General features: G+C 40.1%; 3 protein-coding genes across 3 annotated transcripts; 2 read left to right on the top strand and 1 right to left on the bottom strand.

The window, feature by feature from the left end:
* Positions 1–7239: 7239 nt before the first annotated feature.
* LOC306881284 (chymotrypsin B-like) lies at positions 7240–25050 on the top strand (the record flags this gene model as incomplete). Its single annotated transcript, XM_079435296.1, has 4 exons — positions 7240–7291; positions 7499–7556; positions 24254–24329; positions 24853–25050. 4 exons carry the CDS (start codon positions 7240–7242, stop codon positions 25048–25050), a joined length of 384 nt encoding a protein of 127 aa, XP_079291422.1.
* Positions 25051–38581: 13531 nt separating this feature from the next.
* On the top strand, positions 38582–107768 carry LOC306877950 (galanin receptor type 1-like). The gene is made up of 3 exons (XM_079430014.1): positions 38582–39454; positions 42657–42722; positions 106859–107768. Exons 1-3 carry the CDS (start codon positions 38798–38800, stop codon positions 107174–107176), a joined length of 1041 nt encoding a protein of 346 aa, XP_079286140.1. The 5' UTR covers positions 38582–38797; the 3' UTR covers positions 107177–107768.
* Positions 107769–110608: 2840 nt separating this feature from the next.
* Positions 110609–112662, bottom strand: ddx28 (DEAD (Asp-Glu-Ala-Asp) box polypeptide 28). Its single transcript, XM_079436143.1, has one exon. The coding sequence runs from the start codon at positions 112504–112506 to the stop codon at positions 110833–110835; it is 1674 nt and encodes a 557-aa protein (XP_079292269.1). The 5' UTR covers positions 112507–112662; the 3' UTR covers positions 110609–110832.
* Positions 112663–114206: the final 1544 nt, after the last annotated feature.

Genomic DNA, 114206 nt, shown 5'->3' with positions numbered 1-114206 from the left:
AAATGACTCCTTGTCAAATTAACTGGAACAAACAAATGACTAGGCCTATAACACTGTCATTTTAGGCTACTTTTTACACTGTTTTGCAGTGCTGAATTGTGCAGCTGCCGACTTAAAATCAAAACTTCCCAGAGTCTCTCCACAACTTGCAATGCGCATAAGGCGCGTAACCTTGTTCTCCGCAAGGCGACTTCGCTGCTTCGTCTTGATCCGATTCTGCAGCGAGAACCCCCTCTCTGCAGGAACACTCGAGACAGGGATTACACAGGCTATCTTGGCGAGCTTGGTCCACTCTGGATACATTTCGTTGAAATCACATATGAGGACTTCGCAGGCTGTGGAGAAATGCAATCCTCCATAGCCACGGAGCTCTGTCATGACAGCGAGGGCATCACGTCGCAGGCTTATGGCATCGATAAGAGGAGCGCTGTCCGCAGACTCAATGCTTGTAAAATGGCAAATAATCCTTCTGATCGCTGGTTCTGCATATTATTGAAGAGCTATAAGATAATATAATAGGTGAGAACGATATTAGAATTATAGGCCAACGCTTATTATAAATAGACGTCTCAGGGGCCATTCACATATCGCGCCTAAAAACGCGTGGAAAACGCTAGGCGCGCCGCTTTCTCTTTTTTTCCAAAGCGCTCGGGCGGTTGCGCTCCGGAGGCGTCTGTCGTTGCTAAACAACCATCAGCTGCGCTCTCCGTTACAACAAGGAAATTTCAGCAATGTATTTCCAACACCGAAAAACACTTGCTGTAACTCTGTTACAATATTTATTTACTAAGAAAAGTAAAAAACGCCGCAGTGTTTGGGTGCACCCCATACTTCAAAAACGCTGCTGAGGTTTCAAAGTAACGGAAAAGTGAGGAAGCTGATTGGTTGGTTCTTGTCACATGACCTGCGGTGCGCTTGCGGCATTCTGAAAAGTTCAGATGTTTTTATCTCGATGCGGCGCGGACGCGCCTGGAAAAAACGAGCGCAGCGCGCATACCGCGCGTCTCCATTTGAAATAACGAACTTGAGCGCGCAAAAGACGCGATATGTGAGCGGCCCCAGGCGTGCGCTTTATTTTAAATGCAGCATGCGATGTTGTTTAATAACTTTCAAACGGTAGAGCCTGTTCCTTTATAACATAGCCAAAGGTCGGTGTATTTTTGCTTTATACATTTTAGGTTTATTCTCAAATTCAGATTGTGTTAGTGGGGCGGGATTATTAGGCCATTTTAATCTGACAATTTGACCGGAGAGATTTAATTTTGTCGGACATTTAATTTTTTTTCCGGCCAATGTCCGGCAATTACCGGACAACGGAAACCCTGGTTCCCGGTGCATGTTGGACTCCGGCAGGGCTGCCCTTTGTCGCCGGTTCTGTTCATAAGTTTTATGGACAGAATTTCTAGGCGCAGCCGGGGGCCGGAGGGTGTCAGGTTTGGTGACCACACGATTTCGTCTCTGCTTTTTGCAGATGACGTTGTCGTGTTGGCTTCATCAAGCCAGGACCTTCAGCAGGCACTGGGACGGTTTGCAGCCAAGTGTGAAGCGGCTGGGATGAGAATCAGCACCTCCAAATCCGAGGCCATGGTCCTCAGTCGGAAAAGGGTGGTTTGCCCACTTCAGGTTGGTGGAGAGTTCCTGCCTCAAGTGGAGGAGTTTAAGTATCTTGGGGTTTTGTTCACGAGTGAGGGAAAGATGGAACGGGAGATTGACAGACGGATCGGTGCATCTTCTGCAGTAATGCGGTCGATGTACCGGTCTGTCGTGGTGAAGAAAGAGCTGAGCCGCAAGGTGAAGCTCTCGATTTACCGGTCAATCTACGTTCCTACTCTCACCTATGGTCATGAGCTTTGGGTCATGACCGAAAGGACAAGATCCCGGATACAGGCGGCTGAAATGAGCTTTCTCCGCAGGGTGGCTGGGCGATCCCTTAGAGATAGGGTGAGAAGCTCGGTCACTCGGGAGGAGCTCAGAGTAGAGCCGCTGCTCCTTCACATTGAGAGGGGTCAGCTGAGGTGGCTCGGGCATCTGTTCCGGATGCCTCCTGGATGCCTTCCCGGGAAGGTGTTCCGGGCGCGTCCCACTGGGAGGAGACCCCGGGGAAGACCTAGGACACGCTGGAGAGACTATGTCTCCCGGCTGGCCTGGGAACGCCTCGGTGTCCCCCCGGAAGAGCTAGAGGAAGTGTCTAGGGAGAGGGAAGTCTGGGCATCTCTGCTTAGACTGCTGCCCCCGCGACCCGGCCCCGGATAAGCGGAAGAAGATGGATGGATGGATGGCATGTAATATTTACATAATGCTTCAAGTTTGTTTAATATGCAAGATTGTTTTAAACAGTCATGTTCATATTGCTAATTGTATTTGATAAATTACACTTACAGTATGTAAACTGGGGCGAATGAAATTTGTTGAACATTTCTGCTAATGAAAAGAGGGAATGTTCCCCTCTTGTGTGTCTGACCTGTTACAGGTATGTTAGTCTGGATGTGGGGCTGTAGTATTAATTATTTTTTAAAAGAGTGTTCCTCTTGTGTGTCTGACCCAGTCATTGGTCTGACCTGCCCTGTTATTGCTACAGGAATAAATGGTTACTGAGTAAACCTGCCAAGTCTTTTTTATACAAGGAGAGTTTGCAGCTATATAACTGATTTGACCTAGTCTGCTACAGTGGCATAACAGATTAACAGCAGAGTGTGTCGTTATACGTTTTTAATTTTCTGATATTCTGTGTTCATACTATCATATTTGGACTAACAGTCATTGGTGGGCCACGAGTTACAAAAGGTTGAGAACCCCTGACTTAGGTGTTCTTGTGCTTGTTGGTGATGTTTGTATTGATGTGTCAAGTGTTTGTAATTCGGGATATGCATGGAGATTGGTATTGTATGCATACCATGGAATGAAGAAAAGATTATGTGCCATGTTATTATGATTTTGTGAAACTATGGGCCGAGAGGCCATGTATTTCTGGAATAAATTTGAAACTTGAAACTTGAAAAAAAAAAATTGAATAAAATTAAAATAATAATAAATAAAATGAAAAACAATAGTAAAGTTATGCTTTATGATTAGTAAAAATGTCAAGATGCTTTTATGTAAAAAAAAAAAAAAAGCTGCACTGTAGCACTTCACTGTAGACTTGAATGACCCATGCAGTATGTGCATGTGCTGTACTATGTAAAGGTGTCACCTGCTCACACCTGTTATCTCAACATGTTGCATACAGCATTGCATTGCACAGGATGGAAGTTTTTCATGTTTCATTTCCATTATTTCACCAAACTGAAAAAATATGACAGACATTTCATAGAAAAAGAAGAAAATTGTTTGTCGATGCATTAGCATTTGCTTTTCAGCAATAGTTTAGCATTCCAAAGTCATGTTTTGCATGTGACCAAATTACTGAAATACTGAAAATTGATTAAACATTTCTTTGTACAAAGATAAACCATGTGTAAATTATTGTTTAATCTTTTTTTTTTTACAGTTGCAGGCAAAAGGTGTTTTTGTAATGGAATTTGAGAATAAGAAGCTTTTCCCAAACAAAATTATTAACCATTTTGGTGACCATTGGCTTGACAGTACAATAAAACACAACACTTCTCAAAACGATTCTTAAAATATTTTCTTGTGTGTTCCACAGAAGAAAAAAGTTGAAGATGGAACAGCATGGTGGTAAATGATGACAGAATTAAAAATTTTAGGTGAATTATCTCTTAAAATATTTGTTAATTTCAAGATTCATTCAAGATTCAAGAGTTTTATTTGTCACATACACAATTATACAGAGTATAACCAGCAGTGAAATGTAGGTCAGGTCCGCTCCAAGGACAGTGCAATTATAAAGAATACAAATATTAAGAAGAAGTACAAACATAAAATAAAATAAAAGATAAGATAAAATAAGATAAGATAAGATAAAAAAAATATAAATATAAATGTGCAGGTCAGTATGTTGTTGACAAATAGTAATGAGAGGAATGTGCAAAAAATAATGTGCAAAAAGTTGTACAGGGTATTTGAATAGCAGCAATATGAGGTAGAGAAAAATTATGAATAGCTTATTGATATATGATATTTACATGGAGAAAAATTATGAATAACTTATTGATATGGTGATATTACATGGAGTCAAGTGATATTATGACACAGAGTTAGAGTTTAGGAGCCTGATGGCCTGGGGGAAGAAGCTCCTCCTAAGTCTCTCAGTTTTTGCCATCAGGCTACGGAAGCGCTTACCAGATGGAAGCAAAGTGAATAGTCGGTTACCAGGGTGATTAGAGTCCTTGAAGATTTTAACAGCTCTATTTTTGCAGCGTTTGAGGTAGATGTCCTGCAGAGAGGGGAGAGCAGACCCTGAGATGCGCTCAGCTAAGCGCACAACTCTCTGTAGTGCTTTGCAGTCCTGATTGGAGCTATTTCCATACCACACTGAGATGCACTGAGTCAATACACTTTCTATGGTCCCTGAATAGAAAGTTTTCAGGATTGCTGGTGAGACCCTGAATTTCCTCAGCTGTCGCAGATGGTACAGTCTTTGCCTGGCTTTCTTAACCTGTGTTTGGATGTGTGTAGTCCAAGTCAGGTTCTTGGAGATGTTTACACCGAGGTACTTGAAGCTACTCACCCTCTCCACAGGGGTCCCACTGATCCTGAGAGGAGAGTAGGGCTGCTGCTGTCTCTTCCTAAAGTCCATGATCAGCTCTTTAGTTTTCCCCACATTCAGAGAGAGACAGTTGTCCTGGCACCATGATGTGAGTCTCTCTACCTCATCCAAGTATGCGGTCTCATCGTTGTTGGAGATGAGGCCCAGAACCACATTGTCATCAGCGAATTTGACAATGGATGTGGAGCTGTGAGAGGACACGCAGTCATGCGTGTAGAGAGAGTAGAGCAGGGGGCTCAGGACACAGCCCTGTGGGGCTCCTATGTTCAGAGTGATGGAGTTTGAGGTGAACTGGCCAACTTTCACCACTTGAGGTCTGCCGGTGAGGAAGTCTTGAATCCAGTCACAGAGTGAGGAGTTTAGGCCGAGGTCTGTGAGTTTAGATGCCAGCTTGATGGGGACTATAGTGTTGAAAGCTGAGCTATAGTCAATGAATAGCAGCCTTACATAATTCCCATTGTTGCTGTCCATGTTTGTGAGGGAAGAGTGGAGAACGTGAGAAATGGCATCGTCCGTGGATCTATTTGGGCGATAGGCAAACTGAAGAGGGTCCAAAGTATCAGGGATGGAGGAGCAGATGTGGCTCTTTACAAGTCTCTCAAAAACCTTCATGACTATAGATGTGAGGGCAACTGGGTGATAGTCATTCAGGCAAGAGGGTTTATTGTTCTTTGGCACAGGGATAATAATGGATTTTTTTAATGGAGTGGGAACCACGGAGGTAGCAAGGGACTCATTAAAAATGGAAGTGAACAAACCAGCGAGCTGATCGGCGCAGGACCTCAGAACACGGCCGGTTATCCCATCAGGACCGGCTGCTTTCCTGACGTTCACTCTCTTTAACGCCCTCCGAACCTCATCCTCTGATACGGTGATTACAGGATCATCGCTGCTCTGCCTACTGCTTCCTGACGCGCCGCCGCCGTTGCCATCGAAGCGGCTGTAGAAGATGTTTAACTCGTCGGCCAGCAACGGATCTGCTCTCACCTCCGCGGAGGATTTGTTTCCGAAGTCACAGATGGTCCTCAGTCCCTGCCACATCCGTCGAGAGTCGTTGAGCTGGAAATGAGACTCAATTCTCTCTCTGTATCTGTGTTTAGCGGCTCTTACTGCGCGTCGGAGAGCATAGCACGATGATTTGTACTCGCTCGTATTCCCAGACAGAAGAGCCTCATTGTAAGCGGCAGTGCGTGTGTTAACCGCGGCACGGATTGTTCTGACCACCCACGGTTTCTGATTGGAGAATGTCCTTATCGTTATTGTTTCTGTAGCTTGCTCGGTTAGCGTGTTTACAAAACTTAATGCTACATCCGTGAACTCGCTGACGTCAGAAGAACTCGCCCGGAACATGTCCCAGTCGACGTCATCAAGCGCCGCCTGCAGCATAGTCTCTGGCTGTGTCCAAATTCAGGGTCTGCATCCTTCGGAGTACTCATTTGAAGGATGTTACGTCACAGCGCCGCGACGAAGGCTGTCCAAATTCGTAGGATCCTTCAAATGCGGCCCACAAATACGTCCTCCTTTTCCCCGAATTGGAAGGATGGGTGTGGTGGATCCTTTCCCGTCCTACCTATCCCATAATTCTTTTTGGCAGAGCGTAATGGCGGACGAAGCGAGCGGTAGCGGAGTGGGAGAGGAGTTTCTCTGACAAAACAAGCTAAAGTTTATGCTTCGGCTCAATTAATTTGTAGGAGAAATTAGTAGAATAAGTTACTTAAAAACAAATAAAAATAGGCTATAATGGCTTACCTGGATGTGACTGTCTTGTAGTCTGATATAAAAAACTCTCCGACAACAAGCAAAGAAAGTATTTAATTTATTTAATTGCTTTATTTCTTCCAAAAGAATTAAAATGAGGAGAATAACTCTTTGTTTGTCCATTTTCCCGCTTCTTGCTTGGCGCTGTCACGGTTGCTAGGCGACAGGATATGAGCAACGGGTAAGGGAGGGAACTGAAAGAAGGGTAGGCTGTCCAAATTCACAAACACCGACTTCCGGGTTTTGCGGACGTCAGAGGATCCCTCCTCCTTCAACCGGGTAGGAAGGATCCTAAGGAGGATGCAGACCCTGAATTTGGACACAGCCTCTGAGTGGGAGGACCAGCGCGTCACTACTCTCTGCACCGGAGGTTCCTGAACGAGCCTTTGTTTGTAATTTAGCACTTAAAAGAGTCAAATTAAATGTGAACATCCTAGATAATGATGGCTAATATTTTCATTTATTTATTATTTGAAATATTTTTTTCTAATCGAAAGCATGAAAAACTAAATAAAAATGTCTTAATAATAATTATAAAATTACTTATAATAATAAATAAAATTACTTAATTAATTAATCAATCAAAAACAAGTATTCACACATTCAGTTTATAAAGAATGACCTTGTTAAACATGACCATGTTCAAATACAGTGGTGTGAAATCATGGGATACTGTACAGGTGAAGACCAGCTGATGCAGACTCTCAGGGTTAATATTTGACCATAACGTCAAGTCTTCATGCCCTAATGAGTATAACCATGCTTCGGTGTTAAATAGGACTTTCTGCCGTCAGTAATTCTGTGTCTTCTGCACAATGTATTTCCTGTGGCTGCTGTCCTGCGTTGCCTTCTTTAGTGCAGCTTACGGTGAGGAAGTGTGTTTTTTTTTTTTTTTAAATTCCCCCTGTTTTTCAAAGGTCATAGTCACAGTTGCTGAAAAGATCAGTATTGCTAGTCCCCATCCTATGTTAAAAAGACGCTTTGCATTTACAAAAAACATTTGGTCCTGATCAATTCTACTATCAAATTTCATTATTTACAGACTTATTGCATCTGTTAATCCCTTTTCTTCAGGTTGTGGGATTCCTGCCATTCCTCCTGTTGTCAGTGGCTATGCCCGCATTGTGAATGGGTAGGAGACAGGAGAGAGGATGTAGTTCACTTTGTGTCAGAATTATTGATTTATTACCCTCATAAAAATTCCACCCCCCTCCCATAACTGGACACCTGTTTGGACACCTGTTTTGTACACCCCTAGCCCCCACCGTCTAAGCGGCCATTTTATTGACCTTATAGTGAACTTAAGAATTTATGACAATGTGTGTGTGTGTGTATGTGTGTGTGTGGGGCCAATGTTATGTGGTTTAAACTTTAAATGGTGAATTTGTGTTAAATGGGGTAAAGGGAAGTTTTTATTAAAGTGTTTTCACATACATATCAAGAAAAAAAACATCAAACATGTACGTAAAACGTACAAAGACTGTTTATTTCCCTACAAGTGGAGACTTAAAACAGGAAAAACGTAGAAAATAAAACAAAAAAGCATTAGATACACTATCTTAAAACTAGTTCGTTTGACAAAGTTAAATAGAAGTGAGCGCGTTCGTTTAAACCTATTTTGTGGTTTTTAAAAAGTTGTGAGTTTATAACAGATACGAAGTTAAATAATATAGATGCGTTTTTATCTTACGATGGTACGCGTGTTTTTCCCTTACAAGTGGACACTAGTCTTGTTAAAACAGTTTTAGGAAAAACTAAAACAAATAAAAAAGCATTAGATACGCTATTTTTCCTATCATTAGAATTTAAAACTAGGTCCTTTGACAAAGTTAAATAAATAGAAGAGTTGCGAGCGAGTTCGTTTATCTATAACAAAAAAGAATCGGATGCGTTAGTTAAAACAATAAGATATTTATCAAAAAACTATGTCTTGCTTTTTTTTTAAAAAAGTTTGACTTTATAACAGATACAAAGTTAAATAATATAGAGACGATGTCTCTTACCGTGGTGTGAAATAAAAAATATCAGACCGTTAAACAACAGTATAAGATACCTGTAAAAATCTTCTGACATTACAATTGAAAACCTAGCCTTTGTCCCAACTTAGAAAAGTTAAACAAATGTCTATCTACGGCGATCGTTAAAACACCAGCATAAGATACTTGTCGAAGTCTATCTTGTGGTCTACCATTAGCTGCACTGACAGAAAGTTAGAAAATGAAAAGACCAGACTATTTTACCCAGCCTCCGTGAGATAACCGCTCCCTTCCATGTCAAAACTCAGAATGAGCTTACGCTTGCCGTCAGGTCACGCCTACATCACCGCCCCCCTAACGCTGTAAGGACAGACCGGCCTGAAGATTTGCATGTTAAAAGAATTAAAGTGATGTTTTAACATTAGAACAAAGTTATTTTTTAATAAATATTTTACATTTCTTAATGGATGAAAGCATTCACCATTCATCATAAAGCTTTTCACTTTTGAAATTAGGTTAATCTATACAAGTTTTCTTTTAAACATTCACCTCTAGGACACAGGGGAAAAATGTTGTTTTCAAAAACATTGTTTGAAAAATGTTCTTATTTTATTTAAGCGTCTTAATTCCTATAATAGACCTTTGATATCTGTCAAGCTTCTGCCGTGGTATAACCCAGACTTTTTTTTCGTTTTAAAAACGAGATTACACAAGTTTTCTTTTAAACATTCACCTCTAACCCACAGGAAACTGTTGTTTTATTTTATTTTATTTGTTATTCATACTTAACACCTTTTATTTATTTACTCTTTGATATTGTCAATCTTAAAACTTCTAGTGTGCTATGTCGGTTAAAATACACATGTGTGAGGACAAACTGAAATGTATACAGAGTAATAAAATCAGCACACCTCTCTGATTTTCTTGCCGTAAGACTTGTTATCAGTTGAAACAGACGTACAACCTCTAAACATTTACATCAACACACAATATGCAAAATATCACCGCTCATGCACCGCAATGAAACGAGAGAAGTTTGAAGATGGCGCGCAGAATCCTTGACGCTGTGCTATATCAGTTGCACGCGCAAATATCAGAATGAAAAGTGGTAAGAGAGGATTACACTGTGATTTTCTCACCGTAACACTTGCGTGTGTTATCTATCAATTGAAACAGAAGTGCGTAATTAAACCTCTAAAGTTTTACAACATACACCTGCGAGCGCGCAGGGTCTGATGCGAACTTTGCCTAAAGTTCACTGATCAAAGCATCTCTATGGCATCTATTTTATGACGTGCACCTGCGTGTGTGAACTCTGTCGAAGGTTTAGGAAAAAGTTCACAGACCGGTCAAAGGAAGTGTGACCTATTGAACCTTTTCATGACACACATCTGGTGAAGTTAGGTATAATTGAGAATTGAGTATTTATAATGTATTTATAATCTATTCGAATGTGACTTTAAACTAACGTTTAGGATGTGATGAGATAGTCAAAGAAGGTGATAACCACAAACTTAAATAAATACAGATCCCCAAAGATGATGGTTTTAATAAAATGCTGTAGGAAAACATTCTTTAATTTACTTCATTTTACCTAGTTTTATTTCTTTTTTCACTCATATATTTTTCATCCGTCAACACAAACACACACACACCTACACATAAACATCCACATAAACAACCATACAGTTAAATATTTAAACTTTTATGATGTCTCATACAAACCTTTTATAAATAAAAAACTTTTAGAATCACACTGGGTATCTTTACAAGGTGATGAAAAGCAGCATGATTAAACAATGATATAACTTTTGTTTTAAAAAATACGTTTTTAGATCTTCCAAACCTAAAACCACAATGTTCTAAAGCAAGGATTAGAAGCAGTCAAACGATCCTCTGATTAACGCAAGACACTTACAGAGATATTTTCTTTAGGAATTGGACCTAAATTAGATAGATAAAGAAAACACACACACACACACACACAAATCTGAGTATGCTAAATTTTAAATACGAGCAAAATCATATATATTGTTTTTACTTGTTGTTGTTATTTAAGAAATGTTTTCATTTTAATCTACACTGTAGATAGTATGTGTAGTGTAAAAGAACAAATATACATTTCACTTAAAACTTCAGTAAAATAATTACACCGGCAGTTTTAAACATGATTAAAAAGTTTTAAACACTTTGTGTGTCACTAAAGTAAGTCATGATGTCAATTGTCTTTAAATTAAACTTTAGTTTTATTCTTCAATTTCTTTAAAATAGCCTGATGATAATGTGTCCCAAGTGGTTTTCTCACGAGTAGATAACTCTTTGGATGTCTTTGTGACAAACACATAATTTTTTACTTCAGAAAAGTTTTCGAAACGTATGACTGAACTTTTACTCATTTGACAGACCTACGTTTCAAATTATTTACCCGAGGCGTTTAACAGCCAGAGGGGTTACATGTTATTTTCTAATGTTCGTGGGAACCTTTATTGGTGTAAATTTCTCACCTAGAACACAAAACTTGTAAATCTTTTGGATTGTGTATGTTTTAGGTGAAGACAGCTCTTTGCGAAAGACAGCTCTTTAAGTCTTGCTGTTTTAACCTTAAACCTATTACAGCTGAAGCAAATCAAACTATTGCACTGAAAGCTGCACATTCATTCAAGTTTGAACATGTTAAAATCTCTGCACTCTTGTAAAGACACATAAAACACACACACACACACACACACATACACTAAAACAAAACCCTATACAGTTAAACATTTAGACTATTATGATGTGTACTATTTATGTTTTCATCTCTACAAGATGAGGAAAGCAGCATGATTAAACAATGATATAACTTTTGTTTTAACAAATAAGTTTAGATCTTTCAAACCTAAAACCATGATGCTCTAGAGCAAGGATTAGAAGCGGTCAAATGATCCTCTGATTAACGCAAGACTCTTACAGAGATTTTTCTTTATGAATTTGACCTATATTAGACTGAAAATTACTTAAGGTTGTCTGCAACAAAAGTATAAGATCCCACAAATGCTTCTCAGAATCTTTACAACAGATTAGACTTTCTTTCTCACCTTAAAAACGGTATTATTAACCGCAGAGTTTAAATGTAGCATTTGTTCACAGTATAATGTTCTATTAAAATAAAAACAACTGGTCTATATAGGTTTATCTGACTAAGATTTGATCAAATAACTGATATAAGAAACATGCAAATATTTGATAAGTCCATCTTATCACACCACAACCTGACGTGTCTGATGGTTTATGATGGTATCTTCCTGATACAGATGTGTTAAGTGTCTGTAAAATAGTTTAAAAAGTCATATTTTTAGCTTTCACGTAGGATTTGTGTCCACGCTCAAGTGGTTTTGTGTAACAGAATCCTGAGACAAATGAAAACAGAATGCGTGAAAGGGTTTTCTCTTTAAGATATTTGTAATGACAGACTAAAAGCTTTATAAAACAATCGTGTGTATGGATTTCTCTCGTACATGTATACAGTAACCGATGAATACACAAAACAGTATTAATACATAACCTCATAAATTCAGCGTGATTCTATCATATCAATCAATAATAAAAGATTTAATTATATACCGTATCAGACTTTCTCTTCAAAACACAAACTTTCTTAAGACTTTTTTAAATGTGTTGAACAATCGGTTTTGGGGGAAAACAGTATAGTGTTGTGTTTCTAAGTTAGGATGCTTGTAGTTAATCCCGTCTTTATCTAAAATATTTTTGTATTCAAACTGTCTCACGCACACACACACATGTTGGTTTTAATGTTTTCTGGGGACTCTCCATAGGCGTAATGGTTTTTATACTGAACAAACTGTGTGCGCTATTGGCCTACACCAACCCTACACCTAAACTTAGCCCTCACAGGAGACTTTGTCCATTTTTAGATTTTCAAAAGAACACCATTTAGTATGTTTTTTTTTTTTAAGCCTTTTGAATTACGGGGACATAGGCAGTGTCCTCATAAACCACCTTCATATTGTAATACCTCTGTCATACCCACGTCATTATACAAATTTGTGTCCTCATAAACCACATAAACATGTACACAGGCACACACAGCTTTCCCGGTCAGCCGCAAATTGCCAACAATATTCTTAACTTTGTTTTATCATTCAGCTGTAGCTAAAACCTATAACGGAGTTATACTATAGATGCTGAAAGAGCTCATTAACCTGTTTAACTCTAAAAATGTTAACAATGTCGCTCACGACTAGTTTAACAAACAAGGGTACGCTCATAAAACAAGTCTGGAAGCGATTTGAACCATTCTAACAACAAGTACAACCGCTGCAGAAAATAGCACCGCAGTAAACTCTGGATGTGATAACGACCGCCTTATCAGATGTTCAACATATTATTACAAGGCCTTGCTTATAGTTTATGATGAAGCTAGAAAAATATAAGAACACAACCAAATCCTAACACTATTTCACGAAATAACGCAACAACGGGTGCTCCGTTTCAACATATACACGTCAAATCTGTTTTACCCTAAGTATATCGTATTCTTCTTATATATATCTATCTATATATATATAGATATATATATATTTGTTTAGGCTAAATAGCTACGTTTTAACAATTCTTTTTGTTTTTACAAAGATGTTATATTGAACGCGTGTAACTAATACCTCCTTCAAACGTTGCGGCCTTTCAGGTCAGCGAACCACAATACCCAGCATACACCTCAGACTACAAACGTGGCCGTCGGGGATCCATATCCCAAAATGCTTGTGCGTGACAGCGCTCTAAACCGTAGGACTTCTGATTATACGGGCGCACAGATATAAAAAGACACGCATTTCCACACTTTTTGTGAAGTACACGCACCTTTCCGTGTTGTGATGATGTAAACCCTTTTTGTGGTCTCTGTTAGCGACGTGAAGTCCAATACATTTCTGCGAAACGATTCTTTCCCACAGTTCGGTTCAAATAACCAATTCTTTGTCTCATTAAGTCGTCTCGCTGTAATCAAAATGGGTGTGAAAGGTGGGATAACATATTAACGTGATGTTTTGGTACGTGTCTTACACAACTGTGCGTTACTTAACGTTTTTATTAAGTTTTAATATAAAAGGTAATAGTCTGTTAACAATTTTGATGCTTTTATTATGAAATCGTACAAAGAACCACTAAAGTACGCACTGTTTGTTAACACGGAATACTCAAAATAATAACCTACTACGAGGTTTATTTACAGCATGCCGAATGTAATACAGTTAAACAGAAACATTACAACATTTCAAACTTGTTAAACAACAGCTTCAATACATTCCTCTTATGAAAACGATTAAAATCGAATGCTGTCAAACAGAACGTTGTCTGCAAGTTCCCAACGTGTAAATTACCAACAAGTTCTCAATATTCTCAATATGAAAATATGTTCAAAACGCATAAACATCCATCACGCATATAGTTTGTGCGTCGATTTAACACGTTCTGTACATGCGATCAAAAACACGACCGACAGACAGACAAAACCTCAACGATAGCTGAGATGGATCAGGAGGGAGGACAAAATTATTATTCTTCGTCACAATAACATACCGGGTCCGAGAAATTTGATACCCTTACTACAGATTTTCGCGACATTCTTTATTCTAGTTGTTATTTTCCTCTTATTCAATCATAAACCTGCAAGAGTTAAATTAATTGATAACATTTGAACAAATTCTCTAAGTGAAAAAATGAAATCCTGTGTTTTACGTTCAGATTTGTCTGATCGTTTTGCGATATTGCATCATTCTGTAATTCGGGTTAACAGGGTTAAATTCTCAAAAGAAATACAACAACGATTAAATGACAGTCCTTCTACATGACACCGCTTAAGACTAAGCAACACTAAAGGACTTCTTTCTGGTCTGTCTACGATGTGTGCGTTCACAAGACAACCCGTGCACGAAAAACGGGGGTTTGTGTCTTTCTGTTAGCTACATACGACTATTTCACTTCAAACTTTTCTAACTATTACGCTTGAAGCTACGCGTTTCACAGTACCTGAGGAGACCTAGAACAGTAGCGCCGTTAAACATGTAGGTAGATGAAAAATGTTGAATATAAACTAGAATGCAGCTCTGATGTGACTTATCTCAGTAATAAACAGTCGTGTTTGCTAACTAACTATTGGGATTTATGTCGTGTTAAAACGCATCGGTATACTGCAGATGAGGACAAAAACTGTTTACCGCACGTTTTCATAAAAAGAAGAACTAAATTTTGAGTACATCTGTTTTCTGGGGTCAGGCTTAAAAGACAGACGTCGAAAACGTGGGTATCAAAGCATTGGTGTGGTCAAAATAAAAAAGACATAAATCGTCCCACCTTTTACTTAAAATGACGTATCAGCTGTATGTAAGTCATTTACCTAACTATTGTTTAGAGACATACGAAAAAGAAACACGTATCTGCGTATGTACTGTGAAACGCGTAGCTTCAAGCGTAATAGTTAGAAAAGTTTGAAGTGAAATAGTCGTATGTAGCTAACAGAAAGACACAAACCCCCGTTTTTCGTGCACGGGTTGTCTTGTGAACGCACACATCGTAGACAGACCAGAAAGAAGTCCTTTAGTGTTGCTTAGTCTTAAGCGGTGTCATGTAGAAGGACTGTCATTTAATCGTTGTTGTATTTCTTTTGAGAATTTAACCCTGTTAACCCGAATTACAGAATGATGCAATATCGCAAAAAATATTCAATAAATATAGCCTCTTCATTCACAATATTGTATCAGGTATAAGATACAAGATCCTTTCTTATTACATTGATAACAAACAAACAAAAAACGTACTATCTCTACTGCTTAAATAGTTACATTTAAACGTTTTAAATAAAGACATTTTTATGAAGTCAGAGAACAGAACAAGGAGTTGTGACAACCTTTTATTTCAACAATATATAGTTGAGTATACAATCATACATTGAAGTAGTGACGAAAATTATCAAATTTACAAACAAGCTGTAGTAACGACATTATACCGGTGGTCTAGCCAGAAAAGAAAATCTCTGCAGACAAACATGTTTTGCTCAAATATAAAATCAACCAGCGATTCAACAATTTCACACGTTATAGAATCACAATTTTTTGCAGCCAACGACGTGCATAAATCTGTTATACACGTACACAGACAGAGAACCTCGTTAATGTCCATTTCATCCTCACATTCAGACGTTACATCCAGAATTTTTCTGGTTATTAAAAAGGCAGACTCTTTGCTGGTGAGAAACATGCTACTCAAATCAGGCCATGGGTTATTTTTCAGGCTTCTTACAACGTCCATTTCGTTCTTGAGATTTTTTACACGCTCGGTATCCCCCGCACAATCGTGATTCGGATCGCAAGCATGCTCGATGACCGTTTGCATCAGTTTGATCATCTGTCCTCGGTAATGCGGTTTAACAGCGGGGTCGTCTTTTACAAGACACGTTTTTCCAGTACCGTAGTCGCACTCCAGTCGCACATCCGCAACATCTCCAGAACTCCGGTCACGATCCATTAGCTTTTGCGCAGCGTCAGACGATTTTTTCAGAATTCGATTCTTTCCAAGAGATACGTTTTGTCCCCTAACCGATATAGAACATTGTCGCCGTTTCCTAAAATCTTGATTGACCGTTTTAATCCACGATGGTCCTGTGGAATTTCGCTTTCAGTTTCCGGTTTATGGTTCAGATCCGCCGAGGCGTTATCAGTAGAAACATTGCGGGGGGCGTCAGGCTCAGATGAATTGGATTCTTGAAGCTGATTCTGTCGATCCATGTATATAACGTTTTGATTGTTTTTGGTAGCTCCGTCGTCTGCACTTTCAAACCTGGTAGCAACGCCGTAACTGAGTTTGTCAGACCAGTCATCGTCGGTTTTAGATTTCGGAGCCGCCCTCAACCTGTTGGCTGGTGTACAGGGTGGGGGTTGTCGCCAGGAATTCCTAAACATCGGTCACGGCTAAGATAAGTTTTTGTTTGTTTGTTATCAATGTAATAAGAAAGGATCTTGTATCTTATACCTGATACAATATTGTGAATGAAGAGGCTATATTTATTGAATAAAAAATAGCAGAAATATCGAATTATATGAACAGCACAAAACTAGCAAGCGTAAGGCCTAACAAATACAATTAGGCGGGGGAAAATAAGATAAGGATGGTGAAACTGCGGTAAACAAATTCAAGCAGAAAGAGCGCACAAAGTCATGGAAACGTAAAAATTGTTATGGTTTCAAAGCTTAACGCTATGAAAAAACTTTGCGGTTTATATCTCACAACGGCGTGAGGAGACCTAGAACAGTAGCGCCGTTAAACATGTAGGTAGATGAAAAATGTTGAATATAAACTAGAATGCAGCTCTGATGTGACTTATCTCAGTAATAAACAGTCGTGTTTGCTAACTAACTATTGGGATTTATGTCGTGTTAAAACGCATCGGTATACTGCAGATGAGGACAAAAACTGTTTACCGCACATTTTCATAAAAAGAAGAACTAAATTTTGAGTACATCTGTTTTCTGGGGTCAGGCTTAAAAGACAGACGTCGAAAACGTGGGTATCAAAGCATTGGTGTGGTCAAAATAAAAAAGACATAAATCGTCCCACCTTTTACTTAAAATGACGTATCAGATGTATGTAAGTCATTTACCTAACTATTGTTTAGAGACATACGAAAAAGAAACACGTATCTGCGTATGTACTGTGAAACGCGTAGCTTCAAGCGTAATAGTTAGAAAAGTTTGAAGTGAAATAGTCGTATGTAGCTAACAGAAAGACACAAACCCCCGTTTTTCGTGCACGGGTTGTCTTGTGAACGCACACATCGTAGACAGACCAGAAAGAAGTCCTTTAGTGTTGCTTAGTCTTAAGCGGTGTCATGTAGAAGGACTGTCATTTAATCGTTGTTGTATTTCTTTTGAGAATTTAACCCTGTTAACCCGAATTACAGAATGATGCAATATCGCAAAACGATCAGACAAATCTGAACGTAAAACACAGGATTTCATTTTTTCACTTAGAGAATTTGTTCAAATGTTATCAATTAATTTAACTCTTGCAGGTTTATGATTGAATAAGAGGAAAATAACAACTAGAATAAAGAATGTCGCAAAAATCTGTAGTAAGGGTATCAAATTTCTCGGACCCGGTATGTTATTGTGACGAAGAATAATAATTTTGTCCTCCCTCCTGATCCATCTCAGCTATCGTTGAGGTTTTGTCTGTCTGTCGGTCGTGTTTTTGATCGCATGTACAGAACGTGTTAAATCGACGCACAAACTATATGCGTGATGGATGTTTATGCGTTTTGAACATATTTTCATATTGAGAATATTGAGAACTTGTTGGTAATTTACACGTTGGGAACTTGCAGACAACGTTCTGTTTGACAGCATTCGATTTTAATCGTTTTCATAAGAGGAATGTATTGAAGCTGTTGTTTAACAAGTTTGAAATGTTGTAATGTTTCTGTTTAACTGTATTACATTCGGCATGCTGTAAATAAACCTCGTAGTAGGTTATTATTTTGAGTATTCCGTGTTAACAAACAGTGCGTACTTTAGTGGTTCTTTGTACGATTTCATAATAAAAGCATCAAAATTGTTAACAGACTATTACCTTTTATATTAAAACTTAATAAAAACGTTAAGTAACGCACAGTTGTGTAAGACACGTACCAAAACATCACGTTAATATGTTATCCCACCTTTCACACCCATTTTGATTACAGCGAGACGACTTAATGAGACAAAGAATTGGTTATTTGAACCGAACTGTGGGAAAGAATCGTTTCGCAGAAATGTATTGGACTTCACGTCGCTAACAGAGACCACAAAAAGGGTTTACATCATCACAACACGGAAAGGTGCGTGTACTTCACAAAAAGTGTGGAAATGCGTGTCTTTTTATATCTGTGCGCCCGTATAATCAGAAGTCCTACGGTTTAGAGCGCTGTCACGCACAAGCATTTTGGGATATGGATCCCCGACGGCCACGTTTGTAGTCTGAGGTGTATGCTGGGTATTGTGGTTCGCTGACCTGAAAGGCCGCAACGTTTGAAGGAGGTATTAGTTACACGCGTTCAATATAACATCTTTGTAAAAACAAAAAGAATTGTTAAAACGTAGCTATTTAGCCTAAACAAATATATATATATCTATATATATATAGATAGATATATATAAGAAGAATACGATATACTTAGGGTAAAACAGATTTGACGTGTATATGTTGAAACGGAGCACCCGTTGTTGCGTTATTTCGTGAAATAGTGTTAGGATTTGGTTGTGTTCTTATATTTTTCTAGCTTCATCATAAACTATAAGCAAGGCCTTGTAATAATATGTTGAACATCTGATAAGGCGGTCGTTATCACATCCAGAGTTTACTGCGGTGCTATTTTCTGCAGCGGTTGTACTTGTTGTTAGAATGGTTCAAATCGCTTCCAGACTTGTTTTATGAGCGTACCCTTGTTTGTTAAACTAGTCGTGAGCGACATTGTTAACATTTTTAGAGTTAAACAGGTTAATGAGCTCTTTCAGCATCTATAGTATAACTCCGTTATAGGTTTTAGCTACAGCTGAATGATAAAACAAAGTTAAGAATATTGTTGGCAATTTGCGGCTGACCGGGAAAGCTGTGTGTGCCTGTGTACATGTTTATGTGGTTTATGAGGACACAAATTTGTATAATGACGTGGGTATGACAGAGGTATTACAATATGAAGGTGGTTTATGAGGACACTGCCTATGTCCCCGTAATTCAAAAGGCTTAAAAAAAAAAACATACTAAATGGTGTTCTTTTGAAAATCTAAAAATGGACAAAGTCTCCTGTGAGGGCTAAGTTTAGGTGTAGGGTTGGTGTAGGCCAATAGCGCACACAGTTTGTTCAGTATAAAAACCATTACGCCTATGGAGAGTCCCCAGAAAACATTAAAACCAACATGTGTGTGTGTGCGTGAGACAGTTTGAATACAAAAATATTTTAGATAAAGACGGGATTAACTACAAGCATCCTAACTTAGAAACACAACACTATACTGTTTTCCCCCAAAACCGATTGTTCAACACATTTAAAAAAGTCTTAAGAAAGTTTGTGTTTTGAAGAGAAAGTCTGATACGGTATATAATTAAATCTTTTATTATTGATTGATATGATAGAATCACGCTGAATTTATGAGGTTATGTATTAATACTGTTTTGTGTATTCATCGGTTACTGTATACATGTACGAGAGAAATCCATACACACGATTGTTTTATAAAGCTTTTAGTCTGTCATTACAAATATCTTAAAGAGAAAACCCTTTCACGCATTCTGTTTTCATTTGTCTCAGGATTCTGTTACACAAAACCACTTGAGCGTGGACACAAATCCTACGTGAAAGCTAAAAATATGACTTTTTAAACTATTTTACAGACACTTAACACATCTGTATCAGGAAGATACCATCATAAACCATCAGACACGTCAGGTTGTGGTGTGATAAGATGGACTTATCAAATATTTGCATGTTTCTTATATCAGTTATTTGATCAAATCTTAGTCAGATAAACCTATATAGACCAGTTGTTTTTATTTTAATAGAACATTATACTGTGAACAAATGCTACATTTAAACTCTGCGGTTAATAATACCGTTTTTAAGGTGAGAAAGAAAGTCTAATCTGTTGTAAAGATTCTGAGAAGCATTTGTGGGATCTTATACTTTTGTTGCAGACAACCTTAAGTAATTTTCAGTCTAATATAGGTCAAATTCATAAAGAAAAATCTCTGTAAGAGTCTTGCGTTAATCAGAGGATCATTTGACCGCTTCTAATCCTTGCTCTAGAGCATCATGGTTTTAGGTTTGAAAGATCTAAACTTATTTGTTAAAACAAAAGTTATATCATTGTTTAATCATGCTGCTTTCCTCATCTTGTAGAGATGAAAACATAAATAGTACACATCATAATAGTCTAAATGTTTAACTGTATAGGGTTTTGTTTTAGTGTATGTGTGTGTGTGTGTGTGTGTGTGTTTTATGTGTCTTTACAAGAGTGCAGAGATTTTAACATGTTCAAACTTGAATGAATGTGCAGCTTTCAGTGCAATAGTTTGATTTGCTTCAGCTGTAATAGGTTTAAGGTTAAAACAGCAAGACTTAAAGAGCTGTCTTTCGCAAAGAGCTGTCTTCACCTAAAACATACACAATCCAAAAGATTTACAAGTTTTGTGTTCTAGGTGAGAAATTTACACCAATAAAGGTTCCCACGAACATTAGAAAATAACATGTAACCCCTCTGGCTGTTAAACGCCTCGGGTAAATAATTTGAAACGTAGGTCTGTCAAATGAGTAAAAGTTCAGTCATACGTTTCGAAAACTTTTCTGAAGTAAAAAATTATGTGTTTGTCACAAAGACATCCAAAGAGTTATCTACTCGTGAGAAAACCACTTGGGACACATTATCATCAGGCTATTTTAAAGAAATTGAAGAATAAAACTAAAGTTTAATTTAAAGACAATTGACATCATGACTTACTTTAGTGACACACAAAGTGTTTAAAACTTTTTAATCATGTTTAAAACTGCCGGTGTAATTATTTTACTGAAGTTTTAAGTGAAATGTATGTTTGTTCTTTTACACTACACATACTATCTACAGTGTAGATTAAAATGAAAACATTTCTTAAATAACAACAACAAGTAAAAACAATATATATGATTTTGCTCGTATTTAAAATTTAGCATACTCAGATTTGTGTGTGTGTGTGTGTGTTTTCTTTATCTATCTAATTTAGGTCCAATTCCTAAAGAAAAAATCTCTGTAAGTGTCTTGCGTTAATCAGAGGATCGTTTGACTGCTTCTAATCCTTGCTTTAGAACATTGTGGTTTTAGGTTTGGAAGATCTAAAAACGTATTTTTTAAAACAAAAGTTATATCATTGTTTAATCATGCTGCTTTTCATCACCTTGTAAAGATACCCAGTGTGATTCTAAAAGTTTTTTATTTATAAAAGGTTTGTATGAGACATCATAAAAGTTTAAATATTTAACTGTATGGTTGTTTATGTGGATGTTTATGTGTAGGTGTGTGTGTGTTTGTGTTGACGGATGAAAAATATATGAGTGAAAAAAGAAATAAAACTAGGTAAAATGAAGTAAATTAAAGAATGTTTTCCTACAGCATTTTATTAAAACCATCATCTTTGGGGATCTGTATTTATTTAAGTTTGTGGTTATCACCTTCTTTGACTATCTCATCACATCCTAAACGTTAGTTTAAAGTCACATTCGAATAGATTATAAATACATTATAAATACTCAATTCTCAATTATACCTAACTTCACCAGATGTGTGTCATGAAAAGGTTCAATAGGTCACACTTCCTTTGACCGGTCTGTGAACTTTTTCCTAAACCTTCGACAGAGTTCACACACGCAGGTGCACGTCATAAAATAGATGCCATAGAGATGCTTTGATCAGTGAACTTTAGGCAAAGTTCGCATCAGACCCTGCGCGCTCGCAGGTGTATGTTGTAAAACTTTAGAGGTTTAATTACGCACTTCTGTTTCAATTGATAGATAACACACGCAAGTGTTACGGTGAGAAAATCACAGTGTAATCCTCTCTTACCACTTTTCATTCTGATATTTGCGCGTGCAACTGATATAGCACAGCGTCAAGGATTCTGCGCGCCATCTTCAAACTTCTCTCGTTTCATTGCGGTGCATGAGCGGTGATATTTTGCATATTGTGTGTTGATGTAAATGTTTAGAGGTTGTACGTCTGTTTCAACTGATAACAAGTCTTACGGCAAGAAAATCAGAGAGGTGTGCTGATTTTATTACTCTGTATACATTTCAGTTTGTCCTCACACATGTGTATTTTAACCGACATAGCACACTAGAAGTTTTAAGATTGACAATATCAAAGAGTAAATAAATAAAAGGTGTTAAGTATGAATAACAAATAAAATAAAATAAAACAACAGTTTCCTGTGGGTTAGAGGTGAATGTTTAAAAGAAAACTTGTGTAATCTCGTTTTTAAAACGAAAAAAAAGTCTGGGTTATACCACGGCAGAAGCTTGACAGATATCAAAGGTCTATTATAGGAATTAAGACGCTTAAATAAAATAAGAACATTTTTCAAACAATGTTTTTGAAAACAACATTTTTCCCCTGTGTCCTAGAGGTGAATGTTTAAAAGAAAACTTGTATAGATTAACCTAATTTCAAAAGTGAAAAGCTTTATGATGAATGGTGAATGCTTTCATCCATTAAGAAATGTAAAATATTTATTAAAAAATAACTTTGTTCTAATGTTAAAACATCACTTTAATTCTTTTAACATGCAAATCTTCAGGCCGGTCTGTCCTTACAGCGTTAGGGGGGCGGTGATGTAGGCGTGACCTGACGGCAAGCGTAAGCTCATTCTGAGTTTTGACATGGAAGGGAGCGGTTATCTCACGGAGGCTGGGTAAAATAGTCTGGTCTTTTCATTTTCTAACTTTCTGTCAGTGCAGCTAATGGTAGACCACAAGATAGACTTCGACAAGTATCTTATGCTGGTGTTTTAACGATCGCCGTAGATAGACATTTGTTTAACTTTTCTAAGTTGGGACAAAGGCTAGGTTTTCAATTGTAATGTCAGAAGATTTTTACAGGTATCTTATACTGTTGTTTAACGGTCTGATATTTTTTATTTCACACCACGGTAAGAGACATCGTCTCTATATTATTTAACTTTGTATCTGTTATAAAGTCAAACTTTTTTTAAAAAAAAGCAAGACAGTTTTTTGATAAATATCTTATTGTTTTAACTAACGCATCCGATTCTTTTTTGTTATAGATAAACGAACGCGCTCGCAACTCTTCTATTTATTTAACTTTGTCAAAGGACCTAGTTTTAAATTCTAATGATAGGAAAAATAGCGTATCTAATGCTTTTTTATTTGTTTTAGTTTTTCCTAAAACTGTTTTAACAAGACTAGTGTCCACTTGTAAGGGAAAAACACGCGTACCATCGTAAGATAAAAACGCATCTATATTATTTAACTTCGTATCTGTTATAAACTCACAACTTTTTAAAAACCACAAAATAGGTTTAAACGAACGCGCTCACTTCTTCTATTTAACTTTGTCAAACGAACTAGTTTTAAGATAGTGTATCTAATGCTTTTTTGTTTTATTTTCTACGTTTTTCCTGTTTTAAGTCTCCACTTGTAGGGAAATAAACAGTCTTTGTACGTTTTACGTACATGTTTGATGTTTTTTTTCTTGATATGTATGTGAAAACACTTTAATAAAAACTTCCCTTTACCCCATTTAACACAAATTCACCATTTAAAGTTTAAACCACATAACATTGGCCCCACACACACACATACACACACACACACATTGTCATAAATTCTTAAGTTCACTATAAGGTCAATAAAATGGCCGCTTAGACGGTGGGGGCTAGGGGTGTACAAAACAGGTGTCCAAACAGGTGTCCAGTTATGGGAGGGGGGTGGAATTTTTATGAGGGTAATAAATCAATAATTCTGACACAAAGTGAACTACATCCTCTCTGACAGGGCCTCACTCCTGGCCCTGTCTCACTGCAGGTACTGTGTGAGGTCCAGCTAGCAAAACCTCAGTCAACTTTTTTAGATTTCTGTTGCAATCCCTGGAAATGAGTTCACAGCTTACACAAAGTATCATTTCTTTCTTTGTTGTTTAAATGACAGGACTTCAGTGGCTTCCACTTCTGCGGTGGCTCTCTGATCAGTGAGTACTGGGTTGTGACAGTTAAATCATCATGTTAGCTATGCATGAATGCTGGGATAGATGTGGATGTATTAACCTCTGTGGTTTATCTGCAGAACTAGTCACCGTGTGATCCTGGGAGAGCATAACAAGGAGAGCAGCAACACTCAGGAGGACACGCAGACTATAAGAGTATCAAAATGAGGCTCAAGAACTTCAAACTTATTCCTCAACAACACACAAGTGCTAGAGACTTAAAGCATTTTAAATAAGCTTCAGAGTCCTTTTTCACTCCACAAATTTATGTAAGCAATGTGCAAATTATTTAGAATACTAGATGGAACATGATAAATCAAAGGTACAAATATATGCCCTTTAGGTACTAATGTGTACCTTTAAGGCATTTTCTTTAAGGCATAAGTAATATTAAGTGGCATTTAGAGGTAATTAAGTTACAAAAATATATGTTTTAACTTTGGTACCTTAGGATATTTCCCCAGTGACAGCTGTGGACCTTTTTCTGACAGTGTGTACTAAACCTATACTCTGTATTTCTCTTCATTGTTTTTTGTGTGTGTGTGTGTGTTTGTGTGTGTGTTTTGTGTGTGTGTGTGTGTGCGTGCGTGCGTGCGTGCGTGTGTGTGTGTGTGTGTGTGTGTGTGTGCGTGCGTTTTTGTGTGTGTGTGTGTGTGTGTGTGTGTGTCTGTTTTTCTAGGTGTTCACCCATCCTCAGTGGAACTCTAACACCATAGAGAATAACATTGCCTTGATCAAGCTGACCGAACCCGCCTCACTGAACTCCCATGTGTCCCCTGTTTCTCTTGCTGAGACTTCAGATGAATTTGCCCCCGTCATGACCTGTGTAACTTCTGGCTGGGGAGTGACCAGATACAATGGTTGGTTACCTGACTAACAAATAATCACAGTTTATAATACACACATGCTTTTGGTTCTATATCAATAGAAATATCTTAAAATCAAGTAATATTTCTAAAAAGCACACCTATTTCTAAAAGCATACAACAGCAAAATAATGATTATAATAATACATTATTAAATTATTGAAATTATTATTATTATTAACATGATATTAATATATATTGAGCTCTAATTATATACACAGCTGTTCAAAAGTTCGGGGTATTTCATTTTTTTTCATCATTTAATTTGTTTAGCCTATATAGATTCTGTAAAACTAATAGTTACATTTAGTCATTCATTTCTCAATGTATTAGAAAATAACAAGAGGTCTAAAATCGATGACTTTCCTGTAGAACAAAGAATAAAATGTATTTTCCTTGTAATGTGCATTTTTGACAGAGGAGGGCGATAAAGACTCACACAAACTATTAAGTAGTATATTTTTGGGCAGATTAGTCTACTTATATTAGTCAATATATACAATCTCTGTTTTCCAGTAAGCTATGCAAACATTGTCAAGTTTTTAATTGTCACAGGCAGTCCAGTTTTAACGAATTGAATGTTTTTGTCATTCAAGGTTATACTCAAAGCAATAGCCTTTACATATCAAAATGAGGATAGGCATTATTAAATTAGATTCTGATATTCTGTGGTTATTTGATAGATAAATCTAACTGAAAGATGTTTTTGCCTATGCATATTTTGGTGCGTTCAGGTTCTAACAGCCTCAAACCTTTCAGGCCTTCAGTCTGTTAAATGAGGTAAAACATCATATAAGGGGTCTCCATGGCAACATCCTGATCCTCCTTGAGACACACATACAACAGTGGAGTCAGTTGTTTCACAGAGAGATGTAGGGGACAGAAACAAAAGATGAAGAGAAGGCATGAGACAAATAATTCAATAGGAGAAGCTCTCATTTTCTCTCACTGAGAATGCCAGTATGGAAATAAAGTGAATTCAGAGCTTCAGTACAATACACTGAAAGAAAGAACAAAAACAATATCCCATTAACCAATTCTTAAATTCAAGCATAAACTGATGTACTAAAAGCATGGACTCTTCAGCTCTCTGTTCAATGTTGGTTGAATAACATATTTTTCAAAAAATTATTATAATAATAAATAAATAAAAACATGACATTCGTTTCAAGGTGAGCTTGAGATGCCACTCAGAATAAAAACCAAGCAATTGTGGAGCATTGCTTTTCAGATATTTTCCTGCATCATCCACCCACAGTGTTGAGACTGATCAGAATTGAACATTCAGAATTAATGAAATATGATAAATTTATTTCAGCTCACAGTTTCAAACCTACTGTAAATTGCAATAAATTCTTGTTGGGTTTTTTTATGGTTGGCAAGGGGAGGAAAGGATCACAAGAGTTCAAGGCCATTGAGGACAGCTGGATCGACTGAATGATAACAGAATAACTCTTACAAATTTCCCTTCGGACTGATTCGAGTATTGAGAGGGTCCAGCTCAGCCGAGTGTGGCATAAGTGATAGCATGGTAGTAATGTCTGTGGCTCTGTATAAATCCCTTGCAGTAAGAGCAGAGGCGTCATGCCCATTCAGAGTGAGGGGGCACGTGAACCCTCACATTTTTGAGCCAAGTGGATTTTGAATGCAGCTTCCAAAAGACAAAAAATAGGCAAATAATATTTTCTATATTTGATACAATCACACCGGCGTGATTAAATCGTTCAGTGCCTCATATCATCAGCTGCTAAATTCAAATCTGCGTTCGCTGAGCCAGAGACAGACGCGTTTTTAGTGTTGCGCTTCATAACCAATCACAGACGATTCTGTTGAGCTTATGAATGCAATGACCATTCAGAAGTGTTCAGATGAGTCATCGCTAAAATGCCGGTGTTTTCTTCACTCGCTCGCTGACTGAACTCGTCAGAAACCTTGTCAGAAACAACAGAGTGCAAATGCGTGTATGAATGAATCTGTAAGTAATACCAAAGACTATAGAATATCCAAGACGTGTCACTCGTATAGTTTTGAATGGAGAAAAATGCATCGCTTAATGTGACCGCTCAATCGCAGGAAGCCCCGCCTTCTGTATGAAAGAGCCAATCGCTAATCAGTAAAGTCAGCGCGTCACTGCAGCTGCCGTTAGAAGTCCCGGTTGCTATAGAAACAGTCAGCGCTCTGAGATGCGCGCTCAGGACTGCGCATGCGCACTGGCTGATCTAGCCTGAAAAATAAGCTTTTTATAGCGCTATTTGAGCAAAAGAAACAACATTTATGACACAGTTGTTCTCGGATTTCATTGGTGATTTCAAATAGGAAATTTAATCGTAAGCTTAGTGAACAGTTTTGGAGCTGCACTTGGATGGCGTTTCAAAGATGGCCGCCGAGTGACAGGACTGGTCTTAAAGAGATTTTGGTAATACTCTTTTCACTGGAAACAGCTTCACTCATTATAATGTAAGTTTCTGAGAGTGCTTGAACTCTAGACTGGCAGTGAAAATGTTACTTTTACTTTACTTTTAGTCATTTAGCAGACACTTTGATCCAAAGCGACTTACAAATAAGAAAAAGTAACTAAAACTAAAAGTTAACACTCTGTAAATACACACCCATTTAAGAAAATACAGAAATTAAATAAAATTGACAAATGCATACAACAACATTTCAATAGTAAACATATAAAGGAAAAAAAATAAAAAGCGATACTTGTATCCTTTGCCGGTGTCCTAGCCCGGTGGAGTCGAATGTCTTCACACTAAGAGGGCTTCACACGAGGGCTGCCGCGGTATAATAACCTTTTTTATACCTATCTAACAAATCACTGCTAGAATTCAGCTGAACCCACTTTCCTATTAATCACTAAAAATGGCCAAGCAAGTGCACACACTGACAAGATACGCGATACAGTACGAGACCAAACGCGATTTGAAATGTTCTTTGATAATGTAAATGTTTTTTGCTCTCTGTATAATGAAAGTGTTATGATTAGTAGCCTAACTTACAACGCTTTTAATATTCACTTTAAATATAAAGTTAGTCGTACAAAATATGTTATGGCATGACACCCATATCTGTTACTCAAGTAAACAGACAGGTTTTTATGCATAGGCTAGTTAATAGACTACATTATTAGGCTACTTTGACCATCATAATCTAGGTGACAATCAAGATATTTCATGATATATTTAATGCGTTTGGGAGTGTTTTGAATAACAAGCTACCCCCCCCCCCCCCCACCCTCCCCTCAAAAATAATGAGTGCATGACGCCCCTGTGTAAGAGATGCATAAGTGTTAGCATATTATCTGGAATATTCTTAATATTTGGGATCAGATTCTTACAATTAAAAAGTTAAAAAGGAAGACCGAATCAACTGTGGAAAAAATGTGATGCTTTGTACATTTCAAAAATTAGAATTTGATTTAAAAATGACCACAGTTGAAAAACAGTACTCTATTTACAGTTTTTCTACAAGTGTCTTCAAATGGGCAATAACAGTTAACAATTACACTATTAACAGTCAAAAAACATATGCATTAATAATTAAAAATAAATGTAGTCCAGTCTTACAAAACATCTACATAAAACCATTTAGCAATAACATCCAAGTATGATTATAGTTTGTAAATATAACATTGTTCATTGCCAGTTCATCAATATACATTAATTCATGTTAATTTATATAATTTATAACTGAAACATATTAATAAAATGCATATTATAACTAAATAATAGTACTGAATCTGTAGAAATATCCTAATAAATGCAGTAAAAGTAGGCTACTGTTCATTGTTAGTTCATGATTACCAAAGCATTAACTAATGTTAATAAAAAGAACCTTATTGTAAATGCCACCATTCCTTCCTTGAGATGTACTGTCATGAACGGATATTTAAAAAAAAAAAAAGATTCTTGAGGCAATTATCCTGGTACTTAAGTAGGTGCATATGAGTGTTTTAATTTGTGGTGAAGGATGTGAAGAGCATTTCTATACTGAAGAGAGCACGCAGTGCAGCAATTATTTTATTAAGTACATTATCCTGTACAAGCATAGTTCATGATGCTAAATTCTCCAGCAAGTCTATTTTCTTTATCATTAATGTTTAGTGTAATTTTTTAGGTTAAACTCTTTGCTCTATATAGCTTTCCCAGTATTGTTTATGGATAAATACTTGAAGCGTTCTGACACAAAAAGTGTGAAAAAAAATATATGGTATTTTTCAATTTATTTGAATGTAATGACTTTTTATTACATTGTTACATTTGGCTTTAAGAGGTCAAATTGCATGATGTCTCTAATGTATCCCTTTTTATTTTCTCTTTCGTTTCATTCATATCATCATTCTCAGCTCCATAATAGTCTCAGGTGCTTTCTTTACATCACTTGTTCCATTTTTCCTCTTTTTCTTTCTTTTGAGTGCTCCCTCATAAATAATTTGTGTGCCTAAGGTGCTCACTCCTCAATAAACCAGATAGCTTTAATGTATTCCTTCTGCTCACCGTTGGACAGAGAAGAACAAAACTGCCAAAATTAAAGTCAGCAGGACATGTGCTATACTTTGCTTCTGCCCAGAGATGTTCACAAGTCTTTAACTTGGAGTCTAAGTCAAGTCTCGAGTCTTGGTCACGAGTCCGAGTCGAGTCTCAAGTCATCCCATTCCCATTCAGAATCCTCATGTATTGACATCTTCCTATTTATGAAGCTATCTTATAGGATATAGACAAATATATGATCTATGATTTGCTTTGTAAAAAAAAAAAGAGGTATTAAGATGTAAGGTTAATGTACATCCAGCCTGTTACTTATGTTTTAATCCATTACCATGTTCAAAACAGTTTTTCTGTAATCAAAATCTATAATAAGAGTCTGATCTACCACGACACCACATAAGGAAATATTTGACACAGACATTACAAAACCATACAAATTAAGTATTTCTTTATGATATAAGTCAGGGGGTATTCAATTAAAGTTCCAAGAGGCGCAGCCTCTATATTTTCTTCCAAGCAAAGGTCCGGAGAAAATAAATAAATAATTTTTACATGTATTGTATTTTTAACATTTAGATACATGCGAGGCCATGTGACAAAAAAAAAAGGGTTTTCTCCTGAAATCTATACTATTTTAATATTTTATATAGCCAACTAACAACTATGTCACTCGAGTGCCCATCTCTGCTTCTCCCTATGGAGTGAACAAGTGGATGCATTTTTGAGTGTGTGGGGTTTTGAAAAACTTTCAACCAACATCACACTGTCTGTCATAATACTTATTTTGTACCTGTTTCTTTGTTTACCCTTACCAAAAAGTAGTATACTTCAAGTTTAAGTATACTTATGTAAAGATCAAGTATATTTTTAAGTATACTTATATAAAGATCAAGTATATTTTTAAGTATACTTTATGTAGTAAGTATACAAATATCAGTGTACTAGTTGTGTACTCGTAAGTGTACTATTTCAATACTCCTTGGAACTAAATTGGCCCACTTTCTAGTATACAAAATATACTTTTAAGTATACTTTAAGTATACCATTAATAAACTTTGAGTACACAACTAGTTTACATTAAAGTTTTTAGCTTGTACTGCAACTATACTAAAAGTGAACTTATAGGTATGCTGATAGTTTACTAATTAAATACTTGTAGTAGCATTTTAGTACACTTTGAAGTCTCAGTAAACGACTAGTTTAGTAGTTTTATACTGCAAGTATACTCGTAAGTTTTCTTTAAGTGAACTTTACATCATACTTTAAGTATACTACTATGTCCCTATTTAGGTATTAATTTGTATATATTTTGTTATATGAATATCTGAACATACAAAACATCAAAACAAAGAACAGGGTATCTGCTTGTAAACAAAAGCATTTTAAAACATGCATTCTTTAAAAAAAAAAAAAAAACTTGAATGTGGGTAAGTTTCATAAATAAAGAAATAAACAACATTTTGAACAAAAAGCTGAAAAAAAGACTATGAATTGGATTCAGAATGATAATCAGTCGATCAACACCCCAGAGCTTGACAGTCATTATTACCTCTTCATTGGTCGACATTTTATCCCATAAGTTTGATGCTGTTTTATGTCCGATGATTGTGTGTTAGGTCACATGTGGAAGCATCTGTTGTTTCAGTTTCATCTTCACTTGTATTTTTTGGAAATTCTGTACAGCAGATGTGTACTAGCGCCCCTACCATATAACATGAGCACAAGTAGCTCAAATATATTTAGACTTTTTCTTATAAGCATAAGTCAAGTATACTTAAATGTCATTTTAACTATATTTCTGAGAAGTACGTAAAGCCCATTTCTGAGAAATACATAAAAAGTAGACTAAAAGTGTACTTTAATATTTTATAGTTTAAAAGAAGTATACTAATAGCACACTTGAATAAACTTCTTTTTCGTAAGGGTAGTTGTCAGATTCTGAAAGAACTGCATCTAGAGCACAGTTTTATTTTATTTATTTTATTTTGTAATGTTTTATCTTAAATAAACAAACCTGATGTTATCGGTCTCACTTCTGATTTCTGGAAGAAGAAAAAAAGAACACAGGAACTGAACACACTACATTCCTACAGCCTTCAATTTCCATTCCATTCACTATACTTTCTTACTCACATATTCCTGAAGTGAATGGAGAACACACTGCAGTTTGCTTTAAGATTTCTAAAGTAATCTATAAATGTGCACTAATTTATCATGCAGTTTCGGAATGCTTCTGAAGATAAATTAAAAATATTTGACAAAATTGCAACACGGCTATTCTTTATTTGCCTAAACATATTTCTTGCAATAACCCCTTTCATTCAAGCCACAACAGAATTAAAATGTCCTGATTATGATGAAAAACACTATAGGCCACAAAAATCCAACATTAAAAATATGATGTTTTCATATGCATTTAGAAGAGTGTCATTAGGGTCTAGTGTCTGTGCATAATGACCCTTATATGCATAAAGACCCTTATATGTGTCTGTGTTTTTTTTTGGGGGGGGGGGGGGGGGGGGGGTTCTTTATGTCTAAATGGTGTACAGTGGAACACAATACCATTGGTTGTGTGGTTGCATAAACTCAGCAATGTGCCACTTCATCAACATCAATTTTCTGCTGACAGCTCTTAACCTTATTCTAAGTATTAGAACACTGGTCAATATTGTGGTCTGTTCAAAAGACAAACAGGAATTATGATGGAGATGAATTTGGTTTCTGATTCCGATCACAGTACACTAACAAACCTGAACAATAGTTTTTAAATTCTATGTGCCAGAGAGTTAAGATAAACCCATTTGGGATTAGAGAAGAGGCTTTTTAAAACCTACACACCAATAAATAAAAAGATTAAGTGTGTGACAGAAGGAGTCAGGGAGAATGTAGAAGTCCAGGGAAAACATTTGGAAACCTTGATTAAAGGGTTGGCAAATCATTCATCACCTCCCCACAGAGTTTCTAACCAAGCACTTTGAATAAAAAACAAACAAACAAACAAAAAAGCCTTTAAAATGACAGTAAACTAAAAAAAGCAAGGAACTTCTACCAGCTAATTTCCTACTCCTTAACATACTCAGCCTCCTCTCCTATCGATTGCACCTAACCCATGGCCATATCATTGTCCTGTCCTTGACTTTCTTCAGTGTTTATTTACATAGGACTTCTCATTGGTGTGAAAATGCTCAGTGATTGCTTCCCAACCTTGATTTTAGGTCAACCTTGAAGATAAATTGATTCAAGAATGAAATGTCTGAATCACTGTCTTTATAAATGCATACTTAAAGGTGGCTTTTATTATTTTATTATAGCCTATCACAGAATGTTATATTTCACAGCACTGTGGATATTTTTCAAAATTTCTGTCTGTGCTGGGAGAAAACAAAAATATCAGATAACCAGATCAGTCAGGTGAGACAAATATTACTAAAAATTAAATGCCTTAAGTAATTGACTACGGCTCAATGTTACATGCAATAACATGCTTAGCAATCAACTGTTCAAATCATTATGCTGCAACATCTCCCAATTTTCTTTTATAACTGCCAGGAATAATAAGTAAAAATGCCTAACCGATACTGTACATTAGTATGTTTCTTTCTGCATGATCCATCCCATGTTATCACACATGAAACAGATTTACAGTCTCACATTTCCACACTGCCCACCGATACCTCTCAATCCCAATGTATTCCTTACTCATATGAATGAGAACCATAGTTTGTTCATGCACTGATCAATTTTGAGATTTTGGGCTATTTTACTTTCATATAGCAAAATAGACTAACTATCTTCTTTCAGATAATGAAAATAAAACATTTAAAATGCACATTTAAGTGTTTATTTCATTACATTTGATCTATTTGCGTTTGTTGCTTTCAATTACAATACATCTTTAAAGATAAAAAAAAAAATTCTCCTGCAGTCAGTAATCTCCACTTCAATAGCACTTTCATACACCAAACTAAGTTTTATTCTTATCAAAATTGTACAGACAAGTTATTTTCATATATCAATTCTTGGCTGTTCACAGTATTTTCTGATTTAATGGAGAGACAAAATACAAACATACAGTATATTAAATCCCTTCTGTAAGAAAAAAAAAAAAAAACTTTAATGTGTCAACATAATGAAACAAGAATTTGGATTTCTTCCGATTTCTGTTCTTAAAATATATTCAAATTAGTGCATATTTAATGAGTGTCTCATTTGCATATTTAACCAACTTCAAACAATGTAATACAAAACAATTGTCTTAATATACTCTACAGAAGAGAAGTTTGTTGATATCTTTTTTTTTTCTTTTTCCCTATTCACCTGTGGTGTCAAGTCCTATTCTTCGACCTCCTGCTACTCACCTCTGGGAGGCACAGTGCATATGGGTCTCTGTTACACCTGGACTACCTTGGCACAAACACCAGAATGCTGTTTGTGAACTTTAGCTCTGACAGAAGTAAATATAACACTATCTTTGTGCCAATGGATCACAAACACCTGTTCTACAACCTGTCAAACTCCACAACTGTGAGCACTGGAGTGCCTCTGGGCTGCTCTTGGAAATGAACCCATCTCTTTTTGGAAATAGGTGTAACAACTGCAGGTATAATTGAGTCGCTCAAGTTCCTTGGGACCACCATAACCAATCATAATACCACAGCACACAGCACATTACCACAATGGAAAAAGAAGGCCACAAGTGTGCAAACTTGTAAACCATGATCCTGGTCTAGTTCTGGGGGGAAAAAACTAAACAAAAAACATCACAGTTGGATTTGGCACTTCCCCGTGCTTCTTTTATGGGCAATCAGCCACACGTTGTCTGGTGAGAAGAAAATGGTGCCAGAACAAGGTTGCAAGAAATTAAACAACCACTGTTTCCAAAAAAAAAAAAAAAAAACCCACTGGGATGAATTTCAGAGCTTTTAAAACCAACTTCAGCATCACATAAGCTTAATTCTATCCTAGAGCTGTCAACCTGATAAACAAGGACTGGAAATGAGAACAATCATAAACAAGTTGAATATTAATTTCTTAACTCAACAATTCTCTTGCACAGATATTATGATTCTAAATCATACTTCAACTGAACAACAGGCTACTGATTTCTGTAGGGTATATTTAGTGTTGTCAAAGGATTTTCATTCAAAAGACACTGCACAGTATATCCGCTTTGAAAAGAATATTTAATGTAAAATCCCCAAATTGAGGATTTTAACCACTTAGTGCTTAAAGGACATGCTAAACTACTAACACTCAAACTGCTCGATTTTAAACTTGAATGATAAATGAAGCATTGTGTGGTTACTGAAAGAGATTTGTTAGCCTCAAGTGTTCAGCTTGCACAGTTGGTCAGTGATGTTTAACAACCATTATATGACTATAAAAAGAATATAATATATAAACATAGCTGAGTGATATTTCATTGGGTGTTTACATTGAAAAATGTAAAACAGTGTCGTTCATTAGTAAGCACACAAGACACTGATTGTACAAAGCAATTTCAAGGTTAGTGTTTCCATTGCTATTATCTCAGAAAGAGATAACTTACTATTTCATTTACCACATTTCACTCAGGTGTTGCATATGCCAGAAGAGAACATAATTTATTTATGCATTTTATTCTTACTCTTCAGTTTTGCTCTGACTTAATTCATATAACAAAAAGAAAAAGAAAAAAAACAGTATGCATTCTGTTATGCAAACCAGAAATGTTGGTTTATTTTAATAAATACAGTCAAAACTATGGACTTGTAAAGCTGCCAAAACCTTTCCTTAAGAATGCACTAGATATCTGCTTTGATATGTCTGCATTTCTTAGGGTCTGATTAGGTCAAATTTGTTGTGTTGTGCTGGTGCTGGGAGGTTTGGGGGCTTCATCACCTGTGCACAGATTACAGCTCTTTCACATTCTCTCAACAGCTTCATATGGTGTCAATTAATGCATTATGCTCATGCATTCATGTATGCTGGGTTTTTGTTGGAAGTTTTTCTTTTACTTTATATATAGTGCTTTTGTAAGTTTTGGAGTTGACACTCAAAATCATCCACTTTTATTAAACAGAAAAGAGTAGGTTTACAGTTAAAAGTGTGAAAGATGCAGAAATGAGTACTTACTATATTATGTCAGAGCACCAGCATTCATTGAGGATATATATTTTTTTCCACTTTGAATGATCCTCCTACATTTTTTTTTTGAAGCAAGTTTCTATTATATTGAAATTATGTAAGTTAATATTCATTGCTTTGCTTAAAAAATATGAGGAGACATCTATTCATGGATTCATCTATTCATGTGTCTTTAGACAAGAGTCTGTTATCTTCAACTAATATTTGAGATTTTGCTTTAAGTGAAAGGTTTTCTGCATTCAGTCTTTTGACATCAGGTCTTAAATTGATGTCAGGAGTATTCATTTTTGCTATTTTGTTTGTTTTTTATCAAGAATAATTTCTACAAATAAATATGTAAATTTGTACATATGTGAATGGGATGATGTTTTCTCATGAGCATTTAGCAGGTGTGTCAGTTGCTGAGGAACGGCTTTAGAGGATTACATTTTCTAGAACATTTGCCTTGTGTAACAAATATTTTTCTTTCTCACATAGACTTTTGGCTCAATACTAAACCTGTTGCTGTTCAGAATATGTCAGCATTCTTCACTCTATTCTAACTTTCCGCAAGCCAGTTTATAATTAGGATTTCATACCATCCTACAGGAAACTAAAAAGCTCATGATACAGGGAAACTAAAAATAAACTCTCTTTTTTTTAATGGGACTTAAATATAACATTATAAAGTATTTGAGCAGTTATGACAATGTTCTTTCCAAGCTTGGAAAGGCTGAGGACAGTGGTAATTGGAAAATTGCTTTCCTTACCCAAGGCCCCCTGACAGTCTGTCTAAGATTGAAAATGTCACTCTATTTGAACCAGCTTGATGATACTTACAGAATTAAAGCTGATCGACTCAATGAAAGAGATGAATGGCAATCATTCTCCTTAGCTTATGGTGAATTCCAGAAAGAATGGTATACCTCTAAGTTTGATGTTACTTTTTGTGGTTATTTTTTAATCTTATCAGTTGCTGTGAGGAAGCTAGATTCATTAGCTGACTTGAACACCACTGGATGCTGCAGAAATGAAATGCACTGATGAGCTCATCATCACTGTGGAAGTAATGGAATCCATTAAATGTCTCAAAATTATATGTCTCCAGGTCGTGATGGAATTACAGGTGAAGTCATTCTCAGCTCTGTAACTTTTGGAGAACAAAATAGAAATTATTACAAGAACCACTCTCTCTCCATATTACTATAAGAAGCCTATGAAATATTATGTGTCATCAAGCAGACTTAACCAGAGTAAAAGAAGCAAAGTTTCACAAAAGTAAAATATTTCATTGTGTTTGGAGCAAATATCTGCACTCCTTGAATGCCGAATTTGGGGGCTGTAGCTAACTGCTGTAATAAAAAGTGACAAGTTGACTGAATTGAGGAAACCCGTTGCCTTAAAATTATTAAGTAATTAATAATTTTAAAAATTATAAGTTAAGTGAATTGTCAATTGTCACTTAATTTTTTTTTCAATTATTATTTACTTAATCATTTTAAGGCAATGGGTTTCCTCGTTTTTTTTTAGTTAAGTCAGCATCACTTTTTACAGTGTAATATATACGTCACATCACATCATTTGGAAATATACCATCCATAACAGGCCAAGATGTTTAAGCTGTGAACAGACAATTTGATTCATACACAGACGAACATGGTCAACTGAAAGCAAAAATGCATGTGGAGATTTTTTGCCAATGTACCAACATGCAATTTCACAAAAGGACATTTAACCAATGAACCCATTCAAACTTGAAAGGTTTGCTGTGTTGTGGGGTCCAAAGTAGTTGAGAAGCCTAAAATCCTGCAGCTTTAGTGTTAATGTAGACAATTCTTGGCCAGAATAAGATGAATTAGGAAACAGACTTTTTGGCGTCAGTCAAAATTCCATGTGAGACTGCACCCCTGCTATCACTTCAATAACACTTAGCAGCCTCTTCACGATAGTGTGTTGCTTTTAAATCTCAGGCTAACTATCATTTTGCATAACAATAAGAACTGTCATAAAAACAGCAAACATTTCACAGGAACAGCTGCTATAAAATCCCGGAAACTGTTTATGGATATTCTTCTTTTATTGAGTTCATTGAACAGTCTTGCATCATTTTATTAAGGTTATTTGTGTGGGTGGAATGCTACTTGTGTTAGTAGATTCTTACAAAGAACTGGGCAATGAGAGTACCAATAATACATGAAAAGTACCCTGCTGAAAACAAAACAAAACAATAGAACCATCACAAAAAATTATGTCTCCACTACAAATACAATTAGAAACTTTACAAATCATCAACTTTTAACCATTAAAACCTTTTTCTTTCTTTTTTTTTTTGTAGTGTTTTTACAAGCCACCAATAGAAGGTGACCAACACAGGGTCCATTACAGTTTCCATTAAAACCAATACAATTCCCATAATAAACAGTAAAACCATTACACATTTTGTGATGGCGTCTATTGTTTTTTTTTTTTTTTTTTTTTTTTTTTTTAAGGGTATATAGCCCACTTATATATTTTTAAAAAAAATGTGAGTTTTGTATTTCAGCAGTGGTAGCCTAGCTGATCAAATGCAACCTACAAACAAGCGAGGGACTGAGTCTGCGCGCGGTACTACAGGTTATCTGTATCGTGACACCTTAAGATAATGTGAGAACAAGTGTAAAGGTCCTCAGACATTTTTCTAGATGAAGCCAAGTTCATAATGACATACACAAACATGTCAGTGCTCTTTGACCCAACGACATAGTTATCTTTATGACAATAATAAAAATAAAAAAAACAGTTACTAGGTAAATTAAACTTCAAAGAAGCTCTACTATTATAACACTGAACTGATCATGGCCTAATCACGACGCAGGGCCGTTTAAGCGCTTCCGGGCGGAAACTTTACGCACTGAGCGTGTGGCAGTGTCCCAGCTCTTCTTACCGGGAAAGAGCACGCGCCAGTGTAGTATGATGTGCGTTCTCTCTAGCGCCTCACACCCAGCCGGTGCATTTCCCAGCCTTCCGGAGTTCTCCACAAATGAGCCAAAGATTTGTCAGTGCGCGCTGACATGAGAAAATGAGAAATCAAACAGGGGAATGATTGTTCTGTGCTTCTGAACGGACTTATGTTTTTTTTGTTTATTTGTTACGACCGGACTTATTGAATCCGTGTAGGCTAAACATGGGGTTATCCCGAAATGAAACGGAAATTTGGACAGAGGAGCATATGGACACGAACCACACGACCGACAGTTTCAGTCTGGAGGTTGTTATTGTGCCCGTCATATTCGGATGTATATTTTTCGTGGGAATCATTGGAAACACTCTAGTGATGGTTGTCATTGGGAAAATAAAGTCGAAGCGCTCGAGAAGCACCACTAACATTTTCATCCTAAATCTTAGCATAGCAGATTTATCTTTCCTCCTGTTTTGCGTCCCGTTTCAGGCCACCATATATTCTCTTCCCAAGTGGGTCTTCGGGGCTTTTCTGTGTAAATTTGTGCACTATTTTTTCATGGTTTGCATGCTGGTGAGCATTTTCACTCTTGTGGCCATGTCGGTGGACAGGTACATTGCTGTGGTGCTCTCCAAAAAGTCCCCGTGCATTCGCAACCGGAGGAATGCGCTCATTGGCGTCTGTGTCATTTGGATGCTTTCCTTTATCTTTGCAGTCCCGGTTGCGCAGCACCAAATTTTGACCGATCACCCCGAGGCTCCCAATAGCACGTTCTGCTGGGAGATATGGACCGAGCGGGTGGCCAAGCACACTTATAAAGTGACTATTCTCGTGACTGGGTATCTGTTACCGTTGGTTTTGATCACATGCTCTTATGCCAAGGTAAGGAATCGACAATAAGACAAGTTTCTTGTAGAACTATCGAGGGAGCACTTCTACATTCATTTTTAACCAACTGATTTATCGTTTAAAGTGTAGGAATGAAAAGGTTTTTATGAGCGTTTATTAAACTGTTTTTAAATGAAATCTACTTGTTTACTCCAAACTGACTTGCAGTTGTGCGCTTCCTCTAGCTCGTGTCCACATGATTATTATAATGAGTTTAATAATCCACCACGGGCAAAACTGTGGTCATAGCACGAGAACGTTTAGAGAACTTTCATTCGTGTTTTATTTAGTCGTAGCACGCGAAGAATGCAACAGGTGACCAAGCGCCCTCACAGAGTGTTCGGTGTCCTACTTAATTCTTCCTCCTGTCTGGATTCGGAGATTTAGGTGAAGTCGCCTACAAACAGTATAGCCTAAAGCTCACGCAGACGTCACTGGCCATTTGAGAGTAATCTTTTCCAGACGCATCAATGCGTGCTCCTTCTAGCAAACAGTATTTTCAGTTGCATGTGCAGTAGGGCCGCTGCTGGCCAAATGGGTGCCCTAAGCAGAATTGTATTCTTGTGCCCCTTCCCCCAAATATTATGGATGTAAAAAAAAACAAGTAAATAAATAAGTTGCCATTAAATAGCATTATTTATAAATTACAATTTTAGCTCTAGACAGTTAACTTTGGCTATTATTTTATTAATACAGTTGTCTGATTGATTTTTTTTTAGTCTCAAGCATTCAAAAATCACACAAAAGAAAACTGAGCAGTTGGTGGCCAAAAATTAAAGATTAAGTGGATATTTGAATAAGCCTAAATGTTTGGTCAATATTAAATGACTTGATCATTCTGTAATGTATTACCAGGCCTTTGGCTCCCTTTACAGGCATTTGTAAAAATGTTATGTTAATATCTAAATTGTTTATTTTGTATTAAATTATGTATTTTAACAGTGTTTTTCAATGAAACAATATAATTATTAAGGAACCAATCATTATTGCCTCATTGTTTTTATATAATGTATTTTAAGTCATTTTAAAGGCTGTTGTTGGCTTAGGTCTGTTTTTATAACCACTATATATATATATATCTTAATACTTCTTTGTAAATTAGTATTTGAAGTAACAAATTAATTTGTGGTTGCCATCCATGGCTACAAGAACCATGAATTTTGGTTTTATTTGTAGTAAAACCATGGACAGTTTTCGTAAGGGAACATGGAAAGTCAGAGAAAATATTATATGTGTTGTTGGTGGTTAAATTATTACCGACATTAAAACACGTTATAAACGTCAACAGCCAAAAACGTTTCACAGGATTATGAATGTAGCCTACCTAAAAATGATGCACGGGTTTCATCTTTTTTTTTTTTTTTTTTTTTTTGTCTTGTTCTTTTCTCGGCGCTGGATTGCTGATGTCTTTTCACGGGCAGAGCTGTCCATCAGTTATGATCATTTGCTTTCAGCCGCAAACATGACGCGTGATTAGCCTACTGCCCATTGCCTCTGCAGTCACCATAAAACGCATTTTTAAAATAATTTTATATACGTTAATGTTTAGATTTTTATTTATGTGTATGTACATGTTAATTTTAATTTTAATACTAATATAGAACGAACGTGTTTTTGTTTTTTTCTGAGCAACTGGGATGGTGCCCTACGCAAACTGCGTACTCTGCGTATAGGGAGCGGCGGTACTGATGTGCAGTGACATTGTTCATCTCAAATCATATCTGTTCATCTCGGTTTGAGATACTGTAATTGTGGAATTACGATAACAATCGATATTGCCACGCTTGGACCGTGACCAGTACTTTGAGTTTTACATTTTTAGCCAAAATGAAGGAAATCATAGTTTAATTTGCCTATAATACACTTTGAAATCAAATTGAAAGTTTTGTGTCTTTCAATCTATGTGTTATCTTTGAGTCCACTTATATGCTAGTATGTAATGTTAATAAAAATGAACTGTTATTCTGATAAATTTACAGTCTATGTCTTTTGGACCATAAGTTTTGATGATTAATTTCAAACTGTATTTGTTCAATCAGATTGTCTTATTTATATATTTATATATATATATATATATATATATATATATATATATATATATATATATATATACATACACATACATACATACATACAGAGCCCTCCAAAAGTACTGGAACAGTAAAGACAAAATTGCTCTGTTGGCTGTGGAGTCAAGACATTTGTAAATATGATTAAAAGATGAATTTGAGACAAAACTACAGAATGTCACATTTTATTACTGGGTGATTCAACACACGTTTTACCAAATAAAAAGAACAGCACTTTTAGAGTTCATCCCACTCATTGATGTCAGCGTAAGTATTGGGACAGTTGAACATAAGGCAGATATAAAAGATTAAAAGCTATTATTTAGTTGCAGATCCCTTGCACACAATCACAGCAGTGAGTCTGTGACCCATAGACATCACCAGACTCTTGGTCTCATCCTTTGAAATGCTTTTCCCAGCCTTTAATGCAGCCAATTCCAATTGTTGCTTGTTTTGGGAGTTTCTGCCTTTACTCTCCTCTTCAGCTGGTGAAATTCATGTTCAATCAGATTTAAATCTGGAGATTGACTTGGGCAATCTAAGACTTTCCATTTCTTTGCCCTTATAAACTTCTTGACTGAACTGGCAGGGTATTTTGGGTCATTGTCCTGATGCAATATGAAGCACTTCCCAATTAATCTGGTGGCATTTTCTTGAATATTGGTAGGCAAGATGGTCTTGTACCTTTCCAAATTCATTCTGCTACTTTCTTTTTATTTGGTAAAACATGTATGTGTTGAAACAGCTAATAATAAAATGTGACATTCTGTAGTTTTGTCTCATATTCATCTTTTAATCATATTTGCAAATGTCTTGACTCCACAGCCAACAGAGCAATTTTGTCTTTACTGTTCCAATACTTATGGAGGGCACTGTGTATATATTTATATATATATTGTGTAATGTTGGACAGGACCGTAATGATAAATGTGTCCCTGCCGTGTTGGAATGACTTCCTAAAATCCTGTAATATCCTATAGTTTGTCATTGTGATCTCTCTCCAGATAAGTGTCAAAACACTAGCCACTCAATGTCTGCCATCACTCACTGCTTCTTTCATCATTAATGGTGGATGAGTAATGGCATACACTTTTAGGCATTAATGTGACATTTTCTTTGAATTACAGGTATTGTACCATCTTCATAAAAAAATGAAAAATATGTCCAAGAAGTCTGAACGGTCAAAACGAAAGGTAAGATTTTTGTTTGTGTGTGTGTGTGTATGTGTGTTGTTTCCTGTTCACCACATCGGTGAGTGTGATTTCACCAAGTACAACATGTTCCTGGATCAACATCCTTGTTGATTCTGGAACAACATTCCAATCAACCAATCAGAATTGAGGGATAACTTTTGGTATTGGGTTAAGTCTATATTTTTGTACTGTAATGTTGATCCAGGATCAGCAAAAGATGTTGATCCAGGAACAGGCCTGTCTTCGCAAAATCACGGCAACCTCTTGACATCATTTATTCTGATTATGTTCTGTAAAACTAGATTTTGTATGATTTTTACCAGATATCATAGTATGCTGGAGTAATATTACTGCAGTGATTTTGGTGCCACTTTCAGTATTAGTTTAGTATTTGTTCTGAAAAATCCATGCATGCATCAAAGCTAGTGGAACATGATCGACCTCATAAATCTTTTTGTTTGATAAAAGTTGAAGTGTATTTAGCCATTGACTACGTTTAATTTTAATCATTTTAACTGATGGTAATTCAATATCTGTCACTCTTAAAATTGAAATGTCATGTAAGTAGATCAGGGTGGATGAATTTGGAAACTTTAGCCACACTTTAAAATGTTTGGATTTTATTGTATAGCAAAAAAACAATGAAGCCTGATGAAGGTCTTTGACCGAAACATTGCCGCCACTTTTAACTTTTCTAAATAAAGGGAGAACAACAGTATGCAGATACTTTTTCAAAATACCAAACCATGTGGCATTGCACATATCTACTCTGCCGTTTTTGTGATGAACTATTTTACATGTTCTGCTACACCTGATAAGTGTCTAAACAATTTAATATTAATTTTAAAACCTTTATCTATTGTTTATCATTTGATGTAGAATCAAAGCATTATTTTTGCTTGTGCTTTCTTTCCAGTAAGTGCCACTTTGTTTGATATTTTGTTATCTAATGCAGTGACATTCATGTGTTTTTAAGTGTGACTTAACTGTCTAAATATAATGTGGTAAGCCTTCGGTGAGGATTTCTGGCTGGCAATATTTAAATGCTGTCAGCATTTACAGATGGTTTTCATGTGTATCAGAGGAAACATTTCACATGCTTCAAGAGCCGTGATAGTTGACCGCTTGAGCATTTCAGACAAATTGACTTTCAAATCAGATATTTTAAGTGCATAAAATTGTCAGTTTTAGTTAAGCTGCGTAAGTCAGAAACCATTGCATCTGTGGTTTTAGTGCCTCACTTAAGTTAGTTGTCCATTATAGCCAGTAGCCAATACGCTCCAGAGTGGTCTCTTGTTATTCAAAATCTGAGTGGTCACTTGTAACCAATGGCAACCAAGGCATCCTTTTTTTGTACTGGACCTGGAGCACTAGGAAGGGTATATTATGGGGTGGCTGGAGTCAGAAGGGAATTCTAATGACGCTTTTACTCGCTGAAAAAAAGTCATATAATCCTAACCTATGTTTGGATCTCAGGATCTCACACAGAAAATGCAGACCTGAAAGTATTATTTTTATGCTGAAGTGAATTTTACCTTTAACGTGAGAAAAATTGGTGTTAGAACACATCTACAATCTGTGACTATAGCAACAAGTCACTAACCTTGAATCCTTTCATAGTACTAGATCATGGGTATTATGGGGAAAATGTTGTTTTACAACACGGATTTGTGGGCTTTCATGTCAGTCAATTATACAGATCTCAGAAGATGAAAAGCAGTGATCTCTATCTTGCATCATCCATTTTGTAAGGAAAAATGTTCAGTCTGATGAAAAGTCTGAAACTACATCAAAACAGAGCTATGTTAGTTCGTACATAGTGCATACATTAAAATTCACAAAAATAAACTGAAAGAAAACGAGTCGGTATGCTCGCCTGAGTTTGTGGATGCAGCCTTCCGTTTGAGAAGCACCCATTAATTCAGCTCATACTTGCTTGTAGTGATTAGAAGTCTGATTCATTTCCAAGAAAAGGTTATTTCAAATAGATAGTTTTAATTAACCAGTTAAAAAAAAAAAAAAAAAATATATATTATTTTAGGGTGGAACTGGCTTGTTTTCCACAGTTTTGACCCCTACACGACTGAATAAATCATGACGTGATCGACTGTCTTGATCTTATTTTCATCTTAAATAAAATGCTATTTTGTTAAATATTTTTATCAGCCAATAATATATCTGAAAGAATATTGTAACGGGGTGAGGAATCACACGACAAGGAAGGCAGGTTAAAGGCCCCGAAGGGTGGCTTTATTGAGGCGGTGTGAAGTGCAGGGAAGGGCAAAAAGGTCCTTGGGAGTGCTCCAGTGCGATGAGTGCTCTCTTCCTCCTTTCCCAGTGCTGAGTGTCCGTGTAGTGTCCAAGTGGCTAAGCGTCGTCCTAGTCCTGTTGATAATATTAGGCAGTAGGGGGAATTTAGGGGGTGGGTGGGGAGTGACCCCTGACAGACCTGTGAAAGCTGCCCAGATCCGAGAGAGGCCGTCAGCGTTGGCGTTCGCAGCTCCAGCCCGATGACGCACAACGAAGTGGAAGTCCTGGAGCGCGAGGAACCATCGGGTCACCCTGGCATTGGTGTCCTTAGCGCGGGCCATCCACTGAAGGGGTGCGTGGTCAGTGACCAGGGTGAACTTCCGGCCCAGGAGGTAGTATCGCAGCTCCAGGACTGCCCACTTGATGGCCAGGGCCTCCTTCTCCACCGCAGCATAGTTTCTCTTGGCCTGGGTCAGCTTCCTGCTAATGTAAATGACAGGATGCTCCTCACCTTCCTGGATATGTGACAGGACCGCTCCCAGTCCTGTGTCGGAGGCATCCGTCTGCAGCAGGAAGGGGCAGCTAAAGTCCGGGGCTCGGAGGACTGGTTCCAAGGTGAAGGGCCCCTTTCACCTTCTGGAAGGCTTCCTCCGCTGCTGGTGTCCACAGTACCTTCTCCGGCTGCCCCTTCCTGGTCAGGTCTGTCAGGGAGGCGGCTAAAGAGGAGAAGTTAGGGATGAAGCAGCGATAATATCCCGCCAACCCTAGAAAGGCTCGTACCTGGGTTTTGGTCTCGGGCCTTGGGGCGGACCGTACCGCCTCCACCTTCTCCTGTGGTCGAATTAACCCCGGCCAACCTGGAAACCCAGGTACTTCGCCTCGGAGAGGGCAAGGTGGCATTTGCAAGGGTTGGCGGTGAGCCCAGCCTTCCGTAGTTCTGAAAGCACCCTCCGTAACCGGTCCAGGTGGTCCTCCCATGCCTCGGAATGGATTACCACGTCGTCCAGGTAAGCGGCGGCATAAGACTGATGGGGCCGCAATAGGATGTCCATCATCCGCTGGAACGTGGCTGGTGCTCCGTGAAGGCCGAAGGGAAGGGTCCGGTACTGCCAGTGGCCACTAGAGGTGGAAAAAGCAGTCTTCGGTTTGGCATTATCAGAGAGGGGTACCTGCCAGTAACCTTTGGTGAGGTCCAACGGCGAGATATACCGGGCCCTTCCCAGTCGGTCCAACAACTCATCCACCCGAGGCATGGGGGTATCCGTCGAACTCAGAGATGTCATTGAGACAGCGGAAGTCGTTGCAGAAATGGAGGGTGCTGTCCGGTTTCGGGACCATCACGATCGGGCTGGACCACGGGCTGTGTGATGGTTCTATCACCCCTAACTTCAGCATCTGTTGCATTTCGTCCTCAATAGCCTGCCGACGAGCCTCAGGGACACGGTAGGGCCGTTGCCTGACGACGACCCCTGGGGTCGTCCGTATGTCGTGTTGTACAACGCTGGTCTGCCCTGGGAGAGATGAAAACACATCAGAGAACTGACCGATCAGGTGCTGCAGCTCCCCCTTCTGGCCAGCTGAGAGATGAGGGTTGACATTGACCACCACAGGATCAGAGGTGGCGAGGGCGGCGAGCTGGTCTCTAGTCCCCACCCACTTCTTCAGCAGGTTGATGTGGTAGAGCTGCTCGGCTTTACTTCTTCCTGGCTGCCGGACACGGTAGGTAACCGGCCCAATTTTCTCCAGCACGTGTAAGGCCCCTGCCAGGTGGCCAGGAACTTGCAGGCCGCGTTGGGGACTAGGACCATGACTCGGTCGCCCGTCTGGAACTCCCGTGGCTGGGCTGCCCGGTTGTAGTGGCGTTGTTGAGCCTGCTGCGCCTTTGTCAGGTGTTCCCGGACTAACGGCATGACCCGGTCGATCCTCTCCCTCATCTGGCGGACGTGCTCGATCACCGAGCGATGGGCTGCCGGCTGTTGCTCCCAGGCCTCCTTCGCCACATCCAGGAGGCCGTGGGGTTGCCGGCCAAAGAGGAGCTCGAAGGGGGTGAATCCAGTTGAGGCCTGAGGGACTTCGCGGATCCCGAAAAGGACGTAGGGGATCATGAGGTCCCAATCGCGCTTGTCCTCCACGACCACCCGTCTCAACATTTACTTCAGGGTCTGGTTGAAGCGTTCAACCAGATCGTCGGTCTGTGGATGGTAGACGGTGGTCCTCAACTGTTTCACCCGCAACAGCTGGCAGAGGTCAGTCATTAGCCGGGACATATAAGGGGTACCCTGATCGGTCAGGATCTCCGCTGGGATGCCGACTCGGCTGGAGAGCAGGAATAGTTCCTGGGCGATGGCTTTCGCGGTGGCTTTGCGAAGGGGAACTGCCTCTGGATACCGGGTGGCATAGTCGACAAATCACCAGGATGTGTTCATGTCCCCGAGCAGATTTAGGCAACGGCCCCACGAGGTCCATCCCGATGCGCTCGAAGGGCACCTCGATGATGGGCAGCGGTATCAGCAGACTGGGGGGAGGCGGCCAATGGAAGCGGTCGCGGATCCGTTGGACCGTGTTCGCCACTCCCAGGTGCCCTGCCAAGGGATGTGAGTGGGCCAGTTCCAATACGGTCTCCGTCTTCGTGCGTGGCACCACCAACAATAATTTTTCCTCCCCCCTCCGCTGGGCGACACAATAGAGCAGGCCGTTTTGGACCACGAAGTGCGGGAGAGGATGGAGGCCAGGCTGAGCTTCCTTGCCTTCAATGACTCTGACCTGAGTCCAGCAATGCTTCAGCCTGTCATCCGCTCGCTGTTCCTTCCCGAATGATCCCCCTCCCGTCACCTGCTGGAAAACATCATACAAGAGGTTAGTATTTTGGGAGGGGGACTCACCATCTCTCCCGCTGTCCGAAGCCAAAAGGACGGGGCGCTGGCGAGGTCCTTTCCTGGGCCTCCGTCTCCGGCGGTCCCCTCGAGGGCTGGCAGGCTGCGTCGCTGCGCCCAGCAGGCGGTCAAACCCAGGCAAGTCTCTCCCGATCAGCACGGGCATGGGAAGATCCTTCACGACTCCGACGGGCCAGGTGCCGGATATAGCCGAGATGGTCACTCTGCAGGCGGGCACTTGTCGGGTGTCCCCATGGACACAGGTGATGGGAAGGAAGGCTCCATCCGTGGAGCGAGAATGTGAGACTGCACCAGACTGACCGCACTGCCCGAATCCAGGAGGGCCCGGAACGGCTTCCCGTTTACCTTAACCTCCACTTCTGGAGCCCCAGCCGGTAGCTCGCGGTGAACAATGCAGCCTGCCAGCCAGGTCTGTGTGGGAAGCGCGGGAGCCTCTGTTGGCATGGGCTCATCCCGCGGAGGGGAAACCGCCGGCCTGCTCAGAGGTCGCTGGGTGCCCTCCGGCGCACGTCGCTCCTGAACCACCCTTCGGGGAAACGGCGGCGCTCGCTCCCCAGCGTCCTGACGTTTGGCTGCATCCGCCAGCTCGATGGCTTCTACGAGCTCCAGGATGGTGGTTGGGCCCCTCATCCCAACCGCCTGTCGGTGGGAGCGTGGAAGGGCTCGAAGCAGATGATCTACCACCATGCGTTCCACCACCTGACTGGCTGATGACGTCCCCTCGAGCAGCCAATGTTGTTCCAGTCGCGTGAGTTCGGCGGCCTGGGCACGGGCTGGCAGATGGGGCTTATACTCCCAGTCGTGGAAATACTAGGTCAGGGAAATCGCTTGTCGGTGATTCCTCATGAATCTGCCCGCATTCTCCACCAGTGTAACGGGGTGAGGAATCACACGACAAGGAAGGCAGGTTAAAGACCCCGAAGGGTGGCTTTGAGGCAGTGTGAAGTGCAGGGAAGGGCAAAAAGGTCCTTGGGAGTGCTCAGTGCGGTGAGTGCTCTCTTTCTCCTTTCCCAGTGCTGAGTGTCCGTGTAGTGTCCAAGTGGGGCTGGTCGGTCGCATGCTGGTGTCTGTGGGAGAAATGAGATGGCGAGTTAGTGCTTGGTCTCATGGAGTCCTCTCCCTGTGTGTGGGGCTTGTGTGGCTTATCTAGCAGCCGCCTGATGAGCCGCAGCTGTGACCGATCAGCCTGTGATAAGGATGTGCAGGTGTTCCTCGCTTGTTTCCAGGGCGTAGCTGATTATCCTTCGGGACGCTCGTCACAATATGTCGAGAGCACAGATCAGTGGCGAGAGCACATCTGATTGACAGATAAACCACAAGCTCTTATATCAGTGTTGTTGTTAATGTTCTGGTTATTTTGTTTCAGTGCAGTTTGTTAATTTTGTGCAAAGCATACAGTTAAAGTAAACTTCATTATTCAGCTTAACTGTGCACATTTGTTTTAGACACTTCGACCCGGTTTCACAGACAGGGCTTAGCTTAAGCCAGGACTAGGCCTTAGTTAAATTAAGGTATTTAAGCAGCTTTTATAAAAATGCCTTAGAAGAAAATATTACAAGTGTGCATCTTGAGACAGAACAATGGCACTGACAAATTTTAAGATATGTCAGAGCAAGATATTTTCAGGTGAGACAGCTCAACAATGCATTTTAGTATGGGACTAGCCTCGTCTGTGTCTTGTTCCATTCATGCGATAAACGCATGTCCCTGATGAGCTGTGGGCTATGACTAATTTCATGGCAATGCGGACAAAATGTAAACATCAATCAGAGCTACAGAAATGTATCGCCATTGTTACAAATAAAGCTTAATATTATGAGAAAAACAAGAATCGAAAACAACGGTGAGGAATCGATTCTTGGAATCAAATCCCATCAATTCCAGAAACAGTAATCGGAATCGGTCTCCATTCCAAAAATTTCAGAATCGAACAGCCCTATTTCTAGTCCTGTTGTAACAACTTAAATTAAGAGTCAATAGAACAATTTTTGAGCAATTTTTCATCAATATAGATTTTGATTATACAACTTTGCTATATGTTACATTAGACATTTCTAGAGTGCATGGCATTGTTTTGTCATAACCACGTGCACTTTGATCTGTTTAATTCAACATCACATGTAGCTAAATACATTATAAACACCAGGTGCAGTGTGTCAAAATATATTTTTTTATTAGCCTTCTTAGCAGATGCTTTTATTTTTTTTTACCAATCCAAATCATAAGAATCTGGACATATTGCAATGAGTGGAAGTGTAAATTCAAGTAAATATGTGTCTTGATACAAGAAGTTTATTAACCAAACAGCTTTAGTAACTCAATAAAGAGGTCTGCCTTTTCAATTTACAGGCCCCCTCCCACAGTAGTGGACAGAGATTAGCACTAAGAAAGCAAACCTAATACCATTACCCAGAGTTACTTGAGTGCTCCATTGTTATAGTTATCTGTAGCCCTAATTGAGGACCAGGGCTGCCACTGTGCTACATTAAACAGCCAGATTAGATGACCAGATGCAGTAATTTTTCAATGATCTCTGTTGGTTACCATGCCATTCGTTGTCTATTTCTTCCCAGTCTCCTTCTGCTTCTCATCATCAATTGACCATTCACTAACCGCCACCTTAACAAAGATGTTACTGGGTGGTATTTTGTTCCTTTTCCAAAACTTTAAATACATTTTAAGAAGTTCATGCTATGAGGTAAACTGTCATGACCCAATTTGCTGCAAGGTAATTTAACATTAGAACCGCCACAGGGTAAATTTTAACCATGGCTGTTTTTCAAATGTACATAACAGATTTTCAATTAAATATTCAAGTCTCCCAGTCATTGACTTTACTAAAATTGTGTGATTTTACTATCCCCTGTTGTTAAAAATTGTTTAGATAAAACCAGATAAAAAAAATGGGGCATTTATACCTATAAGCTCCTCCCGGGTCAAATTTATCTGCTATATAATGCCTGTATTTCCGTGGTGTCATTTTCTTGCTGCTTATGTTTTAACATTGTGCATTGCTAGACAACGCCTTTCACTCACTGAATTAGCGCTTGAGAGAGAGAGAGAGAGAGAGAGAGATTACCTCTGTGGGTCTGTGCGTCTCTCAAAAGTGTTCAGCAGCAATGTCTCTAGTTATAGTGAAACTTAAAGTTCATTTTCTTCCCGAACAGCGCCGCCGTTGTTACCTCACTTGTGAGAAGTCATGTAGTTTTTAAGTTGTTAAACTATGCTACTGGTAAAATCGTCAGAGTGGTGCTAACAACATTAGCGTTTGTTAACGTGTGTGCAAACTTTACATTGTGTGTGCGTCTGTGGGTGAGAAAGTGCGGGAGAGATAGAGTATGTGCTTTCTGTACATAATAAAGCATAATTTTGTGGCAAGAACAATGATATGATCTGTCGTTTTTATCCTTTTGTTTACTATATTTATTTGTTTGGCCAGTGTCCTTGTGGGTTTTTGGATTTTTTCCTGTTTTAGGCTGTAAGGACCTTTGAAATAACTCAAATCATTTGGCGAAGTGAGACAGACATGTGATGCTGTCAAGAGCTGCCTAGAACTACATTCACTGCGTTTCCCCGAAAATAATTGCACACCTTAGAACGTTCGTCAGCCAATCAGATTCAAGCAGTCAACAGCCCCGTAGTATAAAGTAATTTAAATAACATAGGTCAGCAGCTCCCCACCTCTACTGTAAACAGCGTTGGTAGGGCACTGCTTCCCTCTCCTGAGGCGCCGGACGGTTTGCCAGAATCTCTTCGAGGCCAGCCGATAGTCCTTCTCCATGGCCTCACCGAACTCCTCCCAGGCCCGAGTTTTTGCCTCCACAACCACCCGGGCTGCAGTTCGCTTGGCCTGTCGGTACCCGTCAGCTGCCTCAGGAGTCCCACAAGCCAGCCAGGCCCGATAGGACTCCTTCTTCAGCTTGACGGCATCCCTTACTTCCGGTGTCCACCACCTGGTTCGGGGATTGCCGCCTCGACAGGCACCGGAGACCTTACGGCCTCGACTGGGGATATCGTTGGGCGGTGGAAGGAATACTTCGAGGAATCCCGCCGTCACGTCTTCCATTGAGGAAGCAGAGGCTGGGGGCACAGAGGTGGACTCGTCCATCACCCAAGCTGAAGTCACCGAGGTAGTCAAGAAACTCCTCGGTGGCAGGGCACCGGGGGTGGATGAGATCCGCCCTGAGTACCTCAAGTCTCTGGATGTTGTGGGGCTGTCTTGGCTGACACGCCTCTGCAGCATCGCGTGGCAGTCGGGGACAGTGCCTCTGGGGTGGCAGACCGGGGTGGTGGTCCCTCTTTTTAAGAAGGGGGACCGGAGGGTGTGTTCCAACTACAGGGGGATCACACTTCTCAGCCTCCCTGGGAAAGTCTATGCCAGGGTACTGGAGAGGAGAATACGGCCGATAGTAGAACCTCGGATTCAGGAGGAACAGTGTGGTTTTCGTCCGGGCCGTGGAACACTGGACCAGCTCTATACCCTCTACAGGGTGCTGGAGGGTTCATGGGAGTTTGCCCAACCAGTCCACATGTGTTTTGTGGATTTGGAGAAGGCATTCGACTGTGTCCCTCGCGGCGGCCTGTGGAGGGTGCTCCGGGAGTATGGGGTCCGGGGTCCTTTACTAAGGGCTGTCCGGTCCCTGTATGACCGAAGCAGGAGCTTGGTTCGCATTGCCGGCAGTAAGTCAGACTTGTTCCCGGTGCATGTTGGACTCCGGCAGGGCTGCCCTTTGTCGCCGGTTCTGTTCATAAGTTTTATGGACAGAATTTCTAGGCGCAGCCAGGGGCCGGAGGGTGTCAGGTTTGGTGACCACACGATTTCATCTCTGCTTTTTGCAGATGACGTTGTCGTGTTGGCTTCATCAAGCCAGGACCTTCAGCAGGCATTGGGACGGTTTGCAGCCGAGTGTGAAGTGGCTGGGATGAGAATCAGCACCTCCAAATCCGAGGCCATGGTCCTCAGTCGGAAAAGGGTGGTTTGCCCACTTCAGGTTGGTGGAGAGTTCCTGCCTCAAGTGGAGGAGTTTAAGTATCTTGGGGTTTTGTTCACGAGTGAGGGAAGGATGGAACGGGAGATTGACTGACGGATCGGTGCATCTTCTGCAGTAATGCGGTCGATGTACCGGTCTGTCGTGGTGAAGAAAGAGCTGAGCCGCAAGGCGAAGCTCTCGATTTACCGGTCAATCTACGTTCCTACTCTCACCTATGGTCATGAGCTTTGGGTCATGACCGAAAGGACAAGATCCCGGATACAGGCGGCTGAAATGAGCTTTCTCCGCAGGGTGGCTGGGCGATCCCTTAGAGATAGGGTGAGAAGCTCGGTCACTCGGGAGGAGCTCAGAGTAGAGCCGCTGCTCCTTCACATTGAGAGGGGTCAGCTGAGGTGGCTCGGGCATCTGTTCCGGATGCCTCCTGGACGCCTTCCTGGGAAGGTGTTCCGGGCGCGTCCCACTGGGAGGAGACCCCGGGGAAGACCTAGGACACGCTGGAGAGACTATGTCTCCCGGCTGGCCTGGGAACGCCTCGGTGTCCCCCCGGAAGAGCTGGAGGAACTGTCTAGGGAGAGGGAAGTCTGGGCATCTCTGCTTAGACTGCTGCCCCCGCGACCCGGCCCCGGATAAGCGGAAGAAGATGGATGGATGGATGGAGGTTAATATATTAGCTAATATTCTTATATTATCATATCTTTATATAAATTTATAATTTACATTATATGTATTCATTCTAATTCTCGTTGTCAGTGCAGCCTTGTTTAGCCTGTATTGACTGTAATGAAAAGTCATTAGTGGCCTGCATTAAAAAAAATAGCCTTGAACATAAAACAGGACAAAAATATAGTTGATGGCTAGACAATCATTTCATGACTCTAGACATTTCTTTGTGAGGACAGTGGCATAATACAGTGAAATAATATGTTCTTTACCCATATAAAAACAGTGCACCTCAGTCGTGGTATTGAGGGTGGAGAGAGTGCTGGTTATTCACTCCCCCCACCGACAATTCCGGCAGCAACGGCCAGAGCTACACGGATCGAGGGTACGGCACTCAGGCAGACTAAGAAGTCAGGTAATGTCATGTCTGTTGTTGGTACTGGAGCTGTGGGCAACATCAGAATGGTTAAGACCAAACTGGTGAGTGTTTTTGCCTCCAGGTTTACATCTGACTTAGATGCCTTTACTTTGTCTGAGTATCTGAAAGAAAAATTTGGACGTGATGTTGCTTGTCAGAAGATTGAAACTGTACAAAGCAGATACAGTTAATTTAAAGTATTTGCTAAATGTAATGAAGTCAGTGAACTGTATGACCCACAGCTCTGGCCCGAAAGGGCTTTTGTTAGACGCTGTCAAAAACTATAGAATACATGTCACTGGTATCGTTTTGAATGGGGAAAAATGCAACACTCCGTATGGCCGCTCTATTGAATAAAGCCCTGCCTTCTGAGCAAAAGACCCAATCGCTAATCGGTAAAGTCAGCGCGTCACTGCAGCTGCCGTTAAAAGTCCCGTTTGCTATAGAAACATTCAACGCTCTGAGATGTGTGCCTGGGACTGCGCATGCACACTGGCTGGTCTAGCCAGAGAAAAACGCTAAGAATGAGAATGAGTCTTTCAAGAAGTAAACTAAAAGGTAATACAGATCCTAAGAGTTTAGAGATGTATTGCACACTGTAGAGGGTGGGTCAGTTCCCAGTGCCTTTCATGCAAATTACCTTCTGTCCCAAAAGGTGTTAACTCGACTTGATCAAAGCAAATTCCAAATGTTAGTTCCTTTCTCCATTTCGGGGGATGTTTATCTTGGTCAGAGTACTTAAGGAAATGTGGGAAAAGGATCGGGGCGATTCTGTAGCCAGAAGCCCGTAGTGTGTGGTGTGTCTCAATACTTCACACTATGTATTTCTATAAAGTCAGGTATGCATCCTTTACTCGTAGATTTATCTTTGAGAATTCGATGTTTTGTATTGATATGATTTGATCTCTTTGAATTGGCTATGTAATTGACATAACGCATACAGTATTTACCTGACTGATAATAAATTGTTACATTTGACCTTATTCTGTTTTACTCTGTAATTATTGACTCTAGTAAATTACGTTGTATCATTGTTAGCAACATGAGCAACCGAATGAACGAGTAAATATAAAGTCAAGAGTTAACTAGAATAATCAAATATCAGAAGAATACTAATTAGAAACAGACAAACAATCAATTTAAATTTCAACCTAAATACGAGGTCATAAAATGGAGTCAGATTAAATAAAAAAATGGAGTCAGATTAGAGTTTAACTTAAATTGAAGAACTTTGCACATTGAAAAGACCGAACACGCAGGAAACCTTCATCCACCATTGGATACCTTCTTTGGGCCAAATGTGTGGACCTTACACTCACCCCCATGTCATCCAAGATGTTTATGTATTTCTTTCTTCAGTCGAAAAGAAATTAAGGTTTTTGATGAAAACATTCCAGGAATTGTCTCAATGGACACCAAACTGTTGAATGTCAAAATTACAGTTTCAGTGCAGCTTCAAAGGCCTATAAACGATACCAGACAATGAATAAGGGTCTTATCTAGCGAAACGATCGGCCATTTAAAAAAATTTATTAAAAATGGATATGCTTTATAAACACAAATGCTCACCTGTTCTGCGATACACGGTCATGACGTAATGACGTTGAAAAGTTAATGCTTGACGTAGGCGAAAGTACGGAGTCAGTGTAAATTACAAAGTACACGTTGAACGTGTAAATACTCCTTTACCATCTCTGAGTATCAACAGCTCTTTTGAATCACATTCGGTTACTATTACCTACCCTCTAAAAATCCATTTTGTAGTTGTTTATCGTCCTCCAGGATTACTAGGTAACTTTGTGGAAGAATTAGATTTATTGCGCTCAACCTTTCCTGAGGATGGTCCTCCCTTTGTCTTACTTGGAGACTTCAGCATCCACCTAGATAAACCTCAGGCTGCAGACTTCCACACTCTGCTTGCGTCTTTTGATCTCAAGAGAGTGCTAACTACGGCTACTCACAAATCAGGCAACCAACTGGACCTTATTTACACACGACACTGCTCTACTGATCATGTGCTGGTTACTCCACTACACACCTCGGATCACTTCCTCTTCACTCTTAACCTCAACATGATTCCTGACACATCACATACCCCTCCACATGTCACTTTTCGACGTAACTTGCGTTCACTCTCACCCTCCCGGCTATCTGCTATGGTTTCATCTTCACTTCCTCCCCTTAAACCGTTATCCTCTCTTGATGCTAACAGTGCTACTGATACTTTCTGTTCCACTCTGACGTCTTGTTTAAATACTTTCTGCCCCTTATCTTCCAAGCCAACCCGTACCACCCCTTCTGCCCCTTGGCTATCTGATGTTCTCCAAAAACATTGTTCTAAACTCAGGGCTGCGGAAAGGGTATGGCGCAAATCACGAAATCCTTCTGACCTTAATTTATATCGATCACTCCTCTCTGACTTCTCTACTAATGTTTCCACTGCTAAAAGGACATACTATCATGACAAAATTAACAATTCGCCTAACTCTCGCATGCTCTTTAAAACATTTTCCTCCCTCCTTTGTCCTCCTCCTCCTCCTCCTTCATCATCTCTAACAGCTGACGACTTTGCCACATTCTTCATTAATAAAATTACAAACCTGACTACACAATTTTCCACACCACAATCTATCAAACATATCTTACCAGCAAACATACACTTTCACATCCTTCTCTCCACTCTCTGAGGCAGAGGTCTCTAAACTCATCCTTTCCAGTCATCCTACTACCTGTCCGCTTGATCCTATTCCATCTCATCTCCTTCAAGCCATTTCTCCTGCAGTTGTACCTAAAAGTAAAAAAAGTAAAGTCGTGACGTATTGTCAAGTATGGTGACCCATACTCAAAATTGGCGCTCTGCGTTTAACCCATCCAAGTGCACACACACAGCAGTGAGTAGTGAACAAATGCACACACACACACACACACACACCGTGAACACACACCCGGAGCAGTGGGCAGCCATGCTGCGGCGCCCGGGGAGCAGTTGGGGGTTCGGTTGCTCAAGGGCACCTCAGTCGTGGTATTGAGGGTGGAGAGAGCGCTGGACATTCCCTCCCCCCACCTACAATTCCTGCCGGCCGGGGACTCGAACTCGCAACCTTTCGATTACGAGTCCGACTCTCTAACCATTAGGCCACGACTTCCCTACCTGCACTCACTCACATCGTTAATACATCCCTTCACACTGGAATTTTTCCCTCAGCATTTAAACAGGCTCGTATAACTCCACTTCTTTAAAAAAACACTCTTTTAGGGAACTATAGATTCTAGATTATATATTCCCTTCTTCCTTTCATTGCAAAAACACATGAACGAGTTGTGTTCAACCAAGTCTCTGTCTTTCTCACACAGAACAACCTCCTGGACAGTAACCAATCTGGCTTCAGAAGTGGACATTCGACCGAAACTGCCTTGCTTTCTGTTGTTGAAGCCCTAAGACTTGCAAGAGCGGCTTCCAAATCTTCATTACTTATCTTGCTGGATCTGTCTGCTGCTTTTGATACAGTCAACCATCAGATCCTCTTGTCAACTCTATTGAAAAAGGGCATCTCAGGTACCGCACTCCAGTGGTTTGAGTCTTACCTCTCTGATAGGTCCTTCAAAGTATCTTGGAGAGGTGAGGTATCCAAGTCGCAACATCTAGCTACTGGGGTGCCTCAGGGCTCAGTTCTTGGACCAATTCTCTTTTATGTCTACATGGCATCACTAGGTTCTGTCATTCAGAAACATTCCATCCTGATGATCCGACGATAGCTGCTCGCATCTCAGCGTGTCTAACAGACATTTCTTGCTGGATGATGGACCATCACCTTCAACTCAACCTAGCTAAGACAGAACTGCTTGTAGTTTCAGCTAACCCATCACTTCATCACAATCTCACCTTCCATTTAGGCTCATCTACCATAACTCCTTCAAAAACAGCCAGAAACCTTGGAGTTGTGATTGATTGATAAGCTGAATTTCTCAGACCACATTGCTAAAACTGCCCGGTCCTGCAGATTTGCATTATACAATATTAAGAAGATCAGACCCTTTCTCTCGGAAAATGCAACACAACTCCTTGTTCAGGCTCTTGTTCTGTCCAGACTTGACTATTGGAATGCTCTCTTGGCAGGTCTTCCAGCCAATTCTATTAAACCTCTACAATTAATCCAAAATGCCGGTGCAAGATTAATCTTTAATGAGCCGAAAAGAAGGCATGCCACGCCTCTGTTCATCAATTTGCACTGGCTACCAATAGCTGCTCGCATTAAATTCAAGGCATTAATGTTTGCCTACAGAACCACCACTGGCTCTGCACCCCTTTACCTAAATTCATTACTTCAGACTTATATGCCCTCTAGAAGCTTGCATTCTTCAAGTGAACGACGCATTATTGTACCATCCCAAAGACACACAAAAACACTTTCACGGTCTTTTTCATTAACTGTTCCCATCTGGTGGAATGACCTGCCCAACTCAATCCGAGTAGCCGAATCCTTACCCATCTTCAAGAAACGGCTAAAAACTCATCTGTTCCATCTTTACTTGACCCTTTAACTCTAGCACTGTCTATTCTAATTTTATTTTATCTTTTGTCTTTTTATTTAAAAAAATAAAAATAAAAAATAAAATAATAATAATTATCTGTACTGCATTAGGCTAACCAAGACTTGTAGCACTTGCACGTTGTTACTCTTTTGTTGGTTTTGATTGCTTCTTATGTCTTCATTTGTAAGTTGCTTTGGATAAAAGCATCTGCTAAATGACTAAATAAATAAATGACTAAATAAAAATACTAAGTCAAAGTCAACTCAACGAGTTTACAAGGTAAAACAAAGATGTCGGATGATTTTGAACTTGGAGGAGAAGATGAGATGGAGCCTACATCAAGTGTGACCTTTGCAACGTATGTGACGTCACGAACGTGCATCGCAGAACAGGCGAACATTTGTGTTTATAAATCATATAAATTTTTTTTTTTGGAGAACATGGAGCTTGGAGGATTGACGAACAATACAGGACATGGGAGACAGGGAGACACAGGGCTTAAGAACACAGGGAAATTAACGAGGAAGAACAGAAACAGGTGCGGGGCAATCAAACACAGGGCTAGGGACTAATCAACTAATGAACATGGAACGAGGACAGGAACAGGAAGGCCAAATATGGACACGAGAGGTGGGGGAACATGAGACACAGACTGACATTACGCCCCCCTCCGGAAGGCGTGTCCTCTTGCCATACACCAGTGCTTCTCAAAGTCCGGACTCCGGTCCGGATCCGGACCCGGAGGGAATTCAATCCGGACCCGCTTCTATTTCATATTTCAAGAACACTAATTATATTTCCTACTTTGATAAACGCACGTTAAACTTGTAAATCATTTGTTTATTTATTCTTATTTTTTTATGTCTTTTTGGAGAAGGTCCGAAATTGCAGGCGAGATATTGAAACTTTTCCTTCATGACATTTGTTGTCATCATGGCATCCAGTGAGCGTATGACGTTTGACATAATCGGGCGACATTTCACCGCTAATATTTTAATTTTTTTGTTTTGTTATCACTTATATTATGGCAATTTGTCTTATAGCAGTGCCCAGTGTATACATTTATTTGTGGCGGCTTGTCACAATATCAAAACTGACCGCTACAAATAGATTTTCCAAAAGGCTTATACTTCGTTGAATAAACTGAGCACTGCGCGTTTCAAAAATAAAATGCTGCGCGGGTGTTTTTATATGAATGTATCTTTTAAAAGAACCGTCCGTTTTCTTCAGAAAAGCTTTGATGCCAATTTTCATTTGGTCTTTCCTGTAACGACTGATAAAGTAGCGCTTATTTGATTACAGTCGTTACCGGGGAAACAGCTATATATCACGCTCCAACAGCGCCTCCTGCTCGCAGAGAATCAACTTGCATTTGCTAGTCTGCGGGAAACACTGGTGTCTGTCAGCAAACATAAACAAAAAAGCATGCTTCAGAACTGTTTTGAGAAGGTGCTTAAGTTTTGAGCCATGTATTATTACTATGAATTAGGCTACTACTACTACTATTACTATGTTGTGCCCTGCAATAACCATTTACGCAAACTCTCTTTTGATATAAAGGGAAAAAAAGAGAAAATCGGCCCAAAAATCAGCATCATATATCGGCCATAGGCTGCCCTGGTTTCTAAATATCAGCATTGGCCAGAGAAAAAACATTATAGGTCGACTTCTACTGCTGACACTTAAATTAATTGTTTTGCCACTTTTGCACTTGTTATTAAAGTATTTTGAATGCAAAGGGAACCTTTTTTTTTTTTTTTTAAATGAGTGTTTATTTGTTATATGTTATGTATGTTTATTAAAAACACGTTTTGCAATAACCAATTGTTCCGGACCTTTGACACTGATGAAAATTCAGATTTGGACCTTTGAATGTAGACTTTGAGAACCCCTGCCATACACCATCCTAAGGGGAGGGGGGGCGCTCTGGAGGCCTCCAGGGAGCAGGGCTACCGGCCTCCAGGGCGGGGCCCGTTCCGGGACCCATGGCCGGACAGGAGACTCGGGAGGCCAGGGCAGATCCGGGTACTCAGGAGGCCAGGGCGGGTCAGGAGACTTGGGAGGCCAGGGCGGGTCAGGGGACTCGGGAGGCCAGGGCGGGTCAGGGGACTCGGGAGGCCAGGGCGGGTCAGGGGACTCGGGAGGCCACGGCCCTATCTTTTTGGACCACCCGAGGGGTTCTGTGGCGTTGGCCCTTGGCCCGGCCACACAGGCTGTGACCCTCTTACCCCCCCCAAAAATGTTCTTGGGGAAGCTCCCTTGCAGCGCAGACTCTGTCGGGCGCTCTTGCAGTGCGGAGCTGGACGGAACCAGCGGAGATGCAGGAGGGCACGTGCGAGGAGCCAGCACTGGAGGGCACGTGCGAGGAGCCGACACTAGGGGATGCTCTTGAAGCGCAGACACTTGGGGGCGCTCTGGAGGAGCTGAGCTGGACGGGACCAGCGGAGACGCAGGAGAGCTGGACGGCACCAGCAGAGACGCAGGAGAGCTGGACGGGACCAGCGGAGACGCAGGAGAGCTGGACGGGACCAGCGGAGACGCAGGAGAGCTGGACGGGACCAGCGGAGATGCAGGAGAGCTGGACGGGACCAGCGGAGACACAGGAGAGCTGGACGGGACCAGAGGAGACGCAGGAGAGCTGGGCGGGACCAGAGGAGACGCAGGAGAGCTGGACGGGACCAGCGGAGACGCAGGAGAGCTGGGCGGGACCAGCGGAGACACAGGAGTCCACCTGCGAGGAGCAGGCACAGGAGGGCGCTCTTGAAGCGCGAATTCGCGGGGGCGCTTTGGAAGTGCGGGTTCGCGGGCGCGCTTCCAGAGCGGGTTCGCGGGGGCGCTCTGGAAGCGCGGGTTCGCGGGGGGCGCTCTGGAAGCGCGAACGGCGGAGGGCTCGGGAGAGCCGCGGACGACGGCGAGCTGGCTCGGGACCGGACGCTTCCCAGACACCGGTAGACTCCCTCTCTCCAACTCAGGCCGGTGGTGTCTGCGAGGTCCACGGGACGGTGGTAGTTTTCCCCGAGCCAGAACAGCTTGTTCAGAGTGTTGTCGTCAAAAGCCGTCGCCGCGGCGATCGCACAGAACTTCTCCGCGAACTCATAGAACGGACAACCCTCGCGGATCAGGCACAGGAGGGCGCTCTTGAAGCGCGCGAAGCGCGAATATGCATTTTACTACATTACTACTTAATGCAAACTGCGTAAAAATAACTGGCGGGTCACTGGAGCAAAGGTTAGTTTTGTCCTCCAGGTGGGCATTCCTATAAGGGTGTGACATCACGTGAAAACTATCAATTGCTGAAGATTGAGCTCTTGAAGCTCTGCCCTCTTCTCCGGGAGCACCAGCTCATTTGCATTTAAAGGGAAAGACACACGGAAACAACGCGTTTACCCTAAAAGTGGCAATTTTAACAAGCTATAAAAAATGATCTGTAAGGTATTTTGAGATAAAACTTTACATACACACTCTGGGGACATCAGAGACTTATTTTACATCTTGTAAAAAGGGGCACAATAGGCCACCTTTAAATTCTGATTGGATGAGCATACCTGTGACCATACATCAGTTGAGTTCTATAAGAAAGTCAGCATCATATGGAAATTGTGATAACTTCTTACTTATTGTATCCGAGTGAAATGCTGAGTAGGAGTTTACCAGGAATTGTTTATGGGAGAAACTGAAAGCAGTCATTTTGACTGTAGTTCCTAAATGCATGAATGTTTCGCCAACCATTATATTCGGGTCTTTAGCGACCCGGACCTATATATCCAACACGGATGGCTCTCTAACTGCTGCAATAGCAAAAAACTCTCTTGATATTTTAAGAACAATTACAGAAGAATAAAATAAAGCATATTTCGTTACCTTTTGAAATTTAAAAAGGTTCAATTTGAGCAGATGATTTTACCATCGCTGTCATCGTCAGAGCGCAATCAGCATCTGCCTCATATTCGCGATCTCAACCATATTCTCAAAGCGATCATTTTCAATGACTTCTTATTCAATATTTTGATCACTGGCTGCTTATTTACCACATCCAGCATCAAATGGCAGTGACATTTATATTTCAGTGCATATAGTAATAAAGCCATTCAAACCAATGCCATTTTTGCTGATGATATTCGTTTGTTTTATGCCTGCAGTAATTATGAGTGAAACACCACTTGACTTCATCATTGTGTATCAAACAGTGCCACCTTGAGGAAAAAAAAAATATGCATTGCACATATTGAGTCATCAGATATGTAAATATAGTTGCGTGAAAAAAAAATTACACATTTACATACCTCAGCTCTCTAGCGACCCTCAGAAAAATTCTCAGAAAACAGGCATTCTTTTATATTTCACTATTTTTTTCTTTTCATATTGTTTATAATGAATAGATTAAGGAATCCTCAGAAAGTTAATGTCTAACTTAAAAAATGAAGGAGGGAGAGAGTAGAGAATGACGTATCGGGTCGCTAAAGATCCGAGGTATGCATTTAAGGGTTAAGCCAGCTGTGGCACCACCTGCTCCTGCCATACATCTCTCTGTCTCAGCTGAACCTTTGACCTGAGGGTGTTTTGAACTGCTCCTACAGTTATGTGAACTTCAGTACAGTTACTTGAAAGCACTTTTCATCTTGAAAATGTAAGGAGTGAAATTATTTCTTATGAAATTAATTCCTCGTCTCAATTTGGTCTCAATTTCACAGTAGTCAATTCAATTATGAGTAGAATTCTGTTCTGCTGAGTGTCCCCCTCAGGGTCTGTGAGAATGTTTATCTATCTCCACCCAGGTGCGACCCTGGTTCATGAGAACCTAAATTACCAAAAGGACTTTTATGTTTTTTCAACTGATTTGAAGATTTCTTTGTTTTTGATCTGGTATAAAACAAAGTGACATTATTGTAATTTGGGATTCTGTAGTCAGAAAACCCCACACAGCACATGTGAGACTCTGGAGCTTTGCACTGGAACACTCATACTGCTGTGTGTCTCTCTGCTGTCAGGTATGCATTTCGTTTTTTATTCAAAAGTGGAATTGTGTAAAACACATTGTGCCCATAGAACATACTGTAGTTGTTTGTGCTGCTACGTGCACATAGGCTAGTTAAGTTTATTCTTTAAAACACATGATTGCTTTGCTGTAAGTGTTTTTTGAAATACTTAGGTAAAAGGTTGTATATGCTATGCATTTTAGATCATGTTTCTTGTGTTAAATTAGGATAACTGTTACATGTGTGACTGTTAAATTTGTTTGTCTCCTGCATGGAGCACTTGGCTATTCCCCATATGGCTACAGTGTCTATGTACAGGAGCAAAAAGTTGCCACACAGTTACAGTGTGATTCACAATTGCATTATCCTTTCTAAATTGGCTTCTAATGGTTTCATTATGTAATTGGCATATTACAATTTTATCTGACTAATAATAAAATGTTATATTTGATTTATTCTGAACTCTCCTGAAATCATGATGACTAGTAAACTGTGAGGAGGCTTTTGTTACCGCAAATCGGTGTCCAGGATAGGTCAAACAGAAGGCTCATGAATGATAAGAGCAGTAGGTACATCATCAGTGACCTTCTGATTTCTGTCTATGGCTGATGCTAGCAAGTTGTACAGGAAAAGACTAAGTAAACTACACTTTTTATCATAAGCAAGCAGTAGGCGGCAGACAATTCGGTATTAGTCTACCTACACCCTCTGACTAAAATCAGACTGGGGAGTTTGTGATTGTAAGATCCAAATAAGGCCAACGTGAGACTTAAGAGACATTCGGTCCCCAGTGAATGGAGAATTGAATATATGGAAGATCTAGAATAAACAAATATCTAAATTAATACATAATCAATATTTGTGATCAGTCTTTGATTAGAAATACAGTCTAAACTTAATGTTCACTTGAAATTGGAGTCAGATTAAAGACAGAGATAGGCTAAAATTGAAAATAATCCTGATAAATTAAGAAGCACAAGTAAAAGACCGAACACGCATTGATTAAACCTTCAATCAGGCCGCTTTTTGGCCTGGCGGGTGGATTCTTACTAAAAACTTTGATTTGTCTATGTTTCTATACCGGACTGTTCTCTTTCTTTAGCTCTATCTAGACGGAGACAGTAGGCCAACATGAAAAGCAGTAAAGTATCCAGTCCTAGTAGAAATATATGAGACTATAGCACAGATTGCCTTGGGCTGGCCTACTGTTTGCAGCAGTTTCACTGTCTTGACTCTCCTCTGCTTATTCCTGAGATTTCTGCTTTCTTCTTGTACCATATACCACATTTTAAAGCACATACTATGAATTGTTGTTTAAACAACCTTTCCATTACCATCACAATATTCTGGCACATCGGTTATTTTAAAAGTAGGCTGAAAGAGGTTTCAGTTGAAGTGCACCTATTGCCATTAATAAACCTCAGTATTGTTTCTAATCCTCTGTGTGAGTCTCCTTCCATAACAGAAGACCGGACTGCACAGTAGGCAATATGAGTGCATCTGATCCATTCCAGGAGCTCATGGATTCTCTCCGCCGAGTTGTACTCACCACCACAACCACGTCACCTCCGATCACCAATGTCTCCAACACCAGCACTTCTTTTTCGACAGTAGTTGCCAGTCCCATGGCCAGACCGGCGCACTTCTCTGGCGCGGCGGAGGAGTGTAACAGATTTTTACTCCAGTGTTCCTTAGCCTTGGAAATGCAACCGCATCTCTATTCCACTGATCAAGCCAAGATCGCCTTTATCATCAGATCACAACGTACCCTAATCAGAAGCCATGGATGAACAAGGAAGTGCGGCTCTTGCTGAAAGCCCGCAACACTGCTTTCAGATCAGATGACGCTCAGGCCTACAGGGCTAAGCTGAAGAGGGGCATCAAGAAGGCCAAGCACTGCTACAAGCTAAAGGTAGAGGAGCATTTTTCCAACTCTGACCCCCGGCGCATGTGGCAGGGCATCCAGGTCATCAGTGACTACAAGCCATGCAACTCCACTCCAACGGTCACAGACGTCTCCTTCCTTGATGAGCTAAATGACTTTTATGCTCGCTTTGACAACAACAACGAGACAGCCACCAAGATCACACTCTCAGGAGACCATCAGACCCTCAAACTCACCTCCACAGATGTCTGCACAGCATTGAGCCGGATCAACGCATACAAGGCTGCTGGCCCCGACGGCATTCCTGGACGTGTGCTCAGGACATGTGCAGAGCAGCTCGCAGGGGTCTTCACAGACATTTTCAACCTGTCACTCACCCAAGCAACGGTGCCAACATGCTTTAAGTCCACATCCATTGTGCCAGTGCCGAAACACTTCTCCCCAGCGTGCCTGAATGACTACCGCCTCGTAGCACTCACACCCCTTGTTATGAAGTGCTTTGAGCGACTGGTCCTGGCACACCTCAAGAACTGCCTCCCACCCACACTGGACCCACACCAATTTGCCTATAGAAGCAATAGAAGCACTGAGGATGCAGTAGGCACAGTACTGCACTCGGTACTCACACACCTGGAAAACAACAACACATATGCACGGATATTGTTTGTTGATTTCAGCTCAGCATTCAACACCGTCATTCCCTCCAAGCTGACCACTAAACTTGGGAGACTTGGGTGTTAACACCTCCCTTTGCAGCTGAATTATGGACTTTCTGACCAACAGACCTCAGCATGTTAGGTCAGGCCTCACCTGCTCCACCACCATCACACTCAACACCGGCGTACCACAGGGCTGTGTGCTGAGCCCATTTCTCTACTCCCTCTACACCCATGACTGCAGGCCTGTGCATGGATCCAACTCCATCAAGTTTGCTGACGACACCACAGTGATTGGCCTCATCAGAGACAACGATGAGACTGCCTACAGGGAGGAGGTACAGCACCTGGCTGCATGGTGTGCTGACAATAGCCTGCTCCTCAACACCAGCAAGACAAAGGAACTTATTGTGGACTTCAGGAAGAAGAAAAGTGGAACGCATGACCCCATCCACATTAACGGGATGGTTGTTGAACGTGTCTCCAGCTTCAAGTTCCTGGGAACCCACATCTCGGAGGACCTGACCTGGACCACCAGCCTAGTCAAGAAGGCTCACCAACGCCTCTTCTTCCTTAGGACACTGAAGAAGAACCACCTGTCTCCAATCATCCAGCGGAACTTCTACCGGTGTGCAATTGAAAGCATCCTGACCAACTGCATCACAGTCTGGTATGGGAACTGCTCAGCTGCTGACCGCAAGGCACTGCAGAGGGTGGTGAAAACCACCCAACGCATCACAGGGACACCACTCCCTGCCATTGAGGACGTCCAGAGAAAACGCTGTTTACGTCGAGCTCGCGGCATTCTTAAGGACTCCTCTCACCCTGACCATAGACTGTTTAACTTACTGCCCTCTGGGAGGTGCTTCAGGAGCCTCCGAACAAGGACAAGCAGACTCAGGAACAGCTTTTTCCCTACAGCTGTTTCCCTACTAAACTCTGCCCAATGATACCCCCCCTCACACACCACTACAAACTCTTCACCCCTCCCCATCATTAAATCGATTAAAAAAAACAAAACAAAAAAAAACAACCAATCTACACACTGAGTACTATGTACTGTAAATTTTTATTTCTATGCACTTTCAATGTTCATTGCACTAGTGTTTATATATCTTAATTTATAGTTTATTCATATCCATTTGTAATTATTTTCATAGTTTTTGCTCATAGTGTACATACATTTACTGCACAATCCATCTGTATAGTATGTTCATATCACCCATCTGTATATCATACTGATAGTATTTAAAAACTTGTAAATTATGTCCATAGTACTACTGCCTTATCTGTATATTCTGTACATATGTAACATATTGTAGGCACTGTATATCCTGTACCTCTGCTTATTGCACTTCTGGTTAGATGCTAACTGCATTTCGTTGCCCTGTACCTTACATGTGCAATGACAATAAAGTTGAATCTAATCTAATCTAATCTAATCATCTCCTTACTGTCAGGACGAGCGCTTCAATGGGCTGAAACCATCTGGGCCCAAAACGATACTGTAACCCAGTCTCTACCTAACTTTATGCAACATTTCCGTGAAGTCTTTGGCAGACCCATAGGAGATTCATCAGCCAGCGAGCAGGTATATCATCTTCGTCAAGGTTCCATGTCCATTAATGATTATTCCCTCAAGTTCAGAACCCTCGCTGCTGCCAGTAGCTGGAACTACCGCTCGCTCATCACCACTTACCGACAGGGTCTCGAGCCAAGATTGCGGTTGCAGCTCACGGCATATGACGACTCCTATGGACTGGAGCATTTCATTCAGCTATCTATCAGATGTGCCAATCGAATGAAGTCCTGCTATGAGGATGAATTACCGATGTCAACCACTCCACTCCTCCGTTGGCCAGAAATCACCAGCACTCCAGAACCAGGCAATTAACCTATGCAAGTTGATTCTAATCGACTCTCATCCGCTGAATGGTAGAGGCGGCTGACCCATGGACTATGTCTGTATTGTAGTGCTGTGGGGCATGTAATCTCCTCATGCCCAGTCCGTCCTCCTCAACCCATGGTGAGTGTGATTAAGCCAACTATCATAAATATGCAACCACTCACCACAGTAGTAATGCTTACTGCCTCTAACATCTCCATTCCAGTACATGCCCTCCTCGATTCCGGGTCAGCCGGAGATTTCATCTCCGGGAGCCTCTGCCGCCAGTTCAAACTCCCGACCACAACAACTAAGACCATTTACCAAGTCCAGTCGGTAACAGGAAAACCACTCAGCTGTACGAACGTTCACGTCAGTGCGGGTCTCATCCACCTACAAGCCGGTCAACTTCACGAAGAAACCATTCATCTCCTGGTTCTGGAGGGTTCCATCCTGCTATGCCTCCTTCAGCGATGTCTTCTGCCCGAAGAATGCCTCACAGCTGCCACCACATCGGCTATGGGATTGTGCCATAGATCTCATTCCGGGTGAGCCAGTGCCCCGTGGAAAGATTTACCCCTTGTCAGTTCCCGAACAGAAGGCCATGGAAGAATACATAGGACAGGTTTTACAACAAGACTACATCCGCCCTTCTACGTCCCCTGCTGCTTCGAGTTCTTTCTTTGTGGCCAAGAAGGACGGAGGTTTGCGGCCTTGTAGAGACTACCGGGCACTTAACAAGATAACCGTCAAATTCCGCTATCGTCTTCCCCTCGTCCCAGCAGCATTGGAACATCTCCGCAGAGCCACCATTTTCACCAAGTTGGACCTCCGCAGCGCCTTTAACCTCATCCGGATACATGAGGGGGATGAGTGAAAGACTACCTTCGTGACTCCCACTGGCCATTATGAATATTTGGTTATGCCATACGGACTAGTCAACGCCCCCTCTGTATTCCAGGACTTCATGCATGAGGTACTCCGGGAGTTTCTCCATCAGATTGTCCTCGTCCTCATCTACTCCCGGAGTATGGCCGAACATCGCCACCACGTTGCAGAGGTCCTGAAATGGCTGAGGAAATTCAACCTATTCCTCAAAGCAGAGAAGTGTTCCTTCCACCAACCCTCAGTATAGTTCCTGGGATACATCATTGACAATGGTGGCATCCGGATGGACGAGGGGAAGGTGTCTGCCATCAAGAACTGGCCAGTACCCACCACCATCAAAGAACTTCAACGCTTCCTAGGATTCTCCAATTTCGATCGACGGTTCATCCACAACTACAGTACCATTTCCAGTCCACTCACCAACTTGCTGAAAAACAAGCCCAAGTCTCTGCCCTGGTCACCAGCTGCTGACGAAGCCTTTTCATCCTTAAAGAGACCACCACTCCACCCTCTCGCTGCTGAAAGATCACTTCTGGTGTCCTAACATGGACAGGGATGTGAGAAGGTTCGTTGAGGGCTTTTCTGAATGTGCCATCTCTAAGAGCGCTTCGCCACCTACCATCTGGAGAGCTCCTTCCGCTGCCCGTTCTATGTGTGACCGTGAGTCTCTCATCAGGATATCATCCACAGTCGAATGGGCAGACGGAGCAGAAGATCCAGGAAATTGGACATTTCCTAAGAACCTTCTGCCACGGTCACCATAACTCCTGGAACCAGTTCCTAGGCTGGGCTGAGTACGCCCAGAACTCTCTTCGACAGCCTTCCACTGGACTCACTCCCTTCTAGTGCGTACTCGGTTACCAGCCGCCCCCGTTCCCTTGGTCTGGGGAACCGTCCGATGTTCCATCCGTCGACTACTGGTTCCGGGAGAGCTAGAGGGTCTGGGACGCAGCTCACCATCAGCTTCAACAGGCAGTGCGCAGACAGAAGATGACGGCAGACCTTCAAAGATCGGAAGCCCCATCTTACCAACCGGGTCAGAAGGTCTGGCTGTCAACTCGGGACATCAGAATGCGCCTGCCCTGCAAGAAGCTAAGTCCCAGATACGTTGGTCCCTTCACCATCATCAAGTTAATCCGGTCACTTACCAACTGTAACTTCCTCCACAATTGAAGATTCACCCTTCATTCCACGTGTCATCGCTCAAACCTCACCATCCTTCTGTTTCCCCAGAGTCTGGCCCGGCAGAGGAACCCCCTCTTCCTTTGATCCTGGAAGACGGAGCCATCTACAAGGTCAATGAGATCCTGGACTCCCGGCGCCGTGGTGGTCAACTACAATACCTGGTAGACTGGGAAGGCTATAGACGGGAGGAACGGTCTTGGGTCCCCAGGGATGACATTCTCAACCCTAGTCTGCTGGAAACCTTTCATTCTACTCATCCTGATCGACCAGCTCCCTGAGCAAGAGGTACACCACCACCACGGCGGGGTCCTCAGCCCTCAGGAGCGGGACGTGGAGGGTGGGGTACTGTCACGGATCGGCCAGACTCGCTCACCACCCAATCACAGTGCTCACCGTCACCTGACTTCTGATCACGCGCACCTGTTCTGCATCATCACTCTCATCAGCATGCCTTTATAAGCACACACCTTATGCCACTCAGTGTCCGGTCTCGTTTGCACGAAGTGGACTCCTTATACTACTCAAGCGAAATATTGATATCCTTACCTGCCTTGTGCACTTACCTCCTGTGCTCCACTCCAACGTCTGTCTTCTCCCTCGTCTCCAAGTGTTGGCTCCATCGTGTTCTCTGGTGAGGTGTGGGCTATCATCCGTTCAGCCTGCAGTCATTCCATCAGCTCCTGTAAGATCAAGAATTCATATTACTAATCCAGCTTATCCAGCGAACTCATCCTGTTTACTCACCTGCCATATCCCATCCTGCAACTATTGCCATTAAAAAAACCTCAGTATTGTTTCTAATCTTCTATGTGAGTCTCCTTCCATAAAACCCAGAGTGTGTGTGAAGTTTTAGCTCAAAATACCCCACAGATAAAATTGAATGGTTTGTTTGTTTAATGGTATGTTTGTCCCTTTAAATGCAAATGAGCTGGTGCTCCCAGCCCCCTTTTCAGAAGAGGGCGGGCTTCAAGAGCTCACGCTCCAGCATACAATTAAACAATCCACTATTTATTTCATTTCATTTCACTTCATTTATAGAGCACTTTACAACTGCACCTGCAGACCAAAGTGCTGTACAATCAAGAAACACTCTTTAAAACACACAAGTTAAAACAACACACATTCTACTAAACAGCAAAGACTAGCCCACCCTCTCAAAGGTTAAAGACAAGAAGTAGTTTTTTACTTCAATTTTAAAAGCATTTAAAGATGAAACCTCTCTAAGTACCCGAGGAAGACTATTCCAGAGCTTCGGCCCTGCAACAGCAAAGGCCTGATCCCCTTTTAACTTTAAATGAGTATGAGGGACAGTAAGCAATAACTTATTATTAGATCTTAGAGACCTAGGTGCTTGACAAACAGCAATGAGCTCAGACACGTAAGCACGTAATGCACTGCTTTAAAAAAGATAAAAGAGTTTTATATTTTATCCTATAGTTCACTGGTAGCCGCTTGAGAGAAGCTAAAATAGGAGAGATATGATGACTTTTCTTAGCACCCACTAGCAGCCTAGCTGCTGCATTCTGAACTAACTGCAAGCGTGAAATAGTGGTCTGGCAGGACTCCACATACAACACATTGCAATAGCCCAGATGAGACGAAACAATGGCATTAATAACCTTCTCTAAGTCTTTTCTTGACAGAATAGGCTTTAGTCGAGCATCAAACACCACACCTAAGTTCCTTATTTGGTCATGGCAATAATCGGACCATGAACCCAAATATGAGGACATATCTAAACATCCTCTGCATCATCCGCATACAAATGGTACGACATGCCGTATTTTTTAAAAATTGAGCCAAGGGCCAACATATACAATGAAAATAAAATAGGGCCAATAACAGAACCCTGGGGGACACCACAAGTAACAGGCGCTGTTGTTGAAACAAAGTTACCATACTTTACAGAGGATGATCTATGTGACAAATAAAACTTGAACCACTCTAAAACCGTCCCACGAATTCCAATTAAATGGCATAACCGCTTTATAAGAATCATGTGGTTTGTGTCAAAAGCTGTACTTAAGTCCAATAAAATCAGAGCTGCCATGTTACCTGCATCTCTGATTATACGGAGGTTATTAACAGCTCTTAAAAGGGCAGACTCAGTGCTGTGACCTACTCTAAAACCGGACTGAAATTTGTCTAATATCTCATACTTATTAAAAAATGACATTAACTGGGAATAAACAACCTTTTCTAAAATCTTTGCTAGGCATGGTAGTTTTGAGATGGGCCGATAATTCTTCAGTTCTAGAGGGACTAAATTAGGCTTTTTAAGAAGTGGCTGAATAACCGCCTGTTTAAGGCCTGTTGGAACAACTCCATTATGAAGACTACTATTGACAATAGAAGTAATACTTGGCCCAACAACATCAACCATCTCCTTAAGATGATGTAAAGGAACCACATCGCAACCACCAGATGTAGGCTTCAAATGCATAATATTATCCATAACTTGCACCAGAGACACCTGCTCAAAGAGTTCAAAACTTCTTACACAAGCTGGTGGCATCACAGACTCAACTGAGGATGTAGGCAGAATAGTTCTAATCTTTTCTACTTTTTCCACAAAAAATGTCTGAAACATTTCACATACCTCCACAGAGGGGGTCATGGTAGAACATCCAGTCGGATTGAGAAGTCTATTAATTGTTGAAAAAAGGGCTGCAGGGGCATTATAATTCTGTGCAATGACCCTCGAGAAATAATTTTGCCTTGCCGTTCTCACAGCAGCCTGGTAGTCTGAAAAACACTGTCTCATAAATTGAAGTGAAACCTGCAGCTTATCCTTTCTCCATTTCCGTTCAGCCTTTCCTGCCTCAGAGAACAAGTATAGTTATTAAGCCATGGAGTTGGATTAAGTTTAGGTTTCCTAACCTTATATGGGGCCACTACATCTAAGATATTGGAGCAAACAGAATTGAACAATATCAATAGCTCATCTGGGCCCACAGAAGGAGAAGGAGACTCAATCACATTCACAAATGGCGAGGAGTTATATACCTCAGAAAATTCTACCGCCGTGGATGATGTAATAAGACGAGAACAAAACACACCTGACTGTGGCAAAACTGGTTTGCGTGGCATAATAACATAAAAAATTACAGGCATGTGATCAGACAGACCATAGTTTAAACATCAACATTACAAATAGGAAGGCCCAGAGATAAGACCAAGTCCAAAATATGGCCTTGCTCATGGGTTGGATTTGAAATAAACTGTGTAAAATTAAAAGAGTCCACCAGCTGTAAAAACTCAGAAACCATTGGCTTATTTGGACAACACATAAGTCATAAGTCCAGAGAGACTAATTAGGCCTAATAAGACATACAAATAAAGCAAAAAAAACATTAAAATAGACAACACGGAACGATGGCCAACCAACACACACGGCGCCATCCTGAATTCTCGCCAAACAATATTGTTTACGAGTTTACAATTTTGTTTAACAATACAAGCTTGTTATCTTTACAGAAAACATACTCTATTTAAAAGTCAGTCATCTGATTGTACTGTGCGTAATAGCCGTTTATGAATTACACTGACGGGGAGCATGGCGTGATACAAATGACATAGCTGGAACATAGTGCCTTTGCGTGCTATCACAAACTTTATAAGTCCCACTTCTGATTATGAAGTCGACAAATTCAAACGGCCGATTTCACATTGATTTCATGTGCAATATTTAACTACCACATTCCTATTTATGATCCTTCTGGTCGCACATGAAGGCAGCATCAGTGAAAACTGGAAGAGACAATAGTAGCTTTAGCAACATTAGCCTTACAGAGTGCCAAGAAAGGCAATTTGGAAAACAAAATACGATTTCTATATTTGTTTGTGCATTCCAAAGCACAACACATGTAATTCCTCTTTGGCGCTGACATTGTATATCTCTAGCAGCTACAGCAAGAAAACAGTAATGGCAGACTACTGCTTCTCACTCAGGGCTGTGTTTATGCTAGGGCAAAGATCATCAGAAATGGTAAGCTGGGGACTACTTTCAGATGCTGCGTAATATCATTGCCCCTGCTGCACCCATGGTACGACAAGATCCCACCTCCCTGCATAATCACTTTGCAAAGCCACGCCTCCTCCTCAACACATGAAAGTGCATGGGCAGACCAGAAGAGATGGTCCTCACTGCAGAACACAAGATCCAGGAGGAGTGGTTGGATCTAGATCCAACTCCTCCCACCTTACATGTACCTAAACCTACCCGTCTCCACCCCCTGATCCCTAAACCCACCCATCTCCACCCCTAAACCTTCCCATCTCCTCCCCTAAACTTACCTTCTCCACCCCCTAGATGTGGATCCAACCCCGCCCCCTGGATCTTTGTTCTGCAGTGAGGGGCTACTGGACCAGAAGCTAAACAGCGCAACAGACACAATGAGAGATGGCGTTGGTGGAGGGTTGAATGCAATGAATCATGTCTGTGTGAACAGGGTGAACAGACAAATCCAATTGGCCTAAACAAATAGTCCACAAAAAATTATATGCTACCATGTCTTTCCATTAAGCACACTGTTCTGCTACTGTGGGGAGTTTAAAGATTTAGACACCCCTTGACTAATAACTTCTCCAAAAACTGGAGTCAAGAGTCAAGTCGCCTGGAGTGCAATCAATGACTTGAGATTGGGAGTGTTGGTCAGAGCTGCCTCGCTCTATAAAAGATTTAGTGTGCTTTTCACAAGAGGCATTGCCTGACCATCCCTCAAATAAAAGGAATTTAAGGGAATTATTCACTCAACCTTCTGTGGAATATTTAGAAAAATGTCTGGGTTGTTGTTGTTTTGTTTGTTTTGTTTTTTGTCCACACAGTAAATGGCAGTGGGTTAAAATCTTGTCTGGACCCCTAAATTCTTCAAAATATGAGTAAAATTTAAATTGTAAAAATTACTAGTTGTATATAAAAAGCCTATGCAATGTCCCTATTAAGATGTAAAAGTGTGTGTATGTACAGATAAAATAAAATCACAGGCTTGGAAAGTCACGAAAGTGAGTAAAACTGTTGTGAGTGAACGATCCCTTAAAGAATTGTTGTCTTACAAAAAGCTAGAAATGGTTACAGAAGTATCAGGAAAAAAAATTATCTATAAATGGAGAAAGTTCATTGCTTTTGCTAGTCTACCTATGTCTCTTTGTGTCTACACTTTCACTTCAAGACCACAGCATAGAATACTCAGTGAGTTCTGGAGTTTAAATTACTAAAGAATAATGGTGTTTATGGGACACCACAGAGGGAGGTACAGTTTGCCTATAAATAAATAAATAAAGCATTGCACATCTGAATTTTGCAAAATCATGCCGGATTGTTCCACAGTGTTACTGGAAAAATATCCTGTTGACAGATGAAAATGGGATTTGTTTAGAAAAAAACACACACACACACATACATAACACTATGTGCCTCAAGGTCTGGACAGCTTGCTGTATCATCAGCGGAATAATGAATTCCTAGGTTTATCAGGACATTTTTCAGGAGAATGTGCAGCCGTCTGTTTACCGGTTAAAGCTCAACAGAAGTTTAAAGGTGATTTAACAGAACAATATCCTAAAGCAGCAGTAAATGCCAACAACAGAATATCTTCAACAACAACAACAAAAATGCACCTTCTAAAGTGGCCCAGTCCTTATTTTAAGTCTTATTGAGATGCTTTGGCATGACTCGAGAGAGTGATTTAAACCAGATGCCCCAAGAATATTGCTGAACTGAAACTAGTTTGTTTTGAAAGATGGTGCAAAATTCTCTCTGACTGTTGTCCAGGTCTGATTACAGAACATTTTTGGTGGGTGTCATTTTCCGAAGAAAGCACAACCAGTTATTGAATCCGTAAAGACATGAAAACATTTATTAAATACTTATTTCATTACGCCAGCTGTGCTTGTCCATTTTTGTGACTATATTTTTAATATGGGTTCCAGCTAGGGTTCACATACTTTTTCCTGTAACTGTAAAACTAAGTTTTCACAATTCATAACTGAGACTAATATATGTGCAGACAAATGCATCATTAATTGATAAGGAGCTTGTCTAAGGTATTTTTAATTCATTCATAGGTATTCACTGCACCGTGTACAACTTAGTAATGGAAATTGGGATCCTTTCCCTCCCATGTGATTGCCATTTGTAACTGTTTAGGGAGTTGTTTTAAGAAGCCTGCAAATAAACCCTGGACAACTAAAATTAAAATAATATGGTTATTAACAATTAATTGAAAGCACAATAAAATGAACAGAAAATTAGTCATATGCTTATATTTTGAAAGTCTTAGTAGCATGTGGATATAAAATCATCATAAGAATGCTGATATAGTCCCTTCAGCCTTACTTCTATTCCCACTATAATAAATAATATAGATTTTTGCAAAGTCTCCTGTGAATTATTATATTGCCTTGGATTGGTGGAACAATGCTCTGTTGCAAGATGAGATCTCAGTCTTATATGACTATATTATGCAATGATGTGGCTGCCCCTCTTTTTCCCTTTTCACCATTCCCCTTAATCACTTTGTGAGACTGTGCAATTTAACTTTTCAAATGGCCAAACTTTCCCAGCATCGGTGCGCAAATGACATGGGTCTCTTTTGGGTTACAATAGAGAGGGATCTAACCTGGGCATTTTGTTCAAATGAAGTTATTTCACACTGGCAGGAGATCAGGTCAATATGTGCAGTCCCATTATGTCTCTTTCCAGGAAAAATTGGGTGCAGATTCGTAAAATTATGGCAATTTTGTGATAGCAACAGCACTAAGCATCCCTTTGGCACAATCCTAAACTCTCTGATGGCTAAGAAAAAAAAAGCTGTAGGCTATACTGGATCAGTTGAGAAATTCACACCATTGGTCATGTATTTTCTGTATTTTTAACTTTCTCAAAAGATATAAAAATAAGAAACTTCTGGTAATATCTTCAAATGTTAGTGTTAGATAAAATACAAATGATGAGAGTAATCAATTATCTATGCTCTTTGTCTTTAAGTTATTTTGTTATGCTGTGGATGGTGTCTGTTATAATAACTTGTATAAGATTCTGCACAGATATTGTCTGACCCCTGTAAAGTTGTACAGAATTGGCCTGATTGAGGATTAACTTTTGCAAACAGAAAGGCATGGATAGACTTGGGATTTCCCCAGAGCAAGCACATTTTGGAAGCAATATTTAGAGATTCTTGGTCCGTTGTTATATTCTTCCATTCTATTGTCTCCTAAGCTCTGCATCTCTTGTCTCATGTAGTAAATCCTCTGTGATTATGGTGGGCATTATCACACCAGCTAGTACAATCCTAAACCACCGGAAAATCTGTCCCAGAGAAAAAAATAATAAAAAATGAGTTGCCAAGTTCACAGATACTCGTGTGAATGGTGGTCTATATCTAGGAACAGTCTCTTCACTGTTTTCTTTATTTTCTGCTAAAATTTGCTAAACTATTCAATGTAACTAATTTATTTTAATTACAAAAAGAATAGATTCTTTAAATCTGGCCACCAGCACAGTATAATAAACTGATGGCAGGTGTCTGTCAAACATTCTATTAAACTTGATCATTTCTTTGCCTATATCTGTAATAAGTGCTGGAAAGTAAGATTTTAATTATGATTTGGGTGACAGAGCCAAATGTCATGCGTGTCATAAAAGAGGTTAGGATAAAATGTCATTATGAAGAATATTGTACATTGTGATTGCTTTATTCCATTATCTGTATAGAATCAAGTAATATTTTAAAGTCTGTTTCAAGGTGTTTGGCTAAATGGTTCTTTTGTCACTTTTTTTGCTGAAAATGGAGTGACTGCTTTTCTTCATTCTCTTTTCTTCAACATAATTACTCATTATGAAACTACATAGTAATTATGAATTATATGTCATATAATCTCATAATTACTTAATTATGTGAAAGAAGATTATCTGAAATTATTTTTTTTTTTTGTCTAATTTTAATAGTTTCATCAACATTGATTTATTTATTTTTTTAAATAACCCAGCAAAGTAAGGCCCAGAAAGATTTTTTTTCCAGATGGATGGATATTCTATTGACATGACGGATAAAACTAGCAGAGTTTGTTAAAGGATGAATATTCCCATAGGAACACTGGAGTCAGAATTTCATTTTTCAAGACCAGACCCTTTAAATAAAAAAAAAACTCCACAAGAATCCAGAAAGTTGACAAGCCTTATGTCTTCCATAATTGAAACCTAAGAAATTCATGTGATTAAATTCTCTGTTGCTTTTTTAAATAAATTGTCTCCTGTGGTCACTGAAAAAGACAAATGTTTGTTTTAAAAGTTGAATAACATGCAAAAGCATCCAAAAAGATGACTTTTCTGTTAAGTAGGCCATTGTCATGCCTGAGACAGTGTTTCCAGTTGTTTCCCACCCAAGTGATGGCTCTGGTCATTATTTTACCCTCACAAACAGTCTGGCACAAGAGCTCAGAAATTAACAAGCATGTCTTGCCCTTTTCAGAATACATGTTACAAATACAAGAATGTTAACAGAGTTATAATATATAACAAACAGTAGAACAGCATCATACATCGTCCAGTCTAAAATAAATCTAAACTATATTAGACTACAATGCACATTGTGAACAGAGCTTTGTATATGATTACTGGTCCTGGCTCAGTGAAACCGATAAAGCTGGATGAGACACTGAGAAAGAACAGATAAAGTTTAAATACTGCAGAGCTACTGAGAAAGAGAGACAGGTTAAAGCAAAAGAGTAACTGAGGGGAAAAAAGCTTCAACAGAAACACATCTGTTAAAGATAACAAAATCTCTGATGTGCAAACCACTCTGAAGCTCTCAAAGCAGAGCAGATGCTCAGTCATATTCACTTGTATCTAATCTTGGCCCTGCTCTTTTTCCACTTTCACTTTAAGTGACTGGTTTACTGGTAAAGCTACTTAAAACTACTGTGGACCATTTTTACTTAAAATGCTTACTGTCATTAGAGGGTTTCTGTCTATTCTTGATTGAATGTTTCATTGTCTAAAGCTGATTATAGGAACCAGTTTAAGACTAAAAGGATACATGTAAGTAATTTTATGACATTTTAGAAACCTTCTTAATACTTGAAGGATTTAAAATCTGCATATTCTTCATGTTCTACTTTTATTACAATCCTGCTTATATAATGCTGAACTAAATGTTTCATATAAAAGATAGATAATTCCAAGCAGCACATTTTCACTGTGTCCAGTGTATAAAGGTGAAAAAATTTATTTTGGTTTTTTAACGCTATTTTTCGGTTTAGTTGTTAATTTCAACAGCGTTCCATTATAATTGGTCTGTGTGACAATTAATCTGAATGATGTAAAGCTAGCACCTTTCATACAGTATATATAGACTTTACTGGTAAATCGTGTATGAATATGTCATCGACTATTGTGTCGCATGTCGCAGCTTTCTCAGCTTCTCATGCTCAAGAACCTGACTTTTGCATTCATCAGAGTTGTGGCTCTGCAGTATATTGTGCTGAATCTTGTCATTTTAAGAGATTATGTTGTAGAATAGGTCAGTAAATTTTCATCAGTCCCATTAGAAGCATCAGATTGTTTTCAGACTCAGTGAGTTTGACGGGATGAGTTGATCAAGTTAGATTAAGACTTCTCCTTTGATTGTGTCATGCCTCTCTTTTCATTCACCTGAGTAGTTGGTGCCAAATATACTTTTTGTAATTTGACTTTTCAGTCACACTTTATCTTAAGGTCCAGTTCTTGGTATTAACAATCTATTAACTATGATTTTTCCTGAAAAAACTCCTAAAATGCTGCTTATCAATAGTTAGTAAGGTAGTTGTTAAGTTTAGGTATTGGTAGGAGCAGGGTTGTAGAATATGGTCATGTGCTTTATAAGTACTAATAAACAGCCAATATGTTAATAATAGGCATGCTAATAAGCAACTTGTTAATAGTGAATTGGTCCCTATACTAAAGTGTTACCGACTTTTCTTTGCCCTGTTCTGCCATCCAAAATTTGAATTTGTCGACTAGATGTAAAAAAAAAAAGAAAAAAGGGATGTGACTGCAAGCATAATAAAGCTGCTGGTATCTGATTGCAATAAAGGTCACAAGAGCCTGTGTGTTACAATCATATTTAGTAGTAGTTTAATGTACTATAATTAGTTTAATGCACAATAAATATCTAACGAATTTCATAGATCGTGATAAAATTATTTACCTCTTCAGTAGTTACATTGTGTACTAAGACCGGCAGAAAATGGAAAGTTATGATTTTCTAGGCCAATATGGGTCTCAGTACACAATGTAACTACAGAAGAGGCAAGTTTTAAATAGGAAAAATATTGAAACTCTTTGGTCATTTTTGAACGCGATGCTACTGGTCTAATTGGATTCAATTATCTATTCTAAGCTATGCTAAAAGTGCTATCGACAGACCCGAAGATCGACTGAATGGATTCAGAAACGGTAAAAGAACTTTTTAACTCTAGGGGACTTGGAGAATGAGCAAGCCCTCCAGGAGCATTGGTTCCCCACCCCTGGTGTACATTACGGTAATACAATTCTAACATTTTTAACATGACATTGAATAAAAATGCTTTACCTATCCTTTACCTTACTCTATCTCGCCAAGGTACAGTATGAGGCTCCGGATAACAGCTTCACGCCTCATCTCAATGTTTTGGTTCTTTGTATAGATAATTATTTTCAATACATAACCAATATCCATAGAAAACAAACTACCAAGTGATAATACAATGGCATACACATGCAAGGAGCAGAGATTTGAGCAAAGACTTCAAGAGAAAAGCCTGGAAAGATGGAGTCTGTCTGGTGGTTGCTTTTGTAGCGTGTTAAGCTTTTTTTCAAAATATTTACTTTGTTGCCATTGCCAAACTGCTAAACATATCTACACTACATACATTACACATTATGTAGCAATTAAGATATGTCTGGATATTTCAAGTTCAAGTTCAAGTTGAGCTTTATTGTCATTCCGCTACATGACATACAGTGGAACGAATTGTCGTGCCTTGCAGGACCACGGTGCTACATAAATACAGACATACAACAATGATTAAAAAACACTATAAACCTATACACTACTAACCTACTGACAGATTTAACTATAAGTATACTAATATATATATATATATATATATATATATATATATATATATATATATATATATATATATATATAAAATGTAACGCCACACCAGCAGAGGGAGCTCTTGCCCTAGTACAGACTGTTACTGCTCCCTCTGCTTCTATGGTTACCTCCTGTTTGGCGGCCATATAAAGAGGGCCATGCCAAACAGGCCTTTGCGAAGTCTTGTTCCGCTGTATCTGGACATTTCTGAGCGTTGTCATTGTCTTGTTTTTGCCTAGCCTGTGTTTTGGACTCTAGATTGTTCTCCTGGGTTTTTGATTGTTTGCCGCCTGCCTTGGCCATTGCCTGTGTTTCTGTTTACTCTCTTGCCTTGCCCTGGATATTATTGTTTGCTGGTGATCGACCCTGCCTGCCTTGACCACGATCTGTATAATAAAGCTTGCGTTTGGATCTTATCCCTGTCCTCATTACAGAAGACTTCGCCTACCACAGATCCAGCAGCTTTACCATCAACCATGAATCCTGAGGATTGTCTCGTGCACCTCCGTCAAGGTGAGCTGCCCATTGAAGATTATGTGGCTAAGTTTTGTGAACTTTCCTACCAGACAGACTTTAAGGAAAGCTTCTTGAAAGACATTTTTCGGTTTGGACTAAATAAAGAAATATCAAACTTAATGCCACGAAATACCCATCACTGGACTCTTACTCGTTATATTGATTTTGCTTTGTGTTTGAGTGGCTCTGTACTTACTGTGGGGACTGCTGATGAGGAACCCGGCTACCCTCCGGCATCCTCCACACCAGAGTATTCGAACGTCATGTCTGGAATTATTCATGTCACGTCAGAGTCTACACAGCCTGCTCATGTCATTCCTGCCAAGCCAAGGCGAACTCACGTCAAGCCTAAGTCTACTCATGTCACGCTTTCCAAGCCACAGTCTGCTCACGTCAGGCCTGCCAAGTCACACTCTGTTCATGTCATGCCTACCAAGCCACAGTCTGCTTTCTTCACGTCTGCTAAGCCACAGCCTGCAAATGTTGCGTCTGTCAAGCCAGGACTTACTCACGTCACCTCTGTCAAGGTAAATCCTGCTAACATCATGCCTGCTAGCCCGAAACCTCCCAACATCACGCCTGCCACGCCCCAGCTTGCTAATGTCATGTCTGCTACACCAGGACCTACTCACGTCATGCCAGTTAAGTCACAGTTTACTCCTGTCATGTTTAACACGTCCCTGTCTGATTACATATCTACCAACCCAGAGTCTGATAACGTCATGTCTGCTACCCCAGGGCCTGCTCACGTTATGCTGGCTACTCAGGAGATTCTCCATAACATTCAAGAGCTCCATCGTAAGATAGCTGCTACACAAGAGTCTCTTGGGAAAATGGCCGCAGTTTTAGAGTCTGCTCACGCCATGCCAGCCCAGCCAGAGCCTGCTCGCGTCATGCCTGCTCGCGTCATGCCTGCCCAGCCAGAGCCTGCTCGCGTCATGCCTGCTCATGGCATGCCTGCCCAGCCAGAGTCTACAGGGCCTACTCCCATCACGCCGGAATACCTGGCCAAGATGGCCACCATGCCTGAGTCCTCTGCCAGGATGGCCACCATGCCTGTGCCTCGCCATGTCACGGCTGTCAATCCAAAAACTGTGTACAAAATGGCCACCATACAAGAGTCACATCTCAGACGATTTTCCACAGTCTTATCAAATCACAGCTGATGTTAAAGAACCAAGTCAAGTCATAACTGCTACCACCAAGCCAAGCCACAGCTGATCATCACGAATCAAGCAAAGCCACAGTTGATCCTCGCGAGTCCAGCCAAGGTACAGCTCTTCAGCCAGAGTCACACCACGTCTCAGTGCTCCAGCCAGAGTCTCTTCACGCCTCCGCTCCTCAGCCAGAGTCTCTTCACGCCTCCGCTCCTCAGCCAGAGTCTCTTCACGCCTCCGCTCCTCAGCCAGAGTCTCTTCACGCCTCCGCTCCTCAGCCAGAGTCTCTTCACGCCTCCGCTCCTCAGCCAGAGTCTCTTCACGCCTCCGCTCCTCAGCCAGAGTCTCTTCACGCCTCCGCTCCTCAGCCAGAGTCTCTTCACGCCTCCGCTCCTCAGCCAGAGTCTCTTCACGCCTCCGCTCCTCAGCCAGAGTCTCTTCACGCCTCCGCTCCTCAGCCAGAGTCTCTTCACGCCTCAGCTCCTCAGCCAGAGTCTCTTCACGCCTCAGCTCCTCAGCCAGAGTCTCTTCACGCCTCAGCTCCTCAGCCACTGCCAGAGTCACACTTCACGCCTCAGCTGTCAGTTGTCACGCTCCAGTCCTCATTACAATATATAAGTATTTACCCTATACAAACTAAAAGAATAAAGGATAAAAAATACAAAAAAATCTGTCTTAAACAGTGTTTTCAGCAAACAGACAGAAGTAAAATTTTTATGCTGCAATAATTTAACAAACTGTAACAAACTTTAATGATGGTTTTCATTTCTGTCCACACTTGTTTTTTTTGGGGTCTCCAGAGACCCCAGACAATAACATTTAATTTTGTAACAAGATAATATTTTTTTTACAAATGTAATTTTACTCTGTTAATGTTTTTACTCAACATTTGTGCAGTTTTTGGAGGAGTTATGATATCTTTTAAATTTCTATAAATATTTAAATAGGCTTTTTACAAAAAAACAGCATTTGATGTAAAATTCACTTTATAAAAGGCCCAGATTTCTAACTTTCATTCATGGGGATAACATGGATCATTTTAAATGATTTAATGTAACATTTATACCCATTTTTTGGAAAATGCAGTTTTAAAATAAAAAAATATCACTTTAACCACTAGATGGCCATAGAGCTCCACTATTTGCTATTTGAGAGACCTGAAAGATATATTTTCACAAGTTGGATTCAGTTGGATTCATATCTAAATATTATAAAATCAGTTATAACAAAATAAAATATTTTTTGTCAAAGTTTAGTATTTTTTGTACTGAAAAACCCCCAGTTTTTCAATAATGTTACATTATGATTAGAATCAAACCTGAACAAAGTGTTACAAAGAGAAATGTTGGAGTCTTAAGATTTTATCATTTATTTCAATTATCTATTTTTAATATAATTCTACAATTTTAAATCAACATTTCAGTTACTAACTGTAACAGAACAAAAATGAACAGAAATGAACAGTTATATTACATATGAACACATGAACTGAACAGCAATAACAAGTGAGCAAATAAAGCAGTAAAAAGATTAAATTTAGTAAAAGAAATCAGTAAATGGGGGAAAAAAATCAAACAACGAGGAACAATAAGTGTGTGTGTGTGTGTGAGAGAGTGTGTGAGTACACATTGTCGGTGTCAGTGTCACCACTTTATATTTGTGTTGGTTCTGCATTTTGGATGATTTTATTTGACAAATTATAGCCTTACAAATGTGTGTGTGTGTGTGTGTGTGCACATTTTCAATGTGTCAGTGTCACCAATTTATTTTTGTGGTGGTACTGCATTTTGGATGATTTTATTTTACAAATGATAAGAGAACAGTTTTTATAGTCTCAAAAATGTGTTCCTCTATATGTGTGTGTGTGTGTGTGTGTGTGTGTTATGAGCAATATAATTCAGCATTGTGGATGTTTTTTGCATTGGTGGAAGTGTGCCACTTTATTTGTGCCATTTCTGTCTATGTGTTTTGCGTTGTTTCTGATTTTGATGATGAATTTTGTCTATTTTGATTGCGGGGTCTACAGAGACCCCGAAAACCACGAGTGTCACAAATTTTGTCACGCTAACATAAAAACAGATATCATTCCAATTATTTTATTTTTTTTTGTAGATCTAGAAAGTGTTGAGAGCCGTAGAAGGTTTCATACCATTTGGACAAAGGGAACATTTTTTAAAAATTGAGCAAAAGTCATTTGGGGTCAAAAAGACCCCGCAGACCATCAGAGGGTTACGAACAAGGACAATTTAAGTGCAAGCAAGGCACCGGCCAGCCCTGACCGGTATGTGGATGTTTCAATCTGTAATCCTTTAACAGCTCTAAACGTTTTGATGTCTCAAATTTGCAATATTTGCATGGCCAATATTATAAAAATAATAAGATAAAAGTTTACTGTTTATCCTTGATGACACACCAGAGTTGAAAACCATGCGTCTGGGGGATTTCCTAAATGCAGCCAACCTGTAAATGAACAAACACAATTAGTTATATTAAAAAAACAGAAGCTGAAATACAAGCAGGAGTTGTATTCTGATGTGATGCTTGTTAACTCATAATGTCTAGGTAACAATGAAATAAGTTAATTTAAACACACAAGTCAATATCAGAGCTTTTCAGACACTTTCTGGACTGAGCAAATGTATCAACCTATTGCAATAGTTTATGATCAAGTACAAAAAAAGTTTAATCTCCAGTTATGTAGATTCTAAATCGTAGATGGTTTATTGTGATTAAAATGATGCTGCTAAATTTCGAAGTATTTGTTCTACACTATTACTATTTGTAATGATATCACCAATATTTTTTAACATTGTTTAACCAAATCTTTTGTCTTTGTTAATTCTCAGTTTTATAATATATCTGAGAAAAAACGCTCGTGTAATCCACAAAGATTAACGTAAACTGTAGAAGGTATAAACGTTATTGTGCTTTTCATCCAGAAATAAAATGCAGCTCCTTGTAACATTATGCGTTTAGGGCAATTTTGGTTGGTCCAATAATCTCAAGGCAAATCGTGCTATAGTCACGAAATGTATAGTTTAATGATTCGTTTTCACACAATTTATTTTTCCGTCACTCAGCACGATTTATTTCATGTAATGTTTTGAAAGTCGAAGTGTAACCTGATCGCACTTAAATGACGGGAGTGGCAAATTATGTCTGGACTTTTCCTAATGCAAATTTTGAATCAGCGTGTTTTAACATAATTCACTGACTAACACAAATTTATTTGGTTTTTAACTGACTTCTGTATGAGACTATAGTGATTCATGGACTGCAGTGGAAAATGCAGGCCTAGGTTAATGTAACCTTAACCTCGAGTTAACATTACTAGAGTTACACAACAAAGTCAATCGGACTTTTAAAATTCTCATGGACCTATACTATACATTGTCATAAATTACTACAAAAAAGGCAATAACTTACCATTCACAATAACTTTGCATCCACGTGTGGCAATCGCAACCGTCTGTCTCGGATCCAAAAAGCGGGCATGTGATTCTGTCACGTGGATGTGAACGTGCTAAGATTTTAGATTAAAATTTACTTAGTAGTTTTAGGTTTATGTGCAATGAACTTAAAACAGTTAAATAATATCAGAAAATGTATAATACAATTTACTATTTCCACACCACACAGTTCATTTTATACATTAATTAATTGTGTATTTATTTAACATTTTACTTAGAAATTCTAGTTCTCAATTAATTGTAATATTACAATGTAAAAATTATGACAGTAAAAACCTCAAAGTTTGTTTTTTCAGTGTACCTCTTATCATATCCTATCAATCATAAAACAAGTAAATAGATGCTTACCTCAGTCCTTCAGTGTCCCTTCCTCCCACCTCCTCCTCTATTTCTGTTCTCTCTCTTTATATTGAACAATCTGTATTAAGTGTTCCAAAGGGGAGAAAGTCAAGTTTCATGCTTGAATTCAATTCAAGACACCGTTCCTGGTTCAATCTGCTGTCACTGGCTCTTCTTGACTGCATTTTGTTGGGCAGCAACATAATTAAATGAACATTGTATTTTAGTGCTTGGTAGTATGACCAAAAATGTACATCACGGTATTTTTCAAAATTATTCTGGTTTCACGGTATATGACAGTATTTTTTTTCATGCTTGACCGGGTATTAACCCCATTTTCTACTTATTGAGAGAGGAAATACTGCAGTAGATTTACTTAGAAAAAAAAATATTTTAACTGAATTTAGGACTGGTGGTGGTGCTTAAGATATTGTTTGTCATTTAAAGAAAAAAACAACTAAAAATAATATGAATAAGATAGCAATAAAGTCGTTTACGGGAAGTTGTGGCCTAATGGTTAGAGAGTTGGACTTGTAATCCAAAGGTTGCGGGTTCGAGTCTCGGTCCGGCAGGGATTGTAGGTGGGGGGAGTGAATGTCCAGCGCTCTCTCCACCCTCAATACTGAGGTGCCCTTGAGCAAGGCACCAAACCCCCAACTGCTCCCCAGGCGCTGCAGCATAAAATGGCTGCCCACTGCTCCGGGTGTATGTTCACGGTGTGTGTGTGTGTTCACTGCTGTGTGTGTGCACGTTGGATGGGTTAAATGCAGAGCACGAATTCCGAGTATGGGTCACCATACTTGGCTGAATGTCATTTCAATACTACTTCTGTCATGTTACGCTGTTCAGGAAGACGTTGGCGGCACAAGGAAACGTTTTACAGTCTTTAATCAAGGAAACACTGGGAATAATCACAACAGGAGCTGGAGCAAACACACATAGAAACAAGTAGACCCAACAAACATGAACTGAACAGACAGGGCTTTTAAACTGAGGATAATGAGGGACAGACAAGTCCGGGGAATCAACTAATGATCAAACTAAACAAGGACAGGAAGGGGACCAAATAAGGCAAAACAGGAACTGAAACGCGACAAAACAGGTCCAATCCTGGCAACTATGAATTCTACTACTAATAAGAATATAAATTGCACTAAGGATTAACGAGCTGCTGGGTTCATGAATATTAATCACATTGTCTGTGTTCGCTCAATTGATTTGCTGGAATCAAATCAGGGACAATAGTAGGTGAGCGCCAGCCTATGAGATTGAACTCTGAAATCTACTAATTTATTAGCTATTGGCTAATGTTAGACATCATTTAGTCCCCCAGAGTGAAGATTTAGTCGCATATGCGAGTGATTTACTAGCATTTTAGGTTAGATTAGAAATCTTTATTGTCCACACATGTGGAAATTCATCTTCGGCCCCTCAAAAACATATACCACAAATACACTTTACTTCACAAGCCAATACAACAAACACACAGAACATACAAGAACGTCCTGCCCCAAGGATCACATGCACATGAGACACAAAATGAGTATATAGAAATTAGGCCAATAGCACTAAAACCACAAATAGATAATATTAACAAATAAACAACATAATATACATAGACCTGATTATAAATAATTTATTTAATAAAGTAACAGCAGATGGTATAAAAGTTTTCTTGAAGATATTTCTTGTTGCTATGGGTACCCTGTATCGTCTACCTGAAGGAAGTTTTTCAAATTCATGTTGGAGAGGATGAGTGGAGTCCTGAACTATTTGTGAGGCTTTCCTGCTGGTCTGGTTTGTATACAGTTCCACCAGCTGCCTCTGGGGGTCTAATATGATCTTACTGGCTATATTAATAATCTTTGTTATCTTACTTTTACTTCTAGCCCCCAGATTCCCATATCAGCAGGTGATGTTATAAGAAATAGAGGGTTGTTAGAGGGTTGTTCACAGTCACGCTTAGGAACACACAGCTGTGCCCTCACCACAGTGCAACAGTGAAAAGGAACCCCTCTCAGTGTCATGCCACGCAGTGCTCCAACCGTTGTTTAGGCGACATACTGTACACCGATATTGCGGTATTTAAAAATCCATATAACAAAAAGAAACAAATTCGGTATGAACCGGTATACCGCCCAGCACTAGTATTGATTGTGGACTTGTAAAATAGAACCTAATGTAAACTTACACAGTTAAAATTGCTATCAGAGGTGGCCATACAATAAAATAACTTAGTTAAACTTTCATGTTACATTGTGTTCACAATTCTTAGTTTCATACACTGCGGATCAGTTTAATACAGTCAATGTTCCACACGGTGATCAGATCATTACAATCACACAGTTATACCAAGAGATAAACTGCTTTAGATCAAAAATTGACTGTGACAAAAGATTAAGAATGAGAAAGTGAAAGATGTGTTAGTGTGTGTTTATGTGCAATGTAAAGCAGAAACAAGGGACACATGCTCCCCAACAGACAAGAGTCTGAGCTAACAACCACATTACAAGGGTGTTGCACACCACAGCAAGGATTCCATTTCCTTTGAGATCAATGGATTGATGCTGCTTCCAAAACTAACTCCTCTCATTTTGTTTCAGAAAAGGAGTCAGCATGTTGTAAAGAAGGCTTACTTGTAATTGAAGCATAGAGATGTGCGGTGCCTCAAGAGGATAAACAGAGTATCAAAACTAACTTCAAGGGTTACTTTTAAAAACTTTTGTAAGAAGAGACCTTAAGCTTTTACATATTTAACGACCACTATGTATTGACTCATGCGACACAAGTTTACCAGTGGATATAAGTTCAAAGGGAGTCAGCATTACTTTGTGTTCTCCTTGAGTTTTCTATGAATTGCTGTCCACGTTGCTGTGATTGCCTGATAATACCACCTACCTGTCTGCAAAAAAAGGTCACCCTGGTGGAAATGGATGGACAGATAACAGTGAACAACTCGTCACCCAGATGCATCATTTTCAGACACATCTAAATCAAAACTAACTTGAAATGAACCTGAAACGGTCTGTTCTTCATGAGCACTCAGATCTGTTTAATTAAAGTTCACCTCCGAGCCTTCGTGATACCTGCGGTGTTCACAGAGAATGTAATTACTAATGGTCTGAAATGAAGGTGACTAAATAATAGGTAAACAGCAGACTGTTGAAAGAAATACAAGTCACAAAAATGTGATTTGTATTGTTGCTGTAATTATTTTTGAAGCAAGGTTTAAAGATGCATAAACGTGACAAGACTTCTGTTAAAAACAGTTCAGCTTTTATAAGTGCATTTTGAGATGGTAGTTTGTTCTGTTCTGCTCCATAGAGCATTTTAAATGCAAGAATGCGCTTTGTGTGAATGTCCCTTTACTTACCCCTATGTAGCTCTCTTTTTCTTCCTCAATCTGTTGAACTGAAAAGAGCTGAAAGGATTTAATGGTATCAAGGTCTTAGCACTAGCATACTTCAAAATGTGATTTTTAAGTATATTTCATTTCAGATGTTAATGTACAGTCACTCTACCTCTGTAACAGAAGTGGCATAACACAGATGGTAAGTAAACACAATTCTTTATTTAGCACAGTTGAGTATGCTATTACACTGGTGAGTATCACAGTCTTTAGACTTCTTCCTTCGAGATCGGTGTAGGGAGTAACTTGAAATCCTTTCCTTACAGATGACCCGGAGAACAGGAGACACAGAGACGGCGCACACACCTCAGGAGCACGGAGACTAGAGAGAGCGTGGAAACACAGAACACTAAGGAGGAACACAGGAGGCAAGTCACACAGGTAAGTCATATAGAATGCTGAACTAAGTCAGAGAGTCCTCTTCGTAGGCATGAGACCGGACAATGATGGTGACTGAGGTGTGTGCTTATGTACTTGGCTGGTGATTAGGTAATTGGATGTGTGACAGGTGCAGGTACTCAGAACTCAGGTGAGAGTAATCTCTGTGATAGGGTGGTGGTGGAGCCTGGCTGATCCGTTACAGTACCCCCTCCTCCACGGCCCGCTCCTGAGGGCCGAATACCCCGAGGTCGTGGTGGTCTACCTCCGCCAAGGGATGCATGACGATCAGGATGAGCAGCGTGGATTTCCTCCATTAGGGAAGGATCTAGAATGTCATTTCTAGGTACCCATGAACGTTCCTCTGGTCCATAGCCTTCCTAGTCCACCAGATATTCTAGTTGACCACCACGGCATCAGGATTCCAGGATCTCTTTGACCTTGTAGACAGTGCCCTCTTCAAGGATCAGAGGAAGAGGGGGCTCCTCCCTCTGGCCAGGCTCTGTGGGAATAGGAACAGTGTCATGGTGAGGCTTCAGTAGTGAAATGTGAAAAGTGGGATGAATTTTATATTGAGGAGGAAGTTGAAGCCTGTATGTGACCAGGTTGACCTGTTCCAGGATGGTGAAGGGACCAACAAATCTGGGACTGAGCTTCTTGCTGGGCAGGTGCAACCTCATGTCCCTGGTGGACAAGCAGACCCTCTGGCCTGGCTGGTAAGTGGGTTTTTCAGCTCGAAGGTCTGCAGCCATCTTTTGCCTGTGCACTGCCCGCTGAAGCTGATGGTGCACTGCGTCCCAGACCCTCTCACTTTCTCTGAACCAGTGATCGATGGCAGGAACATCAGAGGGTTCCCCTGACCAGGGAAACAGGGGAGGCTGGTAGCCGAGCACGCAATGGAAGGGAGTGAGACCAGTAGTTGGATGTCGCAGGGAATTCTGGGCGTACTCAGCCCAGCCTAGGAACTGGTTCCAGAAATCCTGGTGGCCATGGCAGAAGGTTCATAGAAAGCGCTCTACCTCCTGCACCTTCCTTTCCGTTTGCCCATTAGACTGCGGATGGTATCCAAAGGTGAGGCTTACGGTCCCACCTAGGAGATTGAAGAATGCATGCCAGACTCGAGAGATGAACTGCGGACCCCGATCTGACACGACATCCTCAGGAATGCCATAAATTCTAAACACATTATTGTAGAGAAGTTCAGCAGTCTCCAGTGCTGTGGGTAGACCCTTGAGGGGTAGAAGTTTACAGAACTTAGAAAAACAATCAATAAATCACTAGAGTGCATGTGTTCCCTCCAGAGGGGGGTAGGTCTGTTATGAAGTCAACTCCTAGGTGTGACCATGGCCGATTAGGTACGGGTAACGGAAGGAGATTGCCAGCTGGTAAATGGCAGGGGCTTCTGGACATGGCGCAGTCTGGACATCCCTGGACAAACCTTCTCATGTCCCTTGCCATATTTGGCCACCAGAAGCGTTCTCGTAGCAGCGAGAGGGTGTTGTTGGCCCCTGGGTGGCCAGTGCCCATAGAGGTGTGAGAGGAGTGGATGAGAGGAGTGCGTTGTGACTGTGGCACATATTGATGACTTAGTGGGCAGCCCGGCAGATTGTTGGGAGCTGCATCAGTGGCAACTGGAGGAGTGTTCCATTGGATGGGACGGAGGATCAGTTTGGAAGGAATGATGCTTTCGGGTTCTTCTTGCTTTTCAGAAGGACTGAAAATTCAAGATAGGGCATCCGCCTTAGCATTCTTGGAGCCTGGACGATAAGAGATGGAGAAGTAAAAACCTGGTGAAGAAGAGCGCCCATCTAGCTTGTCTGGGGTTGAGGCGCTTGGCATCTCGAAGATATTGCAAGTTCTTATGGTCAGTTAGCACAGTGAATGGATGAATGGCTCCTAACCAGTGTCTCCACTCCTCCAGCGCTAATTTGATGGCTAGCAGCTCCCGGTTACCGATGTCGTAGTTAACCTCCACCGGCCTGAGCTTCCGAGAATAGAAGGGACATGGATGAATTCGAGCTGATTTCCCCTGCTGCTGAGAGAGCACCACTCCAACTCCGGTGGTAGACGCATCGACCTCGACTATGAAGGGTAGATCTGGGTCAGGGTGAATGAGGAGCGGTGCGCTCGTGAAGGCTTTCTTCAACGTAGCAAAGGCTGTAGAGGCTGATGGAGACCAGGACAGAGACTTGCTGTAATCTTGGATGAAGCGGCGATAGAAGTTGGCAAATCCGAGGAATCTTTGGAGCTCTTTGATAGTGGTGGGTTCTGGCTAGGAAGTGATAGCTGCTACCTTCCCCTCGGTTTTTCCCTCGATGTTATATCCCAGGAATTGTACGGAAGATTGGTGAAAGGTTTATTTCTCAGCCTTGAGGTAGCGATGATACTCCCAGAGTCGTTGTAGGACCTCCGCAACGTGACGGCGATGTTCGGCCAGGCTCCGGGAGTAAATCAGTATGTCATCAATGTAGACAATCACTGAACAATGGAGAAACTCCCAGAGCACCTCGTGCATAACGTCCTGGCATACAGAGGAGGCGTTGACGAGTCCATAGGGAATGACCAAATACTCATAATGGCCAGTAGGGGTCACAAATATGGTCTTCCATTCGTCCCCCTCGCGTATCTGGATCAGATTATAAGCGCTGCGGAGGTCCAACTTGGTGAAGATCGAAGCACCTCGGACATGTTCCAAATCAAGGCTTTCAGAGTTACTAGACAGTATCAGGCAGTTGAGTTATCATCAGGGTTGGAGCTAAATTCTGCAGGACAATGGCCCCCCAGTGCTGGATTTGAGGAAACATGCCCTGCATCCCAATGTGCATACTATCCACCCCATCTGCACACTATACCTACTGTATGTCCCGTCTCTCCCTCTATAAACGTACAGAAGAAACAATATAAAATGCTTTGAAACCTCATACTACTCACAAATAAATGCGATATGGTGATTTAAATGATGTTTGCACTTGACTTCGACGAGCCGCTCCAGATGAGCAATGCAATCAATCCCGGTTCCAAAGCCCCTTTTACACAACACGGCAAGCGCTGAAAACAGTGCGGCTATCGCTTTCATTTTGGATGAGTTTAATACAGTCAAGGCGGTGCTCGTATCATGGACTCGAGGCGGACGAGTCAGCTCATCCAAAAATGTTAATTCTGTCTCTGTTAACTCACTCTCATATTGTTCTCGCACGTCAAGCATGCTTTTAAACGTTCGTGCACTATTATTATTTCCCATGTCATAGCCTGGGTCTTTTTTTTAAAGCTAAAACGCATTCTTAGGACTCAGCTCACGTGCATGAAGCCTCGATTTCCCTAAACAACCACAGGTCCGATTTTCTGACACAGAACAAGGGTTTATTAAATCACGAACACAATGATTTTTTTTGCTAATTATTTTAGTTAGTTTTTCAGTTACTGTTGTTAGTTTTGTTTAGTTTTTCGTTTATTTAGAAATTTTAATTTTATTTCAGTTTACGAAAAGGTTTGTCCAATAGTTTTAGTTTTTATTTACGAAAATAACCTTGCTCACTACTCATGAGTACTTTTAAATAGGCTAATCTTTTACTCTTACTAAAGTAGTTTTTGGACAAGTATTTTTACTCTACTCAAACTAAATTTTTTGGAAGGTAATGGTACTTTTACTTGAGTATATTTTTTCAGTACTCTTTCCACCACTGTAGGGCGGATACTGAAACAGACACAGAGGCAGTAAGCATTACACAAGTTCCATCTTAACCTCCGCAGGTTTAATGACACTCACCACAGGTCGTGGCGAACAAAAGGGGCACGCCAGGATCATATGCCCACTCGCGCCACAATATAAACAGAGACCCCGGGTCAACCTTCTCTGCCGCTCAGCTGGAGTGAGTCTCTGGTTTTCAACCATCATGGATTCTGGGGATGATTCTGGAGGGGTTGTGGAATCTGGTCGGCGGAGGAATGATGCAGACTCAGCAGGTGATAGCTCTGCTAGACAGGACTGCATGCGGTTTGCACAGCCGGATGAATTGTTCTAATCCGATGGAGTCATCAAAAGCAGCAAGTTACAAGCAAAGTTGTGGAACCAATCCCTGCCGGTAGGTGGTAAGTAGCGATCCTTCATTCCATCCGCTGGCAGCTGCAAGGGTTCTAAACTTGATAGAATACTCGTTAATAGTCATAGTACCTTGCTGTAGATGGTGAAGTTGCTCGCTGATTGTAGTATCTCCACCGGTCCTGCCAAATACCTCATGGAAATGAGAAATGAAGCTTTGAAAACTTTGAGTGGCGGGGTTGGCCTGAGCCCAAATCATTTCTGCCCATTGCAATGCAGTTCCTGTTAGCAGAGCAATAATGAATGCTATTTTAGACTGTTCAGTAGGATACATTTGTGGTTGCATCTCAAAGGTGAGGGTACACTGTAGGAGAAATACATTGCACTCCTCCGCCGAACCAGAGAAGGGCGATGGTCTAGCCATGGGACTGGCAATGATGGTAGGCAAAGATGTGCGTGCAGTGTTTACAGAAGTGACTGGCGGTGGTGGTGATGGTGGACCTGTACTCTGGAGCAATACTCACCGGAGGGAATCCACAAGCCCCTGAAATGGGTTGTGGGAACTCATCTGTGCAGACGGTGTTGGTCCGGTCTTCTGTAACAGAAGTGGCGTGACACAGATGGTAAGTAAAAACAATGATCTTTATTTAGCACAGAGGAGTCGTGACGGATAGTGGGGTGATGCACTGGTGAGTATCACAGTCTTTAGACTTCTTTGGAGATCGGTGTAGAGAGTAACTTAAAATCCTTTCCACATAGATGACCCGGAGAACAGGAGACAGAGACAGAGCAAACACCTCAGGAGCTCGGAGACTGGAGAGAGTGTGGAAACACAGAACACTAAGGAGGAACACAGGAGGTAAGTCACGCAGGGAAGTCATATAGAATGCTGAACTAAGCCAGAGAGTCCTCTTCATAGGTACGAGACCAGACAATGATGGTGACTGAGGTGTGTGCTTATGTACTTGGCTGGTGATTAGGTAATTGGATGTGTGACAGGTGCAGGTGCTCAGAACTCAGGTGAGAGGGATCTCTGTGATAGGGTGGTGGTGGAGCCTGGCCGATCCGTTACAACCTCAATTCTTTAAGTGTTTTAGTTCTAGCCTTAAATCTCAATTTGCCAGTTAGACGTGGGTAATGAGTAGGACGGACAGTATTAAAACTTGAATGTAAGGTGATACAGTGGTAAAACTCTACTCTATAGTCTACGTAAAAGTATATTATTCAGATAGAAGTAATATACTAATATAAAATAATACTGAAATATATTTTTATATGAAATATTTGATGTATTTTCTTGCACATGGAAAATATGTTATATATACAGTAAATCTCTGACTTCATCTTAATGATTTCATAATTTCAGCAATTTAATGAATCAAATACTCCAGTCTCAGAATCAAATCAAAACATTTTAATGTTTAGTTTTTCCTTCAAGAAGGAATGTTTATATCTCTGAGGTTGGTTTGTTTTTATTGTGTTTTTTTTTTTTTTTTTGCAAAGAAGGCCTTAAAAGAAAAGCAGTATTCAGTGAGTGAGGCCAGGGATTCATTTTGCTATCACTTGAGTAAGAGATAAAAAGTACCTCCATTAAACTCTTTAAAACGTCCTTAAACTAGTGCTAATGACTCTTAATCTGTTTTAAGACCGTTTTCATTCATTCTGAACATCAAACTACGGTCTAATGTTCTGGTTTATTAACTAGATCATGATCAAGCCTTGACATACAGTAGGTTATGATTAAATATATTCCTGACAGCTAAACTAACCTGACTAACATAAATCCTCTCTTAATGATTTTCCATTCTCAGTCTATTTGTCATCACTGTATCTATTTGTCTTTTTCCACTTATTTATGACAAACTACCTGAGTTGTTAGCAGTCTATTGTTCACTCCAGCCCTTTCCAATTCACTTTATCAAACAGTAATTTCGTATTTTCATGTAAGCAGTGGATTACAAACCTGATGCAGCTTATGCGTAGAGACTTATCTTATTGTCTCTGTGTAGCATATATTTGAAGGTTAACACTAAAATGTGATGGAAGTAAGGAAGACAGAGAAAGGGGAGAAATATTTATGAGAAAGCAAAACAAGACTAGTGGGAGAAGGAAGACCCAGGGTGAGTGTAAGGAGAAGGAAATAGAAAGATAATTGCAGACAATGGAGGTCACAACAGGAGTCTGACCCCTGACAAACCTTTTCAGCTCATAGTAACAGACTGCAAACTGGCACCCTCACAAACTGTGCTGTATAAACAACTTGTTTTCCTTCGACCAGGGTTCAGACAGTTGGTTCTGTGGATGGTGGGAGAGGGAAAATAACAGTAATTATGTTTGAATCAGTCTGAGAGCTGTTATTAGTCCCCCATTATTTTTGCAGTCCATTCACACCATAAAAAATATACACATTCACTCATAATGTCAGGGATTCTTCTACCCATGTTTGTGAAACAGTGGACAGAGCTAAGGTCAGTCATCAAATGCAAGGAAGAAATGCCTCTCAGTAGTGTGTGTGTATACATTTTGCTCATTGTTTGATGTGTGGACAAAGATATGGAGGCCTTCCCCTTGTGTCCATCCTTCTGAATTTCACAGTCTGAAAAATATTTTTGAAGATCATTGCGATGACCTTAGTGTCCCCAGCTTCTATTAGACCTTAATTCTGCATAGTTGGCATATGCATATGTCTGTCAATGAGAATGTTTTGATTTCTGGAAAACAATGGTTGCAGATTTAAGTGGTTGTGCATCAGTTTCCCTGTAATGCTAAAGTACTGACTGTTTTGTTTTGTAATGTTTCAGTAATCCATTTCTCTCTATGATCACCTTTTTATTTGGCATACTGTATATGATGGCATTTCCTTTTTGATCCACAGGGCTGTAAAACACTGAATGATTATCAACTCTGTTATATAGTTTCTTATACATACTGCCGTGTCATAAGTTCTAAGGAGCATTCTTTAATCAGAACAAGAGATACCCTGCAGAAGCTCCAATCGTTTTCATTTTCATGTTACATAGGATTATATGTCCCTTGCTCAATGTTGGGGGTAACGCATTACAAGTAACGCGAGTTACGTAATAATATTACTTTTTTCAAGTAACTAGTAAAGTAACGCATTACTTTTTAATTTACAAGTAAATATATGAGTTACTTTTTCAAAAAAGTAACGCCAGTTACTTTTTGGCAGCGGCTATTTGCACTAAGTGTAAATAGCGATAGACGCTATTTACACTAAGTGCAAATAGCAATAGATGCTATTTACACTCAGTGTAAATAGCAATTAGATGCTATTTACACCAAGTGCAAATAGCATATTTTTTTAGTGACAGATGCTATTTACATTAAGTGCAAATAGCGATGGATTCTATTTACAGTAAATGCAAATAGCTATAGATTCTATTTACACTATGTTAAAATAGCAAGAATTTCTGCTATTTATACTACTTATTGCAAATAGTGGCAATTATCTGCACCTCAGTATTGTAGTATATTATAAAACAGTACACAATAATAACGTACTGAGTGTAAATTAGAATTTTAATTCAAATTTATTAAATGGATGCCACCTTATTGGGACAATAAAGCCCTCCCTACACCTACCCTAACCCTACCCGATACTTTATTTTCAACTTTTTGATTATTTCCTTCATTTTTATTGAAAATAAATGCCTTTCTGATGCGATATGAGATTTGAAAAGGGAGAAAAAAATGTTTGGCAAAAGGTCGGCTCGAACTCGGGTCGATCACGTCAAAAAGCATACGCCTTACCATCTACGCCACTGAAACTGATGTTGAATTAACTTCTTTTATTGTTGACTAACCCACAGCGGAGTTAGTGTAAATAGCCTTTGCCAACAAGATGGGCTATTTGCACTTAGTGTAAATAGACACTCCGTTACTTTTTCCCCATTTATTGACTGATAGTGCGCTGTGTGAGCATGCTGTTACTATAGATCTAAATGTGAATGTGCATGAATTCATCCCACTCGCAAAAAACAGATTTAGTATTCATCAAAATGAATTAAAACAGTGAAATGCAAACTCAGAATATGACGCAAACTGCAATAATTAAATATGTTAAACAACACAAATGTATCTAATCCCATTTTATTAACCAATGTCTTTGCTGCTGACCTTTGATGATCCAGTTCAACCATACTAATAAGCAAAAATGACTTTAGATAAACTAACAATTGTACCGAAGAGTGTTAAACCTTCTTATCCTGAGTTTTACTTTACAGGCGTGAATTTACTTTTCCTTCACAAGATACAGGGCTTTTACATTTGTATTCATGTAATTTCTTGTATTAAAAACAATCAAGCCCTGCTCATATTTAAAAAGTAACGCAAAACGCATTACTTTCCATAAAAAGCAGCTAAGTAACGTAATTAGTTACTTTTTTATGGAGTAACGCAATATTGTAATGCATTACTTTTAAAAGTAACTTTCCCCAACACTGCCCTTGCTATTAAACATAGTTAACATGAAACTGACTATATTTGCTTTCAGAATCAGAATCAGATTTATTCACCAAGTGTGCGCAAACAAACAAGGAATTTGTTGTGGTTTTTAAGAAGCTCTTGGTATATACATGTTTGCATACATATCTGACATGAGAACTGAAACATTTAGATAAGACTCAACAATAAATAATAATGTGTATGAATCTGGAACAGAAGATTTATGTACTGATTTGTGCATTATTTACTCTATATATACAGCTGTATAGAAAATATGCATGTGTATTTGCATAGTACTTGAGAGAGAGGCAATAATTAGAGATGGAGAATGAATTACTGGCATGAATTACAGAACACAGGTAATAATTCCTGTGTTAGCTGTTTAGGCTGGAGATGGCATGGGGGAAAAAACTGCCTAGATGTTCTAGTGGCCAGAGATCTGTCGCATCCGCCTGAGAAGTGCAAACAGGTTGTGTGATGATGATACCTGCCCGTTTCTTCACTCTGGAGTTGTACAGAAAGTCATAGTTCACTAAAAAAAAAAAAAAAAAAAAAAACTGTCATTATTTACTTATGTCTCTCCAAACATGTATGACTTTTTCTTCTGAGGAACACTGAAGGAGATATTTTGACCAAACACTGAAATTGCTCCAAAATAACAGTGGACGGTGGACCCCACTGACTTGTGTGGGCATTTTTGTGTTCTACGGAAGAAAGTAAGTGATATATGTCTAGAACACAACCCGAGGGCAAATAATAACAGAATTTTTCTGGACATAACATTTCTGGTTATATTTTGAGCGATTCGGTGCACACCTCAGATTAAATGGATTGTGAATGATGAGCACTGAAGGGAAACATCAAAGGAAGATGCAGTGACCATCAAAATAGAAACAGTTGGATTCTCATTTGTTTATTCCTGTTATATCTCCAGCTGTCTGTTCGAAGAAAACCCTGTCTCCCTTTAGTTATCTACTTAACTTGTTTCCTACCTCTACCTGATGTTCTTAGTAAATCTAAAATTCCTGTTAGGTATAGGGAAAGATGTAGTGAAGGAACATGGCTTCCAAACATCATTAGTTGTTCTGTGGTTTCTGCTTAGAAATGTTTATGTTGTTCTTCTTTTCTCACTAGTTAAAAATGCCAGTCCCTCTACATGATTACCAGTAGTTCATCCGGACTCTGTTGCTTTGTGTATAACATTCCACAATAACAATCAAACAATGGTCACAGCTTTCACATGGTAGAGCCAAGAAACTAAAAGAAGTGTTATACTTTTGTAATATTAACTCATTCTATCAAGCTTTCAAGCTCTAAAGGAAATCTACCAGAAAAGTTCTTGCACTCTGCTAGACTCTCATCCTGTGACTAATCATAGCGGTCTCTCTCTCTCTCTTTCTCTTTCTTTTTCCATTACTCGCCCACACCATGTTTCAAGTATCCAGGTCTTTTTTTTTAGCATTTTACTGTGTATTTGTTTAATTTTAATGTTCTACCACTAAGTGTTTGAAATACTTTAAATACTACGGTTAGAGTTAACCCTAATCTGCCAAATATATTGTATATCATCTATATTTGTATGCGACTCCTAACTATTCTAACGTTGCTTTACTCATTCTGTTATTCTATTACAAGCAGTACTTAACCTTAAGCAAATCACAATGTGTGGGCTGTGATGTCTGCTAGACAGATGCTCTCTTCATGGACACATAAGTCTGTCTTGGCTTTTCTCCACTGGTAATGTCAAATCAAGTCAAGTCACCTTTATTTATATAGTGCTTTTTACAATGTAAATTGTATCAAAGCAACTGCACAATATCAAAAAAGGAAAATAGTGTGTCAATAATGTAAATGAAAAGATTTAAAAAAAAAAAAGATTTTCAGTTAAAGGCATTTCATTATTGAATTCAGTGATGTCATCATCCAGCTCAGTTCAGTTTAAATAGTGTCTTTGCAATCAGGTCGACTATATCGCTGGAAATGAAGTGTCCCCAACTAAGCAAGCCAGAGGCGACAGCGGCAAGGAACCAAAACTCCATCGGTGACAGAATGGAGAAAAAAACCTTGGGAGAAATCAGACTCAGTCGGGGGACCAGTTCTCCTCTGGCCAAACGAACCAGCAGTTCAATTCCAAACTGCAGCAAAGTCAGATTGTAAGGGCTCAACTGGTTCCAGTGGTCTTTCACGATGGCTGTCTAAGTGGCGGGGTCCTCACTGGGGATCTGTCTCTGGCGCTCATCCAGGTGTCCGGCCTCCGCAGACGATCAGGGCCACATACATCATCTCCCGGCGCCGATCCACCATCTGATCCGGACATGGACTGAGAAACAGAATAGAAACAGACAAATATTAGCGTAGATGCCATTCTTCTTATGATGTAACGAGAACATCATGTGTGATGGGGAGTGTTCCCGGTTCCGGTTGATCTAATTAATGCAGCCTAACAATCCTTTAACGGATTTGAATAATAGAAGTGTATTAGTGTGTTATGTGTAAGCCAGGTTAAAGAAATGTGTCTTTTAATCTAGATTTAAACTGACAGAGTGTGTCTGCCTCCTGAACAGTATTAGGTAGATTGTTCCAGAGTTTGGGTGCTAAATAGGAAAAGGATCTGCCACCCGCAGTCGATTTTGATATTCTAGGTATTATCAAATGGCCAGAGTTTTGAGAACGCAGCAGACGTGGAGGACTATAATGTGATAAGAGCTCGCTCAAGTACTGAGGAGCTAAGCCATTCAGGGCTTTATAAGTAATTAACAAGATTTTAAAATCTATACGATGTTTGATGGGGAGCCAGTGCAGTGTTGACAGAACCGGGCTAATATGGTCATACTTCCTGGTTCTAGTAAGGACTCTAGCTGCTGCATTTTGGACCAACTGTAATTTGTTGATCAAGCGTGCAGAACAACCACCGTATAAAGCATTACAATAGTCTAACCTTGAGGTCATAAACGCATGAATTAGTATTTCTGCATTTGATGTTGAGAGCATAGGTCGTAATTTAGATATGTTTTTGAGATGGAAAAACGCAGTTTTACAGATGCTAGAAACATGGCTTTCAAATGAAAGATTGCTATCAAACAGCACACCTAGGTTCCTAACTGATGAAGAAGAATTGACACAGTAGCCGTCAAGTGTTAGATAGTTTTCTAGGTTATTACATGTGGGGTTTTTAGGTCTGATAATTAACACCTCTGTTTTTTCAGAATTTAGCAGTAAGAAGTTACTCGTCATCCAGTTTTTTAAAGTAAAGTAAAGTCGTGACGTATTGTCAAGTATGGTGACCCATACTCGAAATTGGTGCTCTGCGTTTAACCCATCCAAGTGCACACACACAGCAGTGAGTAGTGAACAAATGCACACACACACACACACACACACCGTGAACACACACCCGGAGCAGTGGGCAGCCATTTATGCTGCGGCGCCCGGGGAGCAGTTGTGGGTTCGGTGCCTTGCTCAAGGGCACCTCAGTCGTGGTATTGAGGGTGGAGAGAGCGCTGGACATTCACTCCCCCCACCTACAATTCCTGCCGGCCCGAGACTCGAACCCGCAACCTTTCGATTACGAGTCCGACTCTCTAACCATTAGGCCACGACTTCCCACGACTCCCCATATATCGACTATGCATTCCGTTAGTTTCTCAATTTGGTTTGTTTCACTGGGCCGTGAAGAAATATAGAGCTGAGTATCATCAGCATAACAGTGAAAACTAACACCATGTCTCCTGATAATGTCTCTCAAGGGTAACATGTAAAACGTGAAAAGTAACGGCCCTATACTGAGCCTTGAGGTACTCCGTACTGCACTTGTGATCGATATGATACCTCTTCATTCACTGCTACAAACTGATGGCGTTCAGATAAGTACAATTTGAACTATGCTAATGCACTTCCACTAATGCCAACAAAGTGTTCTAGTCTGTTTAAAAGAATGTTGTAGTCGATGGTGTCGAAGGCAGCGCTAAGATCCAGTAGAACTAATAAAGAGATACAATCACGATCAGATGATAGAAGCAGGTCATTTGTAACTCTAATGAGAGCAGTCTCAGTACTATGATACGGTCTAAATCCTGACTGGAATTCCTCACAAATACTATTTTTCTCTAAGAAGGAATATAATTGCGAGGATACTACCTTTTCTAGTATCTTTGACAGAAAAGGGAGATTTGAGATCGGTCTGTAATTAACTAAATCTTTGGGGTCAAGTTGTGGTTTTTTAATGAGAGGCTTAATAACAGCCAATTTGAAGGTTTTGAGGACATATCCTAATGACAGTGATGAATTAATAATAGCCAAAAGAAGATCTATGACTTCTGGAAGCAGCTCTTTTAGTAGTTTAGATGGAATAGGGTCTAACATACATGTTGTTGGTTTAGATGATTTAACAAATTTATACAATTCTTCTTCTCCTATAGTAGAGAATGAGTGAAATTGTTCCTCGGGGGATCTATAGTGCACTATCTGATGCGATATTGTAGCTGACGGCTGCATGGTTACAATTTTATCTCTGATAGAATCGATATTGGAAGTAAAGTAGTTCATAAAGTCATTACTGCTGTGCTTTTGGGAAATGCAAACACCTGTTGATGCTTTATTTTTCGTTAATTTAGTGACTGTATTGAATAAATACCGGGGGTTATGTTTGTTTTCTTCTAGAAGAGACGAAAAGTAATCAGATCTAGCAGTTTTTAATGCTTTTCTGTAGGATAGGGTATTTTCCCGCCAGGCTCTACGAAATACCTCTAGTTTTGTTTTCCTCCATCTGCGCTCCATTTTCCGGGCTGCTCTCTTTAAGGTGCGAGTGTGCTCATTATACCACGGAGTCGGACTGTTTTCTTTGATCTTCCTTAAGCGTAAAGGAGCAACTATATCTAAAGTGCAAGAAAAGAGAGAGTCCATAGTTTCTGTTACATCATCAAGTTTTTCTGCGCTGTTGGATATGCTGAGGAATTGAGATAGATCAGGAAGATTACTTACAAAGCAGTCTTTTGTGGTAGAGCTGATGGTTCTACCATACTTGTAACAAGGTGTAGAATTTACAGTTTTAGCTATGTGGAGTTTACACAAGACTAGATAATGATCTGAGATATCATCGCTTTGCTGCAGAATTTCAACACCACTAACATCAATTCCATGTGACAGTATTAAATCTAGAGTATGATTTCGAAAATGAATAGGTCCGGAAACGTGTTGTCTAACCCCAATAGAGTTCAGAATGTCTATGAATGCTGATCCTAATGCATCTTTTTCATTATCGACATGGATATTAAAATCGCCAAGAATTAAGACTTTATCTGCAGCCAGTACTAACTCAGATAGAAAATCAGCAAATTCTTTAATAAAGTCTGTGTGGTGCCCTGGTGGCCTGTATACAGTAGCCAGTACAAACATCACAGGGGATTTATCACTTACACGTGTTTCTCTAGATAATGTTATACGCAGCACCATAACTTCAAACAAGTTATACTTAAAGCCTGCCCTCTGAGAAATACTGAGAATATTGCTATAAATTGTAGCAACACCTCCCCCTTTACCTTTTGGACGTGGCTCATTTTTATAACAGTAATCTTGGGGGGTGGACTCATTTAAAGTAATGTATTCATCTGGTTTTAGCCATGTTTCTGTCAAACAGAGCAAATCTAGATTATTACCATTGATCAAATCATTTACAAAAAGTACTTTTGTAGAAAGGGACCTGATATTCAGTAAGCCAAGCTTTATCAATTGTTTCTCTGTTTTGTAAACATTTTTTATTTGTTGAACATCAATTAAATTGTTACTCTTAATTTGGTTTGGACGTTTTCTGTATGTTCTAGTTCGGGGAACAGGCATAGTCTCTATAGTGTGATATCTAGGTGAAGGAGTCTCTATGTGCTGAGAATTAACTGACTTTTGTGACGTGAGGCGGCTAGCAGACGGTCGGTTTAGCCAGTCTGTCTACTTCCTGACCTGGGCCCCAGTTAGTCAAGTACGAACTCTAAGACTATGTGCCATATTTATAGAGAGAAGAGCAGCACCACCCCAGGAGGGATGAACACCATCTCTTTTCAGCAGGTCAGGTCTGCCCCAAAAACTCGTCCAATTGTCTATGAAGTTATTCTGCGAGCACCACTTAGACATCCAGCCATTGAGTGACGACAGTCTGCTATGAATCTCATCACCACGGTAAGCAGGGAGCGGGCCAGAGCATATTACAGTGTCTGACATCGTACTTGCAAGTTCACACACCTCTTTAACATTATTTTTAGTGATCTCCGACTGGCGAAGTCGAACATCATTAGCGCCGACGTGGATAACAATCTTACTGAATTTACGTTTAGCATTAGCCAGCACTTTTAAATTTGCCAAGATGTCAGGCGCTCTGGCTCCCGGTAAACATTGGACTATGGTGGCTGGTGTCTCTATTTTCACGTTCCGTACAATAGAATCGCCAATAACTAGAGCACTTTCATCAGGTTTCTCAGTGGGTGCCTCACTGAGTGGGGAGAACCTGTTTGATGTTCTGATCGGAACGGAAGAGCGGTGTTTTGACCCACGACTAGGCCGCCTTACAGTCACCCAGCTGCCCTGCTGCACGGGCTCAACCGGAACCGAACAATGTACAGGACTCCCTGAGCTAGTCACATCCAAAGCAGTATCTACAGCCCTCACATTCTTACTGTCCTCAACTAAAGTTTGGATGCGTGTCTCTAATTCTGAAACCTTCTCTGTCAGCCTAACTATTTCCCTGCATTTATCACATGTGAATCCCTCGTCGCCGACAGAGAGAGATAAACTGTGTGACCTGAAGTGCAAACAAAAATAGCAGGAGAAGAAGCCATTACTCACCGATGAATGATACCAACTTAACTTACCACTTACCACTGTTGTTTGATGAACTCGTGAAAAACGGATCGAGAGAGAAATGAAAACAATAATAGGCGCAAATGGAACCGTGAGTAACAAGCTAACCAGCTGATGCGCTGCACTCCCGGTTTTAAAAAGCGAACGATCAAATTAGTTAGATTAGTTTGATAGATAATACCAGAAATATGGTGGGAATAAAGTTATATATTATCACTTTAAACAACAGAGAGTGAAAGTAAGGTACAGATTCAATAAAAAAGCAGAGCTACAAAGGCAAACCTCTCAGCAGCACAACAGACTGAATGAATGATGAGTTCATATATTGGGGGAAGGTAATGTCTGCTTTCCCAGTGTGCTGAAAACCAGCTGCTGTGCAAAATTGTGGAAGTGAATGAATATAAGGAAATTGGCAGCTTTTTTCCAACCTCTCTGAAAACAGCCAGCTCAGCAGTCAGCATCATTCTTATTGCCATGCAGGCACCATTTATCTTATAGATTTTAAACAGAGCGACTACATAACATCCATTAGGACATCCATCTACGCATTACTGCTAATTTTAGTGTCGTATTTGAGTTCATTCTCCTCTCACCAGTCATCTTCTGGTGGTGGGCTTCATCTACCCACTTAAAGGATGCGTCACTTCATCTGTGACGAGATGAGCTACTTATTATCAAGCCCACAGAAAGGTTAACTTGGTGTCATCTGCTTTGAATCAAAAAACATGTTTGGCTCCAGGTTGAGAAATGAGGAAGAAAATGTCATTTTCTTTCCACTTCGGTCTCCACTTTTTCAACACCATTATAGACAAAAGTTGAGAGCAAACAAGACCGAAACCCTCTGTCACCTGAACAGTCTGTGGCCTTCTATAATGACCTGTCCAGCCTTTTATTCCCATCCCACTTACAGTGACCCTCATCCTAGTTACTGTAACGGCACGGACTTATTTACCATTCTGAATCATACACTCTGTTGAGTCTCAATAAATTTTGTCATCTATTAATAGAGACCAGTGCTTTTTACAGAATAACCGCAAGTGCTAACACCTTTAAATACTGTTAATTATTTAAGGAAAGTTGATTGTTTATGTATACACAAGGAAAAGAAGTTCAAAAATCAGGTCATCTGAGGTATGATTAACCAATCTGTTTTTCTCTCTCTTCCTGTGTTCTCTAGACAGCTCAGACGGTGTTGCTGGTTGTCACTGCGTTCCTCATCTGCTGGATGCCGCACCACATTATTGCTATGTGGGTAGAATTCGGCAAGTTCCCATTGACTGAGGCTACTTTTGTGTTTCGCATCATCTCTCACTGCCTGGCCTATGGAAACTCCTGTGTCAACCCCATTCTTTATGCCTTCCTCTCTGAAAACTTCAGAAAAGCCTGCAAGCAGGTCTTCACGTGCCGTTTTTTTTACTCTCCTCCGCCCGTGGAGAAAGTGGTGCGCATTCGCATGGAAAACTTCTCCATGACACATTCCACTACTAACATCTGACTCAAAATGTTTTAGAGGTATCCTCACTGTTAAAAACATTTCTGTTGTTTGTCTCTGCTTCATGCCGTTCCGTCATGGATTACATTTCAAGGTTTGACTGACAAGGACAGTAAAAATTAAGTTACCTTGAGAAGTAAATCCATATATAATATCTCAATCCATGTTTATTAAAGGCGTTTGCCAATAACTATTTAAGTGTAAATAGTGTTTGTCCATGAAATGTTTGTACATTTTTGTGTTCACTGTTCAATGTATTGTTGTTATTGAAAATAATTAAAACATATGTAGAGATAAATTAAAAAATATATTACTACAATTATACTTGATATGTTTGAGAGAATCACTAAAAGAGCATGACTGTTTGTGAAGGAACTGTGCTGTCTGAACACCTTTTTGCATAGTGTTTACGTCGTCTCAGTCTAAACATGCCGTAAACTTTAATACTTGTATGCTGTAATTATATACTCAGTGACATTGGTTTACATGTATTATGTCCAGTCTTATGGTTACATATCTATTATGAAAATAAAATATTATTGAAGGTTAGCCCTTTTAAGAATTCAAATAATAAAATAATCTAATTCAATGAACATTAAAATATAAGTTTTCTGGTCCTTTAAGAGCAAGTTAGAGTGGGTTATTGTTTAAAGAGGATGTTGCTATCTTTATCCCAGTGCTTATGGTTAACTGTTTGACATAGCAGAGATTGTCCTAAACAAAAGAGAAAAGACCAATGGAAACTCTGTGTGTTCTCTCACCAGTCTATTACTCACGCCTCTGTGTGAGATACCAGGACAGGAGCTCTTATAAACACAGAATTTTTTTTTTTTTTTTTTTTTTCTTTGAATTAGGAACGAGTCAAGAGTCTCAAAGCTTAGGAACTTCCCTTTGAAGTTACAAGAAACGTGCTGGATGGCTTATTTTCCAAGTCAGATTCTTGTCAGGTGAATATGCTACCATCACAAAGCTATTCACTCGTCCCTTTATCCTTGTGAAATACATCAACAGTACAATGCAGCTCTTACAATAATGTGATATAATACTACTACAAATGATAACACACCGTGCTGTAAGTAAACCCTAAAGATGACACTATTTTATCACAGTTTGCATAACTTTGGAATGACTGATTCAAAGTGCACACTGGTCACTTTTTCTTCTTTTTTTGAACATATCTGTAAATAATGGTATACTTCACATAGTGTCAGCACTAAAGGTCTGGCAGTGCACCATGATAAGAGATTGACTGGGAGAACTTGCAGGTGAGAAGCCTGGGAAAATAGTCAGAATCTGGTTATGCTAAATCATGCTCAGACAAATCATTAATAACAAAGTTAACCTGTTCAGACATCCCTTTTCCCTGGTGCCTTTTGTTTAAATCACAATTAGATTAGAAGCTACTAAATCAGTCAATGATTGCATCGCATTTCACACACTGGCCATTGATTTTATTAGTAATTCCATAACTTTTGTCAAGTCGTTAAAATTCAGTAAGATTATTTTCAAACCATGCCAAATTGATTATCAGTTATTGCTGAAATTACTGGTGGGAAAAAATAAAATTGTCCCTGAAACATAATTTGGATCACTAACAACTGCAAGTACTCTTAAATAGCTCTAAATACCTTATTCTCTACACATTTTACACCAAATATCTAAGTTGTAAAAAAAGCAGATGGTGAGCCACATGTAGTCCAAACATATTTTTTAAACACTTCATCCAATAAAATGATCTCTGTCCGCATTTCTTGTAAATCAAATATACCTTTAAACAAATGTAAAGTGCGCACTCTAACCCAAAAATACTTGTTGCATTTCAAAGCCAAAAATGTGCTGTACTCAACAAAGTCATTGTTCAAGGTAGGTGTGATGGTTTGTTTGTCCTTCATGCATTAGATAAAGCCCAGAGGTCACAAAATGGACTTGAAGAAAATATACAAGTGTACTTAATGAGGGAGTAGTTCTGTTTGAACAGGTTGCTTTTTCTTTGAAATGAGCCCATCAGTGCAGCTCACAGCTCCCTGTTTGTCTTCTCTAATCAATGTTATGAAAGACCCTCTTCTCAATAACACTGCTGCAAAGTTCGAATTTATCTCATGGCAACCCTGCAGTTGTGCGGTAATAACAAAACAGTTGGTAGTGAAGCATACAGCCTCACTTTAAGACCTCTCTATCACATTCATTCCCATTAATCAAAAGATAACATCACATCAACCAATAAAACAGGAAACTGCAACTTAAACTGCAACTGCCATTTAAATGTGTTTTGGTCTTAGCGACACTTGCACTTAAATTAGCTGTTTGCTGTAAGATTAATTGTTCGGTGTCAGATACCTCACATAACGGTGGGAGGTACATGGCAAACATTTTTAAATTACAAAACAACATTCAGCCATCTGCATTTGTGTTTAAGCTGTCTAACACAGAAATGTAAACAGAAGCTTCAGGCCAAAATGTTCTTACATGTTTAGTGAAGCAATATTTAATTCCAAACCTGTATGACTTTCTTTCTTCTGCAGACCACAAACTGTTCTTGTGCAAACAAATGAAAGTCACTGAAATAACACTGAATCTGACTGGTTTTCATTATACAGGCAAAAAATAATGATAATGATAATAATAATAATATCTTGCATTCTGCAGATGCAAGAAAATCATACAGGCTTGGAACAAAATGAGGGTGAGCAAAGCTGCATCAGAAATCACAAACTATATGAAATAAGTAATATGTCCAAATTCATGCTAATTCATATAAAAAAAAAAATGGGCGAAAGGTGAACGCTACCTGTGTGAATGGCAGTAAAGCTCCGTATTTGACACTGTAGGTCACATGACAATAACAGCATGAACATTTTATGAACACAATAACAGAACTCTTTTTTTTTGTTTTTAAGTATTTTTAATTAGGCCTACTTATTCAAAAGTAGTACCATCTCATAGAGTACGCAATTTCGGACGCAGCCTAACTGATGACAGAATTTGCATTTTTAGGTAAACTATAGCCCTTTAAGATATCTAATACAAATGTGAAAAGAAGCCTTAAGGTCATTGCACACGGAGTCTTGAATTTTTTCATATTCGTCATCCTTTCCTATCAAAATGCATGCTATGGATGTGAAAACGCAGAAAATCGAACCTGATCCGAATTTTTTTGACGGACAAAAGTTTCGGAGGCAGTGTGCAAACGACACAACGCGAGGTCGTATTTATTTTTTAACATGCAAACATTTCAGACTCTGTGTGCAGTGACCTTTAGGCAAAAATGTTCTAAATGTTAAGCCCTTTAAAAGTTCAATGTAACAAATATACAAAGAACTCTTTCATTTCAAATCTATATTATGTTATTGTACAGAACACCTAAGATGATTTGAAGAAGTTTTTGTCCATACACTTAAAGTCAATTAGGTCCAAAATAATAAAGAGAGAGAGAAAGAAAGAGAGAGATTTATTTTTCAGAATATCTTTGTGTATTACAGAAGAAAGAAAGTCAGAGCATTTTGGGTGAACTATCCCTTTAAGACGTCTAGTAAAAAATTGAACATAAGCTTTAGAACAAACTGATCTTTACATGTTTATTTGAAAGTTTTAATACAACAAATAAACAAACAATAAACGTCTCATTGTTTTAAAAGGCTAATGTGTCGATCTTCACTTTCCTATATCTCTTTAAAGTCTGTTTCATGGCTGGGTTTCTGAATTTCTGATTCCATCCCTGGTAAAGATGTTCTCCTCCTGGCTGCTGTCTCTATTCTCTGCACAAGTTCCACATCCCACGGGTGCGTAACGAAACTCAGCACCTCCCCTCCCTCTGAGCCACCTGCTCTCCCCACGCGCCCTGCCCGGTGGATGTAATCTGTGTGGGTCTCAGGGAAGTCATAATTGACAATAAGTCCAACTCTCTGTGTGTCCAAACCTCTTGAAGCTATGTCAGTGCAAATTAGAACATCAACATTCCCTTTTTGAAAGTTCTTAAAAGTTCCTTCTCTCATAGTCGCAGGCATCTCTCCCTGGAGCCTCATATGACGAACACCCATTTCCTCCAGTGAGTAGCCCAGCCAGTTGACGGTGGAAGCCGAGTTACAGAACACCAAAACGCCTTTGTGCTCCATTTCGGCCTTCTTCAGGGCCTGGTGAAGCTCTAGAATCTTGTCTGCACCTTTGACCCTGAGAAACGTCTGCTTTACATGTGGCATGAGATGATGCAGCATGCGGCTTTTAACGGTCACCATGCTGGCCAGGTCAGTTACCTTACTGAGCACCTGTCCTACACCACCCGGAAATGTGGCTCCCACCACAACCAGCTGAGCTTTACGGACGAGCCCAACCGTCTCAGAGAGCCTGGATGCCACCTCGGTATGCGAAAGAATATTCTCAAGCATGCCTGCAAAGCTTTCGTCAAACATAGTGTCGGCTTCATCGATGACTAGGAAGTTTAGTTCGTTCAAGTTAATGAACCGCTTCCAGAGGGCCTTCAGCAGGGCGCCAGGAGTGGCCACTAAAACATCCGGCTGACCGTGAGTGAACGCCGCTTTGATGTTACCCACACCTCTCCCACCTCCTACGACTTTGACCACGAGTCCAAACGGTTTGCTGATCGATCGAGCTACAGATGTCACTTGTTCTGCTAGTTCCCGTGATGGGACGATGACCACAGAGCGAATGTTTCTCTCAGAGTCTGTGAAGGGCTCCTCCTGCCTGTCCGCTTGTAGCCTGTGGATGATGGGAAGGAGGTATGCCAATGTTTTTCCACTTCCCGTCTCTGCAGCACAGAGAATATTGCGTCCTTTTAGTATTTTGGTAATGGTTTGCATCTGGACTGTGGTGGGGTGAATTATATTCTGGCTGTGTAAAGTCTCGACCAGTTCTGGACAAATATTAAAGCAATTAAATGTCTTTTGGGGGACAGAAGCACTGCCATCACCCTCGTCCTTCTGCTTGAGGACAGATGGTGGAGCACTTTGGATGCTGTTTATGGAGAAGTAATCCCCTAACGCTTTGTTACTCTTCCATCCCTTGGATGTCAGAACCGGCTGTTCAAATTTCCCAAGTGTATAGCCGACAGACTGGTTTAGTTGCGGGTTCTTGCACTTGATCAGCAGTCTTCCAGGCTTGACTGTTGGCAGCTTGTCAAACTTCTTATTTTGCATCTGTTTGATGTTCTCTATACGTTCTTGCATGCGTCTTGGGATGCGGATCACCACAGGCTGTAAGGCAGCGGTTGTCACTCTGCGTACACCCGCGCTAACGCCCGCGATCTGTCCCCAGCCGAGCTGCGAACTACAGAGTTTAGAAATGAGAAAGGCACGGCGTCCGATGTTCACTGACTGCATTGTACATACGAGGTACTTCCACAGCACACGCGAAGGTGAATATCGGATGTCCCGTTTAATCCGCAGATTTATTCAAGAATAATCTTTTATGTGACAAACGCGATAAAACACTGAACGCACACGCACCCATGCTTTTAGTTCGTCCGGTCGCAGAATGATGACGTTAAAAACCCGTGACGCCAAAATAAAAGCCCCATGGCTCAAACGTGAGGAATAGTGTGCTACTCTTATATTTCTATAATATCTTATGATTACATTTAACAAGCGAATCAGACTGTGGAAGCAATAACACAGGATGTTTCTATCAATACAACGTTTCAAACGTCTAAAATAGAACAATCTAGAACTGGTAGGGTATTTAGAAATATTAACAAATAGTGAAGGCATACAGCTTTTTAAAGAGATTAACGAAATTCTTCATTCTAGGGCTAATTGTTGACTAATTGTGTTGAAATGTCAGATTATTTTGATTATCCGATACACTTTTGAATAGAGAGGGCTTTAAAATATATATCTTTATATGGCAGAGATTATTAGCCGAAGCTATTGTTTTATTTGAATGTCATAGATAATGCATTTATATTTGCTTAAAAATATATTTAAATTCATAGTTATAATTCTAATATGTAACATTTTGTACAAATGATTTATTGTTAATAATATAAAATGTAATATTATTGATGTCAGAAAATCAATTGATTCAATTTTATAGACTAATAGCTGGCAAATAAATGAATGATACAACACCTGGGGAGCTATACCTATAACTATGTCTAGTGTCACAGGCTTCCATTCTTCATTTCAAAGGAAGATGTTTGATTATTTGAATGGGCTCATAAGCCTAAATATTTTAGACCTTACTCTACATTAAAGTGGTTTTATGTTGGCATGAATGAGCTGCTGAGAATGATTCAGCTAGAGGTGCAAAAGTGCATAACTAATGTTCTTTATTCTCAGACATTGATTGATTATGTGGAAAATTCAGATTTGTTTAATAATCTGATCAACTTTTATACAGGGGTCTTAATAGCAGTTATGACATGAGACATTATGACTAACACAAACAGACACAACTGACAGTTAAAGATAGACATGTTTACCTACACAATATGCACTCTTTAAGAAAAAAGACACAAGATTTGTCACTGGTGTGGTACTTTTGAAAATGTTTACCTTTGTACCTAAAATTGCACCTAAATGGTATGCATAAGTACCGTTTGAATGAGTACTGCTCCAGTGACAGTACCTTTTTTCTGAGGGTGCATATTAATTTCAAGGAATGTATAACCAACACAAAAATTAGTTGTGTGCCCCTGGCAACTTCATTAATCTCCGCTCCAGCCTGAAGCCACAAAGGTGTGCCGCCACTGACCTGCATTCAAATAATCACAGACATTCAGCTGTGTCTGCAAAGGGAGATAAACAACTCCTGGTGTGAGTATTAGAAAGTGTGTTCATGAGTCTCTCTCTTTCTCTCTTTCTTTCTCTCTCTCTCTCTGTGTGTGTGTGTGTGAGTGCGCGTTTTTGTGACAAATGAGGACATAAATTTGTATAATGACAAAGGTATTACAAGGTGAAGGTGGCTTTTCAGGACATTGCCCCATGTCCCCACTTTTCAAAACGCTTATAAATCATACAGAGTGAGTTTTTGGGGGGGGGAAGGTAGAAATGCACAGTCTTCTATGAGGGCTAAGTTTAGG

This window comes from Barbus barbus (genome assembly GCF_936440315.1).
Source record: "Barbus barbus genome assembly, chromosome: 2".
Taxonomy (NCBI): domain Eukaryota; kingdom Metazoa; phylum Chordata; class Actinopteri; order Cypriniformes; family Cyprinidae; genus Barbus; species Barbus barbus.
This window is presented reverse-complemented; position numbering and strand designations above follow the sequence as displayed.

Excerpts from the sequence above, each read along its gene's own strand:
- LOC306877950 (XM_079430014.1), top strand. The coding sequence starts at position 38,798 with ATGGGGTTATCCCGAAATGAAACGGAAATTTGGACAGAGGAGCATATG. Across the intron at positions 39,455-42,656 it reads TCACATGCTCTTATGCCAAG|GTATTGTACCATCTTCATAA; the intron begins GTAAGGAATCGA and ends TTTGAATTACAG. Across the intron at positions 42,723-106,858 it reads CTGAACGGTCAAAACGAAAG|ACAGCTCAGACGGTGTTGCT; the intron begins GTAAGATTTTTG and ends TGTGTTCTCTAG.
- ddx28 (XM_079436143.1), bottom strand. The coding sequence starts at position 112,506 with ATGCAGTCAGTGAACATCGGACGCCGTGCCTTTCTCATTTCTAAACTC.